Raw genomic sequence first — 121,896 nt, 5'->3', positions numbered from 1 at the left:
AGTTTTGTAAAGCCGATAGGTCTCAGTTTAAATTGCTGTTGAATTGGCTGGTTGATTGAAGTAAGGAGGGGTGGGCAGAAGCAGATGTTTTTCTGTCTCTCTTCCAGCAATAAATTTTATATTATGGGATGAGCTCTTTGCAAAGAAGCGAGGATTGCATCCAAGCGAGAGCATATAAAGTAATGGAATATAAGGACAGTGTGGGAAATGTCCCACTGTGCATAGTTAATTTTAAGTCACTGGCCCGGCCCTACCATTTCGCAAAGTGAGGTGGCTGCCTTAGGTGGTACTGTGGCAGATGCTGGAGGGGTGGAGGTTAGCCTGTTCCCCTCGGGTGTGGTAGAGGACACTGTCCTTTTGCCAGTGTTCGAAGTTTCAACTGCCAGCCTGATTTGCTTTTGTACATGTAATGGGGGAGGTCGCCGTCTCGTCCTTTGCTTCAGCCAGCAAAATGGTTTGGACCAGCCCCGAAGCATGGAGTTCCTTGGCCTAGGTAGGGTGTTCTCAGATGAAGGATTATTAGTGCCAGCAATCAAAACACACGGTGCAGCTATCCAGTCTTTTTCTCCTTAATAGAGTTGCTTTGGTAAGGAAAAAAGAGATTCAGCTGTGGCATGGTTAGTGCCGCTAACCATGCTGCATAACGTGGTTAGTGATGCTGACCACAATGTGGTTAACAGGTGTGGATGGTTAGGGAAAACTCATGTTAGATGACACACTTAACCACAGCTAAGTATTCCATTAACCGTTTCATGGTTAAACAGCATGGTTTAGCGTGTCGTCTGAACAGGGTCATTTCTTGTCCAATGTAATTTTTCTGTTGCACAGAAGAGGCACTTGAGACCTGTTTTCATTCGTCATGGTAAATGAGAGCGGCTCTGGTTGAATCACCAAGGTCCATAAGTCAGTGGTAGTGTGTGAGCTTTGGTATGAAGAAGGTGGCAGGTTTAATCCCTGGCACCTCCAGTTAAAAAAAAAACAATTGTGTAGTATAGGGGTGAGCAGAAGCTTAAGCTCCAGATGTGTTGGGCTTCAACTCCCAGAAGCCCCTGGCAGCATGGCCAATAGTCAGGAACGCTGGGAAATGAAGTCCAAAACATCTGGAGATTTACTTCTTGTCCACCCTTGGTGCAGAAGGGTGTGGAGAGTGCTGACAAGTAGACAATCCTGTGTTAAATGGAAAAATAGTCTGACCTGGTATAAGGCAGGTTTCTATCTTTCTAAGATGCCATTGCCAGGAGAACAATAGAGAGAGTGGTGTGAACTGATTATATAGGCATAGCCAGTGATACACAATCTTATTGTTGGCTGACATCAAGAGCACAAAGTGACACTATACCTTAGGGGTGGGTGGGTAAGTGTATATGTGTGTATTTGTATTAAAAGACTCCAAGATGAAATTCCTTTTCATAAAAGTGCCAGAGACTACCTTACTGCCCCCTAGTGGCATGTTGAATACCTTCAGTTGCTAGTTTCTGGAGTGAACTGAACGTGGGAGTGTGCAGGGAATAAAGGTAAGAGCTTTCATCGCAACAGCAGGAGAGAGATGCCTCTTTTGAAGCAGCGGCTCACAAACAGCAAGTGGTCCACAAAGTGAGGGCATCAAAGAGAAGGAATGAAAAACTTCGGCTGCTTCGGAGCCTGGAAGCAAAGATAAAGGTATGCCAGTCAGTGCATAACTTGTACCGTACATTCTTGGTGGATGTCAGCCGTGTTTTCTTCTCCCAAATCTTTTTTTGGCATGACAAGGTAAGGAGAGGATGGCATTAGAAAGTTCTATCTCTGTGAAAAATAGGAAAGACCTGGATTGCTAGCATGAAATAATTTGTGTGGTATCCTTCCTTCCTTCCTTCCTTCCTTCCTTCCTTCCTTCCTTCCTTCCTTCCTTCCTTTCTTTCTTTCAGTGAGGGAAGTTTATTATGGTAATCGGGTGTGGTGGTGTTTTTTTTAAAATGGAGCAATAAATATTTTAGTACAAACATTACTTTTAAGAAAAGACATTAGTTATTAGAATTCAACTCATTTTCTACTTCGCCATGTTATGTTTGGGCAAATGAATTCCGATGTCTCAAGGTCCCCATTTCTGACAGTTCTTAAATGTTGATGACGGGCAAATACATATCTAGTTTAAGGCAGACAAACTAAGTGGAATAGAAAAAGTGAATCGCTGTGATCTTCATAGATTTACCCTATGGATGTTGGAATCCCATGCATTTGTAATTTCTACACTAAGGGCACAGATGGTTCCTTCTCCTGGCCTCGCCCCCATTCCTCCAGCCACCAATCATTTGGTGGTCTCCCAATTTTTGTGCAGTTTTTTCCCTTATTCTAAAAGGTGGAAATGCCTCTCCTAAGACAGGCAGGGAGCTCCTTCCGACTGGGGGAGAGGGGATCGTGTTCCCTTACTGTTGGCTCTGAAGCTGCATCTCTTCCGTTTCTGCAACAAGCTGCAATTAAATGGAAGAAGAGAGTAGGAAGAGAAGGGACCACATGTGACAGCGCCCTCTAGAGGGCATTTTATAGCGAAACCTCTCCTGCACAAAGTAGAAAATCGCGACAAATAACGTTATAGCTCAGAAGAGTCACGTTTGATGAAGATTATTTTACAACAACAAAAATGGTGGAAGGGAGTGGGAGATGTGCCAGAGGATCACATCATCGTCAAAATGACCCGCAAAGACCAAGCGTGCTTTAAAATGCTCATCTGAAGAAGCTTAGGTTTATAACAGTATTGATAACTGTTGGAGCCCAAGACACATTCCATATACCATTTTCAAACTGTTTTCAAAAGCCCCGTTCAGACAACACGCTAAACCATGCTGCTTAACCACAAAATGGTTAATGGAATGCATGCATTCCGTTAACCATTTTGTGGTTAAGCAGCATGGTTTAGCATGTTGTCTGAATGGGGCCAATGTGTTATAACCTGCTTGGTATAGATCTGGCCTTAGTTATTGGCAGTAAGAACTTTTAGGCCCACTCACCACTGGATAGTGTGTGTCTCCTGCCCGCCCGCCCCCCACCAGAGTTTCTCTGAAATTGAATTCAGCCCTTGAATTCTACTGCCTTAAGAGCAGGGGAGGGGGGGGGCTCAGAATGGAGAGGGAGGGAAGATGAAGAATAAAATTTCAAACTGACTGTTGAGGAAGAAGGAAAAGAGAGGGAAGAAATGGTTGGAGAGAAAGAAAATGAGGCAGGCACTAGAGCGAAGGAGCAGAGCTGTTCAGGGAAGACAGCCAGGTGGCGAAGAAGCAGAAGAAGCAGATAAGAGCAGCCTTCCTCCAGCAGGGAGGAGTGGACCTTCACAGAAGAAGCCAGCAACAACAGACAGAAGGAACTAGAGCAGCCTTCCTCAACCTGGGGTGCTCCAGATGTGTTGGACTGCATCTCCCAGAATGCCCCAGCCTGGGGCATTCTGGGAGTTGTAGTCCAACACATCTGGAGCGCCCCAGGTTGAGGAAGGCTGAACTAGAGCAAGCAACAGTTGCTGGTCTATCAACAGTAATGCCAAGCTTTGTAGTAAACTGTGGTTTAAAGTTAGAGTTGCTCATATTTGGTTGATATAGCTCTATTTGTTTTTTCATTAATATCGACCCTTTACTCCAAATCCGAAAGTGAAGTCAATACTGTTAAAATCTTCTCCGGTGTGATTACAATCTGGATCTCCTCATCCTAATTATAGAAACCACATTAGAGCATGGATAAGGGGACATGCAGTATATATATATATACACACACACACACACCCTACCTACACACCTACGTTTTTGTGGGCCCCAGGGTCCCACTTCTGCCACCACACCACCAAGAATCCGCATTCCTGTGGCAACAGAGAAAAAGGTTCCCTTTCAATGTGAAGGGCTGTGGTTTGCTGTTGAAATTTGGTGGCACGGCAGGAGCAGCTGAAGAAAGGGACTATTTTGAAAGTGTGTGGGGAACAGCTTTGGGTGGGTGCAATGCTGCCCCCCCCCAACCCCTGCATTGCAGCATGTTTTGTGATCTGTATGTTGAAAGGTATGCAAAAACCTTCGTCCTTCTCCAGCTGTCTGTTAGGTTGGAATAAATGAATGGATGGTTTCTCACTTGGTATGACAGATCTATAAACAGTATGGCTCAGTTTGGACAACACAATAACCACCGGTGGTTTTAGTAGTCAGTTGAATGGTCAATGGTTGGTATTTGTGTCATCTGTCAAGCAAAAACCACCCCACGGTTGACTTTTTGGTCAAAAAACACACAGGAGAAACACAACCGGGCACAGAGTTGACTAGTCACTCTACAGGTGGTTATTGTATTGTCCAAACTGAGCCAGTGGAGTTTGCGACCCATTGAGTGGACTTTTTTGCCTGGCTACAGAGTTCCCGGGCACGAGTGGGCAAAACTGTGCTGGCTGCTCTGCTACAGCTGGCACAACTTGCAGAGGCTGCTGGGATAGCACTGGTAGGACTGAGGGAGGAGGAAGGGTGGGGAGAGGGGCGGGGGCTGTGTAAATCAAATGCTGGGTTGACTATGAATCCACTCAATGCAAGCCTCAACCACCCACAGTTGTGAAGGAACATGCTGTGTGCAGAGTACCTGCAAAAAAAACCAACCGTGAGTTGACTACTCCACCCACCAATGACTAATATGTTGTCCAAACACAGCCTATGAAAGTTAGAGTGACTTTTGGTGTTTTTCTCTTGGAATTTGACTTGCTCTTGAGAAGCTAAATCTGTTTCAAGGCATCTTGGGGAACGATGTCAATGGATTAAATGGAAAAGGGCATCTTTTCTGAAGACAAGAAGGCTTCAGTTTAAGCATCTCAGCTACCTTCTGTCAGGGATGCTGTAGCTTCACCTTGCATTGCTATGGACTCCACCACAAAATACCTAATCAGTGGATAGCCACTTTGGCATCTACCTGATGACTACGGATCTTAGGCTGCATCTTATTCAGCAAAAACTTTTACTTTGTGTCCATTGAACACTGCTATGTCTCTTTAATAAGGGATTGTCTCATTTGGCTAATTGCTAGTGGTGCAATACAGCTAATGCTCCTTTTAGACATATATTTTAGCAATGTCCAGTAGATGCTTCTTTTTGGGAGGAGGTTATTACACAAATAAATTTTGTACTGGAACAGTCTTCAGCGATGTACATGTACTTTCAAATTATTTGCCTGCTTCATGGAAATTAACAAATAGAGTAAATGAATTCTCTGCACCCTTTTGACAGCTCAAAGACTGATATTACAACATTGGAAGGATAAACACTCATCTCCTATAATGCCAAGGATTTTTTTCAGGTGCCCACGGCCACCATATTGGGGACCCATCCATGGATGCCATTGGAGATGCCCATAGGTGCCATGTTGGGGACCCCTGTCCTAGGTGGCATTGTGGTATAGCAGAATAGCGCAAATGTACAAGTGGAAATTGTAAAGGAAGCACGTCCCAGCAAAGCTGGCTTTTCCACTGGATTTTGCACAGATCCGAAGAACACACGCACACAGCTCCAGTACTGGAGGGTTAGGCCCAATTTTATTGAGGATAAGGGTAGGAAATACAAAATTAGCATTCACAGGTAAAACATGCAGATACAGAATAAGAACCCAGTCTAAGCAAACTAAAATAACTAAGTTGCAAACTATACTTCACCCCGCCATGTGGTCATCCAGCTCAGAACAAAAGCCCCTTTCAAAAGCATACTCTTTATAGATAGTTTCCCCTGCTCCTTCCCCCCTCCCTTGCGAGGATCTTTCACACCTTCCCTGAGATGTTAATTTTCGCTCAAGGCCGATCGGCCTTGCCCCAAGCAGTTCCAGGATGTGCCAGAACGCCCACATGCAGCTGGCGCTTACCTGTTCCGCTCCTAAAATCATAACAATAATAAAACAGCTATTCTCTGTATGATTTAACCCCATCCTTACAGAAATGGCATGTAGAAATGCTCATGGGGACCTGACTTTTTCTGATGATTTGAAGTCAAATAAAACCTGCCCCAGAGCATTTATTGTGTGCTCCCTACTCACAGTTGTTTAGGGATTCTTTAGACAATGCTGTGACTCTGTTTCACTTCTGTTTGTAAACAGCACTTTCGGCGAGTTTTTTAGAGCAGGGCAAATGGAGTGTTTCTGATGGTGTTTCCACTTGTGAATTTGCACTATTCCGCTATACCACAGTGCCAGTAGAGGTTAGGTAGCAGGAAAGGAAATACTCCTCATGTGGTATTTTAATCTCAATTGTTTGATGACACTGAAAGTATCTGCAGCAGATTAACAGCCTCATGTATCAAAGCTCCTAGAATATTAATGTTTATATATTTTTAACAATTTCTATGCAATTCTATATCCTTTAGAACTGGAGACCGACTTCCTGTTTAGGTCACTTTGGTTTCATGGATAGCAAAGTCTCTAACCTGCAAAAGATGTTAGATGAGCCTTTGGACAACCCAGTAAAAAAAGGGGCCTTGATGGTATCATGACAGTCTTCAACAAGAAACTTGGTTGATTTGTGCAATTCAGGAGAGTGAATGTTTATTTCATTTAAACTCCAATCCTTCATTTCTTATTTTCCTAAGGGCTACAGAACATTGTCGTTGGCAATGGCTGGAGGCTTAGAGAAGGCATGTCACCGCTGCATCTCAAAAATCGCCAGCAATGGTAGGTTGCCTGCTAGGAATAGTACCGAGGAATCTGCAGTGCTATAATCACATGTTAATTTTAGAAAGTGCGTATTAGCCCTCTTGCCACACAATCCTATACATGTCTACTCAGAAGTGAGTCCCATTGAGTGTGACCAGCATTACAGGAAAAGAATGGCTAAATTATCCCTTAACTGCCTGGTTGTTAATCAGTTCCTGTTCTCCTGGGGATGGTCTTCACACACACACACACATACACACACACACACACAGAGAGAGAGAGAGAGAGAAAGAGAATAAGAGTTGATCAATGGAACAATTTATACATGTGCAAATAATGCTGGCTGCCCTGAGCAGGAAGCAACTAGAATGAGAAAAAGCTAATTATTCCAAAGGACGGAGCTTCTAATTAAAGCATAGCAGCTCTCAGAAGTCTCAATATTGTTTTGATAGCCCACACTGAATAGGCTGCCACTGCAATGGTCACAAATCAGAAATAAAATGTATGAATATCACAGAAAACACTAGATTGCAATGATATTGTCTGGATTCTCCCTAAAAAGTGAGTGAATACAGGATGGCAATTCCAGACTAGTAGCTTAAAGCAAGCAATAGTAGTGTCCATCCTTGTATATCTCTTATTGGGCTCATGCAGTTTTAACATTATTATTATTATTTATTAATTAATTAATTTCATTTCATTTCTATATCACCCCATAGCTGAAACTTTCTGGCCAGTTTACCACATAAAAATACAACATAATAAAAAATAGTCTACACAGGAAAAACAGCTAAAAACAATTTAAATAAACAATGTTTTTCCTAATAGACCTGTTCTAAAACACCATAGATGCCTCATCATATACCATCCATTACATGCCTGGGAGTAGAGGGTGGTCTTGAACTGGTGCTGAAACGATGACAGTGTTTGTTTATTTATTTAGAATATTTATATACTGCTCCCCATTGAAAAATGTTCATGCTAGGTGGGCCTCAACAGGGAGCTCATTCCACCTCCCTTGGAGGTAACACTCAGAGGGAGGTCCCAGGTGTTGATCGTAGTGTCCGGGTATGTTCAGGTCAGGCATGACATTCCATCAGGTATTGCGGGGGGAGAGCATTTGATAGGATGTTTTAGCTTTTGAATCGTCCTTTAACTCAACATTTATTTCCTTACAGCATCCTATATTTTTGGACTTCTTGCTTTCTTAGCATTACCACTGTCTATGGCTTTTACAGGTAAGCTGTTTATCAAGGAAATTAATTTAGCACCCAAAAGATACAAGCTGAAATACCTAACTCTCTATCTAATTTTTTTACGAAGTCAAAACCAGCTTTGGTTATCCTTCATGAGCATTTATTTGTAGTCATATGGATATGGACGAGGTTTCAAATTCAGCAGAAAACATGCAGATATGCTGAAAAATAGTGACAAATGTACTCATTAAAGCTACAATCCTGGACACACTTGCCTAAGAGGAAACGCCTTTGAACTCAATGGAGTTTAATTCTAAGTAGACATATACGGGTTGGCAATTTAAATCAGGGAAACTAAAAAAAAGAAAACATGAGATAAACTAAGACTGCAGTCATTCAAACATCTGTGGCAGAGCTATTGGCTATGAGAACTCTGCCTTCAGTTGATTGAATTGAACCGTTAGCTCAGTTGCTGAGAGAGCTTTTAAAAAAAGTTTAAGCAATCAGCACACGAAGTCCATGATCAGACATGGCTACATGTTGGTGGGATCCTTCCTTCAACAGAGAATAGAGAATCGTCAATATTACTTGTAGGTTGTATATGTTAGGCCGTGTGTGTGTGTGTTTATGGCTTATAATCCGGAACTGCAGTTAGTGCATGCATCTATATACACACCACCCTCATTCTAAAAAACGAATGCCTCTCTTAAGGCTTAGTTACTAGCAGTAAGAACTTTAAGATACAGAGCATCATCAGACAAGCGCTTCATCACCCGCTCGTTAACCTCCACTTACAGATGTTCGAGAGTCCTTTAGACAACGTTGTCTGCCTCCTGCTCATTCCACTCATTTTTCCGCCACAAAATAGACCCTTTTTAATCCGTCTTTTTTTAAAAAAACGGAATGTGCCGCCATTTCTGATGTATGCAGGAAAAGTGGCACAATATAAACAGCCCCTGAATGGGCCACATGGTTGCTGCTGCTTCCTCTTTCTCTCCCCGTGTAAAGAGACTGTCGCTATTGTGGGACAGCAGCAGGAGACCCTAGTGATGATAGGGAAATGTGAAAATCCACCTGTCTGATGACGCTCACAATGTGCGGGTAATGTTTTTATTTTTGGCTCTATCTCCTTTTGCCTTTTTCCCTTCAGCCACTGCATCTCTCCTTTTGCCCATTAGCAGCTAGCTAGAGCCCCCTGAAACATTCACCAATTAATTACTTTTTGTTTTGTTCCTCAGGCATGAAGTTCTTAGATGACTGTCCAGTGCAACCACTAATTCCCTTATATCTTCTTGTGGGTGGTGTGGTTGGCAGTTTGAAGGTACTCTTCTTCATCAGACATTTTTTCCTTTGTGATTAAGTCTGTTTGGAATGCAGTTCATTCATAGAAGATGTGGGGAAAACACACCTGATACTTATATTTGTGAGTTTATGCCAAGGAAATGAAGCTTTAATCCAGGATGAGACTTCTGAATGTAACCTGGTTCTGTGCACCTGGTTCTGTGCAGTGGTGTAGCCTTCTTTAAGAAACAATTTTATTGAGTTCCACCAATTTTCGTTTGAGAAGGTCTCCCATGCACAGTGGGTTAATGTTACGTGGCCGGTAGATTAATCAGCAATGCAGGGGAAGGCAAACCTGCTAATATTACCCTCCTGCACAAAGGAGCTGCCTTATTCAGCATGGAAACTGGCAACTCTGGAAGCAGTGCTTAAACTTTGCCTTCACACCTGAAATGGTGGTGCAGGTTTTACTTGGCAAGCTGAATGGGTTGGTCTTCCCTTCATTCTTGGAGTCTAACTTATTACTATATTTGAGTTTTGGAAGAAATGTTTCCTCAGAAACAGACTAAAAGTTGCTTATAGTTTTTTTTGTGAGAGGAGGGGGAGGTTGTTTGTTCACTTCATAATGAGGGTTGCTGACTCTTTTTCTTACAAGGCACCTGTGCTAGGGTGACCATTTGGAAATGAGGACCGGGCTCCTGTATCTTTAACAGTTGTATAGAAAAGGGAATTTCAGCAGATGCTATTTGTATGCATGCAGTACCGGGTGAGATTCTGGTCACTCTGCAAAAGAGGACAGTTTTAACTGTTGTGAAGAAGAGGGAAGCTCACCAAGTGCTGCATGCTTACAAATGACACCTGCAGAAATTTCCTTTTCTATACCACTGTTAAAGATACAGGAGCCCTGTCCTCCTTTCCATATGGTCACCCTAGCTATATCACAGGGAGAAATTGAGTAGGTGACGTTTTCCTGGCATGGAGATGCAGTGAATACTAGGGAAGACTTTCACCTACTAAATTTTCTGCATCGTTAATAGGAACTGTTAAAAGCACCAAAGCTCTGCCAAGAAAAAAATGTGAAATTAGCAAGATATGTTTAGTGAGGGAAAAACATAGTCATTCCTATTTTTTGCTTTTGAGGGTGATTGAGGGGCCTTTACATATAACTGCATGGGAAGTATTTATCCATGAGAGCCCCCATCTGGCTGAGGTAGTATTTAAATAAACCAAGTGACTGGGAGCTCCATCAGACCAGCGTTTTATTGCACATTTATTACTGGGCGCTCAGATTTTTGTGGGCCCCTCTCACGATGTCATCTGCTGCCTGTGTGCCTCCCGCCCCTTCTAGCCTTCTTCACGTGACCAAAAAAAACAAAACCCAGAAAGTCTGACATTTTAAAGACGGAAGTTGCCACTATCTCCTGCTGTGTGCAGGAGAAGCAGTTGGATCAAAATGGTCCCCTGAATGGGCCTCATACATGTTGTTTACCTCCTTTTTCAAAAGAGGAAATAATGAGAGACAAACGTGAGCAGAGAAGTGATGGTAAGGAAACGTGATTTCCCCTGTGTAATGACACTCTGGGGCACAGTCATGGAACCACAGGACAGACTTAAAATCAGCCCCTGTGGGTGAGTCACTGAAGCTGCATAGGAGCTGGTAATAGAAAAGTGACCGCCGTGCATCTGGAGTAGCATTAAACATACCTCTGAGAAGTACTTCCCATCCCTATAATTTTCTGATTAATCCTGGCACACTGAGCAGATCCGACTAAATTCTCCTTTTTATGTCGAAGTAAAATTCAGTCAATAATGTAAGTATTGGAGCCTAACCTGCAATTTGTTGATTGCTCATCTTTTTTCGGTTCTTCCTTTTGTGCAATGTATAGGTAGCTCTTCTGCTCTTTAACTCCACTAGGATGAGACAACTGCTTTCCAAATCAGTCATGATTGATGATGATGACGCCGACGAATATCCATGGAGGCAGAATGCGCACAAATATTACATTCATCTTATACTCAGCCTCTTCCTCTTCCTCTGGTTCATACTGGGGAACTACTGGGTATTTTCGGTCTACCTGCCTAATTTCATCCCACCTTTCCACCACCCCCAGGATTATTGTGATAAAATCCTATACATTTTTGCAGTTGGGGTGCTCATCATTAGCCACATTGTGCTGGTTTTGCTGATCTTCTGTAGCTGCTGCATATATTGCTGTTCCAAGCAACAATATGCTGCAGAAGAGGATTAAGACAGAAATTGAGCCACAAAACTACTAGAAAAGTGATGGCATAATAGAGAGAGGTAATAGTAGTATCCATGGGTCATATACTCTATGTGCACAGATGGATGCACACATTGTATATGAGTAGCAAACTCCATTGAGGGGTTTATGAGATCTGTTTTGCATGTTGCTATTCCTGACAGGGAAATAAATCTGGAAAATGGGAAGAGTGTATTTATTTGAACTGTGGCAAAAGGGTATTTTGTGCCCTGTCATGGTATGTATCAACTTCCCAGTGCACGCACCCAAACTGACAAACTTCCACTATCATGTACACACTTCCACTTAAAATGCTTTCTCAAACAGCTATTGATTTCCCTGTTGCAAATGATAAAACATGAGGCCGAGGAGAATGGGGGTACAGTCAGTGGCACAAGTAAATGACTTTCATACAAAAAAAAATCCAAGCTATGATGCAAATAGTTATATATATTTAATGTCCTGGTCTTTTCACTTTAAAATGTCCCTGATATATTTAGGGTCTTCTTTTTTTTAAAGGTAGTCTTTAACAACTGAAAACTTTTCTGTTCTTGTTCCTGGCTTATCACAGACTGTTATTCTGTGCTCTCTAGTCGAATGGGTAAGTGCTCTCCATATGCTAAGAGGCACTCTCCTTCCACGTAATCTAACCCCAAAGATAAAACAGTCTTAGCGGATCCTTAAGTAACTGGGCAGGTACAGAAATATGCTTTTGAAAGGTGTTCTTAGCCTTGGCGCTTGTTAAAACTCTAGCCTTGACCTCTGTTACAGTACAAAAAATATCATTTTTTTCTGAATGAGAGTGAGTGTCAGAACTTACCTTTGGTTTGTCCAAAACATTTCGAAAGACTAAAATAATGGGATGGCAAATTTAGTCCACAAAGTTATTTGGAAAATTTGCTTCTTTTATCTTTATACCTTTGCAAGAGGCATGCATTTCTATATTGTGTCTGGGTATTTTTATATATATATATATTGAGTTGCATTGATTGTACTTTCAGAGCTTAGGCTTATTTCCTAGAATGACGCATGTTGTTCGGCTATTGGGCAGTATAAAAATGTAATAAATAAATAAATAAATATAAATAAATAAATATCTTCTTTGTGGATTGATATAATCAAATTAGTATTTATTCAAGCGAGCAGAAATGATCATTTCCTGGTATGTCTGTAAGGCAACAGCACTGAGATTCTTTGGTTATGGGTCCTGGTGTATCCTAATCTAAGGTAGCAGAATGTAGTAGTGTGAGATATATTTTAATTATTTGATGCTTTCCTCCATGGATTATGCAACATCATTAAGTACTCCACACTACAACAAACTTGTAAGGTAGGCCAATACCGACCCCATTTTATAGACTGGAAGTGAAAGAGCTAATGACTTGCACCGAACCAGCCAATGACCTCAGCTGAGATTTGAACCCAGCATTTCTAGATCAAAAGTTCGATGCTTCATCCAGCGAATCAAATCATCAATGCATGTAGTGACCCCATCCTCAACTTCTCTAGGAAAAGAGGGATCCCACCTGATGCTGGTGAGAATAGGGTGATGCATAGAGAGGAGATGGGTGATGGGGTATATTACTGTAGAGAAGTGCAGTTATCTAGAGCCATTACAGCACTTTAACCAGAATGCTTATGAAGGAAAGAGCACCAGTGACAGTGAACAGGGGACTGGAAGCTAGAGATCCTGAATGAATACTGTCTGTAGGAGGTAAGGCAGTGAGTTTCCCTCCAAATATCATCCAGCTGTTCCCTTGGCTCTTGAGTTTGGGCTTTTAATGGCAGTACACCAAATATATACAAGATAAATCTTCCACCAACCCACAGCAGCAAAGGTTTGACATGAACAGCATTCTATATATGTCAGTAAAGACCCTTTCCCCTAGATCACCCTCATGCAATGGAGAAACCAGGATGATGATACACAGAAAAGAGCAGACTTAATTCTCAGTGGCTGGCATCCCCCATCAACAACAATCAGCATGGGTTATGCTGCCACCCCAGTGATATTCCCAAGGGCATTCCTTACTCCTGTAAATGTGAAAACTTGCCATTCACCCCGTGGGGGCAGTAATATAATTGAACCCAGTGAGGGAGGAAGCAGCAGCCAGGCACCTCTCCACCGTGCCTGGGTCCAGCTCCAGCTCAGAGCCCCCTCCCTCCTGCTACCAACTGTCTCTGGAGAGGCCACCAGTGAGGGAGGAAGCAGCAGCCAGGCACCTCTCCATCGTGCCTGGGTCCAGCTCCAGCTCAGAGCACCCCTCCCTCCTGCTACCAACTGTCTCTGGAGAGGCCACCAGTGAGGGAGGAAGCAGCAGCCAGGCACCTCTCCACCGTGCCTGGGTCCAGCTCCAGCTCAGAGCCCCCTCCCTCCTGCCACCAACTGTCTCTGGAGAGGCCACCAGTGAGGGAGGAAGCAGCAGCCAGGCACCTCTCCACCGTGCCTGGGTCCAGCTCCAGCTCAGAGCCCCCTCCCTCCTGCCGCCAACTGTCTCTGGAGAGGCCACCAGTGAGGGAGGAAGCAGCAGCCAGGCACCTCTCCACCGTGCCTGGGTCCAGCTCCAGCTGAGAGCCCCCTCCCTCCTGCCGCCAACTGTCTCTGGAGAGGCCACCAGTGAGGGAGGAAGCAGCAGCCAGGCACCTCTCCACCGTGCCTGGGTCCAGCTCCAGCTGAGAGCCCCCTCCCTCCTGCCGCCAACTGTCTCTGGAGAGGCCACCAGTGAGGGAGGAAGCAGCAGCCAGGCACCTCTCCACCGTGCCTGGGTCCAGCTCCAGCTCAGAGCACCCCTCCCTCCTGCTGTCACCTGTAACTGCTGAACTTTCCAACTAAGATTGTAGTGCCTGAATTTGCTTTCCTTTTCCCCCTCCCCCTCCTCCCTCCCAATCCCCTTTCCTTTTGTGTCATGTCTTTTAGATTGTAAGCCTGTGGGCAGGGACTGTCAAGAAATACTTTTGTAAGCCGCCATGAGAGCCTTTTTTGGCTGAATGGCGGCATAAAAATCCTTAAATAAATAAATATAAATAAATAAATATAATGAGGCCAAAACCTGCCCTCGCCATCCCTGACACTGGGTGGACTAACCATCTTTGTCAGGGATCCTACAGATGGATCCAGGGTGTGTCTGTGTGCAAACTGCATTGAAACACTCTGTATCCCCTCAGGGACCTTGCACTATTCAAGCTCTTCCACCCACATACATAATGAAGGGCATTTTGCTAATCTTATTAAAAACACAGTGTGGCTTGATGCTGGCGAGAAGTAATTTTGTTACTGTGTACCATTGATTGCTGCTTTTAATCAATTATTTTATTATGCTGCTTTTGATTTTCTGTGTTTTGTATGGTGCCCTGTGAGCTATTAGCTATAGGGCAACTAATAAATTGTAGAAATAAGAAACAGCATAACTATTGCAAAGTATTAAAAAGGACATACCATCTCCCCACTCTGCCCCCATCCTGATTTGTTTGATGTGTTGGGTATAATGTTTGAATGTGGGAAAAGTGTAGCTGTGACAGCAACTGGCTACCTGGACAAATGTATTAAAATAGGCTCAGATTTAATTAAGAGACAGTGGAAGATGCAAGCCCATTGCAAAAGGAAAATGATCACATCTGGACACACACAGCTCATGCTCCAAATTCCATGAATGAAGCAGTGTGATTGCACAGCAACAGCCTTGTCTGGAAGTACCCATCTTTTATTTCTAATCAACCTTCTATGATGATGATGATTGCTGCTCCCTGTTGTAATGCCAAGTATTTGGGGTATAGCAAGGTCTTGAAAGGGCAATTAAGCCCCCACGGCTCTACACACACAAAAACCCTGCTTTGTTGATATGGCGCAACACAGCTGCCTGCATGTTTGGACTCTCCTGAGAGCATGCGGATGGGGGGAACGCGTGCACTCCAAAACTGAGCACAACATTCCTGGGTAGCCAGAACGCAGGACTGCCAGCTGCTGAGCGAGTAGCAGCCACAGGCATGACATCTCCTTTTCTCTCCTTCTATGAGGGAGAGGGAGGCGGGGGAAGCAGCGGCGGCTTCCCATCCCTTCGCCGGGCACCGCCTCTTCTCCGACGACAGGAGCAGGCCAGGAGCAGGGGAAGGAGCTGGGATTGGAAACGGAGAAGGGCCCTCGCTGCCCCGCCTCATTACGCTCAGTGGACCCTGTCAGAGCGACCACCACCCTCCTCCTCGTCGTCATGTCCTTGTACAGGAACTCTGTGTGGTTCGTAAAAGGGCTACGCCAGTACTGCCGGTAAGAAAGGGAAGGAGGGCGGCGGCGGCGCATGAATGGAGCCGTCTGACAGGAGGCCGAAAGAGAGGGGGGCACGTCGGGCCCCTCCTCCTTCTTCATAACGGCACATTGGAGGGGGGGGGCGACAGGCCTGTCAGTACATTGGCTGAAGACCCCCTCCAGTCCCTCCCCCCGCCCTTCGGGGTTTTATATAACGGGCTGAGGAAGGCTGGCGCAGCGCATAGCCATAAGCCAATCAATGTTCTGTGTCATGTCAGATAAAACTGTGGTCGAAGGGACACTTCCGGGTTCCCGGCGATGATCCTTCAGTTCTGTAGCCACGCACATGGCCACCGCAGTCGACGGAGAACCCTGAATTACTACTCGGGTCAGATTTTGTTTTGCGGTTTTCGAAGCAGCCTTCCCCAACCTGGTGCTCTCCAGATGTCTTGGACGTCAACGCCTATCAGCCCCAGTCAGCATGGTCAATAGACAATCTGGAGGGCACCACGTTGAGGAAGGTTGGGGGGTAATGGGACTCTGCAGAGTTAGGAACATAGGAAGCTGCCTTATACCGAGTCAGGCCCTTGATCCATTTAGTCCAGTGTCGTTGACACTGACTGGCAGCAATGGCTCTCCACGGTTTCAGGCAGGAGTTTTTCCAGCCCTACCTGGAGAAGCCAGCGATTGAACCTGGGATTTTCTGCACGCAAAGCAGGTGCTCCACCACTGAGTTATGACCTCCTTCCCAAGGGAGGGTTGTTGTTGGTGACTGGCTTCAGGTAACTAAATCTGAGGCTCCTGCCAAGGGCTGCTTCTAGGGTGCTGCACAAGGGAGAGGGAGGAAGGAATTAAAAGGTAGCCAACGAGTTAGAACACATCTCCATGGGTGATACTGGTTTTTTCATAGGGATAATGATGAAGCCTAGCACTCAATATCCTGTGATATTGAGAATATTTGCCAAATGGTTTCTGAATTCTGAATGCTTAATATGGCTTGCAGGTAGATCCACAATTTTGAAGAGGCTGTTTTGAACAATTAGGACTTCTGTGCGCACACACACACACACCATCCCCATCTCCCAACCACCAAATGTTTAAAGGTAGGGTGACCATATGAAAAGGAGGACAGGGCTCCTGTATCTTTAACAGTTGCATAGAAAAGGGAATTTCAGCAGGCGTCATTTGTATATATGGAAAACCTGGTGAAATTTCCTCTTCATCACAACAGTTAAAGCTGCAGGAGCTATACTAGAGTGACCAGATTTAAAAGAGGGCAGGGCACCTGCAGCTTTAACTGTTGTGATGAAGAGGGAATTTCACCAGGTTATTCTTATGTACGAATGACACCTGCTGAAATTCCCTTTTCAATACAACTATTAAAGATACAGGAGCCCTGTCCGCCTTTTCATATGGTCACCCTATTTAAAGGTATCACAGTTTTTGTGCAAGTTTTTTCCCATTCTAAAAAGCTGTAATGTCTCTCCTAAGGCTTAATTAGGGGCAATAAGAGTTTTAAGCAAAAATATGCTGGTATTTTGGCCCCTCCCTCTTTTGCCTTTGACCCCACCCATCACTAGAATGCCCCCCTCCCAACTCCTCTAAAATGGAATTTAACCCTCAGGCTGAAAGAGTGTCAACATCCCTGGCATAGATACAGCTCACAAGAGGGTGTTAGTAAGAGAAATTTCCCCTTTCCATGGTGATTGACCCGGCACTGGTGGTCCAATGCAGCTAAAGCTGTATTTATATAGTCTCGTTATATGGGCCTGGCAGAACATGAGTAAATGGACAAGTAACTGCCCTGAGGAGTAGGACTCTGATAGGGTGACCATATGGAAAAGAGGACAGGGCTCCTGTATCTTTAACAGTTGTATAGAAAAGGGAATTTCAGCAGGGGTCTTTTGTATGCATGCAGCACCTGGTGAAATCCCCTCTTCATCACAACAGTTAAAGCTACAGGGCCCTGCCCTCTTGACCAGACACAAAAGAGGGCAGGGCTCCTGCAGTTTTAACTGCTGTGATGAAAAGGGGATTTCACCAGGTGCTGCATGCATACAAAAGACCCCTGCTGAAATTCCTTTTTCAATACAACTGTTAAAGATACAGGAGCCCTGTCCTCCTTTTCATATGGTCACCCTATATTATCAGGGGTTGGAAGAAGGATAAATTCTCTTATACCCACATTGGTATTTTGTTATTGTTGGGGATAAAATGTACAAGAATGTTATAGAGACAAAGAGATGTGGATTAAACATTTCTTTTGGAATTACTATCAGCCACGCATGATAAATTAACAAGGGTACTGGTGGCAAATCTTGGCATGGTTTAATGCCTTGCTTTAAATTACAGAAATGAAATCACTTACAATTAGCTTTCATCTGCTCGCTTGGGTGATAGCAGTTAAAAGGGGAACGTGTCTTCCTCATACTCTCTGTTTCTAGGTAACTAATATTCTGCCAAAACATCACTCTTAACTGGCTTCTCTAGGGGCGGCTATGAATCAGCATCTAAGCGGTTTGATCCAGAAGACTTGGAAGTAGATGTAGCTGGAAGGTCTTTCATGGTCACTGGAGCCAATAGTGGCATTGGCAAAGCAACTGCAAAAGAGATAGCCAGGAGAGGTAAGCTGAAGCTTCTTGAGACTGACATTTCTGAGGTCCAGTTCATAGAAATCAGTAGCTCCTATTTTCTTCTTCTGCCTATATCTACAATTGCCTGCAGAAACCTAGGGATTGTAGGCCATGCAGGCAAGACAGAGATAATATTTAAAGAGACATCACAGCCAGTTGTTTACCTTCTATGCGACTCTTGCTTTCTCCCATTTTCACAATTTGCACAACAGATTTACATTCTATCAAGTTAACCAAATAGCTGGCTTCCGCTGCAAACATGGAGGATTTTCTTTTTGTTTCTGTGCTTGTTGACTTACTCAGAGCGAGGGACTGAAGAGGGAATGCATGATTTTAATTAACATGGTGAGGGCGTCAGCAAACTAGATAGGTCTGTCTTCACCTGAAGTGTTAACTAGTTGCTGTGTGATGGAATGGACTCTTCTGGGGAGGGCTGCTACCAGGTTCTGAGAACTAAGTGATTGAGCAGATATTAAAATTGTATAGTACACCTTTTAGCCCAGTGAGAAGTTTAGGGAGGCTTCTTTCTTCGAATGGCATAGACCACAATGCTCTCCCAATCACCAGCACCAAGCATCCTTAAATCAGTTGCCTGAAGCATAATCAGTGATAGTGGTGATACAGAGTATTGTTTTCCCCCTCTTTATAGGGACTAGCGCTGAAACAGCATGGTGGAGGAAAGGTGTGACCCCTTTTCCTTGCCTGTGTAGATTGTTTATTTCAGTACTTATAGGCGTGACTTGCCCCTTCTAGAAAAGAATGGTTTTGCTCATTTTGGAGCTTGATACCCCTGCCAAAATGTAGGGGCTGCATGTGGACCGGAACTGGTGGTGCTGGCCATCCTTGGAAGTACCATATTGGATATTGCCCAAGGTTACCCATTCCAAGGTGGCTCACAATATATCAAACCACAAAGCTCATGCCACTGTGGAATTGAAGGTCATTTAGTCCAGCCCCATGCTCAGTGCAGGATGCATTTATATTTCAACCCAACATTTCATGACATAAAATGCTAACTCATCTAAAGATACAAAAACAACCGCTAAAAACAGAATAAGCAGAATAAAATAGGAAACCTAAGCTGCAAAAATAGAAAATTAGAAATACTGCTGGTTAAATGCCAAGCATTAAAGTATCTATGAAAAGTAGTTTGGATTAAAAGACAACTCTTCAAAGCTGATTTAAAAGTCATCAAAGTATGGGGTATATGTACCTGCCTAGGGAGGGAGTTCCATAAACATGGGGACACCACTGAAAAAGCTCTAAGGCCCACCAGTCTAATACTTCTTAATCGTGGATTCACAAGCGAGGCTGATATCCATCTGGGCTTATATAGATGTAAGTAGCCCTTCAAAAAACCTGAGTTTTAAAGGCAACCACTGGCTTTTAACCTCCTATATGAATTACGAACATCCACTCATCTGAAGACATGATCCTGCCCTCCAAAAAAAAAGTGTGGCGGTGGAGATCATATGAACAGTCTTCCATATGATAAAATGTTCACTGGAAGGGGTCAGTTTTTACAGGAAATTTGTCCTATCCCTCCATTACTCTGTTTTGGTACTGAACCTTAGTGAATGCAAGACTTAGGTCCGCCTTCCCCAACCTGGTGCCTTCCAGATATTTTGGATTTCAATTCCCATCATTCTCAGCCAGCCTAGCCGATGCTTAGGAATGCTGGGAATTGTAGTCCAAAACATCTGGAGGGCTCCAGTTTGGGAAAGGCTGAATTAAGGCATAGACTTGCTACTGGTCCAAGTGCACTTGTATTGATTCATAGAATCATAGAATAGCAGAGTTGGAAGGGGCCTACAAGGCCATCGAGTCCAACCCCCTGCTCAATGCAGGGATCCACCTTAAAGCATCCCTGACAGGGGTTGTCCAGCTGCCTCTTGAAGGCCTCTAGTGTGGGAGAGCCCACAACTTCCCTAGGTAACTGATTCCATTGTCGTACTGCTCTAACAGTCAGGAAGTTTTTCCTGATGTCCAGCTGGAATCTGCACTCTGGGAGGATCGAGATCCTGTAGGGATCTGTTGGGCATGTTCATATGTGTAAGGAAGCAAACCCATCTTCTAAATAGCTACGGTACTTTGGTAGTTGAAATGCTGACATTTCTCACACACTTCTCAGTTAAATTTTTGTGAACTGCCCAGGGAGCTTCGGCTATTGGGCAGTATAAAAATGCAATAAATAAATAAATAGGCATTCAGTGCTCGTTTTTACAAATTTAACATTCTGTTGGATATGGGAATGATATGGATACCTGAATTAAATATTACTTCCATGTATATATATTCCTATAGTCTTTTCCACTGATTCTTGCTGAACTCCTTCAGGGGGAGTAGTTCATCTCGTTTGCCGAAACAAAGATAGAGCTGAGGAGGCTAAAAAAGAAATAACCACAGAAACTGGTAATCAGGTAAGATTTGATCTTGGATGTTTCCTGTTCTTGTCATCATGAATGTTGCAGGGTTTTATAGCATGTTGGCCTCTGTTCCCTCCAGTTGTGGGTTTAGACAGTTCCATTTATTTTGCTACACCAAGCAGGATTTAGCGGTATGAAAGCGTTATATAAAAGGCAGGAGCCGCACTAGTGCTTTATAGCGGTATTGAAGCACACTGACAACTGTTGGGGTCCATTGACACATGCCATATACTGTTTTCATACTACTATATTCTGCCTGGTGTGGCTCCTGCCTTTTTTATACCACTTTCATAGTGCAATATCCTGCTTGGTGTAGATCAGTCCTAGGATGAGTTAACTCACTCCTGAGCAGGGAGAAGCCCAAACTCATGTTTCAAAGTAGGTTGTAAGTCTTGGATGGAAATATGTTTTGTCCATACTGGGTTAATAAATAAACCCGTATGTGTTAATCCAATTTAGCTGTGATGGCACAATCCAAGGTAGGCAACCTGGTGCCCCCATAACTCCTTACAACTCTTATCAGCCCCAGCCAGCATGGGATTATGGGAGTTGCAATCCAAAACATCTGGAGGGAGCCAGGTTGCCTAGCCTTGGCACAAACAGTTGGTTGCCCCTAGAAGGCAGGGCAGGTTGATGGAGTTCACTTTATTACAGGAATCACTGTAGTGATTCCTGTTGTTAAGGCCGATGAGTAAGTTGAGCATTCCACCATTATATTTATTTAGCGGGGGGGGGGGAGGGGAACCTAGGACCCTAAAATGAAAAATATTTCAGGAATCTTTCTGAAACGCGGGTACTGCCAGAAAGAAATGCTGGCTTTACATTCCCTGCGCGTTTCAGGGAGATTCCTGAAATATTGAGGTCTGGGTGGGAGTTTAAAGGAGAAAAAGGGAGAGAAACTCTGTCCGTCACAATCTGCTTTGTTTTTCTCGGGGGGTGGCGACTTTTTTTTTGCGCACTCGTAGCACAAAAGGGGAAGCCTCCCGGTGGAATCCAAAAACAGGATTAAATTCCCCTATCCATCCGATTGATGGAATGGCCTTTCTTTTTTCAAAAGACCGTTCCATCAATTTTTAATTAATTTTTAAAATCCCCATGTTTCTCAATGGGGAATCTGATAAGCTCACGCATGCGCGTGAGCATCAGAATCCCCAGAGGGAAACGGAGAGCAGGGAGAGCGCGACGGGCCAGGTAAGTGGGGTTAGGGGAGCTTGCCTGGAGCCGCTGCTGCATTCGTGCAGCGGCGGGCCCAGGCGTAGCGGGGGGGGGGAAATCGGGGGGGGAGAAGTCGCCCCCCACCCCCCGGTTTCACCTTGTCCGTCGGCTGCAGCCCGGGGTTTCAATTGAGCGCCCGGCTGCACCCGAAAGCAAGCCGGGCGCTCACTTGAAACCCCGGGCTGCAGTCGACTTGGGCGGAGGGGGGGGGAGGAGAGGGGGGCCCGCGTCGCTGGGGTGGGGGTGCGGGGGGACCTTCCCTAGCCTCGCCGCAGCTCGAACTGCGGCGGCGAGGGCAGGGAAGAGCCGCGCCGCTGGTGTGTGTGTGTGTGTGTGTGAGAGAGAGAGAGAGAGAGAGAGAGAGATTGATTCCCTGGTCTCCGCTGCTGCCAACCGCGGCAGCGGCCGGAGGCTAGGGAGTCAATCACTCACTCACTCACTCACACACACACGCAGCCGACTTGGGCGGGGGAGAGGGGGAAGAAGAGGAAGGACTTCCCTTACCTTCCTCTTGCTGCTCTGGTGGGGAAATGGGCTTCCCCGACGGAAACGGAAGTGACGGCACTTCTGTTTCCGGCAGGGAAGCCCATTTCCCCACCAGAGCAGCAAGAGGAAGGTAAGGGAAGTCCTTCCTCTCCCACGGCGCGCGCGCGTGTGTGTGTGTGTGTGTGTGGGGGGGAGTGTTGGGGGTGTTGTGTGTGTGTGGGTGGGTGTGTGGGGTGTGTGTGGGGGGTGGAGTGTGTGTGTGGGGTGTGTGTAGGGTGTGTGGGGGGGTGGGGAGGTGTGTGGGGGTGTGTGTGTGGGTGGAGGTGTGTGTGGGGTGGGGTGGGGTGTGGGGGGGTGGATGTGTGGGTGTGTGTGGGGGATGTGGGGGGGGTGGTGTGTGTGGTGTGGGGGGGTGGAGGTGTGTGTGTGGGTGGGTGGTGCGTGTGTGTGTGGAGTGGGTGTGTGGGTGTGGGGTGTGTGGGGGTGGTGTGTGTGGGTGGGGTGTGGGGGTGTGGGGGTGGGGTGTGTGGGTGGGTGTGGGTGGGGTGGGTGTGGGTGGGGTGGGTGTGGGTGTGTGGGGTGTGGGTGTGTGTGTGGGGTGGGGTGGGGTGTGGGGGGGTGGATGTGTGGGTGTGGGTGGGGGATGTGGGGGGGTGGGGTGTGTGGTGTGTGTGGGTGGAGGTGTGTGGGTGGGTGGGTGAGGTGTGTGTGTGTGTGGAGTGTGTGTGTGGGTGGGGGGTGTGGGTGGGTGGTGTGTGTGGGGTGTGTGTGTGGGGTGTGTGTGTGGGTGGGGTGTGTGTGTGTGGGTGGGGGTGGGGGTGGGGTGTGGGGGTGGGGTGTGTGGGGTGTGTGGGGTGTGGGTGTGTGTGGGTGTGTGGGATGTGGGTGTGTGTGTGGGGGGGGGTGTGTGTGGGGTGGGGGGGGTGTGGGGGGGTGGATGTGTGGGTGTGGGTGGGGGATGTGGGGTGTGTGTGTGTGGTGTGTGTGGGTGGAGGTGTGTGTGTGGGTGTGTGGGGTGTGGGTGTGTGTGGAGTGTGTGTGTGGGTGGGGGGTGTGGAGAACCTGGTGAAATCCCCTCTTCGTCACAACAGTTAAAGCTGCAGGAACCCTGCCATCTTGACCAGATACAAAAGAGGCAAGGCTCCTGCGACTTTAAATGTTGTGTTGAAGAGAGAATTTCACCAGGTGCTACATGCATACAAATGACACCTGCTGAAATTCCCTTTTCTATGCAACTATTAAGCAAACAGGAGCCCTGTACTCTTTTGCATATGGCCTCCCTAGCCACATGAAAAGGAAGACAGGGCTCCTGCATTTTTAACAGTTGCCTAGAAAAGGGGATTTCAGCAGGTGTCATTTGTATATATGGAGAACCTGGTGAAATTCCCTCTTCGTCACAACAGTTAAAGCTGCAGGAACCCTGCCATCTTGACCAGATACAAAAGAGGCAAGGCTCCTGTGACTTTAAACATTGTGATGAAGAGAGAATTTCACCAGGTGCTACATGCATACAAATGACACCTGCTGAAATTCCCTTTTCTAGGCAATGCACTCTGCCCATGTTCATAGAATCGTAGAATAGCAGAGTTGAAAAGGGGGCCTATGAGGGCATCTAGTCCATCCCACTTCTTAATGCAGGAATTTAGCTGGCAGTTAGGGAGAACTTCCTCCCTCCAGTTATCGTTGCATGTTTGGCTCACATCAGCCACAGGCAATGCACTCTGCCCATGTTCATAGAATCGTAGAATAGCAGAGTTGAAAAGGGGGCCTATGAGGGCATCTAGTCCATCCCACTTCTTAATGCAGGAATTTAGCTGGCAGTTAGGGAGAACTTCCTCCCTCCAGTTATCGTTGCATGTTTGGCTCATATCAGCCACAGGCAATGCACTCTGCCCATGTTCATAGAATCGTAGAATAGCAGAGTTGAAAAGGGGGCCTATGAGGGCATCTAGTCCATCCCACTTCTTAATGCAGGAATTTAGCTGGCAGTTAGGGAGAACTTCCTCCCTCCAGTTATCGTTGCATGTTTGGCTCACATCAGCCACAGGCAATGCACTCTGCCCATGTTCATAGAATCGTAGAATAGCAGAGTTGAAAAGGGGGCCTATGAGGGCATCTAGTCCATCCCACTTCTTAATGCAGGAATTTAGCTGGCAGTTAGGGAGAACTTCCTCCCTCCAGTTATCGTTGCATGTTTGGCTCACATCAGCCACAGGCAATGCACTCTGCCCATGTTCATAGAATCGTAGAATAGCAGAGTTGAAAAGGGGGCCTATGAGGGCATCTAGTCCATCCCACTTCTTAATGCAGGAATTTAGCTGGCAGTTAGGGAGAACTTCCTCCCTCCAGTTATCGTTGCATGTTTGGCTCACATCAGCCACAGGCAATGCACTCTGCCCATGTTCATAGAATCGTAGAATAGCAGAGTTGAAAAGGGGGCCTATGAGGGCATCTAGTCCATCCCACTTCTTAATGCAGGAATTTAGCTGGCAGTTAGGGAGAACTTCCTCCCTCCAGTTATCGTTGCATGTTTGGCTCACATCAGCCACAGGCAATGCACTCTGCCCATGTTCATAGAATCGTAGAATAGCAGAGTTGAAAAGGGGGCCTATGAGGGCATCTAGTCCATCCCACTTCTTAATGCAGGAATTTAGCTGGCAGTTAGGGAGAACTTCCTCCCTCCAGTTATCGTTGCATGTTTGGCTCACATCAGCCACAGGCAATGCACTCTGCCCATGTTCATAGAATCGTAGAATAGCAGAGTTGAAAAGGGGGCCTATGAGGGCATCTAGTCCATCCCACTTCTTAATGCAGGAATTTAGCTGGCAGTTAGGGAGAACTTCCTCCCTCCAGTTATCGTTGCATGTTTGGCTCACATCAGCCACAGGCAATGCACTCTGCTCATGTTCATAGAATCGTAGAATAGCAGAGTTGAAAAGGGGGCCTATGAGGGCATCTAGTCCAACCCCCTTCTTAATGCAGGAATTTAGCTGGCAGTTAGGGAGAACTTCCTCCCTCCAGTTATCGTTGCATGTTTGGCTCACATCAGCCACAGGCAATGCACTCTGCCCATGTTCATAGAATCGTAGAATAGCAGAGTTGAAAAGGGGGCCTATGAGGGCATCTAGTCCATCCCACTTCTTAATGCAGGAATTTAGCTGGCAGTTAGGGAGAACTTCCTCCCTCCAGTTATCGTTGCATGTTTGGCTCACATCAGCCACAGGCAATGCACTCTGCTCATGTTCATAGAATCATAGAATAGCAGAGTTGAAAAGGGGGCCTATGAGGGCATCTAGTCCAACCCCCTTCTTAATGCAGGAATTTAGCTGGCAGTTAGGGAGAACTTCCTCCCTCCAGTTATCGTTGCATGTTTGGCTCACATCAGCCACAGGCAATGCACTCTGCTCATGTTCATAGAATCATAGAATAGCAGAGTTGAAAAGGGGGCCTATGAGGGCATCTAGTCCATCCCACTTCTTAATGCAGGAATTTAGCTGGCAGTTAGGGAGAACTTCCTCCCTCCAGTTATCGTTGCATGTTTGGCTCATATCAGCCACAGGCAATGCACTCTGCCCATGTTCATAGAATCGTAGAATAGCAGAGTTGAAAAGGGGGCCTATGAGGGCATCTAGTCCATCCCACTTCTTAATGCAGGAATTTAGCTGGCAGTTTGGTAGAACTTCCTCCCTCCAGTTATCGTTGCATGTTTGGCTCACATCAGCCACAGGCAATGCACTCTGCCCATGTTCATAGAATCGTAGAATAGCAGAGTTGAAAAGGGGGCCTATGAGGGCATCTAGTCCATCCCACTTCTTAATGCAGGAATTTAGCTGGCAGTTAGGGAGAACTTCCTCCCTCCAGTTATCGTTGCATGTTTGGCTCACATCAGCCACAGGCAATGCACTCTGCCCATGTTCATAGAATCGTAGAATAGCAGAGTTGAAAAGGGGGCCTATGAGGGCATCTAGTCCATCCCACTTCTTAATGCAGGAATTTAGCTGGCAGTTAGGGAGAACTTCCTCCCTCCAGTTATCGTTGCATGTTTGGCTCACATCAGCCACAGGCAATGCACTCTGCCCATGTTCATAGAATCGTAGAATAGCAGAGTTGAAAAGGGGGCCTATGAGGGCATCTAGTCCATCCCACTTCTTAATGCAGGAATTTAGCTGGCAGTTAGGGAGAACTTCCTCCCTCCGGTTATCGTTGCATGTTTGGCTCATATCAGCCACAGGCAATGCACTCTGCCCATGTTCATAGAATCGTAGAATAGCAGAGTTGAAAAGGGGGCCTATGAGGGCATCTAGTCCATCCCACTTCTTAATGCAGGAATTTAGCTGGCAGTTTGGTAGAACTTCCTCCCTCCAGTTATCGTTGCATGTTTGGCTCACATCAGCAACAGGCAATGCACTCTGCTCATGTTCATAGAATCGTAGAATAGCAGAGTTGAAAAGGGGGCCTATGAGGGCATCTAGTCCAACCCCCTTCTTAATGCAGGAATTTAGCTGGCAGTTAGGGAGAACTTCCTCCCTCCAGTTATCGTTGCATGTTTGGCTCACATCAGCCACAGGCAATGCACTCTGCCCATGTTCATAGAATCGTAGAATAGCAGAGTTGAAAAGGGGGCCTATGAGGGCATCTAGTCCATCCCACTTCTTAATGCAGGAATTTAGCTGGCAGTTAGGGAGAACTTCCTCCCTCCAGTTATCGTTGCATGTTTGGCTCACATCAGCCACAGGCAATGCACTCTGCCCATGTTCATAGAATCGTAGAATAGCAGAGTTGAAAAGGGGGCCTATGAGGGCATCTAGTCCATCCCACTTCTTAATGCAGGAATTTAGCTGGCAGTTAGGGAGAACTTCCTCCCTCCAGTTATCGTTGCATGTTTGGCTCACATCAGCCACAGGCAATGCACTCTGCCCATGTTCATAGAATCGTAGAATAGCAGAGTTGAAAAGGGGGCCTATGAGGGCATCTAGTCCATCCCACTTCTTAATGCAGGAATTTAGCTGGCAGTTAGGGAGAACTTCCTCCCTCCAGTTATCGTTGCATGTTTGGCTCACATCAGCCACAGGCAATGCACTCTGCTCATGTTCATAGAATCGTAGAATAGCAGAGTTGAAAAGGGGGCCTATGAGGGCATCTAGTCCAACCCCCTTCTTAATGCAGGAATTTAGCTGGCAGTTAGGGAGAACTTCCTCCCTCCAGTTATCGTTGCATGTTTGGCTCACATCAGCCACAGGCAATGCACTCTGCCCATGTTCATAGAATCGTAGAATAGCAGAGTTGAAAAGGGGGCCTATGAGGGCATCTAGTCCATCCCACTTCTTAATGCAGGAATTTAGCTGGCAGTTAGGGAGAACTTCCTCCCTCCAGTTATCGTTGCATGTTTGGCTCATATCAGCCACAGGCAATGCACTCTGCCCATGTTCATAGAATCGTAGAATAGCAGAGTTGAAAAGGGGGCCTATGAGGGCATCTAGTCCATCCCACTTCTTAATGCAGGAATTTAGCTGGCAGTTTGGTAGAACTTCCTCCCTCCAGTTATCGTTGCATGTTTGGCTCACATCAGCAACAGGCAATGCACTCTGCTCATGTTCATAGAATCGTAGAATAGCAGAGTTGAAAAGGGGGCCTATGAGGGCATCTAGTCCAACCCCCTTCTTAATGCAGGAATTTAGCTGGCAGTTAGGGAGAACTTCCTCCCTCCAGTTATCGTTGCATGTTTGGCTCACATCAGCCACAGGCAATGCACTCTGCCCATGTTCATAGAATCGTAGAATAGCAGAGTTGAAAAGGGGGCCTATGAGGGCATCTAGTCCATCCCACTTCTTAATGCAGGAATCCACCTGGGATTCATCACAACATTTAAAGTCACAGGAGCCTTGCCTCTTTTGTGTCTGGTCAAGAGGGCAGGGCTCCTGCAGCTTTAAATGTTGTGATGAAGAGAGAATTTCACCAGGAGGTGCATGCATACAAATGACACCTGCTGAAATTCCCTTTTCTATGCAACTGTAAAAGAGGCAGGAGCCTTGTACTCCTTTGCATATGGTCACAAGGTGGGGCTGGTGACTCCGATGTCAGTGGGTCTATGAATCCGTGGTATATGCATAGGATTGTAGGATTTTATGTCTAACCTTGCATAGGATTGTAGGATTTATGTACCCACAGATTCATAGCCCCACCGACATTGGAGTCACCAGCCCCCTGCCCCTGTGACCATATGAAAAGTAGCACAGGGCTCCTGTATCTTTAACAGTTGCATAGAAAAGGGAATTTCAGCAGAGGGGAACCTGGTGAAGTTCCCTCTTCATCACACCAGTTAAAGGTGCAGGAGAAAAATATATTTTTTACTTAATTAACATTAAAGAATGCACAATGGTTGTGCATTCTTTAATGTTAATTAAGTAAAAAATATAAATTTTTTACAGTTATATTTATAAATATAAATTTCAGCAGATATCATTTGTATATATGGAGAACCTGGTGAAATTTCCTCTTCATCACAACAGTGAAAGCTGCAGGAGCCTTGCCCTCTTTTAAATGGAGTCACTCTAGTACAGCTCCTGCAGATTTCACTGCTGTGATGAAGAGGGAATTTCACCAGGTGCTGCATGAATACAAGTGACACCTGCTGAAATTCCCTTTTCTATGCAACTGTAAAAGATACAGGAGCCCTGTACTCCTTTGCATATGGTCACAAGGTGGGGCTGGTGACTCCGATGTCAGTGGCTCTATGAATCCGTAGGTATATGCATAGAATTGTAGGATTTTATGTCTAACCTTGCATAGGATTGTAGGATTTATGTACCCATGGATTCACTGACATCGGAGTCACCAGCCCCCTGCCCGTGACCATATGAAAAGGAGCACAGGGCTCCTGTATCTTTAACAGTTGCATAGAAAAGAGAATTTCAGCAGTTGTCATTTGTATATATGGAGAACCTGGTGAAATCCCCTCTTCATCACAACAGTGCAAGCTGCAGAAGCCGTGACCTCTTTTGTATCTGATTACTCTAGTATAGCTCTTGCAGCGTGCACTGTTCTGATGAAAAGGGAATTTCACCAGGTGTCATTTGTATATATGGAGAACCTGGTGAAATCTCCTTTTCATCACAACAGTGAAAGCTGCAGGAGCTATACTAAAGTAACCGCATTTAAAAGAGGGAAGGGCTCATTATCCTTTACAAAAAGCCATGAAATTCAATGAACAAAAAACCTACGGTTTATAAAACAATGTTAAGGCCCTACACTTTTCCACCAAGCACCAAAAAGCGGGGAAATTGGGAGTTAAGGCTCGCCAGCCTTAACGCCACATCCTCCCTAAGGAGGCAGAAAGTACCAGTGAAATTCTCATTCTGCCAAAGCAGATAAACCATGAGGACAGGATGGAGAATAGGATATGCAGAGGTGACTGTGGGGTTGTGGAAAACTGATGACGAACAACTTAGAGCCACCTACTTCTTTTTTTGTTTAGAGCAGCCCTTCCCCAACCTGGTGCCCTCCAAAGATGTTGGACTGCGACGACGGAGCAGGTAAGAAACCCCACCCCCTCCTGCCTGGCTCTGCTGCCAGGTAAGCCCCAACCCACTTACGTGTTCCATCGTCACTGGGCCTGGACTTGAACTGAGCACCCTGGTCCATCCAGAACCTCAATTCAAGCCTGGGCCTGGGGACGATGGAGCAGGTAAGCAACCCCCTCCTGCCTTGCCCCTTACCTAGACCCACTGCCACTGCTGTGCAAACTGCAGCAACGGCTCCAGGCAAGCCCCCACCCCAGCCCACCCCACTTACCTGCTCCGTTGTCGCTGGGCGCCGGCTTGAATCGAGTGCCCTGGTCCACCCGGAAGCAAGTCTGCACCTGCAGCCTTGCTTCTGGGTGGACTCAGGGGCTCAATTCAAGCATGGGTCAGGCCATGACGGAGAAGGCAAGTTGTGGGGTGCGACAGTTTGTGCAGTGGCAGCTCCAGGTAAGGGGCCAGGCAGAAGGGGGGTTGGCTGGAGCTGCTGCACTTAGTGCAGCGGTGGCAGCAGGTCCAGGTAAGGGGCCAGGTGTGTGTGTGGGGTTCTTACCTGCTCCGTCGTCACCTGGCCCAGGCTTGAATTGAGCCCCTGGGTCCACCCAGAAGCAAGGCTGCAAGTGTGGCCTTGCTTCTGGGTGCACCAGGGCACTCTGTTCAAGGCCGGGCCCAACGACGACAGAGCAGGTAAGCAGGGTGAGGTGGGGGGGGGGGGCTTGCCTGGAGGCGCCGCCCTACGTTCCCCATCCTGCTGTCCCAGCATTCCTGACCATGGGACATACTGACTTGCAATGATCAATCGTTGCAGTCCAACACCTTTGGAGGGCACCAGGTTGGGGAAGGGCTGCTCTAAACAAAAAAAGAAGTAGGTGGCTCTAAGTTGTTCGTCATCAGTTTTCCACAACCCCACAGTCACCTCTGCATATCCTATTCTCCATCCTGTCCTCATGGTTTATCTGCTTTGGCAGAATGAGAATTTCACTGGTACTTTCTGCCTCCTTAGGGAGGATGTGGCGTTAAGGCTGGCGAGCCTTAACTCCCAATTTCCCCGCTTTTTGGTGCTTGGTGGAAAAGTGTAGGGCCTTAACATTGTTTTATAAACCGTAGGTTTTTTGTTCATTGAATTGAAGCTTAGAATGGGATGAAAGTGACACATGGCTTTTGCATTTTGTGAAAGGTGTTCATATTTCTTTGACGCTGCAGAAGGGGTCAGGAGCAACAGCCTATGCATTAACTCTGCATGTGTTTGTAGATACTTGCAACCAAGGCCTGTCATGCACGGCTGTTGTTTGATGGTTGCAGCATCAAGTATATGTGTTGGACTTTAGTATGCCCTTGCACATGCACAGTCCTGGCTAGCCGCAGGAATTACTTGCACAGCTCTTGATTTGTGGAAATAGCCACTGGAGTGTGCAGCAACTGGAGACTGGATTCTCATTCCTCCTTTTTCTGATATGGATCTCCTCTGTGTTGAGACCACTCTGATTCATGAATGGCATCTAGAACTGTGAATCTCGCTGTGGGCAGCATCTGTAAATTCCCAAGTTACAGTAGAAAAGGGGAATGTGGGGGGCATAAATCACCCTTGTTTCCATCCCTCCTCCCCACTGCTTCTTACGGAACAGCTGAGCTCTCTCTGTCCTATGCTGAGGGTAATTTTTTATTTAATTTTCATCCCAACCACAAACACAATAGAATTTCCTACGCCTGTATTTAAATATAACTTGGGAAAAGTGTATACATTCCACTCCTGCCAGCTGATTGTTAAAGTGCATTAACTGATAACCAGCCATATCAATTATGTGTGAATAGCTTTGGATATTTCAGTGACTAGCTGCACTGGAGACATAAGCAAGATTTAAAGCTAGGCTGTCGTGCAGACAAGCCAGGGAGTTGGATGTGCTCCTTATTTTCTTGCCTTTTCCCTTTCCCTAGGCTGTTTTTGTCCACATTCTGGATATGTCTGACCCCAAAGGAATTTGGGAATTTGCTGAACAGTTCAAGAAGGAACACAGACTAAATGTCTTGGTGAGTGGGGAACTTAAAAGCATTGCTCATCTTGAGGGACGTGGTGGGCCACCCGGCATATTAACAAATACCGTCCAATTGGAGATAATGAGCAATTGCTGGCTTGAACAAGAAACAACTTGGCAACATTCTGCGTATTGTCAGCACTGACTGTGGTCAGGAGTTTGGAGTTTGCAAAAGTACTTGTTCCTGCGAAGGAGCTCAACGCTATACAGCAGCTCAAACCTACATTTGGAATTTATCATTATGTGCAGTGCAGTGCATTCATGTGAACTCTTTACATGGAAAGGTGTCTTACACTGAATCAGACCATTGGCCCATCTAGCTCAGTCAGTGTAGGCTGGTGGCTCCAGTTTTGGTGGGACTGTGAACCCACTCTGGGTGTCAGTCAGAACCAGACTGAATTCTAAAGGATATGACCAAGGGTTCTGGTTGGTTCTGACTGAAATCCAGGATGGATTCACAGCTCCACTGAAATCAGAGCCACCAGCCTCCACTGAGCTTAGCATTGTGTATAGTGATTGGCAGTAGGGACTTGCCCCACTGGAGCAAGATTGGCATGGCTCTTCTATCATCTGACCTCACTCTGGCATTGGTCTGCAGAAGCAAGGCAAGGGATTGGGGGGGGGGGCTGGGCCTGGCGAGCGGAATGGCCGCCGGAAAGCCCACACTACCTCCTTCATTGGGTTACCTGCTGCCACCCCACAGCAGCAAAACTGAGGGGTTTAGTGGCAATGCAGCGACCACGTAGCGGCATGAAGGCAAGCTCCGGGGCTTCAGGCAGGACCCTTCCATGGTCCATACCTGGAGATGCCAGAGATTGATCCAGGAACCGCCTGCCTTCAGCTACAGCACCATTGCATCTTTTAGGCAACATCTCTTCCCCCCTTTCCTTTTTCCAGATCAATAATGCAGGCTGCATGGTAAACAAAAGGGAACTAACAGGAGATGGGCTTGAAAAGAATTTTGCTACCAACACTTTGGGTAAGTAGGGCAGTTTTCTTGGAAAAGACGGTGGAGATGTTGTCATCTGGCAGTAGAGGGCATACATTTTTGTTTGGAAGAAAGGGGGTTCCTCTAATGCAGCCTTCCTCAACCTGGGCGCTCCAGATGTGTTGGACTACGCCCCAGGTTGAGGAAGGCTGCTCTAATGCCTGATTAGCATTGGATCAAAACTCCACCTGGGTCCATGAAGGCAGTGGACACCTTCACAGGCCCAGGCGGATCCACCCCGCCTAGGACACACACACGCCCGACTGCCCTCAAGCCTTGGAGAGCAGTCAGCCGCAGGTCCGCCCTGACCTGCACCCTTTGTCCCTTTTCCCCTACTGCATTAATGGCAGCCGCCATTAACGCAGCTGGGGAAATTGCGTATTTTCTCCATCTACTCTAATGGCATTAAAGTGGAGAGGGAAAATATGCAATTTCCCCAGGCTTGGAGAAATCGTGTGTTTCCCCCCATTCCCCACCAATGAAGACTCTATTATCAGGGTATTTACCTCAAATAATCTTCAAATAATTAAAAGTGCTAAAAAGGAGGAACAATTTTTTTTCCTGTGTCCAATGGAGTAAGGCAAGAAACAATGAGTTTGGAATTCTGGAGGGTAGGTTTGGGTTTAATTTTGTAACTAGATAAAGTCAATTCAGTTTCCTGCATGTAGAGGTTGTGAAATATGTCCTTGAAAGTTTTGATTAACAGGTTGAACAGGGGTATCCTGCTTTAGAGCCATGGGTTAGACTTAGGTAACTGTTGTCCTCTACCAGGTTTGTAACTTCGTGTGTTATCTGGAAGATGCTCTCAAAGAATTGGGCACTTCATGACCCATGGTGCAAGTTTGAATGCAGTGCCTTACGCCACTTAGAGAGATGTCAGAGATGTTTTCATGTGCCTTCCCTTGCCCTAATTCTGCAGGCAAAATAAATGGTGCTGACTTTCCTTTATACCAGTTTCCTCACTGCTATAACAGGCAAAGAAAACTCCTGCTCTTCTACTAATGGTAGGGAAAGGTAGAATAAATGTGCAATCCTATGAATATTTAGACAGGAAAAAAAGTCTTCCGTAACTGGCTGGAGAATCCTGTGAATTGAAGGATTTTTTCCCTATCCAAGCGTGCATAGGATTGTGCCCTAAATGACTTGCATACTTGGCCTCTTGCGTTCCACTAAGGGTATAGCTAATTCACCTGTTCCTAACTGCAAGGGAAATCGGGGAGATGGACACAGCAGAAGTATACAGCTGTAGGCCCTGGGACTGAGGTTTGCTGGTGGCTACTTGAAATCCAACTGTGTGGAGGGGTGGTGGACTCTGTCTCGAAGTCATCAGCTGAAAGATGAAACAGAATGGCTGTAGCCTAACTAAATTTGCGGCATGAGCTGCTGCTAACCAGTAGCATGCTGAGGTATAGAAGTGGTTTTTTAAAAATGATTATAGACTCGAAGCGACTCCCTTTCCCTTTCAGACTCGCCCTGTGATTGTAAGCCCCCTTGCTGATGTGTAGGATATTCTCAAAGTCTGTGAGAGGCTATTTGCAAGCCAAACAAGAAGCTTAGGAGGACTTAATATGAAGCCTTTGATCTGGGGAGAGAAATAAGCTGCAATGGTGCTTGGAGCCAAGTTGTAGGAGGGATGCGATGAGAAGGCTGTGATGATAGGGGCCTCAACAACATACATGCCCATATCTCCTCTTTTCCCCTCAGCCCCTCCCCCCGTAAACCCCCCCCCCCCATTATCCTGGTCAAGTCATTCTACAATAAACAAGATTCTGTAACCTTTTAATGGAACTTGTTTAAGATATTGGCATAGTTCGTATTATCTTTCATGATAATGGAATAAAACACCCTTATTTGAAATAAAAAAGCCCCACCCGTAACTGTAATCAAATGCATGAACCTTCCCTTACTGCTTTAAAATGTAATATGTGTGTGAGTGTGTGTATTAGTATCAGCATTACTGAAAATGGATGGTCACCCCCCCCCCCCCGCCCTTTTACTGAATACTTCCTGTGCTTCTGCACTCTGGACAATTATAGTTTTCTGTTTGTTGAGTCCGTGGACCAGTAGGGGAGACTTCATAAAGCCTGCACTATTGAGTTGAACGTTACATTTTCTATGCTCAAGATTTTAGTAGCTGTGCCAGAAAGATGTACACGCATTTCACTGGGTAGAAAGTGCAGCTTTGTTTCCTTTTAAAAACTTTGCAAACTGCACCTAGTTGGATCATGTTTATATGTGTATCTAGCAGAGGAGCCCACCCAGCGGAAGGGCGGTGGTTTAAAATACCAAACAAAATCTGGTTACATTGTAAAAGAAAAGGCTTGCTAAACAGTCTGGATTTATCTTTCAGGTACATATATTTTAACAACAGTTCTTCTACCTCTCTTGGAAAGAGAAGACGATCCTAGAGTTGTAAGTTTGTATGTCTCAATTTGGGGGTGAATGAGGTACCCTACCTGTTGTCCCTTTTCTTGCTGTATCTGGTCTTGATATTTATGTAGCCCTGCTTGCTCCCTTACTGGGCCAGATTAATACCATGCAATGTTTTAAGGCTTGCATAACTGTGAATCCTTTGTTTCAGCGATATTACTTAGTTACAGTGAAAAGTTTCTTTACCGTACTACAAACTCATCTAACATCTACCTCAGGCTCGTGTCAAATCATAACGTTATGTAGCGGCACAAGTGTTTAGGGGGCCATAGTGCTACCGCAGATCTTGTGCTTCACCTTTTATTTAGGCTACACAAAATGCCTGTTGCAAATTGCTTTAATCACCACCTTTTGGCTTAGCTTTCTCCCCCCCCCCCCAGTGGTGTGAAGAAAGTCGTATTGGAAGCCAATGTGTGTATAAAAGAATCGTTATCTCAACTCACACAACCGAACTCCACATTTCCAATACCACAGTTTTTTAAAAGATTAATTTGTTTTTCCTAGAAAGAAAGATCAGGCAATACTGCTCAATACGGCTGCATTTTATCTAAGAGTTCTGGAATGTTCCATTTTGAATAATAAATATTCTGTATGTGCTCTGTGACTTTTAAAGGCCTATGGGCAGGGCCGGCGCCAGACTATTTTGTGCCCTAGGCAGGCACGTTGTACTGAAGCTGCCCCCCGCTCCCGGCTACGAAGCCAGGACGCTGGGGTTGGGGGGCGGGGCGGAGGCTTCAGAACGGGGCTTCGAAGGCTTTGAAGTGGCGCGCCTGGAAGTGGCTTCCGGGCATGCTGTTCTGAAGCCGCTGCCCCCAAACCCCAGCATCCTGGCTTCGAAGCCAGGAGCGGCTTCCGGCCGGGCACTGGCTTTGAAGCCAGGATGCTGGGGTTGGCGGGCGGCCAGGGCGGTGGCTTTGGAACAGCGCACCCAGAAGCCGCTCTAGGAGAGCAGCTTCTGGGTGCACCGTTCAGCGCCCTCCTTTGCTTGGCGCTCTAGGCCACTGCCTGAGCTGCCTCTATGGCAGCGCCAGCCCTGACTATGGCTAGGATAGAGGTTTGACATGGCTTTCAAGGGAGATGAGCAACTTTCTGAATGAAAGTCTTTGAATGTCAGTATTACTTGCCTAGGTGAACTGCTCAGCCTAGTTGTCATTTTCTTTCTAAGAAGCATAAAGGGAATTAGGTACAAGTCTAATAACAAATCTGCAAAATAGTTTCCTTTGAGGTGTTTCTCAAACCGGTGTGTTTTCTTTTTCAGATCACTGTCTCCTCAGGAGGAATGTTAGTTCAGAAATTAAATGTGTCAGACTTGCAATCGGGAGATGTGGCATTCGATGGGACAATGGTCTATGCGCAGAATAAGGTAGGATTCACAGTTCTTGAAGAGAGATCAGAAGGCTAGAAGATGACATCACACCTTCACAAAAACTAAGAGGCAATTTGGATGTGGGAAAGTTCATATTCGTGCAGAAAAATGGAGGACTCTAGAAAGCCGTCACGTCAAGAAACTTTATGCTTTCTTCTTTTGGAGGAAGGAAGTTGGCTACTGACTTCGAGATTAGAATGGAGATGCAGAATCCACTCTAGGCCATCTTGCTTGTGCAGGTGACTTGAAGAGAGCTGTGCCTGGGGCTATTAAAGGCCTAATCTATACCTATTGCCCTGTGGGATGATTACGATGGTCCCCAGCTTCTGCGTTCGGCACTCATGGGGCACACGCCACCGATGTTTCCTGCAATTAAAAGAGAGCCGTTGCGGGAGCATGTGTGCCCCGTTGTAGCGGTTCCAAACGTGTATCGCCAGAAGTGGGTGGGACTAGGCAGATGGCTACAGGGCATGGATTTTTTTTAATAACTCCCGAGAGATGACATGCAGCAACACAAGGGGGGATAGGTACTGTGTCGAAAATGTGCTCCTGCACAGCAATAGGTTTGTTTTAAAAAAACAACCACTGGGTGATGAAACGCACAAATGCCCATGCACACACCCCTGGTTGGCTGTTTGTTGAGCTAGGACAGCCTTCCTCAACCTGGGGCGCTCCAGATGTGTTGGACTGCATCTCCCAGAATGCCCCAGCCAGCTGGCTGGGGCATTCTGGGAGTTGTAGTCCAACACATCTGGAGCGCCCCAGGTTGAGGAAGGCTGATCTAGGAGCTCATGCTGAACAACAACAGCTTTGCAAAGGGGGGCACACCAGCTTATTGTTTTACTCTGTACAGCACCATGTACATTGATGGTGCTATATAAATTATTATTATTAATAATAATAATAGCTGCAGACTTCGGGATTGTAGCAAGAGAACCGGGGGGGGGGGGAAATGTGACAAAAGCAGTCAGCGATATTCCTGAATAACTGAGGGGGTTGACTCAAGATCACCGTGGGATCAGCTGTGCATCATGTGACCCGGTAGGGGCGACTTTGATATTATCCTGGAATAAATGGTTGGTGTAGACACGGCAGGAGTCTTCCCTGCACTGAAGCTGAAGCAGAGACATAAGGCTGCACTGTTTTTCACATATAACGGGATCAGAGCAAAGTTCAAAGAGAAGAAATGGCCATGCTGAGAAGAGAATGAAATGTAGCATCCTTTAGTTACGTGAGTATGAAGATGCCAGACTAAATGATTTATTGCTCTTTTTCAGTTTGATGCCTTTTGTTGTATCCTAGAGACAGCAAGTAATCTTGACAGAACGGTGGGCTTCTGTACATCCCCGCGTTCATTTTTCTTCTATGCATCCTGGCTGGGCAGATACTCCAGGTATTTGTTGCTGGATATAATTATTCACCTCCTTGAAGCTGGCTTGGTTATTACACAAAGTGGGGCCATTTCCCCTCCCTCCCATTTCTCACATCCTGTGCTTCTTTTTTATAATCTGACATCTTTCTCCTTGCCCAAGAAGAGATGTTCTACTTTAGACTATTATAAATAAGTGCAGAGAGATCAGGGAATATGGGGCCATTTGCCTTTTGTACTCCTCACACTTCAGAGGTGGCTACTTGTAAGCCTCTAGCCCTGAAGAGTACTTCAACCATGCAATAACTTGCACCAATAATATTCTTTGTATCAAAGTTCTGCTACATTGTGTTTGTTGGAATTTAGATGCTGCTTGTTTTGGCCTGAGTAAAATCTCTCATTCATTTCTACAGCTTTAGTGTGGCTGGCTTCCTGTAGCAGCTTTACAAAGCGGTGTCCTAAAAGTCATCAATGGGCATTGCTGGTTCTAATGCTGCTAGCTGCATAGAATCATAGAATAAGCAGAGTTGGAAGGGGCCTACAAGGCCATCGAGTCCAACCCCCTGCTCAATGCAGGAATCCACCCTACAGCTTACTTGACAGATGGTTGTCCAGCTGCCTCTTGAATGCCTCTAGTGTGGGAGAGCCCACAACCTCCCTAGGTAACTGGTTCCATTGTCATACTGCTCTAACAGTCAGGAAGTTTTTCCTGATGTCCAGCCAGAATCTGACTTCCTGTCACTTGAGCCCGTTTTTCCATGTCCTGCACTCTGGGATGATCGAGAAGAGATCCCAGCCCCCCTCTGTGTGACAACCTTTTAAGTATTTGAAGAGTGCTCTCATGTCTCCCCTCAATCTTCTCTTCTCCAGGCTAAACATGCCCAGTTCTTTCAGTCTCTCTTCGTAGGGCTTTGTTTCCAGACCCCTGATCATCCTGGTTGCCCTCCTCTGAACACGCTCCAGCTTGTCTGCGTCCTTCTTGAATTGTGGAGCCCAGAACTGGACGCAATACTCTAGATGAGGCCTAACCAGGGCTGAATGGAGAGGAACCAGTACCTCACGTGATTTGGAAGCTATACTTCTATTAATGCAGCCCAAAATAGCATTGGCCTTTCTTGCAGCCCTATCGCACTGTTGGCTCCTATTCAGCTTGCGATCTACAACAATTCCAAGATCCTTCTCGTTTGTAGTATTGCTGAGCCAAGTATCCCCCACCTTTTAACTGTGCCTTTGGTTTCTATTTCCTAAATGTAGAACTTGGCATTTATCCCTATTAAATTTCATTCTGTTGTTTTCAGCCCAGCGCTCCAGCTTATCAAGATCACTTTGAAGTTTGTTTCTGTCTTCCAGGGTATTAGCTATCCCACCCAATTTTGTGTCACCTGCAAATCTGATAAGCGTTCCCTGCACCTCCTCATCCAAATCATTAATAAAAATGTTGAAGAGCACTGGGCCCAGGACTTACTCACAGTCCTCAATGGAAGTGGAAAGTACAACATAAACACCAGCAATTCTGTCCTAAACCTGACTCACTGGTTACAAGAGACACAGACCTATTGTGGACTGAAATAACTGCACATGTTATTAAGTTTTAGAGAATTACTTGGCAAGAGTAAAGAACAAAAGAAAAGTAAACAGATATCAATAACCCCTCTGTTACAACTTTGGATCCTTCCCTGTGGCTTTCAGCTTGTTGAGATCTATTTGAAAGATAGGCAAAGCAAGCAGACAGGTCAGAGAAGGGGGGGAAAGTAGCACAGGTGGTTTGAACATGCAAAGCTTTCAACCTTTCAACTGGTTGCTAGCAGCTCCTGCTGGTTCATCGTTTGCTTTGGGCAGCCCTCAGGAGAAATAAGCAGGAAAGGATGCTTGTATCACCCTAAATTCTGTGATTTATTTTTTTACAGAGCCAGTACAGATGGAATGTAGTAGTTCAGTCCCTAAGCAATGGGTCTATGTGCAAAATGTAGAATAAAGGTAGTTTTAGAGCCAAATTAATACAATTGTATATTAACAAGTTTTGAGTGCTGCACATGAATTCTTAATATCTAAGGGAACCAGCTGAAATTTTCTGAAACATTCTAAATCAGATAAAAGATTTAAGATTGTCTAGTTCCTTCTAGTAAAATTTCTGAAGAGGGCTAGTTTTTCTTGCAGCGTCTGCCACAGAAGCTTAACAGCAGCATCTAGTACTAACAACAAAAGAGTCCATTCTTGCAGTTTGAGAATATCATTGCTTCCATTTTCTATTATGTGAGAGTAGCGGGAACAGATAAAGGAATTATTCTAAAAGTATACCTCTAATTAATATACAGGCACCTATTTGCAAACTTAGTAGCACTGACTATAGGTTCAAAAGCGCCGGCTGTGGTAGACGGAATGGGTCTATATTACCCCAAATGCTAGGTAGTGTCAGAGAACAGAATCTGGTCCCAACAGGCAGGAGAATAAGAGCGATCAGTTCTGCAGGAAGATACCTTCACAGTCCCTCTGCAGCTTAGAGGAGCAGCATATTCCAAAACCAGAGTAGTGCCGGTTGAAGAGCAGAATTAAGCAGTGGGAGAGAAATATTTTGCCACTCATTGTGAGTTGGGGTAATTTTTACACACACTGATCAGACTTGTTACCTCGTAGCGGTGAGGACGTCCATGCCAGATTTCTATGAGAAGATGAAGAACAGATTGCGGACAGAAGCCCAGGGGGCAGACACTGTGGTGTGGCTTGCAGTCTCCCCTGCAGCGTGCAAGCAAGCAAGTGGCCAATTCTTCCAAGGTAAGGCATCTATATTATTGTATCCTTGAATACTGTAGTAACTGAAGTACAGGAAAACCTGCCCCTAGCAATACACACTAAATTAGCTGCAGGTAACATGATGCCCAAGGGCACCCATGAACCCCCCAGACACCTTTCTTGGAGACCAAAGTGCCCTCCCCTTCCCCCTCCCACTTTTACTTTAAAAAAAAGTAATTAACACATTTTCTTGCCAGCAGCTGTGATTGTTGTGAAATACTGTTCAGCTAGTGCGTAATACTGTGGGGTCAAAGAAGCAGTTTAGTGTGTAGGAACTCAGACCCTATCTCTAACTTGTACTCATTCTTTTGGGCAGGTTATTTGTCCTTTGCCAAGGACAGTTTCTCAAATTGTGAAATGTGCGCACAGCCCAGAAAGGTTGCCTATCCCTGCACTAACTCATGTAAATCCAAGAAATTAAAATGTGAATGCAACAAACAAGTGTTAACATATACATCGTAACAGGCTTACAGAGACTGTCAGCAGCTCTTGCTGAGTGTACATACTGTGACAACCTGGCTTTGTCATTGCATTAGCATGAAATGGCCCTAACAGTTTCCATTGTGAAGACTTGAATTGCTGCAAGCTCTAACTAGAGTTTCACTCTTGTTCAGTGATACTAATATAAGCAATTCAGAAAAGCAGATTTCATGGTGAGCCAGTTTTGATTGCTGAATTAAAATTCATTTTGCCTTGCGTTTCCAGACAGACTGCCTGTTTCAACTCACTTACCACTGGCACAGACAAAAGCTTCACCTGGTGATGAAGAAAAACTGATGCAAGCTCTTGAAGAGCTCTCCCAGCAGTTTAAACCCAGATAATAGCTAATTCCTACTTCCTCTCTAAGAAGAGTGCTAGAAGTATAGCAACGTACTGTCAGTGGCATCTTTCCAGACTGAATTGGATGATCAACTAAGCAAAACTGTGCTACAGTTGGAAAGTTGTAATTTGTGGAAATTATCAGAATGCAGCAGGAAAACACAGCTGAAGAGTCACTTCCTGTATGTTACTGTATGCTGCAGACCATCTGATTTCCTCCAAAGAGAATTGTGCACAGTTTCTAGAACAGGATTCTGGAAAAAGCTGAAAATATGCAGATACGGGCAGTTTGTTGCACTGGAACATCTTCCTGAAAGGTCTGACAGTACTTCTGAAGTTTGTCTGAAAAACCCACTCATTTTAAAGCAGAAGAAAGTGTGATTGATATAGTATATTTCTACTTGAAGGATAGGGGCAGCTAAATTTACATTCCTAGAGCCATCTGAATGCATTATTGCAAGCCTGACATTCTAAGTTGGATTGCATTGCATTGCTTTGCATAATTTCTCAACCACAGAATTTAAGCTTTCCTAGACTTAGAACATGGAATAGTAGAGTTGGAAAGGGCTTTTAAGGCCATTGAGTCCAACCCCCTGCTCAATGCAGGAATCCACCTTAAAGCATCCCTGACAGATGCTTGTCCAGCTGCCTCTTGAAGGCCTCTAGGGCAGGAGAGCCCACAACCTCCCTAGGTACTGTTACTTCAGGTTGGGGGGAAGGGGACGCATGCAGGGGCTGGCCTTTAAGTCAATTCGCAGATTTCACCGTATTTTAAGTTATAGCTATGACGAAAAGGATTTTCTTTATATTTTGGGAAGTGTAGAAATGTGATGGACTGACACACTTTGCAATCACTGAAAATCATAATAAAAAACTGCACACTGATGCTTGGAGGCGTTCCTTCTAACAATACCGCACGCACACACATATTTAAATCTACTGCATTATGTAGAGCTGAATTTAGGACCCCATATTTACTACTTAAGTTTAAAGGAGAAGCCAATTTGGATCTCCTGTTCCCAGATGCTCTGAAAGAGGCAGTTTCCATTTTTATTTTTATTTTTTGGGGAGGGGGGGAATTGCCTAATAAGGCAGCAAAACAAAATGTGAAATTTAACCGCCTTAATTTGGGGGCTACATTGAGAATTAAAAACAATTACAATCATCAGCGATTTTAGAAACACTCATTCTGCCAGAAGGGTGACAGAAATGAGACAGTTAGTTTCAAACCATACCCAGCAAAGCACATCAATTCTAGCAGAATCCTCAAAGAAAGTTTCGCCACTGCTGGGCCAGCTAAACTGAAGGACATTCCCTGCATTGACAAGTTCCTGGCAACCACATAAATCCATTAGATCCATACTCAGTTTCAACTGGCTTCTACACTCACTGGTAGAAATGCTTGGGGCCAGAAAGCTAGTTTAGGCATTTTGAAATTCGTGGCTAAATAAGCATCGCTCTTAGACTGGGCTTTGCCTCTCCTCTCCTCCCCCTCACATCCCACAGTACCATTTCCTAGAAAACAATTACAAAGGAGACCTTTCCTGTTAAAAAGAGCTCTGTCTGCTCTGATCTTTTACAGCAGTTTGTCATCCAAGTTCTTACTCAATGACTCTCTGTCGGATATTATGGAAAGAAGAATACTTGGCTTGCTGTTTTGTCTCCCCAACAGCAGATTCATCCTTCCCAACCTAGCACTGCAGACAGCTGCTCATATCTGCAAAGAATTCCCCCACAAATAGCACAAGTCAACGTAGAACATGAAACACAAACCACACTGCACACAGATGTTCCAGGCAAGTTCCAAATGGCTGAACAGAGTCAGAGTGTGTAATTTGTAGGTTTAAAAAAATATCTTCTGTATTTTGAGAACAAAGAGAAGTAGAGCATTTGGTGCAGGTGTTCACCCCAAATCTGGTAGATCACTTGAAAAGCCATTCAGAAGTATTAGTTCTCTCCCTTATCAGTCATTACACAGCTTGCTTCATCTGCAACAGGCTTAGGAATCCCTTCTTCAGTATCACTGTGCTGCTTTACATTTATGTATCAGGATACCACAGGTGTCATGTCCCACAGCTGTTAAAAGGAGATAAATACCAACAGAAGAGATCATTAAAATGATTTACTGAATCTTTGTGGAATAGTTTTAGTAATCCCCCACCACCAGGCCTGTTGCTGACATAGGGAGAAAGGTGCTAGGAATCCATGAGTAAGATATTATTACATTTGGTTATTGAGCCTTGAAATGTATAGGGTATCCCAAGGGTGGGCAGCTTGTGGTCCTCCAGAAGTGTTTGGCCTATAGCTCCCATGATTGCTCACCAGGAGGCATGCTGGCTACGGCTGATGGGAGTTGTAGGCCAAAACATCTGGAGAGCCACAAGTTGCCCACCTCTGGGGCATACCTATAATACCTTAATAACCTTGTCTGTCTTACCTTAATAACCTTGTCTGTCCCAGATGTCAGCAACCACCCCCGGGTTGCATCAAAGTGTACATGGACGACGTTGTGTTTGCTGTCATGGAAAGTGGCCGTGGGAGCACGCCTGATGGAAGAACAAAATATGAGTGAAGTGAAAGCCCTATATCAGAAAGGCAGTGGTTGTGGTGGAATCTATTATACACTGACTTCACATATGTACATTACTTAGAGCAGAGATGGGGTCTCAATAAAGCCACCGGGGGCTACCCCCTTTCCCCCAAGCACTAATCATTTGATGGTTTCCTGGCTTTTGTGTGGGTTTTTCCCATTCTAAACGGTTGAAATGCCTCCCCTAAAATAGATTTATTGGCAGTAATAGTTTTAAGCCAGTATCATGTAGTGGCTAGAGTGCTGGACTGGGAGTCGCGAGATCCGGCTTCTAGTCCCCACTCAGTCATGGAAGCTCACCAGGTCCAACACCCCTGGTTTAGAGGGAGCAGCTTCAGTCTTAGCTTAGGACAGGGCTGGAGAACCTGCAGCCCTCCAGATGGACTCAAACTCCCATCAGCCCCAGTCAGCATAACCAAGGGTTAGAGATGATGGGAATAGTAGTCCAAGAACATCTAGAGGAACACGGGTTCTCGATCTCTGACTTAGGGCTAGACACATTCTTAACATGGGAAGAAATCCACTCCTAGAGAAAAATCCATTATCCAAACTGGTCTGTTGAAACTATTTGGTTTCCCTCAGAAACGAGACTATGTTGCAGAAGAGCGGAAGAGGGCCGCAGGACAGGTAAATAATGAGGAAGGAGGGGATGGGTCCAGGTCTGCTTACTCACTCCTCATCTGTTATTGATTCATAACAACCGTCACAGACTCTCACTTCAAATTCAAACCCCATAAGCGGTATGGAGGAGCGCTTTGAGCTGCATTTGCCACAGACAGCTTTCCCACACTTCCGGCAATGATGCTGAAATTAGAAGCACACAGGGATCACCTGGATGAGGAGGAAGAATTCACGTGGACATCCACCTATTTCCACAGTCTACCTATCCTGCCCAAGGAGTCAGGGCATATGTTTTTGTAAGTTGTTACGCTTTTACTCCACAAAGTTCTGTCAACCCAGGTCAAGAATTAGAAACCTGCTCAGGGAAGGAGGAAAAACAGGGTCACTGTTGGTGAAGCTGCATATAAACGATCCCAAATCAATGTTTCATTAACACAAAGCCACTGGGCCGATTCTATTCATCCCCCGTCCCCCACTTCCAACCTGCTGTTCTAGCCACTTAAAGATCCCCCCTCTGAGAACGAATTCACTATTTTCATCAAGTGGAACAGGGGGGCTTCCTTCAATCATTTAAAGAGCAGCATGCCACATACCTGTCTAAGGCCTATTTTCTTGTTATCCCACATTTGTTTGAAGTTCCAGAAGAACGGCTGGTCACACTTTTGACAAGAGTCGCTGTCCAACCATTCTGGTGTCTAATATTAGAATGAAAAAAAAAACACCCACAAATCCTTAAGCCCATCTCAGGGGCACTCTAGACATGGTACCAAAACAGGAACTGATCACAGCCACTTAAGACGTTCTAGATTTACTAATGCTCCACCCTTAGGGCTGCTCATACTCAATAGCAAATACATTGAAAATTCTGCGTTAAAATAAGTGATGCAAATCGCACCTTCTATACACATGTGTTTGTTCTGCATGTTTTAGATACAGCCTGATCATCAAGATGGTACAAGGCAAACATGGGATTCCCAACTCTATTGTTTACAAATGGTTTTTTTGGGGGGAGGGGGTAGAAACATTTAGGCTTCTTCGTAGGAATATTCTTGCCTTGTTACAGGCAAAGCATCGTACGCCTTTCCTAGGAAGAAATATATGTGTTAAACTCCTAGAAATGCCAATGATGGAGACATTGCCTGATCCAAATTTGCCTGATCCAAATTATCTTTGTCCTCTAGGACCCCTTGCTCACAATTATACTGCATGCAATTATAGATATTCAATAAAACTATGCATGACATAGAGAAAGCAGGGAGAGATTTGTTTCTTTTATAATAGTAGAATTCTGGATCAATGAAACTGATTGACAGTAGATTCAGGGCAGATTTAAAATGTACACTCAATAATTAACTGCGAGTCGGGCGATCTGGGTTCTAGTCCCCCCCTTGGCCATGGAAACCCATTGGGTGACTTTGGGCCAGTCACAGACTCTCAGCCCAACCTACCTCACAGGGTTATTGTTGTGAGGATAACATGGAGAGGAGGAAGATTATGTACGCTGCCTTGAGTTCCTTGGAGAAAAAAAGGCGGGATATAAATGTAATAAATAAATAAATATGTGCCAATTGCCACTGGCTCAGATGGCTTTAAAAGGGGATTAGATAATTTCATGGACAATCAGTTAACTAGAGCTTTCTTGTTCAGACGTTATCTCACAGTACCTGGGGTGGGGTGGGAGTGAAGCTTGACCATAATTGCTATCATGTGCTGCTTCTAGTGGCATCTGACTGACAGAAATACTGTAGGATGTTGGGCTAGATGGACTATGATCCAGTTAGGCTCTTAGGGTTTTGCCCTGAGGATTTCTTCCCCTAATTAGTATTAGGCAGGCATTCCATTTTTGCCAAGGACAAGACAATTGTCCAGCCTCATCCTTCTCCATGACATAATAAGCAGCCAGTGCCAAGAATCAGCCAAACGAAAAAAGAAACAGACAAGTATCAGCAGAAATAAAAAGATACTCAGGGACAGAGGACTTTCTGGAGACATTGAAACAATTTTGGAAGAAAAAATGAAGTAAAAATGGAGGTGTTTTCCTAAAATTTCTCCTCAGTGCAGACCTGATTTCACCACCCCGCCACCCTCAGTGTCTCATCCAAACCTCAGGCAATACTAAAATTCCAGGGGTTAAACGGATGAACCCAATAGAATCAAAGGCCGTACAAATCTAAATTGTGATTGGGTTCTAAGAGAGTCCGTTGGGAAAACTGGCCTTTCTTGTGCCCCTTTTAAAAGATTTAAAATTAAATAAGTTGTCATTTCCCTGACCAGATAAAGGGGAAGAACAGAGTACACACCTCCTGCCTCTCAACATCCATATTCCAGACGACAATCCCTCCGTCGGCTCCACAAGAGATAAGCTGCCGAGTGTGATGAGAATAGGAGAGCGCCTGAATTTTATCACTGCAGAATACAGACAGAAAATAAAGTGAAAAGAAATGTGGTTGAATTGTGATATAGGGCGGGATGCAAAGGTTTTCATAAATAAATAAATTCTGCAACACAGAATTCTACAGAATCAACAAAAGCCCAGCAAAATTAAGCATGCAACCCTACAGCACGGACTTGAGAAGATTATGCCTATAGGATATGTTTGCCTCCAAATTCCACTCCCATGAACTAAAAACAAATTAATTCCTTCAGTGAGAAACAATTATTGGCCCAAAAGTCTCTGTGCAGTTTTTAAATACACTGCCCATATTTGAACACAAATATACAGTTCATATTTGTATCTTATTCTTCTTGCAGGTAGCTCAGGGTGGTCATTTATTTATTTAGGATCCTCATATGTAAATCATGTGGGATTTTTATGGAGATAAAATGATGTAAGTTAGGCTGATCGATATTGATTCACTGAAGGTTATCCAATGAGTTTCTTGACTGAGCAGAAATTTGAAACCAAGACTCTCCAGTCCAAATTCAACACAATCCAATATAACTTGCTGGGAAACATCATCATCATCATCATCATGGTGAAGATTAATTAAATTTATACCCCGCCTACACAGAGTACAACGTTAAAACAATTTAAAAAGATAAAACGGCTTACACAGCTTGGGATCACAATACCTGACAGAACGCCTTTCCCGACATGAACCTACTCGAATACTACGTTCAGCATCTAAGGTCCTCCTACGGGTGCCTACTCTGAGGGAAGCTTGGAGGACGGCAACAAGAGAGAGAGGGCCTTCTCTGTGGTGGCCCCCCAACTGTGGAACAATCTCCCTGACATGGCCCGCCTGGCGCCGACATTGTCATCTTTTCGGCACCAAGTCAAGACTTTTCTCTTCTCCCAGGCATTTCACAATATGTAATGAGCCTGGGTCTGGTTTTTTTTTGGCTCATCGTTTCTAAAGTTGTTACAAGTGGTTTTAACTGTATGCACATTTTGTATGTTTTTGTGGTTTTCTATTTTTGTATATTGTTTTTAAATGTTTTATCTTATGTGAACCGCCCAGAGAGCTTCAGCTATGGGGCGGTATACAAATGCAATAAAATAAATAAATAAATAAAACAATCAATAAAACCATAAAACATAAAAACAATATATAACGGTCATCAGTAAGATTCTAAAAAGGGAAGACCTGCCGGAATAATGGAGAATCTTTCATGCCTGCTTAAAGACATTCAGAGAAGTCAGCAGGCACATTTCATCCGGCAGGTCATTCCGTAGCTGAAGGGTGGCAAAGGAAAAGGTCCCCTGGCAGGTGGCTGCCAATCTCACGTCAGGCAGTCACAGTAGATGACCCTCAGAGGACCTTAAATGGAGGACTGGAAGGTAGGGAAGGAGGTGCTCCCTAAACTACCTTGGACCTAGACCATGGATCTCAACTTTGCTTTTAAAGAAAGAACTGGGTATAGCGATAGCCAGGCTGCTCATCAACCACAAGGTACAGGATGAACCACAGCTTTGAGGAACCCCTGAAGGGTTTTTTTGGTGGTGTATCAGTTTGTTTGGCGTGTGTGTGTTCTAGATGAAACTGGACTCTTTACTCTCTACTTTGATTTCCCCAATTTGATGCTCTACGGATGCATTGTACTACAACTTCTGCCATCCCATACAACCAGCACAGCATAACACATCTGGAGGGCACCAGCTCAGGGGCTGCTCCATTTGCTAGAAACTCGTCTGCTGTAAGAGAGTGTGGCATCGATTTAAGGGCTGCTCCTGAATTTCATTCATTCTGAAAGTGTCAGGTTAGCCACAACTCTGAACAAAATACTTCTCCTTAAACCAGCCTTGCCCAACCAGCTGCCTTGGACTTCAACTGTCATCAGGTCCAGCTAGCACGGCCAATGGTCCAGAATGCTGGGGACTGTCATCCCCCCAAAATCTGGAGGGTTCCAGATCTGGGGGAAGGCAGACTTAAAACAACAACAAAAAGCAAGCATATTCCAAGGATGGGATTAGATCTGGAAGAAGCTACAAGTGGAAGCATTGGACGAGCATATCGTACTTGTGTCCTTGTAGTTCAATGGCTGTTCCTTTTCTTCCTCCGATGTCCCACATAATAATTGAATGATCTGAACTGCCTGAAAATAAGACACGCTGCACAGGGTCCCAACAGAGGGCACTGATGCCACCTGAAAAATATTAGAGAAGGGAAGAGAGAGAGGGAAGATTACGTTTACTATCAAAACACAGGAGCTTATGTAAAACTGAGAGATCATCATCAAGTAGTAAAGGATTTGATTGCATTTTCTTTAAAATACTCCCCAAAATAAAAATCCTCTGTGAGTTGTATAAACGGTGCATGTTGCCTGCACAAGAAAGATAATGCATGGATTCCTTTGGCAAAAATATACCCTGACCCAACCTCCATTTTGAATCTGGCAGCTGAGCTATAGTTTCCTCCAGGAAGGGAGTTAGTGGGAAATGTATCAATGTTCAGTGACAGAAAGCAGAGATGGTGCTAATCATAAAGAATCCAAAAGAACCAAATGTTCTCTGAACGATACCTGTATGCCCCCTAAAAGTTGTTATCAGGTTGCTGTTTTCTTGCTCCAGTTTAAGGATGGTCACCTGTCCAGAATGGTCACCGATAAAAACGTGCCGCGTCTCCATGTCAAATCTGGTGAGGAAGTGCTCAGGAAATATCACGGCCATTCCGGGATAGGCTGTCAACTCTAAATCGTGCGTGTGCTCTTGCCTTTTTGAATAACTTTGCGCAGCAGTCCCAGAAAGAACCATTGCTCATCTTAAGGCTCTTGGCAAGAGGCAGAACCTGGCGAGCTTGGCCTTGTTACGATCCCAACTCTCAGTCATATTTTGGCTGTTCAACCCAAACAAATCACTAGTCCTCAAAGAGGGTATTTTTCATACTACGGCTATGCATGCCAGAAAGTGCCCTTGTAATAAGAACTGTGCAATTCTCACATTCAGGAGGGGAGAACGATACAGTTCTGCTCACGTTTTCCCTTAACTAAACATTCAAGTTCTATGTGACACAGACAGATTTATGTTTATAGATCACACGCTCCCAGGTTCTGTCAAGCCATTCAATTTCAAGTTAAGTTTCCTAAGGAAATCCCATGGCAGGAGAGATGCTCACCTCAATGGAACTATACTGTGAGGCCATCAGCTTCAACAAGAGCATTCTGCTCCAACAACGCTTCAAATAAAGGCAAACCCCGGGATTACCAGAGATAGGTAAAATACGGCCTTGAAAATCCAAAGAGTTCCCTTCCAAACAACACCCTCAAGTATTTACAAAAGGACAGGATAAAACTCTTTTGAAAACCCAGATCGCTGCTAAATATATGAACTTGCAAAGAGCATTAAGGTGCATCCAGTGCTGCAACAGAAATGTGGGGCGAAAAACCAGGAAGAGGCAAGTGGAGGCCAATAACCCCGTGAAATATTACTTTGAAATTTCACCAAGATTAAGATAGTGACTTGCCCAATGCCAACTTGCATTTTCAACCAAATGATTATGAAATAGCCCAGAGTGAAAGAATTTTGGTTACGCACAGTCACTTGACTCAAGGGAGATTTCTGTCTGCACGCCTGTAAGACGTTGCAGAAGCCACAACAATCACTGACTTTCTGACAAGACTTCTTCATTGACTTTTTGAATTTCTGACCGTTGGGTTCATAGAATCATAGAATACTGTATTTCTTCGATTCTAAGACGCACTTTTCCCCCCATATAAACATCTCTAAAAACGGGGTGCGTCTTAGAATCGCAGGTCATTTATTATTTCTTAGAATCAAAGCTTTTTTTATGTTGGTGGTACTGAAATTAGTGTGCGTCTTACAATCGATGGCGTCTTAGAATCGAAGAAATACGGTAGTAGAGTTGGAAGGGGCCTATAAGGCCATCGGGTTGATGGGCACTAAGTGTAGAAAGTGATGTCTGGAGACAAAGGCTGGGTTCCAGCATCTCACTGGAGGCATCCTTGTCCACCTGAGTCCCAACATGTGCTGAGGCCCTCGGGAGAGGCACTGCTCTGCGTCCCACCTATTCACAAGACTGTAGGCTGGTGGGGACACAGAGCAGGGCCTTCCCAAAGAGTCCCTCTTGACTGATGCACAGGGCAGTATCCAACACTACCACTCGGCTTACACCATTGACATAGTGCTAGTGCAAGTGACTTCTAGCACAACACTAAGAGCGTATGCAAGCGCAATGGGTTTTCCAGGGAAACCTGTCACATCAGCACGCATTCCTGGCTAGAGTTAGCTTATGCTAGCATTATGTTAATAGTGTAAGCAGAGCGGTAGCATTGGATACTGCCCTCAGGCAGCATGTGAAGGCAATTTTTAGGCTGGTGTTCAGACTCCCAAGAAAAACGTTTCATTGGTTTTATTGGGAAGTTATTATTATATGCTACTGTTAAGTCACCTTGAGCAGGCAACTATTTGGAAAGAACTATAACCTGAAAGACTGTGTTTGCAGTTTGGGGGTGTTCCTGGATCCATCACTCCAAATGACAGCCCAGATAGATGCGACAGCCAGGAGTGCCTACTATCAGCTTCGGCTGTTGCACCAGCTGTGACCTTTTCTAGAGTTGGAAGACCTAAAGACAGGAGTGCATGTGCTGGTAACCTCAATGCACTCTACATAGGGCTACTATTGTATCTTGTTCGGAAACTTCAACTAGTTCAAAATATGGCAGCCAGGTTGGTCACCAGTACATCTAGGGGTGAGCATATTACCCCAACATTAAAATCACTCCACTGGCTGCCAATTAGTTTCCGGGCAAAGTACAAAGTGTTGGTCATTACCTTTAAAGCCCTAAATGGTTTGGGTCCAGGTTACCTGCGGGATCGCCTTCTCCCATACAGTCCACCCCGCACACTCAGGTCCTCTGGGGAGAACTTACTTCAGTCAGCCAAAACTAGGCTGACATCAGTTTCCCAGAGGACCTTTTCTCCTGTTGCCCCCAGACTGTGGAACGGCCTGCTGGAGGAGATTCGTAAAATTAACTCTGTGTGATTTTAAGACAGCTTTGAAGACTAGCCTTTTCCGGCAGGCCTACCTAGATCAATGTAAAATCAAGAATTTTTAAGATGTGTTGATTCCTGTACTAATGTTGTTCCCCGCCTCGATCCAAAGGGAGAGGTGGGTAAGAACTAAATTATTATTATTATTATTATTATTATTATTATTATTATTATTATTATTATTATTGAATCTACACACCACCCACACCCCTAACTCTTATCCTGTTATGTCAGAGGTTTCTACTAAAGAAAGATTAGTACACAGACATGCAGACAACGAAGGTGAACTTAACAGGGCAGCTTTTCTTCCCCTTGCTCCCCACCCCCAATGCTCTAGAAAAAGCAACAGTGATGGACCTCACACTCTCTCTCCTTCCTTGGCAACCAACGCATACTTGCCCAAGCCCTAGAGAGAAGTTTGGCAGAAGGGGAAGCATAGCTAGTGTAGCCTTGTTGGGGGTATGGTTGGGCCCCCTCTCAACTGGATTGCCCCCCCCCCCAGCATGAATAGTGGGAAAGGGCAGTTTGACTTGAAACTTACTGGCTATACAGATAAAGCCAAACTCAGTTTCCGAGGGATGTACCTCAAATTCTGTGAAAGCATTAAGGATAGAAACATATAAGAGGCATCCATTCAAATGCACCCCTGCCTGTTCCATAACGGAAGACACGTTTCCATCTTTAAGCCGTCACAAATGGTTCGCTGCCTATCGAATGCCTAAAAATGTTGGGTAGACTTTGAAATCCAATATTAATAGGACAGGCAATGCTAGGGCATTTAAGAATCCTGAAGATAGTATTCAATTCTCAGGACCGAAGTAACCGTAGAGCACCAGAAACATGAAATCGTGCTGTCATTTGAGGCGAGAAAATCACATTTACAAATGCGAAGCTCAACATTGTAGGTGCTCAACCAGGTTATAAAACCGTGCATCGAAAGCTCTTTAGAATGATTAAGAATCAAAGAAAGCAGAATAATGTTACACCACAATTATAAAGGATACTGTAGTCCGCAGGCACCTGCACTAATCCGGTAATTGCCGAGCCGCTGCCCACTTTCTGAACAATGCCAGGTGAAGTACTTGTCTTGGCCTATGCTCAGGATCCATTCCATCTCCAGAACGAACAGAACCATCAGAACCCTGCTCTGGTGAGCTGGAAAAGGGCGGGGGGAGGGGAAGGCATTAATATCCCACACAAGAGTTTCTACGTGTCTTTTCTTCATCCCTCCTTCCCCTTCCCCCAAGGAACACATTACTTCCATGCTACCCTAATCTGTACTATTTCCACGTATTCCTTAAAGTCACCCGAACAATTTCAATGGAAGAAAAATCATGGAGGACTTGCAAGATTGGCCCGGGGAAGAAGTAAAGTGGATAGAGGTCTGTGGAACAGAGGCCCAAGTGAGCAGTGTGCATGGCCCTCAAGAGAAAAAAAAATCCCCATTAAATGTGATGTTTGCCCACCAGAACACAATTTAAAATGACAGGCAGCAATGCAATGTAAGAAAACGAGTTCTTGCTCTCATAGCATTAACTCTCTGCATCTGGTGCCTACCAGATGTGTTCGACTACAACTCCCATCATCTTGCGCCAGCACGGCTACACTGATGAGAGGACAAAGGGACTAGAAGTCTCTGCAGTCACTCCCATGTGCAATTCATCCATATGTTTAAGATTCCATTATTATAGCATGTTCAACAGGAGATACGTTTTTTTCTTTTTTTCTTTTGGGCTTCAGCGCAGCACAGCGGAAAGCTAGTGGAAAACATTGCTTTAGTTTAAAACAATGCATCCATTTAATGATCTGATCATCACATGTAGTATCCGATTAATGAATTAGAATTGTGACTTGCCTTTGTTCTTCCTATTATCTCATGTCACAGCAGTGTGTCAGTGCCATTCATGCTGGCTTTTGACAGATAATCCCTCCATTTAAAAATGCATGCTTTTGGATTCCCTAACTTATACCTTGACTCATGCGTAGGATACTGAGGCCAAGAGAGGGTTGGAGGATTTATAGCAGCCTTCCCCAACCTGCAGCTCTCCAGGTGTGTTGGACTACAATTCCCTTGACCATGCTGGCTGGGGATGATATGGATTGTACTCCAACACATCTGGAAGGAGCCAAATCGACAAAGGCTGTTCTGTCGAATGTCCTACCAGGAAGCCAAGGAAAGCTCTTCCAAAAGGAAAAGTTGTAGTGGACATACGTGGTAAGGTGGCTTTTGGTGGGGAAATCGGCTTCCCACATCTTCTGCCTATCACAAGTATAGTGTTGCCAAGGGCCTCTTTGAACAGCATGCAGGATGTGCCCTAGTCATACCAGATCTCTTGAGTATACACTCATACAGATTTTGAAAGACCAAATTCAAATTTCAAACCCAGCATTCAGACCATCGTTCTAAAATGACGCTGAAAGGCATGCTTTTAAAGAGCCTGAGTCCCGGAAGGGCTAAAATGTCTGTTTCCCTGTATACTGCATGGAACGCTTTTAACAAACAAGAACCACAGATTTAGTAAACTATCATTCAAATTATTCATTTTTGGGGAATCTGAAGCACAAATCCCATACCCACCTCTACGTTCTCTCTTTAAATTGCATACCATTTCCAGAAATATTCTCTGCTCTGTTCAGTATTTCCCCAAGAACACAGATCTAAGGATTTTTTATTTTTTTCAAACTTGAGACCTTGAAAGTGTGTGTATTCAGAAAAAGAGATTGAGCAACTATTTCCCATTGTAATCAACAAAACATGGAACCAAATACAACATATCGAATTGGTTTAAGTACTATCATTTGAAATCATGTTAAGGATGAAGGTAAGTACGGTTCTTCATGCTTTTAAGTCTGTTCTTGTGAAAATACGGCCTGATTCTCCCAAAGTGTTGAGGGGGGCAGCAGGGGTGGCTCTGCTTTAAAAGGGAATGTTGTTTCAAACATTTTGCACAAAGCAGCCAGATTTGTGTGGTGAAATTAGGCCCCTGGATTAACTTCAAAAGCCCTCTCCACATGCTAACAGTTCAGACCTATGTCAAGTACAATCTGCCTTTTTCCTGGCAGCCTTCTGGGTGGAAAGAAAGAAGGAGGAAGAGAAAAGGAATGGCAGAAAGAGAAAAAGGGCGGTCTGGCCCTGGCCCTGTCCACCACTGACTTCCACCCTGTTCACTGCCAAGGTGAGTCTCCTGACAAGTTATCTACGAGGGAAGGAAGCCTTTAACAGGAAGGGGAAAAAAGCCCACCCTGGTCTACGGCAAAGCCTCACATCCATGCCCTGATGCTCAAGTTTTGCAATCACAAGGAGGTTTCACTTATTACTATAAATAAACCACCAGACAAAAGCAAGAGGTTGAAGGACTGGGAGTTTTATGATCCATTTAACACATTTAATATTCTCAAAGTGCACCCTTGAAAAACAATCAAATGATGTTGTTTCAAACATTTGGCACAGTAGAGGCCAAACTGCATTTCATAATCCATATCCTCTAGCCTGACCGTGGAAGGGAACAGAATAGTTGTATGTTTGGTGGGGACTGTTGTTTTGCAAAAAGAATAAATCCTAAAATATGCATCATGCCAGAAAACAGTTTTAGACCTGCCAGACATTATGAAGAGCAGATCTAAAAATTAATAGTCTGCTTGGTTCCTAATTTTGAAGGCTTGTGTGGTAAGAAAATAAGATCCAAAGTAAACCTTTTTTTTTTCTACAAATATTGACTGCATCTCTTACCCTGGTAAGTTTTAACTGGTGTCATCTTGTTGTAATCTTCTGATAAAATAAATTCCTGGAAAATAACAAAGTAGCCACTTTAGAACGTACGAAATATCTAAAGATTAGTTTGCAATGCAACATTTCTTGTTAAAATCCAAGAATTTATCACTTCTGGCAGTTGTTCTGGATTTCAATCTCATCCTTTTAAGCTGGTCTTCCCCCAGCCTTGTGCCCCTTCAGATGTGTTGGATTGCAACACCCAACATCCCCAGCCAGCATGGTCAATGGCTGGGAATTGCAGTCCAACATATGTGGAGAGTTATCAAGTCGGGGAAGGCTTCTTTACACACAGAGTGGCAAATTCTGCTCACCACCTCCAGCTGCCTGATAAGCAATACTGAAGAGCTGTATATCTCAGGTCTTAACCTATCTACTTCTCCTTGGACTCCCCATACTCTGGGATATCTGAGGGAACCCCACAGTGTGGGTTGGAAACCTCTGCTTTCCTAAATCACTTCTACACAGTCAGGTTTCTCCCCTGAAACAGGAGAGGCACATTACAGCGGGAAACACCATTGACTAGTTGTGCTAGTTGTCGATGCCCAATTCAGTGAGAGCATTTACACTTTGTCTATCTGTACTCGGGTTCCATTTTTCTCCCTTTCTGTCTAGTGGGTGCAAGTGTTTGCACATTCAGTCGCCTATTTTCTTTCACTGCCAGGAACTTCCTGAATTACGACGAATTAAAACGCTGCCCATTTGCTACGGAACAAAAATGCGCGTGAGAAAATGAATCTTGCCGGTTGTCAAGGCATCCCTAATTACAGTGCTGAGTATTAATGGCTCATTGGTATTCAATAGGAAATTAACACTGGGGGTTGAAGGCCATCGGATCCGTGGAGTCTCTGGAATCCAGACCACCATTTCACAGCAGTTCATAGCACTGACCACAAGACTCGTGCCGATGGTTCATTCAGACCAAGTGCCTACATAATTAGGCAGGCATGTGGTTTATGTTAAAAAGCAGAGGGGAAGTTGTGAGGTGGTGGCTCCGATGCCAACGGGAGGCGGAGATCAAACAAGAGAAAAAATGTACAGAACTAACAGATACAGTAAGAAGAAGAGACAGCAAGCAGTAACAGGATTATTATTATCATCACCACCAATTTTTACTCCATTTTTCTAGAAAGTATTCAAAGAAAAAGGTCACAGCTTAAGTTCAGTGAAGACCCAACTTAAAAGGAAGATCAATACACATGAAGATTGCACAGGGCAATGGTGAGAAACTCAAGATTACAGGTCACCAAAATTAAAAGCCAATGACTTGTAATTACATTGGTAACATAACATGAGGCTGGGCACATCATGAAAAATAGTCAGTGTTACTGTCTGGAATCCAAGGGCATGTCTACACCTACGGGTGTAGAGGGAGGGAGGGAGGGGGGAGGATCTCACGATATGGTGATCCGACATCCTCTCCCTCAGTCTACATGTGGCGCACGACGTTCCGGGAGGACGGAGGACGTCGCGGGCGCCATTTTAAAAATTATTTTTGACTGAAAAGGAGCGCTCAAACTTTATTTTTAAAGTGTTTTTTTTTTAAAAAATAATCCCGCTCCCCCCCCCCCACCTGATGGGCACGTTGCTCCTGAAGAGCTCTATGCCCTGTGCCCAGTTCCTGGCTCCTCGCGAGGAGCCAGGACAAATCGGGATGGCCGGCCACACATTCCGCAGTCTCAGGATCATCCCGAGACAACGGAAAAAATTGGAATTAAAGGGTAGGGCAATATCCTGGGGCAAGGGAGGGATCATCCCTCCCTGCATGCCCTGTGTGTCATGTGGACGCACAGGGACGATCCCTGGGATATTGCCCTGTGTAGACATGCCCCAAGAGATTCCCCTGCACATGGAGGAGAGAACTGTGCACCCTGCCAGAGCTTCGCTTGAGGTTTTCACTGCTGCAGAGACAACTAGATAAGCTCAGCTGCCGAGCAGAGTTCTCCCAGGCACCGATGCTCTTCTTTGTAGCCCGGTCAGTTACTATTGCTGCACTTTGACAAGAGCTACACCAGCCTTCCCTAACCTGGGACCTTCCAGACAGGTTGGACTACAGCTCACAGCATCCCACACCCACCAACTAGGGGATATCAAGTTGCTGGACAACCTCCAGCCACTATCTGGCAACCTTATCAAGTACCATGAATTAAAACTAATGTTGCCTTCTGGGCTCTCTTTGTATGCCCATTTTTAATTTAGTTTTGTGTGTGTGTATGTGAACTGCAGTAAGAGCCCTGGCATGCTAGTTTAAGAGTAACGCACAACTCATGCACACATCTTCTCATTGTTTAACAGCAATCAGCATGTTTTAAAAAGCTATTTATAGCAATCCCTGGACTCTTGTCAATAAAACTGAATCCAGAGTTCACTGATTCAGCAGATATGACTATACCACCAATTCAGATCAATATCCAACTTTGACTTCCACTCAAATATGCTTACAGATCTTAGATATTCCATCAGCTCATGCTCCACTTGGACATTCTCATTTGTGATCCCTTCCAACGCACCCATGTCCCATCTGTGCTTTGAGAAATTAGGAGTTTTCTACAGTCCCCTCCCCTGCACAGCAATTTAAGCTTTGAAAAAGGTAAACAATGGGCCTTGGTTTTTAGAATCTTACATGCCAATGACGACAGAACTTGGTCATGCTATAAAAATTCAGCAATATTACTTATTTAACAAATTCTTTAAAAACTGAATCCAGGAGAATCACCCTCTCCTTCTAAAAGGGAGAAGGCAGGACACACAAATTATTCAGGATTAGGAGAGGATAAAGGCTTTATACAGAAACAGCCTATTAACCACTACAGATAAAGCAGACTGGTCCAAATTAAAGTGACCCAAATTGATTTTGTTCATTTGAAAGAGAGGATGGTAAAAGCATCTGTTAGGATAAATAGAAAAACAGTTCATAGATATTCAAGTTGTTGCTTTTTAAAGCAATAAATAAGCAGCACAAGATTCTACAGACCATGGAAAAAAAAGAATGGAGCAGGAAGAGACAACAGGAAGAGGGCAAGAGACTGTTTTGGTTACTACCTTTCCTTCCGAATACATCTTTCAAAATGTCATTGTTTAGTATTGTAGAAACCAACAACCTTAATGGAAAAACACTGGCATATGTTGGTGTAGGCAACATGGTGTCCTTTGGATGTTTTGGACTACAACTCCCATGATCCCTGACCATTTGCCATGCTGGCTGGGGCTTATGGAAGCTGTAGTCCAAAATCATCTGGAGGGCACCTGGTTTCCTGCCACTCACATATGTTGACTTGCCTTTCTCAGAGGGGATTGAAAAGGAAAGCAACGCAGAAAGCACACTGACAAGTAGAGAGCGTATAACCACTGAGAAACGAAAGTGCCACCAGCTGCTTAGACTAATGAAAAGGAAAGGGGCAAGTAACAAGGAAGGTGACTGAGCCACAGTCTTAGTCATGGAATTTCAGCCTTAACCATGAATGATCCACAGAATCTAATGAACCAAATTCCACCTCTGCCTGGAGGTAGGCATTCTACCATTCACACCGTTCCCCAGGGAACCATCTAAGGAGGGAATAGATTCTGGAGGCTTTATCTCATGGCTAAACGTCTCTCCTGGTTAGTTCTTTTTCTTTAATCTACTTCCCTCTAAGTCATCTCCTGCTTGTCCTCTCTCTCTACAATAAATGAATAAATCGTTCATCGTCTGTCGCCAAGAGATATAGCTACCTGCAAGCTGACATGCACCACCCTTTTGATTGCCTAAAGTGTTTGCCATCCCTTCCAATTTTATATCATCTCCAGATTCACTGCGGCCACCTTTGTGTTCATTTAGAGGCTGTCGGCTGAAGAGAGAGGCGTTCCTTTTGTTGCATTCAGTGGAAAGGACCGACTTACCTGAACAGTTACATTTTGCTTGAGAAAGTAATTTTGGATTGACGTGTTTATTGATATGCACAAGATGGAGACTTGAAATCGAAACAGTATCTTCTCAGGTATAGAAGACAAATGAGCAATCCCAATCCCCGAGATCAAGGATTGTTGAACCTCACCCCTTTCAAGGGCCTAATTCCATTTTTGGAGACTACAACTCCCATGATCCCTGACCATTTGGCATGCTAACTGGGGCTTATGGGAGTTGGTAGTCCAAAACTATCTGGAGGGTTGCCTATCCCTGACTTGCTTTTCTTAGAGAGGACTGAAAAGGAAATAAACACAGAAAGCACATTGACAACTAGAGAACATATAACCCTGCGAGGGCCACAATCCAGTGGTGGGCAGGGCTGAAGGTAAAATACCAGCATATTTGAGCTTGAATCTCTTACTGTCAATAACTAAGCCTTAAGAGAGGCACTTCAACCATTTAGAATGGGGGTGGGGCACAAAAAGCCAATAAACCACCAAATTATTGGCAGTCAGAAGGTGGGGCCAAGGAAAGTGGGTTTGGGAGGGCCAGATTGAAATTCTAGATATGCTAGAATTGGCTCACAGGCCTGAGGTTCAACACTACTTTATCTGTCATCTTCTGGGTCTAAACCAGATCTTTATGTATTCTACTTCATAAAAGTTCTACTTTTGAGATCTGATTAGTTTACTTCAACAGTATTCCTGTGTAAATGTCACTACCTATCATCGATCAGGAGCCATTTTGTCTGGCTGGAGCAGAGGGAGAGAGAGATTAGACTCTCTTCAGGTGGGAAGAGATTATTATTGCTTGAATAAAGCTTTGTGGATTACTTAGCAAGCCTCGTTATTGTCTCCCAAGAAGGCAAGAAGTTTTGAAAAATACGACAGTTCCCAGCCCTGCATTTTTCATACGTTAAATACATCAGCCAGGATACCAGTGAAAGAAAGTGGATTGATACTTGCATTATAGCTCAAGGGCCCAACTCTGTACAGGAAAGCGGAAGGTCTGTATTATGATCACGGCCACTATTCTGCTCTCTAGAGAGGCATCTGTTTACCAATTAACAACACAGCCAAACATGCATGCAAAGAGATTCAAACCATTGTTTGCTACAATGCAGATTCCCAAGCTGCACTGCAGCTAACCTCATTAAGTCTATGGATGGGAGGGAGTTTGAACCTCCAAGAGCAGACAGCTTTGCTGATAGTACTCTCTTTTGTCCCAGGGGCAGCAAAAGGGAAAGTGGAGGGCTCTGGTGGCCATAATTTTAACATCCACAAGGAAAGACACAGAAGCAAATAGCCCATGAACAACAGGACACGCAAATGCTGGTCGCTACCCCTACCACAAACACAAAGCTGCCAGTCTTAACCAGGTATGAACAGTTAATAAAAACGAAGTTAAGGATTATACAAAGTATAAAATCTAATACAAAGTAAATAAATTAAAATTAACAATATTTTCTCAGAAGAACACTTATATTCATAAATTAAACATCAAATAAAAAGTGCTCTTTTTCTTATGGCCAAAAGATCATAAGATGTTTAATTTATGAATGTAAGTGTTCTTATGAGAAAATATTGTTACTTTTAATTTATTTACTTTGTATTAAATTTTATACTTTGTGTAATCCTTAACTTCGTTTTTATCAGCTACCCCTACCAGACTCAAGATGGAGTTGGTGATGGAGGGAAGTAACAATGGCACACACATGCCTGCAACCAGGCGTAGGTGAGGTCACAATGGCCCTGTTCAGAAGACACCTTAAACCACAGGGGTTGTGACATTTTTGTTAACAAAAAAAACTTCACCACCACGGTTTACGGTGTCTTCTGAACATGACAAACAAACGGGGTCAAGAAGAATCAACATTGAGGAACTAGCAAATAGTAGTGCCTTTGGACATTGTAGCACCAATGAACAGTGGTGCAATTAGGAACTACTACACATGGGGGAAGCTTATTCATTCCTCCCACAATCCCATCTTTCTGGACTCTGACATCAAACCAATATACCTAATAGGAAAAGTAGTATGTAGCAAGAGTTGCCCCTAAATCCCTTTCTCCAAGGAGCAGTTGGCAAAATCCGTGCCAATCCAAAAATAGCTGCATGCTTTGAGAGTCCTCAGTCCTAGATGTGCTTACTTGGAAGCAAGTTGCACTGAAAACCGAGTCTTGCTTCTGAATGGAGTAACATTAGGCACCATTCTTACTGTTTTAAGCTCAGAGACTGTAGCGCAAGACCCCTGCTGGTTGCTGTCATCTTATCAACAGGTGCTAGCTAGAGTTAGATGACTGCCATTTTCTCCCCCACCAGAATTCAGTGGCTTCTAATTACCCTAAACCAGCCTTCCCCAACCTGGCGACCTCCGGATATGTTGGACTGCAACTCCCATCATTCCCAGCCAGGATGGCCACTGGCAAAATCAAAGCATTAGATTTGATGCTTGCGCAAGGATGGAAATAGGGGTTCCCACAAGTGGAGTAGCTTGCGGACTGATGCTACTGATTTAGGCAAGAAATGCATTCCTTGAACCATTGATCAGGTTGCCCTAGTTTTGCAGTTGCTATTGAATGGAGTAGTCAAATTGGCTTATGACTTGCCATTTCCTACACTGCGGCTTTCACTTCCATTCATCTGTCAATGCCCAATAAAAAAAATTCCCTTACACGTTTCAAAAAGGGGGGTAGGGGTTAAGAACATATCTTAACTAGAAATCGCACTTGTATGTACTTACCGAAATTGTACCATTGTCTAGACCGACGGACAGCCTTCGCGTTTCCGGATTAACACACATGCACGAACATGGAGCTGTAAATAATAAATAGACAGGTTGATTAAGTTAAGAGCATTTACTCTCATTGCTCTTGAACAAGGGTTGGCAACACAAGTGCCCGTGGGCCCACTAGCACCTGCCAAAACCCTCCGGTGTGCCTGCAAGGCCCCTTGCGCTGCCTGCCTGTCACCCACCTGCCCTGCCCACTAACCAGGGGGTCCTTGGTTGTAGGTGGGTTTCCCCCTTCCCCCAGATTTTTTGGCAGAAGACCCTTTTCCCTCACCTCTGTTGAAGTTAATGGAGTGATATTGCTCCATTGACTTTAACAGAGGTGGGGATGAAAGCCCCCTGCCAAAAATAAAAAACATCTGGGGGAGCAAGAAAAGCGAGAATCCAGAGAAAGGATGTTCCCAACATTTTAAATGCCTCCCCACAGCAATTTGCAGTGGAGCCCAGGACACTTTTTCAAAATGTCGTCATCATCATCATCATCATCATCATCTTTATTTGCAGTCAATTGACCAGAAAGAGGAAAATACAAATAGTTTCAACAGGGATCAATACATTGAATTAATTACAGAAAACATACCATTAAAACATATATGGAAATAATGCATAGGGATCAAGTGTGGAAGGGAGCAGAATCAAAAGTAGGATACATAAATTAACGTTAGGTCTTGAGCTGAATATATTCAAACAATTATACAATCATACATGGTCTAGTAAGGATGGCCAGGTTCAAAAACTTGGCGACCTGTATGGTAATTGTTTTATTTTGGCCCTGGAGGAGACTAATCGTCAGGGTCTCTGGGGATCGGCCGGGCAGAGCCTGTGTGATAGGACGTATCAACTCCTTTCTAATGTCATCATAAAAATTGCAAAAGAGCAGGACATGAATAATGTTCTCTACTTCAGTTTTATTGCAAGGGCAGCATCTTTGACATAAAGGGATTTTTTTATATCTACCTTCCATCAACTTGGAAGGGAGGGCATTAAATCTATCCAGGGTAAATGCCCTCCTATACTTGGGGACAGTCAGCCAACGTAAGTATGGAGGGCTGCATTTATCAAGGTGACTACTTAAGCTGAGTGAGTAAGGGGAGCATGAGCCACAGGCAGCTCCATGTAGTTCCTGGCGGTCTATATCCATTAATCGCTGTCTAACAGTCGATTTAGCCTTTAGTAGATCGATTGATAGCAGATGTCAAATGTGTCTGTGCTCCCCAAAAGCTTGCCTACTACTGCTGTCGAAAGACCACCTTGCCAGTCGAATCCCAATCCGAAGGGGAAGAGGAGAGGAGAAAGGAACCTAGCATGTGTTCCCTTTTCCCCTAAAAGCAGATGTATCAGGCTCACTAGCAAGGATTTCACATCCAAGAGCTCCTTTGATCCATGCACTAGTGTTGTGGCACAGGGGAGAGGAATCATGAGACATTTGCACTCTCCAATCCACAGACCAAGCGCTGGGCCTCACCTGGGCTCCTTGGGCCAGCTGTGGACCAGGAGCCGGGCTCTTCACTTCACACTCAAGGACACAAACAGAGTGGCTTGCCTATCACCTAGGAAATATCCTTTAATCCACAGCATTGCCTTTTTCATACTATTCTGTGCAGCTTTGTTTGCAAGTCCCCAGAAATACTTAGTTCTGTTAGAAGTTAACAGTCACGAGTAGGATGTTTTCCCTATAGCCCTCTGCTTTCCCGACTGCATCCTAGCAACAGGTTTCTGAAGAGGTTCTACTTCAGTGCTCTTTAATCATTTCAATAAAGAACTAATACAAGTAGCTGCTCGGCTGACGCTCAGCGGCCTCTCCTGAATTCTAATTTGATAGGCTGTTCCTTTGGAACATTGGATAACATATACCCCGATATTTAGCTAGAATTTTCACCCCAGTTTGTTTTTAATGAAAGAATATATGAACACGTTCTCTTCTTTTTCTTAAGTCTGCAAACTGTAACGTACTCAGATGACAACCCAGGGGGGCCATAGCATGTGGCGGTTTTCTCTCCCCCACTGGCCTCATGCCGTTGTGAAAAGTCCCGCACCGCTTCCTCACTGAGGTTGCAGAAGAAGATGCAGAGGAAAGAAAACGGCCATGCTGGAGGGCGGGGAAAGAAGAGACCATGGATCCACCAAGTCCACAAACTTCTCTGTTCCCACCAGGGTGGACAAAAATCAATGATTTTTAAAAAAATAAATTTAAAAAAATGGATTTTTTAATTTAAATTAGTTTTTTTTTAATAAAATGCTTTTTGAGGAAACATCTATCTAAAGTTAGTTTTCTATTTAAGATACATTATAGTCCAAAGGTTATTCATCATGAAATAAGGATTAGTTTTTAATTAAGTAGCATGTGGCTGTTTAAATTTTTTGGTAAATGAATTCCATTAATCCATTCACAATGTCATGCTCTTCCAGAGGTTTCTGTAAGATTATTTTTCTCCTTCCAATAAACTACAGCAGAAAAGTTGTCCAAATATGAATGATTAACCTATTAAACTGGAGATAGTTCACCTCACAATAATTTCATAATTACCTATCTATGATGTATAACCAATAGTATAACCAAACCAGTATTATTTTATGTAAAACTAATCGGAAAAGTTGCTATTCTAAAAATGAACCCTTCATCTGGTTGTAAATATTAAGATTATATCAGCAAGAATGAGTCTTTGGTAACTCTGAGATGTGTAAAATATAGCGAGGAAGAGTGCACTTTTGGTGATGGTGGTGGGAAGTCACATGATTAAATTGAGTCTGAGTAGTGATTTAAATCAAATTGATTTAAATCAAATCCACCCTGGTTCCCACCCCCATGGATGGTAAGCAAGCAACTGCCTCTGCTTTCTCTCCTGCCTTGCCCAGGCAGGGCTTAGAATAGATGGACCCCTCCGTCTATCAAGCATCAATCTTGTAGGATTGCACTCTCAAAGCCTTTGTGAGTCTAAGAAGAAACTTTTAATCACCAAGAACGTATTTTAAACAGTGAGGCTGTGAGTGAAAACGACATTTGTTTGCTTTTTAAGGCTATTTTAGTTCTGGTGTGTTACTATAATAATGAAACAGAGAAAGCAATAGGTTTTGATTGCAAGTTCACACTCTTCCTAAAAAGGCACCTATATTGATGTTTTGGTAAAACAAAAGTTTGAATTAACTTGAATGAACTTTTTTGGTTTTTTAAATTTTATATAATCTGTTGACAACCATACTTTTTATCAAAATGCAAATCCAGGCTTGTGTTCGCGGTCAACCAAATTTGTCCCAATAAAGAGTAATATATTCTGGATTGCTCAAGATATCAGTGTTGGTAATAAATAACTTGTCTTTAGACAGAAGGAGGTCTTGATGACATCCTAGCAATATTAATATATACTACAATATAATAATATATTCAATATGTTAGCGAGTGCTTAGATAGAATCGCATTTTATTCATTCATTCATTCATTGATTTGATTTGATTTGATTTTGACCTTGTCCTTTCTACCAAGAAAAATGGTACTCCAGGCACTTTAGTAGAACATGATTTAACTGGTACTACTACTACTATTAACTTCAAGTGTTCAGTCTTATAATTATGACTGAAGAAAATTATCTAAAATATAATTATCTTGAAGAAAACAAATAATACCTCAAAAACCATGGCTAGTTGGAGAATGTTGTCTCTAACCTCTCACAGGTGTAAATGTAAAACTCACAGGTTCTTAAATCATAAGCAGGACAGATACAGAAAACATTCATACAAGATTTGTCTCTTAGCTCTGCGTATACACATTCCTGACAACTAGCTTAATGTCAGGAAATCTTCACGTCATCATTTGCATCATTATATTGGCACAATTATCCTAAAAATCTCTTTGCTGGCACAGTAATCCACAGGATTCTGCTATCAAAGAGGCTGGGGTTTTAAGAGAAACTATTCAAAGACTAAAACTAGTCTTGGAAACACAGCAATTGGTCGATAATTGCACTACTCTCAGTCTAGGCCTCATTTGCAAGAGGGTTAGGAACCTACACAACATATTTCTAGATGCAGTTACAGCAGGAAAAAACATGCCTTTCTCGTTGTGCTTTCTAGAATTAATTATTGTGGGACACATTTGGGGGGAGTAAAGGCTGGCTAACAACATATAAAAGATAATGTCTTAAATTCTAAAATAAAATATTTCATAATCCAAAGCTGTTCAACTTCTCAAAACAACAACAACCGGTCCTTGGAACAAACTGGGGGAAAAACATTCCGCACCCCCTGATTTTTCCAGTCCCACCCCCTCCAGACCTTCACATCTTTAGTTCCAGCATACTGCCAGTTCTAAGATTTTTACTTGACATGTTTCATTAGCTAAGACAATTATAGAAATATATTTATTTCCAGCCTCACAGCATGGCTGGCTGGGGCATGCTGGAAGTTGTAGGCCGCTTTTTCTGTCTAAACATGTATCAGATTGTGCTTAAACCATTCAGCTATGTCTAGACATCCGCAATATAGTGTTTATGCCATCCTTGTTTTTCCCATTTCTGTAAATCAATGCTTCCCTCATTGATTTGAATTCCACAAAAGGTTCTTCAGTACTTTGTTCTTAGCCTCCAACATCCAGCTACCAACACATGCCACTTTCTATTGTGGGTTGCTCCTTTACTCTGCCCACCTTAGTTCCCCAAAGTTCCTTATAGCCGTTCTGAACAACGTTGACTAGCCATATGACCTACACACCTCTCTTCTGCATTTCCAGCCTATTTCAAATACTGCCTCCCAAGTCTGGAAAATTTATCCCAATGGCATGTTCTGGTAGTATTTGGGAAATGTTGCTTGGGGAACATAGTGCAATCCTGTTTTAGGACTTTCTCAACAGTTATGAGGGCTAAAAGCTTTGATGCTCAGGTAGAACTTTCAGTCCCTTCCACCATTCTTGAAACACTTTCACTTCTTCAATCATTAGCCTTTATAAAATCTCCATGTTTACTCTTGGGACCATGTTATGTTATCATCCAAGATTTACTTTGTTTATGGACTCAGTCGTCACAAAAGTTTTATTTAAAGAGTAAACATTACACTGAACTCCGGTTACTCTTCCCACATCTCCCTGACCACTCCGGCCATCCAACCGCAGCTGCCAACCAGCCTATTAACATTTTGAAATCTCAGTTCCAGAACATTATCACTGTTTTGATAACAAGTTCAAGTTTATATTAAAATGTTGCAGCAGACCTGCTGGTATTTGCATCTCAAATACTATTCCTTACAGCCAATTCCCACGTTTCTTTTTACCATGCAGCAATACAGAATAATATACAAAAGGTTACTTATAATTAAGGCTAGCAAGTAGTTGAACAATCATCTATTTCTCCTTGATTATATTTAAATAAGTTTGCATATAATCAAAACCTCAGCAACAGTGCCTTCAGGAAGTATTTGAAAAGATGCACAGTTACTCTGAAATCTAACTTCGAATTTGACAAACAAAAGTTACTATTCATTGTTAGCTTCCCTTCCTATAGATATTTTCTTTCATATATTTGATAAGCTCAAATGTAGGATATTCTGTACTATGGTAACATCCTACACCAGGTTTCCCCAACCTGGTACCCTCCAGATGTCTTGGATTAAAACTTTGAGCATTCCTGATCACTGGTCATGCTGACTGGGGCGGAGGAGAGTTACTGGTGGTAAAAGTGAGAAGAGAGAAAGTTGGCTGTGGAGAAATACTACTAGGTATCACAAAATACTTACATGGCATTGCGTGGTATATGCTTGGCCAATATTGACCGCTGTCTCTCTTCATCCATACACGAACGGTTCTATAAAAGAGGGAGAGGGACATCTTTAACATTTCCCCATAATTCACGGACACAAGTGCCGACAGTGAGGATCTATTATTTATTAATTTATTTGATTTATATACCACCTTTTTTCCTCCAAGGAACCCAAGGCGGCTCCTCCTCTTCATTTTATCCTCACAACAACAATCCTGTGAGGTAGTTTGGGCTGAGAGTCTTTGACTGGCCCAAAGTCACCCAGTGAGCTTCCATGGCTGAGTGGGGCCTAGAACCTGAGTCTCCAGATTCCCAGTCCAACACTCTAGCCACTACGCTACATTGGATTTGGCTGACAAGGCTTCTGAAGTCCTGCCAGTCATTAAGGATTAGCCAAGAGAGCTGAATTTAGACCCACTGCCCTTTCCATTAAAACTGGGATATCCAACATAATGCTCAGGAGTGCCAACATGCCTGAAGACACCACCCTTGATACTTGCCAGGCTCTTTGCCCTTCCAGATTTTATTTTAGTTAAGATGAAAATGAAAACAACTCTAGGAAGCTGGCAGGCTGCAAAGTGAAGGGCTGCCCTCCAGCACCATCTTAATTTTGTTTCAAAAGAATGATTTTATGTTTTAGAGCTCAGATTCCCCCCTTTTTGGCAAAGCTATTCTTTCGCTTTCTTGAAATTAGTGTTTGGTGACCAGCCGTGCCCACCATAGCAACCGTTTTATGAATGGGCAAGACAACCCCCATTCTTTGAGAGCACCCATGACACCTTCACAAAATGTCAGTTGTAAGCATATGAATGTGACTGCACTACCCTCATATTGCTATTCAGAGATTATAATTTTTTTAACAAGTGCTGTTGATTTTCCAGCAAATTCTTGAGTCTTCCAGTCCACTAAAATCCAATTTGTATGTTTGACTTCTATTTAGCAAACAAAACTAAAAGGGAAAAAAGTACATGCTTAATTTTATGTGCAGCATAAATTTTTGCAAATGTTTATCCTATAGCCAAAAGGAAGTTGAACTGACTTATTTTATTAGGGAGTGAAAATCAATATCACACACACACTTAATGTTATATTCAAACAAACCTTTACTTGGACATTTTTCTGGAATTGCAAATATTTTAAGGAATGACAATTCAGTACTATATATTTCCTTTATATCTGATGCTGCTGTTGTTTTTTTAAATGAAGGCAATGAAAAATGAACATGCTGATTTTAGCATGTACAAAGAGCTGGAGGTACATTTGTCTGGTATTTTATCTTTCCAGAGTAGGTTGGATCCTGAGTGTCCCTTCTATAAATGGATGGAGGCCCTTTGTTTCTCAGAAGGCTTTCAATCCAGCAGGGGCGATCTCAATGGTGGAAAGGGAGGGGAGGCAATTTTCAGTGATTCCGTATTTTTCTGGAGGGCGCCCCAGCTATCAGCAAAAGTTGCCTGCCCACTTCTGCTGACAAGAGTGTCCCATGAGCGAAACACCACTCTCAGGATGCTCCCATCAGCAAAAGGGAACCTGGGATCTAAGCCTATGTTTCTAAATTAATGGGGGGGGGGAAATATACCTGTAGAATATTTTAATTAGGAAAATACAGCTGTGGAAATCACTCCACCTCATATCGCTGCTTTGAACCCAGCTACACGGTTGACAATTTGCAAAGAGAGCAAGTTAAATAGATCAGTTGGCAAGTGCAAATAAACACTTTTGCTCCTGTTATACCTATACAATATGAATGTCGTTATGTGCATTGTAATTCTAGCATTATGAACTTCAATCAGCTGTACCTTTTGTGAACAGACCCAATGCTTCAAAACTATACCAACTCATATGTCACTTGTAAAACTAGCAAAAATGTTTAAAGGGGCCTCAAGTAAATGTTGGAAATGTAAAAAAGAAGAAGGAACTTTTTATCATCTTTGGTGGACTTGTAAAACAGCCAAGGCTTTTTGGATTCAGATACATTCATTAATCCAAAAAATATTGAAGACAAATATAGAAATGAAATCAGAAGCATTCTTACTTGGATTAATGGATAAACAAATACAAGAGAAGGGGGGAACTTTGTTTTTATATATGATGACAGCAGCAAGACTACTTTTTGCACAGAACTGGAAAGACCCAGTAATACCGACAATGGAGGAGTGGATGCTGAAGGTGTTAGAACTGGCAGAAATGGCAAAACTTACAACAATAATGAGAGAAAGGTCAACAGCCACATTTATGATGGAATGGAAACCACTGATAGATTATTTGAAAGAGACAGAGAAAAATGATTTATTTGTTTGTGGTTTTTAGGTTAAGAGGGGGGAAGAGAAAACAAATTCTGTGAATTCAAGGTTGTAACTTAGGTGGAAGGGTAATTAAGAATATAAGGGGCATTTCAGGCATGAAGAGGACGGAAGAAATATATATCCTAACCTCACCCTTAAATGTTTTTTAGTAATTGTAGTTGTTGTAGTTGTTATACGTAGTTTTGTGGGTATGTAAAATGTGTGTGTATGTATTATGTGTGATGCTTTGTTTAGATGTTGCTGTTGAATAATAATAATAATAATAATAATAATAATAATAATAATACCACCACCACCACCATACCAACTCACAGATGCCTTCAAGTCACCTCTTTTCTGGATTGAGTCTTAATTCACACCACACGTTTCTCTCTCTCTCTCTCTCATGCACACACACAAGATATACCTTCCTGCAACATGTTTAATTCAGCTATCCAAACTGTTCACACCGTTAGAGGTACAAATATAGATGCTGCTTCAGCCTAGCTATGTCAACTGATGGTCTGCCATGTGCATTCGTGCAGCAGCTCACAGTGCCATTTCTTCTCCATCTTCCCAAAGATGGGACACAGGCAGAGCAATAAAGCTCTAGTAATGCCATTCGAGGCCCGACACGTTCCATATTACAACGGCACATGTGTAGGACTTAACATGCTGCCCATATGTAGCCCTCTCTCAAAATGGCTGTTGATTAGCAGCCATTTCAACAGGGCTGCAACAGAGGAAGCAGTGAGAGAGAGTAGCCAATGGCTTAGCTGGGATCAACTGCTGTTTCCTTTATTATTTATTTATTTATTGCATTTTTATGCCGCTCAATAGCCGAAGCTCTCTCAGAATCACCTCCACTAGAATTGCCTCCACCAGACCATTATGTAACTTCATGTAACCTCATCTTCCGTATTTTCCTGTCTCTCCCTCCCCTCCTTTTCTTCTTTTGTATGTCTACTCAATTGCAAGCCTGCAGGCAAGGGCTGCGTTTTCTAATTTTGCTACCATGCATTAGGCGCTTTAATAACAGGCTGGTCACATGTGCAAAAGCCACAGATAAGGACAAGCTGCTGTGCCTCTACAATCCCAAGTGAAATCTTCCTTGGACACCTAACACCTCCTTGGTCTAGGTCCAGGCAATCCGTTTATTCCAGTGCATGCTGAAGCCATGTCATAAACCTGCAATAAGTATTCATATCTAGCAGGGGAAAGCAGGAGGCATGGCGGTGTAAGAGCTCGAAGCTAGAAGAAAGAACGGCTTGATGCAGATCATGAAGGCAAGAGTGTTTTATATTCACTCTGGTTCAGTGGAGATCCATAGAGAACTAAGCTGTGGTGTTGTGCATTTGGTGTGGTGCATATGCCTTCATTTCTCCCACCTATGCAATAAACAAGCAGCTTCTATTACAGGGATCAAGAAAAGAACCAGACCCACTACCCTGGGTTTCCCCAGATGGCCACCTCCGCCCCGCCCCACGACCGTTTGATGGGTTCCTGGCTTTGGGGCAGTTTTTTCTCCCTTCTAAAAGGTTGAAATGCCTCCTCCTAAAGCTTAGCTACTGGCAGTCAGAGCTTTTAGCATGTTTATGCTAAAACATGCCAGCATTTTCACCCCACCCCTTTTACCTTCAGCCCCACCCACCGAGAGCTTCTCCAAAGCAGAATTCAGCCCTCGGGCTCAAAGATACTCTGCACCACTGTTCTATTAGATTCAGTGCAAAGACAACGAACAAGACTGCAGGCCTGAAAAACCAGTTTTGGGAAAATGTATGTTAGGTGTAAGGACAAAACACTTGCTTAGTGCTTGAGAGAGTGCACCTCCTAGAAAATCCCTGTAAGAATTCGCTCAGCCTTCCTGGCTGACTTTGCTGAAGGGATGAATTGAGGCCAGAAAAGGATGCAGAAGACAGGACCCTAATTTTAGACAAGTTTTAGGCAATTAATTTAGTCACACACTCCTCTTGTGAATGTTTGCCCATTTTTGTGGTGGCTGCTGCATTCAGTATTTCTGATCTGTTGGGCCTGCGCAGTTCAGTTGCAATTCAACCACTCACAAAGATGAAGTGTACTTGTGCTTGTTGATGATTTAAAAACACACAAAAACCACTCCTTCATTTATCCCAATATGCATTTCATACTTTTAAAAGATGCAACTCTGATTCTCTTGCATGGTTTTCTGCTTAGCACTTTGCACATCTGACTCAGCAGTGGTCAAAACATACACTTTGTACTGCTTTTCATGCTGTTCACATCCAAGCATGCCAGGTGCATTTGGAAACCACCATCATTATTATTATTATTATTATTATTATTATTACTACTACTACTATTCACCATCACCACCATTATTAGAATCTTTTAACTGCCCTTCATCCTTATGGATAGCCAAGGGAGTAAACAAGTATGACTATGAACAGTTATATTGATAAATACAGTAAAAACAATAAAATCCAAACAACGAAGAGGCAGCAAATACAAAGAGATGTGCAACAAAACTTAAAATGCTCAGGCAAACAATTACATTAAGGCCATTTCACACAATACATTTTTTCCCATGACAGTAGTCCTGAATCTGGTCAAGGTAGGCAGTGCAAGGACAAGCCAAAATGAACCACATCATCATGGATGAGACCAGCACGTTCTGTGACTGTGGCCTCCAGAAAAAAGTGTTGCCACTTTTCTAGAAACCACTGCTGATATTATTGGGGATTGAGCGGTTGACACAATGGGTTGGATCAGACATGCGGAGAAAGGATTTTCACCAATTCCCCCTTCAGCCCCCAGTGCCACCACAATATTGTTCTGCAAGGCCCCCCAGCCCCCAAAGCAGGTTTGCAGGGAGCTGCAATAGGAATGAGGGAACTGAAAATAATCACCATTTTTCCAGCACCAGCAACACCACTGAACACAAGTCTGGATCAAACCTATTGTTTCTGATACTGCAAATGAGTATGTCTATCTAGCCCCCAGTATTGTCTAGTCATGCAGGGGTGGACAACTTGTGGCCCTCCAGATGTTTTTGGCCTACAACTCCCATCATCCCTAACCACTGGCTAGGGCTGATGGGAGGTGTAATACAAAAAACCTGGAGGGTCACAACTTGCCTACCCCTTGGTCTAGTGGGTTAAGCAACCTGGTGCCCTCCAGATGTTTTGGATTGTAACTCCATTTTTCCAGCCAACATGGGCAATGGTCATGGGTTTCACCCCCACAATAATCAGGCCCTTGTTTGACTGTTGCTATGGTAGTGTTATGATCTCCAACCCTTGATATCACAACCACCTTTGAAAGCCAATTGGTCACATTCTCCCAATCTCACCAGGCCAAGATTTTAAAATAATCCTAGGGTACTGCAATACCAGCATCTTTATTTACATGCTGAAATGCATTGGGCAGACCTACATGGCTTGGGACCGCAATACCTGATGGAACGCCTCTCCCGACATGAACCTACCTGTACACTGCGCTCAACATCTAAGGTCCTCCTCCGAGGGAAGCTCGGAGGATGGCAACAAGGGAGAAGGCCTTTTCAGTGGTGCCCCGCCCCCAACTGTGGAATGATCTCCTTGATGAGGCTCGCCTGGCATCAACACTGTTATCTTTCAGGCGCCAGGTCAAGACTTTTCTCTTCTCTCAGGTATTTAACAGCATTTAACAACACTAAGTTTGTTTTGTAATGGACCCCAGAACTGTTGTTTTTTAAATGGATACTCTTGTTTTTATACTATTGTTTTTATGTTTCTGATGGTTTTAAAATTTTGTATACTTTTTAATGTTTACTGTTTTAACTTTTGTGAACCGCCCAGAGAGCTTTGGCTGTGGGGCTGTATATAAATGTAATAAATAAATAAATAAATAAATAAGGAAAATTCAAGGCCAGTGCTGGTCTAGTCTGAAATTACAGCAATGTGCCATTACATTACACTGTGATCCTCCTTTCCCCTACCCTAACTCAAAGAAGGAATTCCACCCTAGGTCAGGCTACATTCATCACAGCAAGATCTTCTTCTGGAAGTACCTGGAATTTGGGTGTTCGGAAACGACTGAACGAATAAACAACAACGAACTGCAAGAAGGGACAGCTAGCTGGAAACTCCAAAAGCTAGAGAGGCAGGGCATCTGTCCTTGGTGCCACATTCAGGGGAGACTCTCTGAGCTCAGGGGATCCAAACCAGTCATACTCTTCGATTACAAAGACTCACAAAAGAATAGAGGGGGCCTGGAATGGCCATTCCTCCATATGCACAGAAGATAGAAGTATCTTGTCCTTAACAAAAGTGGTATAGCTCCTGCTATAACTGGAGTTTAAAGTACTGGGTACAGGACACTTGCGATCTTAGGGCTCACCATATTCATTTGACAGGCGAAGCAATAGTGCTTTGATTAGATTAGGAACCAGAGGAAGATTGCACATCAACGCTTTCAGGAGGTTCAATGCCAGTGTACAGAGAGCCATTTCAATAGAGTTTTGGCACGAATTTTCAAGTGCATTTTGCTCTAGTTTGCAAGATCTCTCCAGCTTTCTTTCCAGACAAAATGGAACGTTCTGAGCCGAGGTGCTCATGAGGAGATACAAAATGGAGGTGGAACATTGCTCTCTGCCAACACTAGCTAGGAGGACAAGGAAGCCAGTGATGAAAAAGACCCCTGTCTGAGGATCTGGAGAGCTACCACCAGTCAGCCTTGAGGCAGGCAAACTGGTATCCTTCAAATGATTTGTTCAAGACATCCCAGAAACCATGACCATTGGCCATGCTGGCTGGGCTGATGGGAGTTGTAACTCAAAATATCTGGAGGACACTAAGTTGCTTAACCTGCTAGACCAGGGGGTGGGCAATTGTGGCCCTCCAGTTGTTTTGGATTACAACTCCCATCAGCTCAGCTAATGGTGAGGGATGATGGGAGTTGTGGCCCACCAGATGTTTTTGGCCTACAAGTTATCTACCCCTGTGTGACTAGACAATACTGGGCTAGGTGAACAGTCTCACCTGTAATTCGTTGTGCCAACATAAATAGTGAGGAAGAACCATGCCACAGTTAATGGCCCTAAAATGCAGTTTTGCAAATGATGAATGGTTAGAAACGGGATTAAACCTAAACACTAGAATTTACATCAGAGCTTGTCAAAGTAAACACTTGGTTGTAGTACACCTAAGTAAACACAAAGTGAAAGTAAACACTTTGTTGTAACACACGTAGATTGCTCAAATATTGCAACCAAAATATTTTTGTTGAAATTAGTTGAACGTTAAGGCCATTTTCTTTACATTTGCATCCACTTTATTAATATTACGTCATCTGAATAAAAAAATATCCCTCTAAACGACTGAACTAATATGTTCATGGAAGTTTGCCATGAGCCATCACAAGAAACAGCCAGCTGCTAATCTGTCTTAAATACTTACCCTAAGAGATACAGGATAGCATCCACAGTTGAGACTACAAATCAAAAAATTAATCAAAATTTAAAAATCTGTAATCCCTTTTGGCAAATGTTAGAAAATTATCTTAAAACAAGCGCAACTGACCCAGAATATCCTGTTTGTGTGGTGTATCAACTCTACCCTTGTTCAGTTTGCACTGCTTTTCCTTCCACTGAGAGTGTCATGTTTTCTTCCTTCACCTCATGTTAGCTGTTCTTACATGACATGATTATTTCACAACATACAGATTCTGCCAGTACAATTCATGCCCTAGCTAGGTAGACATTTTGATAGATTCCGCTATAAACACACTCCTTGAGTAATAGCTACTACACAAAGCTAGCAGGCTTGACTCCTCGCCAGTCATTACAAAGGCTAAAACAGAACAGTTTCATCAAAAGGGCTAATGTTTTATTCATAGATGCTAGGCAGTCAGTAAATGGAAACCTTGCTGCAACACTACCGGGCAGCCTTGAAGCTTTGGATCCTATTCTGCTCCTAGTAGCTTGCAGGAAGCTGTGATGCCTCTCCTGAATCCAGTCTAAACCAGCAGTGTCTAGTCAAGGTTTCATTTTACCCATGATCCAGCACTGGTAAACAAATATTTAGCTCTTACTGCCAACAGTTTTGTTAAAGCTGCACTAAATCTTTCAAAACACCATAGCAACTTAATCTAACTGCCAGCTACCAGTTTGCTAATTATAATTGCCCCAATGTTAAGTATAGCAAGCTAAGACATGTCATAATATTCAGCGTGGCTGGCCATAATGTTTAGAGCACCATGCCACAGACTGTGATTATTATTTATTATTATTTATTGCATTTGTATACTGCCCCATGGCTGAAGCTCTCTGGGCGGTTTACATAATATTTAGACACTTAAAAAAATATACAAAAAAAAAGTTTCACCACATGTTTGCACACTCACTTAATTCAGTTATTTTATTATGATTGCAAAACAGGGTGGATAAAATCAATGATTTTTTTAAAAAAATAAAAAAAATAGGATTTTTAAAATTTAAATCGGATTTTTTTTAATAAAATGCTTTTTGAGGAAAAATCTATCTAAAGAAGTTTTCTATTTAGGATACATTACAGTCCAAAGGTTATTCTTCATGAAATAAGGATTAGTTTTTAATTATGTAGCATAAGGCTGTATATTCATGCAATGTTTAAATTTTTTGGTAAATGAATTCCATTAATCCATTCAGGTAATGATTATTTTTCTCCTTCCAATAAAGAACAGCAGAAAAGTTGTCCAAATATGAATGATTAACCTATTAAACTGGAGATAGTTCACCTCGCAATAATTTCATAATTATCTATCTATGATGTGTTTCTAATAGTATAACCAAATCAGTATTTTTTTTGATATAACTGTAAAACTAATCTGTAAAGTTGTTATTCTAAAAATGAAACCATCTGGTTGGAAATATTAAGATTATATCAGCAAGAATGAGTCTTTGGTAACTCTGAGTTGTGTAAAATATGTATTAAGCTTATGGCGAGGAAAAGTGCACTTTGGGGGGGGTGAAGTCACATGATTAAATCGAGTCTTTCAGATTTAAATCAAATCCACCCTGTTGCAAAATCAGTCATACTTTAATAATCACCTCCACCATCACCCATATGGTCTTGCCCATCCCATGTTCAGGTGGAGAGGCCCTTCTTAGTTGGCAAAGGTATACCCCATTACTGTGTGAGGTGCACCTGGGGGAGCAAAGGGAAAGTATTTCACAGTGGTAGTGCCCATGTGGCGGAATTCACTGCCCCAACATATTCACCTGGCTACTTCACTTGAAGGGTCACTGTCAAATTAAGCCTCAGTCTCCCTGCTACATTACTTGGGGAATTTGCTCTGCTGTTGCTTATTCATTTTTCAGGATTGTTATTTTTTAGTTGTATCCCTGCTGCCTTGTTTTAGTTGAATCTTTTTTCCATTGCCTTGAGCACTCCTGTGAGTGGAAAACTAGAGTTAAAAGCCCTACAATTTAATTTTTTTCATACATTTAAACTTCACCAGCTTATGTAAACATTTAATTCATGGTAAGTCAGTGTTTAGTGTGTTAGATAGCTGATTGCAAAGATCTACAGAGCTAATAAGACTCTGGCTGAGTTCGGATGACACACTAATCAACTGGGAGGGGGGTAATAGGAACAGAATGGGAAACAACCATTGATTAGTGTGTCGTCCAAACTCAGCCTCTATTATTAGGAGGACAGAGCCAAAAAGATTTCAGCAATGAACCAAGTGGGGTTGGCCAATCTGAATGCTAGTCAGACTTTTCAGAAAGAGTAGTCAATTTGTTAATTAATAGAAGGTAACAAGATATTTTGTGAGCAAGCTTTGGCAAAGTTTTAAGAAACATATGCCAGTCTAATTCTTTACAGAATTGCGACTTTAAAAGATTTTGAAAGAATAAACATACGAGAACCAAAGACTTACCCCCCCTCCATATTTTATTGTTCTGGTTGCATATATGGGCATAAAAAGCCTACAGCATATATCCTCTTGCACTAGTAATCTATTTGAATGCTGTTCCAACTGCTCACATGTGCTCTTCCTTTCTCCCAGCACTGCCAAGGATGCAGGACGGGGGAGGAGATATTTGTAAAGAAGAACAGATAGACTGGGCTGAGCAGAAGACCAATGGGTTATGGAGTTAGCTTGATATCAGTGAATACAAATTCTGAATGTCAAAGAACCTTGGCCAGCCACCTGGAGGCCAAAGGAAGGGTGAAATGGAGGTCAGAAGGGTACTTCCATTTAGCATTGGTATGCACCAAGTCTGCATGACAAAGAGCCCTAGCCAACACCTGGAGGGGGAAGGAGGGGCAATCAGCAGTTAACCCTCCAATTCCTGTGGCTGCAAGAAAGGCAAATGCTATTTTGGGCTGCATTAATAGAAGTATAGCTTCCAAATCGCATGAGGTACTGGTTCCTCTCTATTCAGCCTTGGTTAGGCCTCATCTCGAGTCTTGTGTCAAGTTCTGGGCACCACACTTCAAGAAGGACACAGACAAGCTGGAGCGTGTTCAGAGGAGGGCAACAAGCATGATCAGGGGTCTGGAAACAAAGCCCTATGAAGAGAGACTGAAACAACTGGGCATGATTAGCCTGGGGAAGAGAAGATTGACGGGAGACATGATAGCACTCTTCAAACACTTAAAAGGTTGTCACACAGAGGAGGGCCAGGATCTCTTCTCGATCCTCCCAGAGAGCAGGACACAGAATAATCGGCTCAAGTTACAGGAAGCCAGATTCTGTCTGGACATCAGGAAAAACTTCCTGACTATTAGAGCAGTACGACAATGGAACCAGTTACCTAGGGAGGTTGTGGGCTCTCCCACACTAGAGGCATTCAAGAGGTAGCTGGACAACCATCTGTCAGGCATGCTTTAGGGTGGATTCCTGCATTGAGCAGGGGTTGGACTCGATGGCCTTATAGGCCCCTTCCAACTCTACTATTTTATGATTCTAGTTCCGTTCTTTTGATGAAAGGATGCAGAGAGAACCATGATCAAGGGCACGAGTAGGTAGCAAAAGTTAAAGTTTTATTATTTATACATTACTGGGTTTTTTGCTATACGTTTTCAGGTTATTCTTGCTTAGTCTTCCCATGTATTTACCCTACCCTTAGTCTTCATAAAGCTTTTTGCTTTACAATTGGTGAGCCCTCTTTGTCTTGCCTTGGGTCCGTGCTAACAGGTCACAGAAAACCGTGCTCAGTCTTTACAATATTCACCAGTGCCCTCAGTGGGTTCTGGCACCAATTGAAGGGTGTTTTTCTTACCTTGCCATGCAGGATTTTCAAGGGGGATCTCAGATGGGGAGGGAAGGCCCACAGCCCAAATGTATCTTCCTGCAGGGCAATTCAGTTTAGAAAAAAACATTTTCCCATTGGTTTGGGATTATCTGGGTGAGGGTGCAAATTCACTGAAGGATTTATTTTAGTTGAGATTATTTGAGATTTGGACAAGAAATTAATTGGCTGGCTTTGTCTCCTGTGAAACTTAAATAAATCCTACTCATTATTTCTATATCTGCATATAAATCAACATACATGAATTCCATGTAGATTTGTGTCACGCACGCTTGAGCCCTGAATCTTTTAAGTGTTTAGCAACATCCCTGACTCTTTATTTGTTTTAGAGGGAAGTTGGCATATGTCTACACTTTCTAGCTAATTTAAGAATCCTTGTGATTAAGAGGCATGGAGTATTTAAAATGCTATGGTGGTTGAAAGACGCATGAGAAAGGCTCTTGCACCACTTCAAATTTGCCCAGCATGGCCCATTTGTCTGCATCCTTCTCTGTATGACTCACCCCACCCCTTTTAAAGTCCAGACACACATGTTCCCTAACATTTCTAAGTTCAATCCTCCCACTTTTTTTTTTTCAAAGAAGCTGGGAAAGATGCAACACGTGAATGCAATATTTCCTTTGAGCCCTTATGTATCAAAATGAAATGTGTTCTGCAACTTGCAACACAATTCTTCTTTTCAAGTTCAAAGGGCTCAAGTTCAAGTTCAAAGGACTCAAATACACAATGGATGGGGAGGAGAGGAAAATAACGATGGCTAAAGCAGGGACTTTCAAACATTTCGGTTTTCGCACAGTTCCCACAGGGCTGCATGTGAACAACATAAAAGGACATGCATGTTGCTGCTGATCATCTGGAAGAAGAACTAATGAGTGGAAACTCCAAATGGACCCAAATTGCACAAGCAACAAGATACTTTGTAAGCATTTTAGAAAGCCAAGAGGTAGGGTGTCACCAGACCTACGCAGAAGCTTCTGAGCTTGTGGCTGGGGGATGAAACAGGTATCAGATCCAAGAATGAGTGAGTAGATCCCTGAGAACATCCAGCTGGGCTTTTATACTCAGATGTTTAACAGAGAGATATGGGTCAGTTAACATCCAATGATCAACATACTTCACTTAAAACTTTGCTATGCAACTTAGTAAACAGGAAGGGAAGGAGGTCAATAGGTTTTAACATTGGAACTCCACCTAGCTGCCAACACCAAATGGTCCCAAGACATGGTCTGAATGCACATGAGACTGCCATTTTGCTGAAGCTAAGTAGGTCTGGGCCTGGTCAGTGCTTGGAGGGGACACCACTAGGGTTCGTTGGCCACCTTGAGTTCCACAGTGGAAGAAAGGATAGATATAAATGAAATAAATAAATCCTTTTATGCAAGATCACTCATCAGGAGTCCCTGAAGTTCCAGCAAAGCGAGGAGCAGGAATGATGCAGACTTATGTACAACTTTTTATTTTTATTTACACCAGGTAGTTTCTCAGCCATACCATTCAGAGCTTCTGGTGGACTGCCTAAAGAGCAAGTCAATTATACGACAGTTCAAGCAGCAGAAAGATTTAACGAGTAAATGCTCCCACTAATCCAGAGCCAGACAAGGAAAGACTTAAAAGGTAAGGTATATTTAGGAAGGGTAGGTCATAAGAAAAGAGTAAATACGTTCTCAGGAGCATGACCTGACTTTAGATAGAGGACACTCAGAGCAGGACAATTTAAAGGCATTATCAGACTCTGTTACAAAGCAAAGGGCACTGTCCCCTGGTTACCTTCTCACATATTACTTAGAAGTGTGAAGAATGCTTGCATGCAACAAGGCGTACTTTATGCATATGCTAGTGAGGCCAGGATTGGTTGCAACTCTCCACTGCATGGATGAATTTTGCTGCTGCCATGCACAGCAGCCCTTGAAGGCTCAAAAGATTCAGAAGACAAGTAGAAAACGACAACTTTGTTTAAAATTTGCATTTTTTTTCTGAATTGCTGCTTGATTTTACCCTGGCTGTGTTTTTACATTGTATTCTATATTGTGCTTTTATACTGTTTGTTTTATATTTTGCTTGGTTTCTAAGGTTTTTAATTTTTGTAACCCGCCCAAAGAGCTTTGGCTATTGGGTGGTATAAAAATGCAATAAATAAATAAATAAGTAACTTTGAGGATGAGGCTGCAGTTAAGGAAAGATGGCCCACCAAACCGCTTCAAGGGGAATATTTCCCATTAGCAATGTGGCATGTTTTGATGTAGGACACAGCAGCACTCCTTCGGAGAGAACATTGCTAAATTTACTGGTTGGGAATGGAATTTATAATATCCTTATGAAGAAGGAAACAGGAAGGGATTTCCTTCCCCCATTTATGCCCTGCTATTTCCCATCAGGTCAAGAAAGGGGCTGTAGACTAGGGGAAGAAATAAATCTTACGATTGCTCATCCTCTGGGAAGATCTGTCTACTTGTTTTGACAGGCTAATGGTGGGGAAGAATGCAATCTTCAGCAGACTTCAGACGAACCTCAGATGCAGTGCAAAATGCTTTGACTCCAAGACAAGCAGGGCCAGCGTCAAAGGTAGGAATGGTCGGGCAGCTGCCAAGGATCAACACCCCAGCAGGGGTTCAGTGACACGAGACTTCACCATTGCAACCTACCTGTTCACATGACTCTTACTCTGGTGGTGTGAAGGAAGGAGGAGCGACATATACCTCTGCCTATTTGCTCACTGGCTCTCTGTAAACTTGCTTCCTATACAGGAAAGTAACCAACCCAGGAAAGTGACCAAGGTTCAGCAGAAAACAGAATAAGTACTGTCACAACAGGCGTCACTCAATTACCCTAACCCTGTCATAAGGATTCTGTAGAATCATGGTCTGTGAGGTCTCCTGAATCCAGAAACAAAGTCCTGTGTTCACAACCACATACACGTGTCAGCTACCATGAAAAGCACAGCCTACACTGATGTACAGATAGTTTAGCACATGGCAAAGAACCTGTGTGCATCCACAATGATCAGAGGATTACCATTTCAACTATTGCTGGGACTCACTCTAGCACAGCCTTCCTCAACCTGGGGCGCTCCAGATGTGTTGGACTACAACTCCCAGAATGCCCCAGCCAGCTGGCTGGGGCATTCTGGGAGATGCAGTCCAACACATCTGGAGCGCCCCAGATTGAGGAAGGCTGTGAGTCTAGCACATTGTTAAATTATGTCCCAACAGACGGAGTCAGGCTGAATTAAGATTGCTGGCAGGCGATGCATAGAACTGCCTCACCATAGGAGGGCTTTCCCCCGCCTTTGTATGTATTCCTTTTTCTGGTCTAGTTTCCATTTCTCTCTCTCTGCTTATCCCTTCCTCTTTCTCCATGCAATTTATTTGTTTAAAAACACCCTTCTTGTTCCATGTTCCCTCGCAAATGAAACTCCATGTTCTAAAGAAGCATTGTGCAACTGATTGAATTGCACAATGTACATAAACTGAGGTCATTTCATCACAAAGCTTCAGTATTTTTTATGGCAAAACAGAAAATAGACCCGGACTGTTATTTCTTTCCCTTGAACGAAATCTTACATTCAGCAAAGTGGATTGGAATCACCCAAGCAGTACAACTACAGGTGAAAGAAGGAAAATGCTAACTCCAACAAACAAATTCTTCCCACTTTTTAAACCCAGGGCTTTCAAACGCAGAGTTCAAGTCAGCCTGGCTGCTTGCAACCTTTTGCTTACATATCAGCTCCATATTCCCCTGTTTTAGGCTTTCCATACTTCCCGTAGTGTGGCATGTATTAGATTAGCCCTGGAAGTTTAATGCTATTATACTGTAGACCCGAAACTGCTTTCTTATCTGATTTCAAGAAACCACAAAATGGAGCTGTCAGGACAACACCAGCAGCCAGAAATCTTGTAGCTACTGCTTGTGTCTAGATATACAGCATGCAGTGTGAAAAAGCCTTGTCCAAGTCCTCTGAGCTTCAAAGTGGGGAGGGGGTTATCCCTTTACAATGAGCCAAAGATTCAGATCCCACCTTTGAGTTCTCTGGCACTCAGAGAACTGGGAGAGGTGAGGGGATCACTTCCATTTCATGCCAACACTTGGGAGCAGCAAGAATCACGTGCTGTTTCCAAACCCCAGAAAGTAGTGGGAGGCCCTGAACCCTTCTACAAGTACCCTCTGCAAGCCAGAGTACTTGGGAGGGCCAAGGTCAGCTGTGGACCTCTGCCTGGCTCTGCTAGTGGTGTCAGTGGAATCACGGTGGGAAGAGAACTTGCATGAGGAAGGCAGAGGAAGCAAGTGCAGAGCACTGGTACACGCCAGGATGTGATAAAGCTGCCTAAAGAAGAGGCGATAAAGTCCAGGCAGTTTCCACCCAAGGGCCATCTGCACACATCACAGTACTAGAAAGAATTGTCTTGGGGTTCTCCACACATATGCTGAAATAGAAGCATGGCGATTCTGCCAGCCACGTGGTATTTTGGGGGAGGCGCCATAGCTCAGCGGTAGAGCACTTGCTTTGCATGTAGAAGGTCCCAAGTTCAATCCCGGGCATCCCCAGGTAGAGCTGGAAAAATGTCTACCTAAAACCCTGGAGATCTGTTGCTAATCGGTGTCCTGTTTTGGACAACAGGACAGCCCACTGTGAGTTAATTAATCCCCTGGGCACCATGCCACCTGCCATTATGAATATGCAAGCCCCAGGGTGGTTGGCATTATTTGTGGATTAAACAACCCTTGCATAACCCATGGTCTGTTTTATGTTATGCAAGAGTTGTTTAATTCTTTAACCCTGCCAGTGTTCAGATGACATGACAAGCCATGACAAGCCCTGGGCAAGACTGGAATGTACCACAACTCATTATGGGTAAATTAACTCATGATGGGCTGTTGTCGACTCTGGCCCAGTTCGCATGACACTGGGCTAAACGGTCCAATAGTCTAATAGTACAAAGGAGCTTCCTATGTTCTTATAATATAGCACTCCAAGCTACTTTGACACTATTTGTGGTTTGTAAGACTACGTAGAGTTCCTTCTGTAGCTTATGCCGTCTCTCTCAATTTAAGTTCAATTGTTTATTCTAATTCTTCACAAGGCCTCCCAAGTTTTGCCATTAGCGTCCTCCTCCTAAGTACCACCCATCAATTTTTCTGCAGCACTAAGCATTCAGGAAACAGATGACATTATGTGGAAATCTTCCACACTGCCTCACAGCTCATGTTCAAAAGGAAGCAGATCGCAGGTTTGCTTGTTTTTAAAAGCTAAGAGACACAATATTTTGAGATAGTGTTAGGAATTTGACCCGGGTCTGGCCACGTCCGTGTCTCCCACACACATGGGAGTCGGACATCAAAGGGTTTTCCTCATAAATGAAGAGAACTTGTTATGCACCTTGATCCTTTTGTGCAGGATGAATTACAAAGAGAAAATATTTCCCCCACTCCCCCTGAAATTGCTAGGTCAAACACAGAATGAAAAACTAAGAATAACACATGGGCAGATTAGGCCCAGTGAGCAGGCAAGTCTTTAAAAAACTTGAATTAGACTATTAAAATATCCTGATAAACCAAAGGACTAGTTTTAGTTCATTCATTAGGCACACACACAAACTCAATCACACTCCTTAAAAACAGGCTTATAGGAAAATAAACATTTGTAATCGTTTGCTAAATATACCGTATGTCAGAATTTGGCTAACTTTGGGCTCACACACTTCTCTCTCTTCCTATGGTGCATTTGAGATTTAACCACAGATTGATGTTAAATCTAATGTCAAGCATCATTTGAAGCTGGACTGCAATTTATTTTGATTAAGGTTAGTTGAAAAGCCAATTTCAATCCAAGGGCCATGAAGGACAACTAACTATAGTTAAAATTAACCACAGTTTTGGGCTTGGACATGGTAAACTGCAGTTCATCGAAAGATGGAAGTGGACTTATCTGCTTACAGATGTCTGGCTGCACCAGACAAGAGCACAATCCCAAGGCTTCCCAGAGCTCATTCTTATAATGCTAAGCCATGGTTTAGGGTTACATCCAAACCCAGCCAGGGAGTGATTTGCTGTAAATGCACCTAAATGGAACCGCAAGCAGGGGCAACCCTAGAGTAAATGGCACTGGTGGTAGGGAATGCCTTTGGAGCCCCCTGATAGTCAATTTTGCAGGGTCACCCAGAGGGTTTCTGAGGCCTGGTTCAGGTGTGATATACATCAAGAATGACATTGCTCCAAACCTTGATCTCTCAGCGACTGTGCTACAATTTGCACAAGCGAAAATTTGAAAAGTCACATTCTGAGCAGTGGCAGTGAAACTCTGCAACACAGCAGAATTATCACAGTTTTACTTATAATATTTTTTGGTTTCGTAGCAGTTCCTATCTTTTGGTAAGCATTCTTTATTTTAGAATATCCATTATTTTTTAGCTTTAAAAATTCTAAAGAAAAGTTATAAATAAAAAAGGTATCCACCTGACCTCTTACATCTTACAGATTTATTTATTTATATACTGACCAGTAGCTGAAGCAGTTCAGAAAAATTAAAACCAAAAGGCATTATTATGATTATGATTATGTAATAGAGTATCATTATTTATATAGTGTGAAATGCTACGTGCTTAGTAACATTGACTCAAAGTAAAGCTGTGTTCCACTGATTTTTACCTAGGACAAATGACATCAAAGTGGAAATTTAAAAAAGAAACATACTTTAAAGCTAATTGAGGGAAGATAATTTTTGTAGTTAGTACCCAACTGTCTGTAACCTGTCTTTTTGTAGTTAATTTTGTTTTCAACTTAAAGCTACCCTAATTTAATTTGAAACTTCAACCAGGGCAAGGGGGGCATGTTGCCCCCTACAAGCAGGGGGGAAATTTCAGGCAGCCCCCATCCATTCCACTGTTCTTTCAAGAAACTATCAAATCCTGACCATCTGAATCCACTCTTGGTGACTTCCAAGTATGCAGAAGGCCAGAAAAACAAGAATTGTTTACTGTTCAGTTCTACAGGCAGGTAGAAAACTGCATCAAGGCAACTAGTATGTTCAAGGGAATTCCAAGAAACTCATCTTCTATGAACAAGTTCATGCAACTATGAAGAGTACGGATGTCATGTGCCCAATCAACACTTCTGAAATGCAGTCACTGATATATGCAGACCCCAATTTCAGACTGAAGAGGCAGAAGGACGAGAACATAAGGAATAGAATAAAAGGAAACTCTACTGTCCAAGCAACAGGTAGAAAACTGCATCCCTGAGCTGTTAACTGGGATGATGCAACTGGAAGCAAGGGATTAGGAGCAAAGAAGGAATTAGTTTAATACATTTAATCTGCTTATTTTTATTTAACTTCTCATTGAAGTCTTTTTTTAAAAAAAAAACACTTGCTTTTACTTTTTTCACTGAAATCTTCAGCAAACCAAGATATGTTTCGAGGCAATAAGCCTGTGTGCACCAGTTGCTGGGGAGCATGGGCGGGACGGTGCTGTTGCACCATGTCCTGCTTGTTGATCCCTGGCCGATGGCTGGTTGGCCACTGTGTGAACAGAGTGCTGGACTAGAGGGACCCTTGGTCTGATCCAGCATCAGGGCACTTCTTATGTTCTTATATTTCTAAATTATTTACATTTGCATTTAACTTCTTTTACAATGCTTGAAAATCTAGAAAGGTCATTTTTTAAAAAAAGAAAAGAGAGGATGAGAGCAACCTGATAGGACAGGATAAGGGTTCAAGGGGGGGGGGAGGCATGGAAAGCAGCAGCAATGAAGAATGAAATGGTTTCTGCACAGTTCATCCAATGCTGCAATAAGGAACAAGGTTAAGTAAGGATTTACCAACACATCTTTTAGTGGAAGATTCCTTTTCCCCCCAGAAGATTTTCCCTTCTGGGGGGAAAAGGAGCTTCAGATGACCTGGGCAAAGGAGCAGAACTTTCATTCTATTTGTAAAATTGCATTTGTGGCCTGTATTTTCTTAGCCATGCCCAGAGATGCAGTCTAAGGCAGTGAAGATTCAAAGGGCTTATCCACTACTAAGGAGCAAAAACTGTGGGTTGGACCCAGATTTACACTGGATCAATTGTGCTGGCGGAAATGGACTTCCTCACCCACCCCCCCACCCACCCCTCAGCGGCCCCTCTAGCCCGCTGGAAATGCTACAAAGAGAATAAGGAAACCCTGCTGGATGGGCTGAGCTGCGGTTTGGGGATGAGGGGGGGTTCCCCAAAAAAGCAGGCAGAGGGACCCCACACGAGTAGAGCCCTTCCTCTCACAGACAGCACATTCTAGATGCAACTCTGCATAGATAACGTGAACAGTGAATACCTGACATTAAAGAACGTTATCTCCAGACTTTTTTCCTTTCAAACTAAGCTATGAATGGGGGACATGGGATCTGCCCAAGGGCTTCAGATGAGACACACAGCACTGTCATGAGCAGTAGTTTGTTAGCAGGTAATTCTGCACAGTGACACAGTGCTGTGATCAAAACTCAACTGAAAATTCTTCTGAATTTTATCCCAAATTAAGACCTATATTTATTCACTCCTGATATGAAAGACAAACTAAATGAGTGCTAGAATACTGTAAAGTAGACTTCCCCAACCTGGGCCCCTTCAGATGTGCTGAACTACAACACACATCATGATTACAGCTCCCATCCTGTAATCCAGCAGAACTGGAGGGCCCGAGGTTGGGGAAAGCTGCCATAGAACTTAGCTCTCACCTTTCATGATTTCTCAGAGCTCTATAATGTACATTGTAGTGTCCAGAAGTGACAGGACTAACTAAAGTGACAACCTCTGGCTGGCATTACATTATTCGTGCAAGTGCACAATTCTTCAAGTGGGGGAAAGCCAGAACCCAACAAACATGCGAACCAGCTCTTAAGTAATAGGGAAAAAAAGATGAAAGCATCTCAATTCCAACAGGCTCAGGTGCAAAGGAACCAAAGTTTCCCTGTTCCCAACAGTGGGCCAGCAAAATAAGGTCCAGTCCTAGCCAGGGGGTCGAGAGCCAGATATGGGGGACACCAATTCATGTCCTATCTCTGCTTTGGAAGGTAATTGACTGCAAGACTTGGAGGGCAAATCCACATCCTGCCCCTAGGGAAAAAATAACTACATTGGACATACATGGTTTGAAGCAGGGAACCTGCTTGCTGTCCAGGTAAATGTCCCAAATGGTGATTGATAATTGCAGTATAGTTCAGTTTTCTTTTCCCCTACAGTTCAGGTTGCTTCCTTAGTAGGTGGGGAATATTTCTGAAAGCTCCTCAACGTCTATGGCAATTTAGGACAGAGAGTTGAACTAAGTTCCTGCACAAGACTGGCCTCTTTGTTTGAGAGGAGAGGTGCCGCCTGGGGCAGAAATTAAAGAGAGAGAGAAAGTAAACATACTAGAGGGTGGGGAAAAATATACATATAAAAGAAAGTGGCATGGTGAGGTGGGGAGGGAGGGGAGAAGAGACAGACAATGCTAGATTGAAGTAGAAAAGCCAAAGAGGCAGGGGGGGAATTAGGAGGGGAAAAACAAATGGCAATAGAACGAAGTGGCCTGACAAGGCAGAGCAGATACTGAAATAATCAAATGAGACTCAAAAGTAGGTCTGACAAAGGGATGGGGAACACACAGAGGGAAAGGATGTGCAAGGAGATTGGACTAAGGGATGGAATACCACCACCCAAAAACAGAACTGCTACAGAAAGGTTTTCTTGTCCCTGGTCCTTAGTATCTAAATTCCAATTCCAAATCTTTATTATAAAATGGGTTTTAGCCAACATCATCAACAATAACCACAAGGTACAACATAAAACAGAGTATTATAGTAGTTCGGTCACAATAATATATATTAATTACAGTTCCGTCAATTAATCAGGATATAAATTATAGCAGCCCATATCCTAGGCCAGGTCATTGTCCTCTATTGCAGTTCTAAGCTGGGCTGCTTTAACTGCGAACCTAGCTATGCTTAATAGGATGGACTTAGATGAATTTGTAAGTAGGTAAATAATTTTATCCATATCATTAAGACTGGCTGTTTGTACTAGGTGTCTCTTTAGATATTTATCTCTAGGGCTTTTATAGAGTTTACAGTGTAGTATGTAATGTATGCTTACTTGAGACCATACAAAACAAGTTCTTAGGAATACTGTTGGCTCTTCCTCCAGGTACGCCCACTAGCTATATAAGGGCAGAACTTGGGGTAACGCCAATAATATATTCTATCTGGCGAAGGATGTTCTTTTACTATGCTAAATTGAAAGATACATCTAACAGACTGGTAACTCTTTGCGTAATGGAGCAGAGAAATTTCCCCTTTAAAAACAACTGGCCGAGCCGTTGTGAATCCAGTTTGAAGAACCTTGGGCTTGACCCTAAAGCGGTAGTGGTAACTGATATTCAACACAGCCACAAAATTATTAAAGACAGACTACAGGAACATTATGATAAGCTGGACATGGACGCAATTAGTTTCTAAATTAAGAGATTATGGTGCTCAAACCTGCTTTGGACTCTCACTAACGTCAAACCCACCCACCCCAATCTTGGATGGGTGTATGTCCATGGTTACTCTACTGAGAGGGAAATTCATTCTTCACAAGCTTAGAAGTTTATTTCTATTGTACCAGATGTCATGCATACCCAATCTGTGCTCCCTAACCCCTCCCAGCCCTTGTACCAGCTGCCTCTCGGAGGTTACAAAGGCAGCCTTAGGGGGTAAAGGGGGCATGCCAGTGGGTGGGGAGAAGGTTTGGGAAGCCTGGGTCTGATGTATCCTGAGGCCCTCTCCTGGCTTCCCACACTGATGTGCCCCAGCCACCAAGGCAAAAAAATACCCAGCAACTGCTCCCCCTGCTCTGCATAGGATACCCGTTAGCCTTCAAAATGGGAGGCTTACAAGCATCACAATAGGATTGCGCCCTTAGGATCCTAACTAAGAGTACTAGATTAAGTACACTTATTTAGTGGTAATCCAGCGGAATTCAATGAAACTTACACATCAGAATAAATACATTAAGTCTTAGGGTATGATGGTGAAATGGAGATCTACCTCTCTAGGAAGGTGTAAATCACAACTCACCCCTCTCTCATACACATCTCCCCACCCCCTGCCCCCATTGCTGAACATCTCTTGTGAGGCAATGGGAATGTCTCCATCTCTCAGTCTCTGTTCTCCTTCTGTAAAATGGAAACAAGAGTGACCTAACTCTCAGAGCTGCCATGAAATAAAATGTAAGAGAAACCTGTAAATCATTTGCAAATTCAACATGCTAAATAAGAACCTAGTGAATGGCCCAGATGGTATGGATCTGATCAGTGAAGCCCAATGGGAGCTCTATCTAAAGCAGGCTATTAATAATGGGTTTTTTAAAAAATAATAATAATAATACGGTACACAAAGTCTAGGAAAAAGTATTTAAGAACACTACAAGAATGCAATATTTTTTTAAAAAAAGGAATTCATCAGGAATTCATGACCTCATCTTGCTGAACTCATAGAACTAAGAATACCTTCTTCTGATTGAGCAGGGTGTTGGACTCAATGGCCTTGTAGGCACCTTCCAATTCTGCTATTCTATGATTCTATGATTGGCACTTTTGTCTTTGATGGAAACTACACAAAGTTTCATACTTGAAAGTTACATGTTAAATTTCATCTGTATCTTTGAACGATCAGGAAGAAATAAGTATCCCAAAGAACATAACTCTATATAGCAGAGTCCTATCCTCTGCTGTAGCTCAGGCAGAAATTTATGAAGGGGAACGAAACCTCTCCCCCTTTGCAGTGACCCAGAAATGGCCTTAAGATTACAAAGCACACATACAATTGAAGATACCATATATAAGTATAGATGTAAAGGCTTGTGGGGGGAAAAACTGGGGCAAAGAACAGAAAAATTCAGAGAAAAGCCATTTCCCCCCAACTTTCCCAAGACTCCCTTTTTAAAAAAATATTTTATTTTTCTAGGTTTCCCCCCTATTATTTCTCATTTTTCCAGCCCTTCATTATTATTATTATTATTTATTTATTTATTTATTTATTTATATAGCACCATCAGTGTGCATGGTGCTGTACATCACTAAACAGAAGCCAGGCAAACATACTTTATGACTCATCCACAATTGCTTTATTATACAAGTGAATTATTAATGCTGGAGGAATATAAAGGCAGTTGACTACTTCCAAGTTTAGTTAAGTCCTCCTCACTTTAAACAGGATCTACAATTAAGCTCACTAAAGTAGCCCTAAAGATCACACACATGCCAAAATGATTAAATCCTGGAATACACGCAGACAACCCAAAGTAAGCAGATGTGCACACCTAATCAAGATGACAAGCGCGGCCATTCTAGACCAATTGCCATCACCACACTTCGCCTGCCCTGGTTTAGGCATCACATCAAATCACATTTGACACCAAAGAGTTACGTCCACAAGCAACATCAAAGTGCAAAATACGTGACTGCAACGGAGGAGCAGGGTAGCAAAAACCCTGCCAAATGCAAGTCATATTTCAGAAACCATGATCAAACAGCTTCCATTCTCGAAGACCAGAGATGGTCAGCCTGCTTCACAGCTGATTGGGTATTGGGGCATGCCTGGACAATCTGCCCATGGACTATTTGTACATGGCATATTCTCCGGTCTGACTATGCCCATGTCTGCTTGCCATGACCCCCAGCCCGTGGACCTGCCAATGTGTAGTCGAGGATTCTGGTGAGGACAAGGGAAAACCTACTTCATCAAGGACAGGACAATCCTCATTCAGGGACCTCCCAGCCAGAGGACACAGCCGTGCCATTTTCCTCGGGTTCAGAGGATGAGTTACCAGCAGAACCTCCATCTCCCCAGATCCCAGCTACAAAATTAGGCAGGGGTCCTTTAACAATCTTAAAGGGGTCCTTTAACAATCCAGCAAGCTCCATTGCTGGCCACACTACAGGTGTTGTCAGCCTACATAAGGCTTCAGTTGGCTCTAGCCACCTGCTGAGGCAACATTTGAGAGAGAGAGAGAGAGAGAGAGAGAGAGAGAGAGAAAGCACCATCAATGTACATGGTGCTGTACATAGTATAAGAATAAAACAGCAACACCAAGCCACATGGGCTTACATTCGAATCCTCCTATTGTCATAGTAGGAGAGAGTTCCAGCCAGCAGGACCCACTTAGAACTATCCAGGGTCCTGCTCTCTTCTAGACTTGATCCACATTCCTGACTCAAACTTACTATCTTCTTCCCCTGGGAGCCTCAAGGGACCGTGGAACAGGATAGTGCTGTACTAGGCTGTGTTGACTTTCAAAGCTTGTCACAGTCTAGCTCCTTCCTACCTTTCTTCTCTCATCTCACATTATTGCCCCGCTCGTGCTCATCGAATGCCATGTTTCTTACCCGCCAAGGGTCTCTACTTCTCTTGCTCGGCTTTGTCCACTTTCTCTCGCTGCCCCTTATGCCTGGAATTCTCTTCCAGAGCATTTGCGGATCACGAGTTCAATTACTGTTTTTAAAGCTCAAGTGAAAACATTTCTTTTTTCTAGCTTTTAGAACTTGAATTTGTTCTTCTTTCACACTGTTAGTTTCATTGTCCCCTGTGCCTATTTGGTGCATTCTCTTCCCTTTCTTATTGTTTTATTATGATTTTATTAGAATGAAAGCCTATGTGGCAGGGTGTTGCTGTTTTATTCTTTTACAATGTACAGCATCATGTATATTGATTGTGTTATATAAATAAATAAATAAATAAATAAATCTTCCTTTTTGTCTCAATAAACTAGAGGCAAAAGCACCAAGCACAGCAGGATGCATAAGGGCTGTAATGTGCACTGAAATGCCATCTCTTATTCTGCCATGTTGATTTTGGGGCATGTCTGTCAAACAGGTGGGCCACCACTGCACTTGACTGCACTATTACATTCAAAGTGGTTTTAAAAAGGCAAATCAGCCTATAACAATCTCAACCAATTTTAGGGGATGTCCTTTCTTCCCTGTGTGCAAGGAAAGGAAACCCACAAACTTCACACCAAGATCTGCCACACACCATCAGCTTCTTGGTGAACATTTCAAAACATCGCATCAAACACAAGGAGAATCCCTCATCTCAGGACAGGCAACACAGCTCCAACCAGATCTCACTTTCATCGTTTTGATCTTACATAGATTTGGCCCTCGAAATCAATAGACATGTTCTAATTAGCCCAGCAAGAAATTATTTCCAAGGAAGAGGCTTCAGAATTATATGATTCCTGCATGGTAAAGACTCATCAAGCCCAAATTCTTGGTTATTAAAAACACACCCATCTGCAAATCCAAACTTGACTTCTCAGGTGTGCAAGAAGCAGGCATTATGACATGGCATCTTGTCGTTACTTAGCCCTCCAAGAACAAAGCTTTGGATCAACTTGATGAACGCATCAGTCAAGAGCAGGAGGACACGGCCTGCTCTTTATGGCAGGGTTTCCTGAATCAGGCACCCCAAGAACGCCACATGGAAGAACTAGACCAAAGGACATGGGGAGATGGGCTGGTTCATCTGCTGCACTCCAAAAATATGTGAGAGGGGACAGGTGGAACAGGCAGCAACAGAGGTTATGAAAACAAGTCCTGGTTGATCAGAAAAGAGCAGATATAAGAGATGTGGACATATCATCAATTCTCATGCAGTGGTAGAGTTCTGGTTGAAGCTCCAAGGGGTTTTGGACCCTTGGAGCAACACTTGCATCCGAAAACAGTTAGGAAATCTATGCACAACAAAAGCTGCATTGACCCCAGACATCAAGAAGATACACCTTCCCATAATTTATTTATCGTTATTTATTTTATGCATTACATTTCTATACTACCCAAAAGCCAAAGCAATCTTAAACCTTAGAGTAGTGACAGAAAAAGACTCTTGGGGGGGTGGGTATCATATGAAACTCAGCTCTATAGCTCTAACCTTTGCTGAAAAAGACCTAACCAGTGGTCAGGAGCCTTCGGCCTATAGGCCTATTCCAACCTGCAGAGGTTCTGGCCCACAGAAGCTTGGGCTCCCTCCATGGACCCTGCCCCTCCCTTCCCCAAGCCATGCCCCGGAGGCTGCCAAGGGAGGAGGTGGGAAGAGGAATCCCCTTGTTATCTCTGACCTGTGAGAGGGAGGGCGGCACCGGCACGCAGGGGAGTCCTCTTACTTACAAATTAGGAGGGGTAGCAGCACACTAAGTCCAATGGGAGGAAGGGGTGGGATGGGTGCAGCCAGTCCCCGCCGGAGCAGCAGCTGGAGAACTTCAAGTTGGTGTTGCAGCCAGAGAATGATGATGTCAACCAAGTCTGGTTGCGCAACCCACCCACCCCAGGGATGATGACACCATGCAAAGCCAGGCACATTTCCCAGTGGTGCCTGAGTCCATTCATGCAGTTATGTGCCACCCCATTAGAACACTGCGTGGTGCGCAAAGCTGGAAGAAGCAGCTGCACCTTGCTTTGAAATAATGCACTTTTAGAATTCTACCACCCCCTGCGACATATTTTCCCTATTCACAGCACATGCCCTGCAACTAACAAATTAAACATAAAACAGAGATTAGTTTTTGGCTGCTGTAATACTTGGTGGAGCAACAGGTTAAACTAAAAAGGCCAAACACTGGAATTAACTATTCTTCATCTAACTTGCCAATGTAAGAATTCTATTTTAATGTCACAAACTGTGCATTATTTGGGAAGATAGTTAATGAATGTACTTGGGGAAGTAATTAAAAGCTTAATTATTCCACTGAGAAAATTGCAATGTTCACAACACAGCCAGAATGTTCAGGAAATGCCAGCTATTAAGTGTGCTTCCTAGTTAGTAAATGTAACACAACTGTATCACAAAAAAAATATGTACACAGAATTAGGTCTGATTATTTCTATGCCCATAAACATTTAAAATGGCTGCAGTAACTGTGTTGCATTGCAGTTCTGATGGAGTAGCCTCCAACACTCATGGACATTCTGACTGCTGAGCAAACAATGTTGCCAGAATATTTTCAATCCAACTTCTGTGAGGAAAAGGAAAGCTGTCACTCTGGGTGGAATTGAAACATCAAAATTCCCAGGAAGTGCATGGTGTAGGGCACATTGTAGACTAGAAAGAGATCCCAGGAGGGGACGGGGGAAGTAGGCTGGTGGAAGTGAGCAGGGTAGGCAATTGACTGAAAAAGAGAGAGGGGGGGAGGGGTTGGAAAGGGAGGCTGGAGGAAGAGTGAAGAAATAGAGAAAAGAGATTATGAAAAATTCTATAATGGCATTCAAGACATATTGCTCTATGCACTAGATGACATTTTAAGCAGCCATCTCAAAGTTTTCATGTAGTTCACACTTAATTTTTTTATCCTGTTAGCAAGGAGAATGAAAAGTAGAGTTTTTTGGAGGGAAAGAGTGGTGGAGGTACAGAGTTAAAGAAAAGTGCACCTGAGCAAGATCTCACTGAGGGCCAAGGGATAAAAGGAATTAGGCATTATACAAATGTTATGCAAGGGAGGTTTGAGGATTCAGAGCCAGGGAAGAATGGGGAGCACAGGGGTGAGGTCCTGGCTAAACACTACAAATAGATGCATGAAAGTAACGCAATATATGCATTATATATGCTGCGTTATATATGCGTCTTATTACAAAGAAAGAACAAGCATTTGGTAGGGACCAATTTAGAGTACAGAAGCAAGTGGTGAATCCTTCCCAGATCCACTACTACTTCGCTATAGATTTCCTCCTTCCCAGGCTTCTGTCCCCTCGGCCATCTAAACTTGATTCTATGAGCTATTCTTACAAACACACATTCAGAACCCTACAAAGGGAGAAGCAGCTTGTGGGATGTGGGTGGATTTAGGAGTAGAGCAATGCCAGGGAAATAAGGGTTAAGCAACCCTCTTGCTGCAACCCTCCTTCCAGAGTTGCTTTTTTTCATTTTTGAAGAAGCCACTAGGATTTTCTTGCACACATCTGCATGTAACACTTAAGGTAGATTCTGACAAGATCACCGCATTAACGGCTGCATATGGAGGGAAGCCTGCTAGCTACGGCTTTAATGCCACTGCAGTGTTGTGACCTAGCAACCCAGAAGGGAGCAAGTTATGCCAACAAACACTGGGAGAAGGTGGTGGGGAGACAAAGTGTCACATATTGATTTGCATCAGCCAGCCAACTCCTTTGGCTGCAGGGGAGCGTTTTATTGCTGCTCTAGTTCCGGAAAACAAAACAGGCAAGGAGGTAAAAGTGATACCTTGCCTTAGCTTGGCACAGGCTTGTACTGCTGAGAACTTGCATGCCCCTGAACTTTCCCAGGCTTTCGGATCAGAACACGCAAGAAAGGAAAAATTCAGTCAGTCTAGAGAGCTCACAAGCACTTCAGGAGAAAAATTGGTCCTCCATCTCTTCTCCCCTCCACCTTTTTTTTAAAATCAATTCAGCCTCCTTGAATAATCCATAAGCACAGAGTACAACCCTTCCCAGCCGGGCGCCCTCTAGATGTGTTGGGACTACAACTCCCATAACCCTGGATGGCTAGGGGTTATGGGAGTTGCATTCCAAAACATGTGCTGGGCACCGGGTTGGGAAGTCTGACATAGGTGCAGCAGCCCAGAACAGACGGATGGGTTCGTTTCCAAACATTTCCCCGCCGAACCTGCGTGAGCCATCCTCACGTGCGATGGGATGACACCTATCGCAGATCTACTGCTCGCACACGCTTGCATACAGACACCCCCCACCCCTCCCCTGCAGACGCTGGATCCCTTGGCTCCACTGCTTGCGGCGGATGCGCAGGGGATCGCCGGCTCCTCCGGAGCAATACTTAAGCCGAGCCAACTGCGAGCCAGTCCCTTGCGGATCCGCGCCGTCCTGCGCACCACGCAGCCTCCATCCGGCGCAGAGGCGCAAACTTGTAGAACTGTAGGAGCAGCGCCGCAGCCACAGTGCCGGACGAGGGACAGCCTTAGCCGGGCCAGGACTACGAGTCCCCATTCGCCCTGCCGGGGGGGGGGGGCGGGAGGACGGCTGCCACGCAAAGCCCTGTCTGCCTGCTCGCCCATCTCCTTCCTCACCTGTCCTCCGAGACGCTGATGAGCCCCTCTTCTTTGGGCACGATGGCCGCCATGGTCACCACGTCCTGCGAGCCCTCCACCTGGCCGAGCAGGAGGGGCCGCCGGGTGAGCGGCGCTGCGGGCAGAGGCTCAGCAGCCATGGAGGGCGTCCAAACAAACCCGGCTTCCCCTGCTGCTGCTGCTGCAGCCACAAGCCCCGGACGCCCGACCTGCCCTACCCTGCCACGCTACGCATGCGCATAGAGGACGGACCGGAAGCAATGGGCGGGGACGGAGGTAAGGGGCTACGGTCTTAATAGCTCTCCAACGCGACTTCCGGATCCCCATTGCAGTGCGTTGACGCCTCCAGGCGCTGAGCAAGGCCGGGCGGGGATAGCACAGCAAAGTCGTGGGAACAAAGTAAAACGGGCCGGGTCACCGGCTCCCATTCGTTACGGGGAGGGGGGGGCGAGGGGGAGAAGAAGCACGCCCTCTGTTATTCTCCTCCCTGGAAAAAGTACCAAACATGTTAAACTGGAATGACAACGGCTTTGGGATTTTGCTTTCCGGGCTGTGATTTCAAACGGGCTCAGAAATGCAACAGGTGGCGATGCAAGGATGAATCTCTTTACCTGTTTAATTTCTCCCTTTGCAAGACACGGGAGTGTAAATATAAGTTACAAAAGCTCCCTTTTGTTCTTATGGCGTGCTCTCACCACCCCCACCCCCAAAAGGAGAAAGACAACGACACTCGGTTAGAGACAGAAATCGAATAGGTCAAGCCCTTTTCTCCACGTGAAAATACAACGAGGTTCAGTTTCAGCCTGTTGTAGCCTCGGAACTGAAGCCAGTTAATTTTAAAGCATATTCAGACCAGACAACACTCGGTAGGCTCCCTTGAAGGGACGCCTGCCCACATCCCCTGAAGTTGGGCTTTGATCCCATTGTACTCTGAACAGACGCGTTTAGGATCTATATTCTTTAACAGCGCAATCTATACATCTCTACTCAGAAGTAAGTCCGTTTGAGTTAAATAGTTCAACCGCAGCTTTTAAAGCTCAGCTAAAAACTTTTCTTTTTCCTAAAGCTTTTAAAACTTGATTTTGTTCTGACTTCTCCCACATGGACATTTCCAACCCCGCCCCAGTAACATGAAAAAGCTTGCCTGGGAGAGACTACTAATAAAGTTCCTTCCTAGAAAAGAGGGCTGCTTTGGGGGCACCACATTGACACCATGTTGCCCCTAAAGCCCGCAGTTTTCCTCCTGCAGGGTTGCGCTTGGTAATCCTCACGCCAAGGAGGGAGCACAGAGTTTCCAGTGTCCTCCTCCCCCACCCGTTTCTGGCTTGAGAACCAATCATCAGTCCAATAAAAGGGGGGCACCAGTTGAATTTGCAATTAAAAATAAATGCTAAAGAGCACACAACTCTACAAACAATATTATAATGCGTGACATACCATAACATAGGAACGATGCAATTAAACAGAAAATAGTAAATTGAACGAGTCTACACAAAACATGCTAGACACTCAGTATGAAATGAAGACGGAAATAAAGTGCAAAAAGCAATGAGGTTTAACAGCTGGGCGACGGAGAGAACATGAGAGCGTGCATTGAACACAGGTTTTCTACAAGATAGGCAAAGTATAACATGCACCCATTTCAGTCCTGTTTTGCCATGTTTTGGCTTCTTCAGAAAGCCAAATTTCAAACTGAATCTTTAAATCTGTGAAAACCAAAAAACATACATAAGACAAAGTTATTGGCAAATAGCAACAGATAAGGCTCAGAGACTTTTCTGTTAGGACTCGCTGCAATTCACAAGCAATGTGGTGGGAGTAAGGGAAAGTTGAAACACCTTAAGTAATCTTTCTGTCCCAGAAACTTATTAATTCCCCACCCCAGGAAGTTTGGCTGCAAAACAAATACAAAGTTTCAGAAACATGATAAAATTAACAGCCAAATGTTAATTAAGGAGCTCAACCCTCAATCCCAAGCAACTCTATTGAACAAATTCAATGGTGGCCAGTTCTGCAGACAGGTGTGTTAGTTTAGTCTTTATCTACCTGTATCTTAAAGGTACAGGTAACACTCTAGTCCAGACTAGAACAGAGGTAGTAACCCATCCTGCAGCTACTGAGGGAAGTAACAAACAGGAAGAGGTCACCTTCCAGGATTTCTCTAGCAAAACTCGAGCAACATGAGGTAGCCTTAACCCTGGTCTTAAACCAACACGTGTTTTGATAATGAAATAGTATGGTGTCTAAAGTTATATGGGAAGCACTGCAGAAAGTGATTTGATTTAATTCCCTCCTGCCCTCCCAAGTTAAGGGCATTTCCCCCCTTCTACAGGGGACAAATGGTCCTGTGGAAGGGAAGGGTGTGATATTCAGCCCAGCTGAAATAAAAGCAACAGCTTCAAAGTAACTTAAGAGTTTAGGAGAACACAGAATTAAAATGGAAAATCAGCCGCAATAATTAAATTATTTTTTATGTTAAATGGGAAGGATCCCTCTTCCATATGCATGTGAAGTGGGCTGTTAAGCAAATTAAAGCAACTGTAGTTGCTGTTTCAATTCATTCCTGGGCAAATATAATGTATGCATCCCTTCATTCATTCTTTAGTTGTCAAGGTGGTTCAGAGCAAAAATAATAATAATTCCTAAAAGATATAAAACCAATAGGCATAGCAAACCAAAACAAGAAAATACCAAAACCAATATACGTAATTGTTGGGAAATCACACTCTGAACCAGAGTTGAGCAGAAGTAGCAGCGGCTCTCAGTTTAGGACGCAGCAAAGACTCGATGAGGCAAAGGATTCTTTGTAAGTTAAAAGCAAACCCTTTACTGACAGTTGAAATAATTTAGTTATGGCAGCATATATACAAATACTCACAGACGATCAATACACATCAGCATACATCAAGATGGGGTAAGATGAAGAATAAGAAACATGAAAACATGCAATCACTAATTGATTAATTGATGAAAATGCTTCCATACAATACTTCAATAACTGTCCAGCTGAGACCTTGACATTTAAGGGAATTGCGCGTTCTGCTGACTCCTCATTTTCTTCAAGATCCAACACCCGTTCTTTTGATTTTTACGCCACAGTTTTTACAACACAACACTTGTACAGACGTTTACATTTCATCCTGCCTGAAACCTAGTGTTTCCCAAATCTCCCTGTGTTTTGTAGCTCCTAAAGGTTTTGTGAATATGTCAGCAAAGTTTTCTTGTGACTCACAATAACACAACTTCAGAGTTCCACTACTTATGTGTTCTTTCACATTTTGGTACTTAATAGCAATGTGTTTGGATTTTGACTTGAACATGTCTGCGTTTGCCAACGCAATACATGCCTGGGAGTCACAGAACACTGTGATTGGCGTTTCAATTTGGATTTTGAAATCCTTTATTAATTGCATTAGCCAAGTGATTTCTCCACACAACTCTGACAGTGCCCCATACTCTGCTTCGCAGGAAGATCTGGAGACAAAAGCCTGCTTTCTGGACTTCTAAGAGATTAGTCCTTTTCCCAACATTAGCACAATTCCAGACGTTGACTTCCGGTCTTCTATACAGCCTGCCCAATCCGAATCCACATAACTCAAGAGCTTTTTATCTGGCTCAGCAGATAACTTCAAACTGTAATTTAAGGTGCCTTTGAGGTACTTAACACTCTCTTGGTTGCATGCCAAGCAGGCACTGTTGGCTTGGCAATGAACCAGGGGGGGATCCGCACGTCGCTCCCAGAGCGCTTCTATGGGACCCCAGTGCACCCCGAAAACGATAGTCTGACTTCCCTGTAAAAGAAACGAGGAAGAGCCGTCCATGCCGCCGAAGACGACGAGGAGGAGGAGAGCTCTCCGCTGACGAGGAGAGCTCGGCAAAAGAAGGCGGGCTCTCCTCACCGAGCTTTTGCCGAGAGGAGAGCTCTTTTGCCGAGCTCTCCTCGCCGGCGGAGAGTTCTCTGCGGCGGCGGCATGGACGGCTCTTCCTCATTTCTTTTACAGGGAAGTCAGACTATCGTTTTCGGGGTGCACTGGGGTCCCATAGAAGCGCTCTGGGAGTGACGTGCGGATCCCCCCCTGCTTAAGATAGCAACCGCAGCAGACAGATCTGGCCTTGACCAGCTTACCAAATACAATAGCATACCCACCACAGAGTGATACAGGCTTGGGTCACTGAAACTTTCTCCTTGCAGGTTTTACTGGATATCCAATTCCATGGGGCTTTTGACCCCTTTGCAATCCTGCATTCCAAAATCCTCTAGCAGCTTTAGAATTTTTTGCTTCTGACTGAGCAAAAAACCTCTGTCTTCTGCTAGTTTAACTTCTACTCCTAGGTAATTCTTCACTGGACCTAAGGATTTCAAATTATACCTGCTTCCAAGCTGATTTGCAACTTTCTGGACCTCTGCATCACTAGGACAAGCAATCAAAACATCATCAACAAAAACAATGAGAGCTTTATAATTCTGACCACTCCCCTTTGTGTACAGACACAGCTCCTTTCAAATCCCATCTCACTTACCAAAGTGGTGTTTTGGACAGAATTCCAACACCTGGCACTCTGTCTAAGGCCATAAATTGCTTTCTTCAGGAACCAAACTTTGTTGTCATCTGACTCAAAACCTTCAGGTTTTCTCATGTATATTTTTTCCTGAATTGGGGCGTTCAGGTATGCAGTTTGGAAATCATATTGCCTAATTTTTAACTTTTCTTTTGCTGCAATAGTTAAAAATAATCTTAAAGTTTCTGCTTTTACAGTTGAGGTATAGTCTACCTCCTTAACTTGATTAAAACCCCTTGCGACAAGTCGGGCTTTGAATTTTTCTTCCCCTGTCTCTAACTGTTTGCGCTTAAAAACCCATTGACACATTACAGACTTCTGCCCTGGAGGCAAAACTGTTTCTTGAAAAACTTCATTGTCTTTTAGGCTTTTCAACTCACTTTCCATGGCTTCTAGCCATTTCTGCCTTTCTAAAGAACCGAATCTTTGTACATCTGCATAAGAATTCGGCTCAAAGCTTATATTAAAGGCTTCAGAGGCAATCCGCTTTGGCGGGACTCCTTTATTTGCTCTCTGAGAGCGAGGGGGGATAAATGCCGCCTCCTCTTTCTGTTCTGGCTGCGTTTCTAACTCTGATCCGGCCTCTGTTAACTCCTGTGGTGTTCAATTCAATAACTGTCCAGCTGACACCTTGACATTTGAGGGAATTGCATGTTCTGCTGACTCCTCATTTTCTTCAGGTCTCCAGGTAATTGGAAAAATAGTGGAAAAAGAAAAACCAGATCCAATCCAGGATCCAACAGTAATAATGAAACAGAATGAAGCTGAAGTCAATAAAACCTTTATATTTTTTAATGTACAATATGTTAATATTTTTTTTCATACATGCAGTACATTGTGTCATCACTTCAAAAAACAGGCTGTGCTACTGCTTGGAGTCAGGCGTGTGTCAGAGAGAGAGAGAGAGAGAGAGACAGAGGCCTTTGCTAGACCTACCATTAAATCTGCGACGGAGGAGGGGATTGACCACGATGCAACTATCGTGGGCTGTTGCACTAGTCCAGACGTCACGCGTGACGAGCTCAAGAAGAGAGCCGTCACATCCGCCATTTTTTTGTTTTCTTAAAGGGATGATGCGCACGAACACTCGTGCACACAGGTAATTTATTTTTAGAAATTAAATTGATTTTCCCACTCCCCCACCCTGCCCCCGATAGGCGCAGCACTCCTGGAGAGTGTTGCACCCTGTGCGCGGCTCCCAGCCTCGCACGAGTAACCGCGTGGAGCCGGGGTCAAGCCACGGAAACGGGCCACACCTTCTGCGGTCCTGGGCTCAGCCCGGCACCGTGGAAAAAGCAGTCCCAAAGTGTAGGGCTATATCCCGAGGCCAGGCAGGGTTGATCCTTGCCGGAGCCTGAGATCCCCTGTGCATCATCTGGACACACAGGGGTGATCCCGGTTATACGCCAGGGATATAGCCTGGTCTAGCAAAGGCCTGTGGGCCCGATTTCTCCACAATCCCAAGCTGAGCCCAGGACCGCGGAAGGTGTGGCCCGTTTCTGTGGATTGACCCCGGCCCCGCGCAGTTACTCGCAGGTAGCTGGGAGCCACGCACGGGGTGCAGCGCTCCCCAGGAGTGCTGCGCCCATCGGGGGCAGGGTGGGGGGAGCAGGAAAATCAATTTAATTTTTTTAAAAAACCAATACCTGTGCGCATGAAAACAAAAAAAAATGGCAGACGTGACTGCTCTCTTCTTGAGCTCACCACACGTGATGTCTGGATAGTTGCATCGTGGGCTTTCCCCTCCTCAGTTGCAGATTTAACGGTAAGTCTAGCAAAGGAGAGAGAGAGAGAGAGAGAGAGAGAGAGAGAGAGAAAGAGAGAGACGCCCCAGTTGAATTGACAGCCTAAATAATTGCAGGTCATCAATCCCTCTTCAAGACTGGTGTTCTTCATTCATGTTCTTAAAGGGCCGAACTTGGAAAAGGCTTCCGTATCTTTCCTGGAGAAAGAGTTATGAAGGAAAAAGCATTAGTTCTCATGTGGGTTCAACTGCACTGGCCATTAGGGCTAGATGAGAATTTAATTGGGTCTCCATTTTACTGCAGACCTATCCAGTTGGCACACCCCTCAGACCAAAACGCATTCCAGAATGCAGTTGTAACTGGAAATCTGCACTTTCTTGGGTAGCTGGGCTAAAGTTCCATCAATTAAAAAAAATCTGTCCCCAAATTGTGCATGTTTCAAAAGGCACGTCATGTGGGCAAATACGTGCACAGTCGCTTTATCTGATGGGGAGAGCAAATGCATACATGTGCACCTTTGGATAATCCACACACAAAACAAGCCATGGATTTGTATCCTGCAGATTAGTACAGAAATGAGTCGGAATGATTTTTGGTGTGCAAATCCAAGAGCCTGTTTTGAAAAACGACTTCACAGCACTGCCCGCTTATTGTACAGTTCATATCACTCCCCAGTCCTTGGCTTCCTCTTAAGAAGCCATCCCCTCTAGTTACATTGAATGGCAATTCATGGTATCCCAAACTTTAAAATATAAGGATTATCGAAATACGTTTGGTACCGTAAAAGCTGAGTCAAACAGGCAACCATCCCTTCAAATTGACACTTACTGTTGAAGCAATCTTTTCAATAGACTCCACCAGTATGTTCTGGATGTTATCCTAAGTGGAATAGACAGAGAATATCTTTTAAGTCCCTCTAGTGCTATTAAGAAACTTGTCAGAATTTTGTAATGTGAAGATGTGAAAAGCTTACGGTGCAGATATGCATGACTACTCGGAAGTAAGCCTCAGGGAAGTTATTTTCACGTAAATGTGTGCACATCTCCGAACAGGGAAAATGTACACTTATTCAAGTAAGAATGCAAATGCCCCCATACCACATTAACCATGGTGTAAAAATGTGTCCTTTTTTGAAAAATGCTCATGTTAGAGTGTGCATTTTTCAAAACGGATACACCCTTCCAAATGTGATGGCAAGCTCAAGAATGCACAAGTTTGCATTCAGGGTGCTTTCCTCACATTTTCACAGGTGAAGGAAGTTCTCATACATCCCTAGTATAGGATTTCAGCCTTAACTGGTAAAAGTGACTTTTTACTTAGAACTTCCCTAGCTAATCAAATTGTATAGTGATGTTAATCGACAATTATGTGCAAGTATGAAGAAGCCATCAGGGATCAAATCCCACGAACAGGATATCCCTATGTTACATCAATTCACAAATGAACTTCCCAGTGCCTGCACACTTTGAAGCTCCTTCAAGTCATCCTGCTAAAAAGCCCTCCAAAGGCTGGCTGGTTTGCCTGCCTGGCTACGACCACGTAAACAAGCATCAGGCAGGCCATCATGATACATGATTAGTCGTCAGGTTTGTCCTGGAAGCTCCTGATTTATGCTGGGGGTGGGTGAGCAGAACACCCACCAGATGTTTTCACTGAAGTCAAAAACATCTGGAGATCTATCTTCTGGCCACCCCTGATGTACAGAGCCCCAGTTCAGTGAGTGAGGAGAGACCATAACTTCTCGCACATGCTTAGTGTGCTGGCTCACAGTTCTTCCCAAATGCATTATCTTTCTGACATGATACCTGATGAGGTTCTGATGAAAGGACCTCCTCTGAAGAGTACTTCTTCAGGATTTTGAAAACGGACTCGATATGGCTAGATGCAATAAGCCCGATGGCAGAAAGAATGCCCTAGGAAGAATCAGGGGTTATTCAGTTGATTCCTATTTCCTTGAGAGTCTGAAAAACATTTATCTGATGTATTTTCAAATTATTGTCTCCCAAAGTGGTCCACAACAATTGAAAAGAGAGACAGTTCTTGCCATTAGGTTGCAAAGTAAAGAGACAATAGAGACAAGGAGTAGAGGGAAAATGTAAAGAGGAGGGAGATTGTTTTTCAAGGCCAGAACAAAGCACTGAGCTATAGCAGTGGCATTTAAATGGACATTGGGCCAAGCGGGTGTTCTCTCCCTGGGGTTCTTGCTCAAATACTATTTGGTGGCTATTTGGCCAATGGATGGGACCAGAGCATTCTCTCTGTTGATACTGTAGTTGCAGAGCTACAGGCAGTAGGAGCTGAGTGGTCTTTCTGGCAAGGAGGGAGGAGAGAATTCCCTGTAACCACTCCTTCTCTGGCTGAAGGATGGGTCAGGTTGGTCTCCCCCTTGGCATGGTGTTATTCCTGGGAAGCAGGAGGGGCAGCCTCCCAGTGTCCCTCAGTCGCCTGGCGGATTTTGGAAGCCAGGGTGTGCTTCCTTTCTGCTCTCCAACTCCAGGGCAAGAAATACAGAATGAAAAGGGACACGGGGCTCCATTTATAGCTCCATTGTGAATGGGGGTCACAGATCCCTGTTCAATGCGCGATATCTTCGAGACATCGCACATTCATAATTTCATCGTGCATCCCACAAAGGCTGAGAAAACAGAACACTCTAGAAGCCTGTGGATCTCCCCTGCTATGCTTCCCCATATTCTAACAAGAAATTCTCTTCTCCAAAGTATGAGGGAAGTTGGTTTCCTTTCCAAGCTCTGTTCAGCCTATGATCTGCTCAGAGACATATTCCTTTGTAGCGCAGGTAGGGAAGTGCATTAAATACCCAGGTCTGATTAAGGGGCGGACTGCTAATGTGCACACATGGGGAAGCAGGAGGAGTATTTAATTGGCAGTGAAGTAAGTTCCCTCTTATCAGGTGCCTGGATGCCGAAGGGGGAGGGATCTCAAAGGATGTAAATTCCCGCTTGCTGCAAACACAGTCACAATCCGAGAGGGTCACTGTAGCAACACTTTGAGGGCCTTTTCAAATCATACCAGGATGGAAGGCAAGAAGCTAAAAGTGCAGGATGGTTTCACGTTGTAAAATATTAATACAATGCATGGATCAACGTTATGTATCAATGCATGTATCAATGTAACACTTTAATAATCATGATTATGCTAAATAGAGCTCAAAATAAATATCACGGTTCCAAGCCTGACAGCTGTATTCCTCTCACCTCCTTATCTGATGGTTTCGTCAGCAATGACTGCAGGAGGTTGTTCAGAGATTCCTCCACGAGGGCATGATCTCCTGAGGCATGGAGAATGGCCCCATAATATTGGTACAGGAAGAGCTGCAAGAAGGAGTGGCAAAGATTGCATTTATTGGGACAGCAAATGTAGATAGACTCCATTATCTCATGATTTCATCTTGCCCTAAAGAAAGTTGGATATTACTATTATTGTACCACCATTACATCTTCATGGTAGTTTACAAAGTGCAGGTTTTAGTCAATATACAATCTTTATTTTGACATAGGGGAGATAACAGAAGGAGGGGAGGGGAGGGGAGGGGAGGGGAGGGACGGGGAGGCAGGAATGAATGAGCAAGACTTCCGTGTCATATCAATGTCACACACTTAAACTTAGTCATAGTTTGATGTGGGAACTAAACATGCTGTATTAGCACTAGTCTGTACCCCTGTTCATTTGCGAAGAGAAAAAGACAAAAAGAGAGACACCTCCCTGCCACTCTGGACCAAACCTCATTATCAAAAAGAAAATACAGAAGCAGATACTGGCTCTGCATCTAGAAATACATCTCCAAACTGGACTATTCCACCTTGCTTTACGGTGAGCTTGGTCACCATAAACTTTAGACAGCTTCCACTGACCTTTGGCAGGGCAGAATCCCTTGAGGTCTTTCCCTCCTCCCTGAATACTTGGTGGAGGATTCCAGATAATTCCTTCTCCTGGTGGTAGTGAAGGGATCTGGCGCCAAGCTGTTGGAAAAGAAATCAAGCCTTTCACCATTCATGGATGTCTAACCCTCCCACTGTCCGAACAGGCTTGATCCAGCATTCCTTTCCATTGCGCCCTGTCATCTTCTGTTCCTCTCTTTTATTTTGGATTCCAATCTCAGGTCAAGGTGCTCTGAGGATGGCCATTGTATCCCTGACACTGAAATAGTCATTCCCGACTACCACCATGCTTAGGCTGACAGGTTCTGGCTATGCCACAGTCTACTTCACAGGTTCTAGTCAGAGTAGGCCTCCAGGAGGGCATGAGTTACACAGGGACACTTCTCTATCATCTCAGGTCTTGTTACCCAGCAAGCCTAGTTCAGAGCTCCACATTCTGATCAGCAGTCCTTGGCCATGCCATGCTGGCACAAAGGGGGGAACCCCTCAGATAACAGTGCTGTGGAGATGCAGGAGTCCATCAAAGCAGAGCTGCCACTGATGAAGATGGATAGTTTTGCAAGGCAGAAGTTTCACCTGCCATGTGTTTTGCCTCATAAGACAAGCAAACATTTTATCTGCCCTGGGTGTAACATCAATATGGCTTCCCTGCCATTAATGGGCCCCATCCTGGGCATAACTTCCAGAATAATTTATTAAATCGACCATCATGTAGAGAGAACCACGAAGTTCCCAATTCTATGCTTTGTTCTCTGATGTCAACGTTAAACCCAGCCGAAAGCAACCCAGATGCAAGAGGTGGAGATCCTTCCTTACCCTCTTCAGTTTGCTCCTCCATTCCTCTGCTTTTGAGGAATCCTCCTCTAAAAGTTCTGTGGAAGAAGAAGAAGAAGAAGAAGAAGAAGAAGAAGAAGAAGAAGAAGAAGAAGAAGAAGAAGAAGAAGAAGAAGAAGAAGAAATGCATTGGTTAGGAATATTGTTCTATTGGACAAGATGGCTGTGAGGTTTTCTTTCTAAATCAGACCTGGCAAATCAAATAACTAACATGCCTGACTTGTAAAATAACTAAAATGAGCTCTGCATGAAACCTCCCATTTACAATATGTCTGGGAGCTTTAACTGACCCAAAACAATGTGATAGGCTGTGAAAAAATGGGGTCCCATGTTAGTACTCGCTATACTTCAGGGTTAAACTACACGTTACATTAACTAACTAGTGTGCTGCTCCCCCCTTCTATTATTTATTTATTTCAGAGTAAACACACTCCCTGCCAACTGGATTGGAACTGCAGTGTGTGGGGAGGTTTAATTCTTCTCTCCCCAACTGGGCCCTCCGATGAAAACACCCCCCATGTGGCAGTTAGCAGCAGTAAAAAAAAAAAAAATCCTCCTTGACCCTCAGACAGTGAGGTTAACACAGAGCAGGCTGCTGTGGGAGATATTAATGGGCAGGCAGGTTCCTATGGGAGAAGATAGTCCTTGAAGTATCTTGGACCCAGCATGTTTAGAGCAACTGAATGGGCTTGCAAATCAAGTAGAAGCCAAAGAACATGTAAAATCAGCATTTGTATGCTTCACATGGCCAGCCCCAGTACAATCTAGCAGCTACTTTTGAACCAGCTGCTCGTTCCAAATACATTCTAAAGGCAGGCCCACATTGAGCGTATTACATCTATCTAATCTAGATACCCTTGGCAGGAATTTGCATGAATTAGCTTCTCTTTGCCAGCTTTCTGTCATTTTCTCCCACACTGATTTCATTTTATCCAACTAAGATACTTAACAATAAGAACTAGAAGCTTAGTTCCTTTTAAAAGTTGGGTCATGGAAGATCCAATTGAAGATGGCAAAGGCTTCTTCGCATTACCCACTGATTCTTCCTTCTATTTGCTTAACTTCTGCAATGCGCTCTACATGGGGCTACCTCTGTGCCTAGTCCGGAAACTTCAATTAGTCCAAAATATGGCAGCCAGGCTGGTCACTGGTACACCTAGGGGTGACCACATTACACCAGTTTTAAAATCTCTTCACTGGCTGACGATTAGTTTCCGGGCAAAGTACAAAGTGTTGGTTATTCCCTTTAAAGCCCTACATGGTTTGGGTCCAGACTACCTGTGGGATCGCCTTCTCCCGTTCAATCCACCCCACACACTCAGGTCCTCTGGGAAGAATCCCCTTCAGCTAGCAAAAACTAGATTAACAACGGTTACCCAGAGGACCTTTTCTTCTGCTGCTCCCAGACTGTGGAATGGCCTGCCGGAGGAGATTCGTCAACTTGACAGTCTTTTAGAATTTAAAAAAGCAATAAAGACTGATCTATTGTGGCAGGCCTCTTCAGTGAAATTTTAGAATGTTTTCAGGATGTTTTAAAGATGTTTTAATCATGTATGGTATGTTTTAATCCGTTTTAATGTGTATTTTATATCATGTTTTTATACTGTTTGTTTTATATTTTGAATTCTTTTAGTTTTGGGGAACCCCCCAGGGAGCTTCAGCTATTGGGCGGTATAAAAACGCAAATACTACTACTACTACTAATAATAATAGTAATAATTGCTTACCGCATCCTATTTGCCCACATATTCTGTATTCTATATTCCTTCCCAACCCATCTAGCCTTTCTTCCTCCCATAATTCCTATGGTAGAAGGGTTGTTTTATTGTGTGTGTTTTAAAAAATAAAAACATTGTGAAAGGTTTGTTTGTGTCCACTGAAGCTATAGCTAAGACGTTAGAAAACAAGCAGGATATTGCACTATGAAAGTGGTATTAGCGAGGTGATGTTTGCCCTGTCCTGGACGGGGTTGCACTCTCCCTAAAGGATCGGGTCCGTAGTTTGGGGGTGCTCTTGGATCCAGAACTGTCACAGGTGAACTCAGTGGCAAAGAGCACCTTTTATCAGCTTAGGCTGATATACCAACTACGCCCTTATCTAGACAGAGATAGCCTAGCTACAGTTATCCATTCTCTGATAACCTCTCGTTTGGATTACTGCAATGTGTTATAAGTGGGGCTGCCTTTGAAAACGGTCCGGAAGCTTCAGCTGGTACAGAACAGGGCAGTCCGTTTACTAACAGAGGCTATAGCTAAGCTGTAGCTTTTTGTACTGTATTTTGTAATTATGCTTTTAACCTGTTGGTTGTTTTATTGTGGTTTTAATTTTTGTGAACCACCCAGAGAGCTTTGGCTATTGGGCGGTATAAAAACGTAATAAATAAATAAATAAATAAATAACAGGGACTGGCCAGCGAGATCACATTATGCCATTCCTTTTACAATTTCATTGGTTGCCAGTCCAGGTCCGGGCCCAATTCAAAGTGCTGGTATTGACATTTAAAGCCCTAAACGGTTTGGGGGCAGGTTATTTGAAGGAACGCCTCCTCCCATATGTAGCCCGGACCTTAAGATCATCTACAGGGGCCCTTGTCCGTGAGCCCCTGCCAAAGGAAGTGAGGCAGGTGGCTACTAGGAGGAGGGCTTTCTCTGCTGTGGCACCCCAGTTGTGGAATGAGCTCCCCAGAGAGGTCCGCCTGGCGCCTTCACTGTACTCCTTTCGTCGCCAGCTGAAGACCTTTTTATTCTCTCAGTATTTTAACACTTAATTTTAACTTAAATTTAAATTTTACTGTTTTAACTCTGTATTTTAATTTTATATCAATTTTGCTGCGAGGTTTTTATCCTGGTTGTGCTTTTTATACTGTATTTTGTATTTGTGCTTTTAACCTGTTGGTTGTTTTATTATGGTTTTAATTTTTGTGAACAGCCCAGAGAGCTTTGGCTATTGGGCGGTATAAAAATGTAATAAATAAATAAATAAACACGGTATATAAAAGCCAGGAGCCACACTCCTGCTTTATAGTGGTATTGAACTGCACTGACAACTGTTGGGGCCCATTGACACAAACCACATACTGCTTTCACAGTGCTATATCCTGTTCGGTGTGGCTCCTGCCTTTTATATACCGCTTTCATACCACTTCCATAGTGCAATATCCTGCTTGGGGTAAATTAGGCCTAGGCCTCAGTGAGCTGCACACATATGAAGAGATTCACTGCTGCTGTTATGGTAATATGAAATCTGTGCTCCTGCAAACATCAAAGTGACATGGTGGGAGACCCTCTTCTACCTTTGGAGGCAAGTGTCCTGAGCACTTTCCAGGAGCTGCGATCTGATAACAGCTGGCCCTGGAAAGTCTCCAGCAGCTTGGTGAGGACTTCTGCTGGGATGTAGCTCCAGAGAGCTTCGACGATGGCTCCAGCTGCATCGTTGTACAGATTCTGAAGATCCTACAGCACAAAGAGAGATCGGCATACCCTTTTGGGAACCATCTAAGGCAGGCCTCACAACTTTGGATCTATCAAGCTAATGGAACCCCACCATCCATGTATTGTACCGCATCAGGACCTTGGCAGCCTCCCTGCTTGCAGTCCTAGGCAGGCAGCAAGTTCAGGAGATTTCTCAAGCTCATCATGGGCCACTATACAGGGCAAATGGGGTACATTAAGCTTAGTGGATCACAAGTTGCATAGGCTTCATCTAAGGAAGAAGGGGAGGAGTTTCAGAACAGGTTAATCAAGTGGCAATGTTTGGAATAGGGCTTAAATCAAAGCAGGGCTCAATCCAGGAACCTGCATTCCAATATCAGTGGGCCTTATGAAAACAAGGGGTAGGAGGTGGGAAAGCAAGCACAGAGTGCTTTTTGGCCTGTAACTGGCGTGGCTTTTATCTCCCGCCAAGGACCCCCTCCCACAACACCTTATACACAGATCTGGGATTATGAAGAAGATTGACAAGTGAACCAGAGTAGCTGAGCCCCCACACCCATCAAATTAATGGGTGTGGGGGCTCAGCTAGTTAATGTCACAAATTAAGCAGTGTGACATTAACTCTCAATATTAACATGGACTCTGTGCGAACCTCCTTGCAAAGTTCTTTAAATTCATCCAGGGGCCACCACAGCTATATGAACATGTGGAAGCAGAACCCTGGTTTCTCTCAGTGCATGGCTCACCAAATCGTATGCATGTTCCTCCAAACAATTTGGACTGGTGAGACTGCATATTTGGAATGAGGAGGCATGCGTTTTTCACAGAATCTCCAAACAGGCCAGACTACATATAAATATCCAACCTTGCCATTGCGATACTCACTGTTTTCTTATCAATGTCCTCCATGGCAAGATGGAGCAGGTTCATGGCCAAATTGCCACTTATTTTGCTGGCCGACTTGATAAAAGATGGCAAAAGTTCATTGATGCGCATCCGGTGTACTGGTGCGATCTGCATAGGATTAAAAATGAGTAAGAATTCAAATGAAATAAATAATTTCTCAGTTTGCTTGTGTGTGTCCCCGTGTCTCCAAGAGAGAAAGAGGGGGAAACACCAAATCCAAGATTTCTATTTGCTAAAAAACAAAAACAAAAACCCCACAATAAGAAAGGTCTAACCATGCAATCCCATGCCCAAGTAAGCCCATCACGATCAATGCATTTTACCCCACAGTAGCCATGTTTAGGATTAGAGCCTAAGAATAAAAACAAGACATTTAAACATTTTTTAAAACAATGGAAGTGGGTGTTAAAATAAAATAATAGTGCCCCAGCTCAATATGGCCTTAGCTAGACTTAAGATTTATCCTGGGATCGTCCCTGCCTGCTCCCCGGATCCCCTGTGTGTCATTTACATGAACAGAGATGACCCTGGGACAATCTTGGGATAAACCTTAGGTCTAGCTAAGGCCTATGTCCCCTTGAACTGAAGGGGATCATCCCAAAAATGGGTTGTATGCAAATGTAAAGTCACAAAAATGAATTTAAAACAAAGCTTCTAAAGAGCAAGTGGATTGTGCTGCCAATGTGGCTGGTAGTCTCTTCTGCCAGCGTGTAATTTGTCTTTTCTTTGTAGGCCAAAGAATCAACCAATACTTTTCTGTGAAAGGAACACTCATCCAAGGTTTACAAAAAGCAAGGAGTTGTTCAGAAACTCAGGCCACAGCTAGACCTAAGGTTTATCTTGGGATCATCCAGGGTTCGCCCCTGCCTGAGCACTGGATCCCCTGTGTGTCACCTAGATGAACAGGTTTGACCCTTGGACGAATCTTATCATAGAAATATCATATTAAAAAGATTAAGAAGAGTTGTACCCCATAAAACTGCTGCAGGTAGTTGCAAGCACTCGTTAAGACCACCACAGGCTGAGTGATCCTCATGGCCCATAGGCTGAGGTTAGAATGGGCCAAGGTGTAGGTGTTACTTGACCCCAAATTCTGGAGGTGTGTAAAGCACAGCTGTGCATCTAGGAAGAAAGAGAAAACAAAAGACCTACAGCAAGTGACACTAACAGATCAGTTACAGAAAACACTTCAAGGACTTCTTGTTCAACAGGACAGCGTGTCCTTATCATGTCTCGTATGTGCACTTCTACCTCCTTTTCTAGAAGGATAAGTAACAAGTAACAAGTTCTTGCTTTTTTTAGATCTCTCCTACCTTAAAAAGATGACTGTGACCCATAACTCTCATGTTTTCTACCTTCAGAACTTAATGGCTGCTATCCCCCTTTCATGGAAGGCTGCTCTTGAAGTCTGTTCCAAAGCCTCAGCTAATACCGAATGTAGTGACACAGCCAGGCCTGGCACCAATACATGTCATCTTTGGACAGATGATGGGGCATTGGGGCTCCAGCAGTGCCCACTCCTAGTCTGGGCCACCCTTCAATTTAATTTTGTATTAGCAGTGGGGAAACAGTGATCGTGTGTGTGTGTGTGTGTGTGTGTGTGTGTGTGTGTGCGTGTGCGTAAGAGAGGGAGAGAATTCATGAGTGTGTGAGAAATGAATGGGAATTGTAGGTCTTACCCCACCCACCACTGCCATTCTCACCATCAACCCTGCTCACTCGTGCAGCCCTTGAACATTTCATCAAGGGCCAGTACAGCACTCAAACCCCAAAAGTTTGCCTAGCTATTCCATAAAATGGACAAGTTTGTTGGACTATCCCTGCAATTTAATTTTGTCACCATCAGAATGATACAGCCCTGCCCCTGGATTCAATCTCAGGCAAAGTCTGAAACATGGCAATCCTAAATTGGTGAATGAATGGACAGGTGGGGCCCATTTGTGTCCTCTCTGGGCTTAGTGATTCTCTTCCTCAAAAAGCCTGACGAAACACAAAGGCTCCCTTACAACAACAGTGTCTCTTGGCATGTACAGACTCCCTCTGTTCCAAGAGGCAGAATTCAGTGGCTAATCTGCACTTGTAGCTGAATTTTGGAAGGGTATCTAAAAGGCAGGAGCCACAATACTGCTTTATAGCGGTATTGAAGTGCACTGACAACTGTTGGGGCCCATTGACACATACCCTATACTGCTTTCATATCACTATATCCTGCTTGGTGTGGCTCCTGCCTTAATGTTTGCAGAAGCCACCCACAGCAGTGCAGGGCAATGATGTGTTCAGATGATGTGGAATATAGTCAAAAGGTATGATTTCTAGTTTAATAAAGCACTGGATGCGTATCAAATCTTATCCCAAAGAGACTTCCTACTGATGGAATAGCAATTCAAAGGTATGAAACCCCAATTCTGCCTAAGCCAATCCTTAGACACCAGAAGTACAAGACTTAGATCCTCACCAGATACACCCAAATCATCCTTTGGATACACATGGGGATTCCTCCAGTTCATTAGCCTTCTTAACGAAGAGAAAAACCTGCAGAAGTGTTGCAAAATGAAACATGTGTAAAATGCCAGAGTTGTGATGAGAGTTGCTGTAACCCAAAGAAATGTTATAAGACATTTTTGTGCAATGAAAGTAGATCAAGAACTTCTTTCAAAATTTCATATCAGCTTGTGGAAACAAACAAAGAAAGACAGAACGCTGCTACTTAGCACCAACACCAAATTGATGCTAACCAGTTGGCCCTCCCTTCCACAAAGGATTTCCAGAACCAAATGTAAGGCCAGACGTGGGGGAGGTCCATTAGCCTCCAGGACCCAGTTGGGTGCTGTCAACAACCCTAGTGGGGACCCCTCTTGATTGCTGCACCATATTTTATTCCAGCCTTCCCTTATCATCCAGGCCTCATCTACACCAAGCAGGATATTCCACTATGAAAAGTGGTATCTAAAAGGCAGGAGCCACACTACTGCTTTATAGCGGTATTGAAGTGCACTGACAACTGTTGGGGCCCATTGATACATACTCTATACTGCTTTCATACCACTATATCCTGCTTGGTGTGGCTCCTGCCTTTTAGATACCACTTTCACACTGATTTCATAGTGCTATATCCTGCTTGGTGTAGATGAGGCCCCAGAGTGAAGTCTCTGTATTAGCAAGAGATGCTCAGAACCCCCTTGGCAGCAATGTTAGCTAAAACCTTAGGAAGCTTCCATTGATGGGCTTCTTCTCTGTCAAATACGTGGTCCTATACAACCAGTAGGAGAACCCCTTCCATTTCAATACAAAGAATTGAAGTATTAAACTATCACCATGACGATCACAGTGAGGATAAAATAAATTAGTGTCACGGTATGGATGTAGTTTTGAAGACCTACAATTATAGGCAGACCATGACTAAGTAACTTCCCTTGTATTGCTTGGAGTATGGCTGTAAAGGTGAATTTCATAACCATTTCAGCTGAAGTCTCGGAAAAGTCTTCCTTATATGATAATATAAAACAGAAAATGATATTATCCTGTGGGTCTGGCTTTCCAAGATCGCAATGCATATTTAACCATATTTGAATCTTCAATATGGTTTTATGGATCTCACAAAACCACTCTCATATAAGGTTGGCTCTTTGATGGGAAAAGTGTTTAAAATGTGTATTAATTGCCCTTAGCTTTGGTGGGTTATGAATTGGAAATCCAATCTGCAAACCAGCCCTAAGTAAAAGTTAATATAGCTCCAAAATAAACCTTTTTCAATACCTGTTACGAAGACCCATTTTTACTGCATTCAGACTCAGTCTGACTGTAAACTGTCTTACACTTTGCCAGAACTTAAAGTGTATCCTGATTGTGACATCATCCATGATATTCAAGCATAACATTTGAACTCACCAGGTTATCCCTGTGCCACATAATGCTCTGCAACTAAGTAACCATCAGCCTGACTATCCAAGTGTGATGTTTAGTTTCAAACTCATAACCTACATCTGAAGAAGCATTTAGCATAACCTGAAAGTGTGCTTCCAGTATTAAGTGAAGAAACATCCAATAAAAGGTGCAATCTTACTTGCTGTGTGTATTAATGCTCACATATTAGTCTACTTTAAGGAGAGAATCAGCTAGTGTAATATTATTTTTGTTCAGATAAATCCTTGACCTGATATCTTTCAGGCGCTAGGTCAAGACTTTCCTCTTCTCCCAGGCATTTAATGGCATTGAACGCGAAGTTTGTTTTTTAATGGACCCAAGAATTGTTGTTTTAAATGGATGCTGCTGTTTTTATGCTGTTGTTGTTACATCTCTGATGGTTTTTAAAGTGTGTGTGTGTGTGTGTATGTGTGTGTGTGTGTGTGTGTGTGTGTGTGTGTATATATATATATATATATATATATATATATATATATATATTGTTTACTGTTTTTAGCTTTTGTGAACTGCCCAGAGAGCTTCAGCTGTGGGGTGGTATATAAATGTAATAAAATAAATAAATAATAAACAATATCCTTGACTTGATATCTGCAGGTTTCCCCCCACACACACACACAAAATCCTTTATTGGTCCCAATAATATGAAAGTCCAAATGCAATAATAATGTTTCCTAGACTTTAATCCAATCTCTTCCATGGAGCTTTTGGCTTAAGGCCTTAGTTCAAATCTGAAACAACAGAAACAAAGCCAATGTGCATGTGAGTACATTTGCCCACATTTGCCCTATATTACCCTGGCCTCTCTCTCCCTCTTGTCCAGTACTTGCTCCTCCACACACCCCACCCTGACCAAGCTTAGAATGAGTGTTTGGCCTGCTGTAGGGTTTTGGGTGGCTTGTTACCAATGGCAACAAGCCATCAGGTTCACACAACATGACAAGCCATGCTTTTGTTGTTTATTCGTTCAGTCGCTTCCGACTCTTCGTGACTTCATGGACCAGCCCACGCCAGAGCCACGCTGCCCAGGGGTAATTAGGCTAATCCTCCCACCATGAGACCGACACACACAGGGAGAGGAAATAAGCCATTGTGGCTTATTTGGCCTGCACCTCAGTCCTCCCTTATGTGCAAACCTGGCCATTCTATCCAAGCCTGCTAGCCACGATGATGTAATAGAACCTCTAGGTTCCGAGGCAGTATGGGCCAGGGGAGGGGGAAAAAAGTCAGGAAAGGGCAGTTCCATTTATGAAATGAAAGAGGCCGATGCCTTGGGTGGGCTGCCTTTTATAGGCACAGTCCCTCCCTACCTCACATGGTCTACATTTTGCCATGAGGGGTGCCTCTATTCTGCTCCTCCCCCTCGCAACAGCCGGCTTCCCACCCAAGTGCGGCCTGGTCTTTCTGTTTGAGTCCTTGGGCTCAGTTGAAGCAGCTGCGGGACAGCGGACAGATACAGGTAAGGGGGAGGAGGGAGGGGGAGTTTACCTTGCCCTGCTGCCGCCGCCCATGCGGCGACAGCGGCAGAGCCAGGTAAGTGGGCAAGGGGGAGGGGGGGTCTTACCTGCGTCTGTCGTGGCCCATCACCAGCTTCACTAGAGCCCGCGGCTCAACCTGGAAGTGTAGGCCGCAAGATGGGCCTACAGTTCAAGGCTGAGCTGCGGGCTCTAGTGAAGCTGGCGATGGGCCAGGACAGACACAGGTAAGGGGGAGGAAGAAGGGGGCCTTACCTGGCGCCACCCCACAGTGCTGCGGAGCTCCGATTTGGAGCCGAAGCTCTGCAGCAGAGCGGAGCGGACCCTAGGTGGATCGAGGCGGAGCGGGCAGAATCCGCAATTTGCAGATCGGCAGCGGAGCGGAGTGGGGGGTCCGTGCACAGCTCTACTTGATTCTATAGTTACTCAAATTGTATCAAGTGCATATCAACAGCACCATTTTAATTATCCATTAAAATGGTTCTGCTAAGAGTTCATCTGTCGCTTAGACCTTCTCATTCATTCATAATCTATAATGGACAACTAATGTAATATCTTGTTTTCCATCAGGCTCAGTTTATGCAACCATGAACATGAACAAGTACTGGACAGAAAATATGGTTCATTCTTATTCCAAAGATACTTCTATGATACCATTCCATTGCTTGACTGAAACAGGTTTTCTGACGAATTTACTATTTCAATAATGTATGCAAGAATAGAAAATCCTGTTAAATCCTATTGCCCAACCCTAGTAATCTGAACTCCTTATAAATCTCCAATTAATTCTATGATCTATGCCTAATCATGATATGATCTTCATTTCTTATTCGAACGTATTCATAACTAAGGTGTCAAATGAAATCCATCTAAGAAATTTCACTCCTCAGATCTAAACTCCTAACACTTCTATCACATTCCTCAGAAAGCATCTATTCCAGTGCCTCCAAATTTCTCCTTTTCTCTTAGGTTGAATTCAGTGGCAAGTTGGCACCTTGAGAATGTCAATTTCCACAGCCCAGTTGGAGGATTTTGCTAGTTTTGTTGAAACTTTTGCACCTGGGATGTCTGGAGTTTTTACCTAAGGAGGAATATTTGTGAAGGTCTCCAAATCACGCCAACTTAGACAGCAGAATAAAGCTCTAATGTGACATTACTACATTCACATTTTGTAAATATAGCATTTACCTGCAACAGTCAAACAGCGACCTGTGTATTTCCTTATAGCCTTGTGTTATTATAATCAACAGCAAAACAAAGTTACTCCTCTCTAACTAATTAGTGTAATTGTGAACTCAGATTCTTCTTCATCATCATCATCATCATCATCATCATTTCACTGAGGTAATGTCTGAAGAACCCCTTACTTTCCCCCTCACATTAAATTGTGTGATCATTAATGTGTAATTGTCATGTCTACAGAAGCTTACACACTGAAAGTTCAATGTCTACTGATAACTAAGGTTAAGATTTTATGTAATTTTGTTGGCTTGCTGTTTGTCAGTGCAAACCTTAAGATGAATTTTGAGATGAGTTGTTGTTTTTCCCTTAATTTTATTACAACTTTTTTATTATCAGCCTTCTCCTGCAACAGAAGAAGAAACTTCAGGGCAATGTACATAAACAATTTGTGCATTGAAGCCAAACATTTCCCCCCTAGAAACATTGCTAGGCTGGCCAGATCACATTACGCCAGTCCTTTTACAACTTCATTGGCTGCCAGTCCAGATCCGGGCCCAATTCAAAGTGTTGGTATTCACATTTGAAGACCTAAACAGTTTGAGGCCAGGTTATTTGAAGGAACGCCTCCTCCTCCTTTCATCGCCAGCTGAAGACCTTTTTATTCTCTCAGTATTTTAACATTTAATTTTAACTTAATTAATTTTACTGTTCTAACTCTGTATTTTAATCTTATATCAATTTTGCTACGTGGTTTTATCCTGGTTGGGCTTTTTATACTCTATTTTGTATTTGTGCTTTTAACCTGTTGGTTGTTTTATTATGGTTTTAATTTTTGTGAACCGCCCAGGGAGCTTCGGCTATTGGGCGGTATAAAAATGTAATCAAGAAATAAATTACCTCCATGTTCTTTCCACAAATTGTTTTATGCTTTTATCAACGGTTTTCAAGTCGACAGACCTTCTTTTTTTTAATCTTTGAGAAAGGTAATTAAGGGCCAAACTTTACTCTTGTTTACATTGGTGTAACTCCTGATCCATGCATAGCCGCAGAAAACTCACTCAGAATAGATACCTGGCATACACCAATACAGGATAATCTAGGCATTTAATCATCAGAAAAGCAAGCAACAATGAAACAATAAACACTAACATTTATGTGGCCCTTCTCCTAAGTAATGCAAATGCTTTGTGTACATTATCAGAACAATCCTCACCACAACCTTGTTTTGTAGGCCACTATTGTCATCACCAAACTGCACATTACAGTGAAGCAGCTGAGTGACTCATTAGATTATGTCTCAGTTGGTATTTGAACTAAAGATATTTTAACTCTCATCTTGTGCCCCTAACTGCTATTGCCAAGGCCCTTTCTTTTAATCTGCATTCTTCTGCTTTCACCTGTTGTCTTTCTGCCTGCGTGCCTGGTCTTGTCTTTCCCTTTTCCAAAGCACAATTTGACCATTTTTGTACTAATTCTATTTCAAGCACATTTGATGCAGAAACTTGTAACCAGAGGGAGACTTCAGCAGTGGCCTATTTCTTCTGCAAGGTAAGTTTCTAGTCATCCACACTTTCCATCAATTCTGATCCAGAGCAAAAACCACTACCTTCTTCACCTAGGTTTGAATCTGGCATCCATCAGTCAGCGCTTTGTAACGGGACGGTGTAAAAGCCGGAACGGAACGGAACAGGCCGGAACAGCCCCATTGTATTAAAAAACCATACCAGAAACAGTGGCATGTGTTAGCAACACCTGAGAACAATATTTTAAGACTAAAACCATACCAATATTATATCACTATTAACCCCAGAACTCCCAAAACGACGTCCGGTACAGAATGGGATGGCCGGAACG

At 43.9% G+C, this 121,896-nt stretch overlaps 3 protein-coding genes across 4 annotated transcripts; 2 read left to right on the top strand and 1 right to left on the bottom strand.

Annotated features, from left to right (window-relative positions):
- The first annotated feature begins 6,581 nt into the window (after positions 1 to 6,581).
- TMEM272 (transmembrane protein 272) lies at positions 6,582 to 11,347 on the top strand. Its single transcript, XM_063125850.1, has 4 exons — positions 6,582 to 6,639; positions 7,800 to 7,859; positions 9,056 to 9,138; positions 10,985 to 11,347. Exons 1-4 carry the CDS (start codon positions 6,582 to 6,584, stop codon positions 11,345 to 11,347), a joined length of 564 nt encoding a protein of 187 aa, XP_062981920.1.
- Positions 11,348 to 15,460: 4,113 nt separating this feature from the next.
- On the top strand, positions 15,461 to 42,249 carry DHRS12 (dehydrogenase/reductase 12). Of its 2 annotated transcripts, XM_063125231.1 has the most exons (10): positions 15,461 to 15,620; positions 18,090 to 18,223; positions 20,570 to 20,652; positions 31,812 to 31,904; positions 32,807 to 32,888; positions 35,248 to 35,309; positions 36,586 to 36,690; positions 37,996 to 38,086; positions 40,697 to 40,834; positions 41,558 to 42,249. In XM_063125231.1, exons 1-10 carry the CDS (start codon positions 15,565 to 15,567, stop codon positions 41,671 to 41,673), a joined length of 960 nt encoding a protein of 319 aa, XP_062981301.1. In that variant the 5' UTR covers positions 15,461 to 15,564; the 3' UTR covers positions 41,674 to 42,249. The 2 variants fall into 2 exon arrangements, with proteins under 2 accessions (XP_062981301.1, XP_062981302.1); XM_063125232.1 differs by lacking the exon at positions 15,461 to 15,620 and having other exon boundaries at positions 18,138 to 18,223; positions 20,537 to 20,652; positions 41,558 to 42,245.
- A 463-nt stretch (positions 42,250 to 42,712) lies between these two features.
- On the bottom strand, positions 42,713 to 98,229 carry WDFY2 (WD repeat and FYVE domain containing 2). The gene is made up of 12 exons (XM_063125230.1): positions 98,090 to 98,229; positions 68,497 to 68,564; positions 62,728 to 62,801; positions 56,063 to 56,117; positions 53,337 to 53,487; positions 49,845 to 49,957; positions 49,343 to 49,469; positions 47,183 to 47,288; positions 45,476 to 45,577; positions 44,935 to 45,065; positions 44,109 to 44,217; positions 42,713 to 43,747 (listed from the first exon to the last, which is right to left on the bottom strand). Exons 1-12 carry the CDS (start codon positions 98,227 to 98,229, stop codon positions 43,718 to 43,720), a joined length of 1,206 nt encoding a protein of 401 aa, XP_062981300.1. The 3' UTR covers positions 42,713 to 43,717.
- Positions 98,230 to 121,896: the final 23,667 nt, after the last annotated feature.

The sequence above is a fragment of the Elgaria multicarinata genome, chromosome 4 (genome assembly GCF_023053635.1).
Source record: "Elgaria multicarinata webbii isolate HBS135686 ecotype San Diego chromosome 4, rElgMul1.1.pri, whole genome shotgun sequence".
Classification (NCBI taxonomy): domain Eukaryota; kingdom Metazoa; phylum Chordata; class Lepidosauria; order Squamata; family Anguidae; genus Elgaria; species Elgaria multicarinata.
The sequence above is the reverse complement of the archived record's forward strand: the minus strand, read 5'-3'. Positions and strand labels throughout refer to the sequence as shown.

Bases quoted from the DNA above. Each gene is read 5' to 3' on its own strand.
- TMEM272 (XM_063125850.1), top strand. From the start codon at position 6,582: ATGGCTGGAGGCTTAGAGAAGGCATGTCACCGCTGCATCTCAAAAATC. The intron at 6,640-7,799 runs GTAGGTTGCCTG...ATTTCCTTACAG, and splicing joins CTCAAAAATCGCCAGCAATG to CATCCTATATTTTTGGACTT. The intron at 9,139-10,984 runs GTACTCTTCTTC...TGCAATGTATAG, and splicing joins GTGTGGTTGGCAGTTTGAAG to GTAGCTCTTCTGCTCTTTAA.
- DHRS12 (XM_063125231.1), top strand. From the start codon at position 15,565: ATGTCCTTGTACAGGAACTCTGTGTGGTTCGTAAAAGGGCTACGCCAG. The intron at 31,905-32,806 runs GTGAGTGGGGAA...TCCTTTTTCCAG, and splicing joins AACACAGACTAAATGTCTTG to ATCAATAATGCAGGCTGCAT. The intron at 35,310-36,585 runs GTAAGTTTGTAT...TTTCTTTTTCAG, and splicing joins GAGAAGACGATCCTAGAGTT to ATCACTGTCTCCTCAGGAGG.
- WDFY2 (XM_063125230.1), bottom strand. From the start codon at position 98,229: ATGGCTGCTGAGCCTCTGCCCGCAGCGCCGCTCACCCGGCGGCCCCTC. The intron at 53,488-56,062 runs GTAAGAGATGCA...GCCCTTTTCCAG, and splicing joins ACCAGTTAAAACTTACCAGG to CTCACCAGAGCAGGGTTCTG. The intron at 49,958-53,336 runs GTATCCTTTATA...CTTCCTCACCAG, and splicing joins GCAGGTGCCTGCGGACTACA to ATTTGACATGGAGACGCGGC.